Consider the following 115,155-nt stretch of genomic DNA (forward strand, 5'->3'; position numbering starts at 1 on the left):
CGAAACAAAAGAGGAATGTAATTTCAGATGCAAGTTTCACTTTCGAAAGTAGTAATTAAAAAAGCGTCGATGTAAACGTTAAAAAAGTTTTTTCGCAATTTTACCCAGTTTTATCTTTTCAGCTTTCTGGGTATAATTTTCGTTAAATTTTCCTCCACATTTTCACCCTGGAAATTACACGTTAGAAAGTTCGACATGGTTTTCAACAGGGTATCTTTGTGCGGAATGGGTGACGTGACGATTGTGAAGGGAAAATTCCCTTAACCTTTGAAGGACAAGAATTAAAATAATGACGTCTTTGTGAGTCTCATGCTTTGCATAACGTTGCTATTATTCGTAAATATATTTGAAAATTTTTCTGCACAAGAAATTTAACTTCGCAAGAATCCTTTCAGTCTGGGGTCAAGGGCGGAGGGTTTTTTTGTCTTTTTGCAAATATAACAAAAAATACTGGAAAATATGATTGACGAAAAAGTTAGATATTATTGATAATAATAACGATGATGATGACAATGTTGAAGATGATCCTTAAAAATTATAAATGATGGAACTTCCCTGAGAAAAACTGCGAAAAGAAGACCTCGTCTGCCAAGAAAGCATTTAAAGCTTCAAGGTGAAACGCAATTTCTTTCTTAATGCTTATTTATCAGAATGGTCTCATACCCTTGAAGGGCTTATCTGGAAAACTGGTATTAATGCCCACATTTCGCTCAGGAAACTAAACTTGAAACTGGTAAAGTTGCCAAGAAAAGTTAGTATTCTTTCCTTCCAAAAGAATACTAATTTTGTAAACGAATAATTTTGGTAGTTCTTATTGCTCAATATAACTAAGTCCAAAACCAAACGATCTAAAACTTTGCAAAGTATGTGACGAATTTATGATCTATCTTTATTGCTGGCGAATGTAGGTGTAAGCAGGGTAAAATACATTCACGAATGTACTTTAGTTAACTGCCTGTGTATTCTACAAAACGACAGTGGCTGTAAAATCGACCCCGCTATGCCTATCAGTCAGTATAAGCCCATCCACTTTGGTAACAAAATAAAGCCCTTCAGTTTGATGACATAACTAATAGAGATAAAGGATGATAAAGCTGTGCTGCTCGAGCCAAAGTTTTTAGTAGGTTTTTCTACAAAATCTCAAAGTTGTTGCCATAACCTAGTTCCCGTGGAATTAATTGCTACATACTGAAACGTGAGTCAGGTAACTGCAGACTTTTTTGCATTAAAAACTATGGAATAACACTAGCAGAAGGAAACTCATGGCATGGTTTCAAAACTAACCAGTTATAGATATCTTAAAGTCACCCAAAGCTGAAACCAGGAAAGGAATATGTACTTTAATTTCTTCCTGAGAAAATATGTGCTCAAAATGATTTTTCATACTTTCATTACTTTGTCAAACAGTAGACGTGTTTTACATAAGCCAGTCAGAGCTAGCCAGCCGGTCAGCTTCCTAAGGCGGAGGCAAATGTTGTTTTGAAAGGGAAGGTATATTTATTGATTTGGGTCAGAATGGTTAGAGATATATAGGTTTGATTTTGTTTGATTCTGATAGCAAGTGGCGACATGCAAGAGTAACCTCTACCAAAGAGGATTCAGTCACCTAAAGATTTTCTTTCACAAGCTCAAAAGTTAGAAACTGCATTCTAAAGAATGGTACCTTGTTAAATTACTGCAGCGTTTTATTTAAATGTTCGCACCATGAGATTTCATCAACTCAAAACTTAGAACTACTTGAAATGAGTGAATACCACGTGAAATTACTGCTTTGGGTCACACCACAGGATATCTCAAAAGTTAGAACTACATACTCAATAAATAGTACCATGTGAAAGCACTGCTGAAGAGGTTTCATTTGAAAGGTAACACCATAGGATTTCGTCCACAGACTCAAAAGTTAGAATAACATACTAAATAAAATAATAGTACCATGTGAAAGTACTGCTGAAGAGGTTTCATTTGAATGGTAACATCATAGGATTTCGTCCACAGACTCAAAAGTTAGAACAACATACTAAATAAAATAATAGTACCATGTGAAAGTACTGCTGAAGAGGTTTTATTTGAATGGTAACATCATAGGATTTCGTCCACAGACTCAAAAGTTAGAACAACATACTAAATAAATAGTACCATGTGAAAGTACTGCTGAAGAGGTTTTATTTGAATGGTAACACCATAGGATTTCCTCTACAGACTTAAAATTAGAACTACATACTAAATAAATAGTACCATGTGAAAGTACTGCTGAAGAGGTTCCATTCAAATGGTCACCACATAGAATTTTGTCCACAGAGTTAAAAGTCAGAACAACACTTAAAAACAAATGGCACCATCAGGTATGGTGTGAATAGGTTTCTTGTGAATGGTTGTACCATAGGATTTTATCCTTAGACACAAAAGTTTAGGACGACACATTCTCTAGTATTAAATCAAAAGGCACCACGAAATATGCTGGTTGCAAAGGTTCTTTTGAATGGTTTTATATTTACCATAGGATTTCATCCACAGACACAAAAGGTTAGGCCACCTGACTGTAATTATAACATAGGTTTCTAGTTTTGAATGGTTGCACCATAGAATTTCTTCCATAGACGACACAATGGTTAGGACCACTCTAAACAAATAGCACCATGAGATTCGCTGAATAGGTTTCGTTTAAATGGTTGCTCCATAGGATTTCATCTACAAACACAAAATTTAGAACAATGCTGAGTTGTGATTTATCATTATGTAAAGCCTGCCTTAATCGAAAAAAATGGGGAATTTCCCAGCCAGCCATGCATATATGGTGACAATATTTTATGAAGTATTCGGCCATCGGTCGATAGCACTCAGTGTTTAAAAGAGTAGTTATTTACTAGAAGGACGTATTTGCTCTGGAGCATGCAAGAGAAGTAAAAGTCAATCATAATATTGCGATATTTTGTCTATCCGCCAGCCGATCTTGTGCCAGTGTGATGTCTTAATAGCCGAGGGACTTTCCCAAACCATCTAGTCAATTTGTTTATAAGTACTTGAAAGGGATTTTTCCCGTCTTAAATTATTGTCCCTTTCAAAACAGTTTCGAATTCCAGCGCCAGTCTTTCGAAACTTTCCGTGAATAAACAAGATGGAATCAAGCGAGGACGACGTAATTTCTCTTTATCCACTCGATTTCTCTTCCGATGAAGAGAGGTTTGCCTTCATTGACGTAAAAGAGACAGATGAGGAGACGTTGATTGGCAAAGGCCCATTCGAAGATGATCACATGCATGTAGTCCCTGTAAACACGGCGCGTCAGAAAGAAACAACAAAGTGTGATCATGATAGGAAGAAAGCGGTTTCTGGCGTGTTTCTGGCAACGTTAAGCGATGAGGAACTTGAAAAAATGTCAATTCAAGACTTCAACAAACATCTTCGCCTGTTACCTGCCGATTTCATAACGAAATTTAGAAAGAAAAGACGAGTTTTGAAAAATCGTAAGTATTCGAAAACGTTTCGCCAGAGGGGCTCCGAGAAGAAAAACAATATCGACGCTGAAAATAGAGCTCTTGAATTTGCGATATTTCAAGCGAAGGAAGAGCTTAGGAAAGTCGTCAAAGAGAGAGATGAATTTAAGCAGAAGTATACTGCCTTGAAGCGAACTGTTTCCGTGTTACGTTAGTCGCCCCAGTGTTAAAACCAAGACTTTACTGATCAGTGATCTATTAATATCTCATGTTATGGTGCATTCATGTTGTGAGCTAGGAATCCTTGGATCAAGGACTTTTATTCTTACAAAGCAGATTATTGCTAGTGTCGGTGGTTCAATGCTCAGAACTTCCTTTGCGTGATAATTGATTTAACATTACACCATTCCTCGATTGGTTTGGTTTCTAAGCCCTTTTTTTACTCGAAGTGTATATAATATCATAAGTTTTAAAGAAATGTTCACTCTATTTCATGTTCTTTGGATTTCATGGCGACATACTTGGTGTACATACATGTACAGTGGACTAGGGGTTTCCCCGTTACGTAAGCTTTTGGTTGGGCGGAGTATGCAGTAAAGCTGTCAGATCGTTGTATGTTCATTGGTTAAGACAACAGAGCCTTTATAACATCGCTCTCCTGATCTCTTCCAGAATGCTTGGTACAACGTTCAAGTTACCGAGCCATGTGTTTTCGCTAATTCTAGAAAATAAATTTATTAATACATTGATAGTGGCATAAACCATGGAATATCCGTCACTGTTTCCTGATATTTCTCCAATCGAAGAACTCTTGGACATTTATTTCTCCCAAGATGAGCAGAGTAATCTCAGTTGCATTCAGAACCACCAACTGGAAGAGACTACAGGAGAGAGAGGTGACATGGAGTCCGTTCCCGATGAGTCGCAGCCTCACCTAAGTAGCGAGGTCTACTCCTCTTCCACCAGCCCACAAAGACAAGCAGAAGTGCAAAAATCCATCGAAAACATCACAGAAGAGGATTTAGCGAATTTACCGATTCGGGAATTAAACAAACGCTTGCGAAATCTGCGCAGTGATGAGGCGCAGAAGATCAGAAAACGGCGGAGAAGCTTGAAGAACCGTGATTACGCTACAAGCGCTCGGCGGAAGCGTACTGCGATAAAAATGAGCCTCACAACGCAGAACCAACGCTTGTCAGCTCAGTTACGTGAGACCAGGGAAATTCTCAGCGAAACAGTGAAAGAGAGAGACTCTTACAAGAACAAATACGAAAACTTGAAGAAAGTTTATGCAGCACCATCTACAACTTCGCCTATGATGCAATCACGAAACACTAACAGTTTGTCGTAGCATGCACTTGATTCTAGAACAAGTAGCTCTGATTGACTAAACTGTTGGCTTCTAGTAGTTATCAGGTTAGATCAGAAATGAGAATGAAACCTTGACTCTAAAACCTAACACCGCTATTTTCTCCTCATTGTCGAATTGAGATTCTAAGTGTGAAACATGACTTTCATTTTTAATCAAAGGTAGATTGCAAAATGTATGGCCCTTTCCAGTTTACTGATAACGTGAAAAAAGGCCTCAACTTTAAGTTACTCTGGTTGGGCTACTGAATTACAAGATTTGGCGCTCCATACTACTGGTAATTTTTGCGACCTAATAATAAATCACTTGCACATCCCAATGTGTGCACATATCGATTCTATTTCAAAGCACTCTTATGAGAATGTGAATTCTATGAAAAGTATCATAATATTTTTATAAAGATTCGAAACAAAATTGTACAAAGTTCAAGTTTTCTATATGTATCCGTTAGTTGTCAAAACAGGGAAATAGTGATCTGACCTTATACTAATTGACTTTCGATGGACAATGTTACTGCCATAGATTGTACAGCGTAGATTTTGGATTTTGTTTTTAATCCAGTGTACATATCATTACTCAAAACCGATCTTAAAGTTTTGCTCTGGGTTTGTTGTATAATTGTGTAAATAAATGTTACTCTTTAATGCAATTTCATTGATATTATTGCCGTTTTAATTATAGAAGGTATATTGCACTTTTATTGTCATATTGAGCGCAGTAAAACCGAAGAAGCTGATTTTATAACATTTAAAGACATGTACGAGGTTCATTGAAAATCATTCTTGTTTGAAAATGTTTTGCTTTTTAATTGCCTGCTCAATATTTGTGTGCATGCTTGTTAAGCACCCACATATTTCTCAAAACAAAAATTTCAATAGGAAATAACTCGGACCTAAGTACAGTAATATGCATGTGGAACGTAACAAAACTTAATTGAGGTCGTGTTAGAAATTCTCTGGTGACACCGAAATATGTCTGCTCATGTAATTTGTTTTCTTTCCTTTTAATTACTTGTTGCATTGCTAATTTAGTGAAACTTTATTGGTAGTAACTACTTTTTCCTTCCGTGATTGCAACTATTCAAGGTATTCAGTCTTTCAATGAGCCTTTTTGTATGCAAATAGTCTCACCACAAATCATGCGTTATTTCCGTGATCACGAAGTGCTCGTTCGGATTATTCGACTGCATGCATTTTTTTTGCGTTATTGTCACCTATCGCTGTTGCTGCCTAGTAAAATTTTAGTATTCCATTGTTTGACAAAGATGCCGAAAGAAAATGGAACTTGCAAATTTAAGGGCTGTGCAAACATCTTGGAAACTATATACTACATATATATCGACGGGCCATAATTTGCTTGTTTTTTAACTTGTCATCAAAACAAATATCGTAGCCCTTAGTGTTTCCTGCGAACTTCAATACATGATGTTTGTAAACCATTGAAAAATATAAGCTAGATGTTCTTCTGTACACGTCATTTTCTCTGGCGGAAGTTGAAGGATAGGACGAATTTTACATTCATGCGCAGAAGTCACGAATGTTCGATGTAATCAAATATGCATACGCGTGGGGCTCGCTCGTGTCATGTCCGTGGCTGCCTCTAGCGCGCGCGTGTTTCGCTTAATCTCTGTGCTTGCCACCAGCCAGCCAGGGTTTTCAGCACTCTTCCCCAGTTTACATGCTTTTCTCTCAGTCTGCAGTTGCTTGCTTGATACCAAAGCCCATTTCACGTCGTTGAAATCGAAAGACCGATAACCGAAAGTTTTCAGTACTCTCTCACCAGCTCTACACTGCATATATACTGGTAATTCCTGAGCTATACTGCAAAAATAGTGGCCTAAACTCTTTTATTCCTAGGATTGTCAGACTTTAAAATATAAAAATCCTAAATTTCGTATATTTAAGTTCTGAAACTAATGGTTTTCATTCGAAATTTCCACCGAAGAAGTCTCATTTCAATCATGACAGATAGAATTTTATCCACAGGCTCAAAAATCTGCCTCTTTGCCTGCGTAGCAGGCGCTTGGAAGTAGTGGACGCAAGAAAGAACAGGCGCGCGAGAGGAAGACTCGCGTGTCTCGCTCTCGCGCGCCCGTTCTTTTTTGCCCTCACTACTTCCAAGCGCCTACTAGCCTCTGGAAATCTTCTACCATTGGCATAGTAATCACCTTCCATTTTAACTGGATTCTCTATTTTCTCTCCTTTTTTTACAGATTGCTACCGTCTCAACTGTCTTATGTGCTGATTCTTCTGGAAGAAAGGACCCGTATGTTTTGGTGTACAGGTTGTCTTGGTTTTTCTCCTAAGTTATTTTATCTTAATGAATATTTCATCGACTGATATAGTCAACGAAGTTAGTTTCATTTGATCTCTACTTGTTGATTATTCCTTTGTTTAGTAATATTGTTGTGGGTCTTGGGTTACGTCCTTTGGTAGCTGGAGTTTCCCCTGAGAATCTGAGATCCTTACTACACTACACCACGCTTTCAATCGGAACAGAACAGCAGCCAAATCAACAAGTTTAAAGTTTGGACGTAAATGACAGGTAAGAAAGGGAGGTCGAGAGAATCAAAAGTAAGGTTAATTAAGTATACATTTCCGTTGATATCACATTCTCTACGCTTAGATTATCATTCAGTTCCGGTTTTACTACTCCCTAGTTATACTTCACTAGAGACTCTCTCTACTGCCTTCTAACCCTTTAAGCACTAAGAGTGATCAGCAGCAAATTTCTCCTTGTAATATCAATGCTTTGTAAAACAGAGTGGTCAAGAGAATTACGGACATGATCACACAAGATGAATTTTATCAACTTCTCCCCACTACTTCTGTAGGAAATGAATAGGGGCATCAAATGAGAATTCAAATTTTGATCTTAGGGTTTAAAGGGTTAATGACGCATCATTATTTCCTCCTTCAGCTGATCTAGTTTAATGATATTTTCGCTAATATGCTTGAAACGATGACCTTCTTCAGTTAAAGATAAACACTAAGCGATTGTGCCAATTAAAGTATAAACTGTAATCAAAAGCCTTGAACATATATTAGTAAGGGTCAAAGGAAACTTGACACGTTTGGCTTAACAACTGTGGCACAAACCAATCCAGTCGTTTGGTTAAATGCGACTATATTCTGGTGCATTGTTCCGTTCTCCCATTTCCGTTTTCTGTAGGGAACTTTCTTTCTGGAGAAGGCAGTGCTCCAAAGATTTTCAGGACAATTTTTATTTTGCCTCGTACAGGGTGAAGCTGAGGTATAAAAAGCTATGCGAGATACAACCGGCATTACTTTGCTGGTGTTGTTAGCGTCTTTTGCCACCTGTCAAGGTAGGTTAATTTTGCATTATTATTTCTTACTATTCCCTTGAAATCTTATTCATCGTACCACTAATTAACAAGAACGAATTCTATTACATTTTACTTGTTTCCTGTTCTATTTCTCGTCCCCCACCTCCCCCTCCCCTCCGGGTATGAGGTGGATTATCCTGAGAATCATGCAAATCAGTGCCGCGTTGCTATAGAGACATAAAAGACACTTGCTCGCGATCAAAAGCGTCAACTTATACATGTGCGTTCAAAATAACGTCTTGTTATACACAAGAGAGAATTAGCTCATTCTCTCTTGTTTTACAGATTAGCTCCCTTCACAGTCATCATGCGCCTCGCCATACGGTTACTTCCCTACACGCGGTTTTGTATTTTTTATTCGCACAACGGAAGAATTTTTGCAACAGCACAGAGGGCAAGACGTCTTTCTCACTGCAGAGAGAGACGGTGAACCAGACAGCTGTTTACACCAACCTTATCTCCGCGACTGAGGCAGCCGCATAGAAATTTTAGGGTGGTTTGTGGGACACGTTCTGCTCTCCTTGGACATCATGAATGGAAATTGAAGACCACTCCTCCCCTTAAAATGGCACTTTAGGTTTGGCCTTCGTGCAGGCTCAGTCTCCGGCCGTGGTTGTCTCAATGCGCCCGCGGTACTCCCGACCGAGGGAGGAGAGTCGGGTCGGGAGTACCGTGGGCACATCGAGAAAACCACGGCTGGAGAATGAGCTTAGCCCTCAGCCGACGCCATCCTTAATTTCAGGTGAACGGGGGGTTGCTAATTTCTTTTTGCTCAGTCCAAGACTGCAGCTTCAACACTTTCAACTTGAGTGAGCCTGCTTGCAGGCTAGCAGTCATTCGGACAATTTTCAGTACTGACTTGGTGTTCAACAGAATATGTAGGTTGCTATAAAGACTCCGATCCCCGTGACCTACCGCAGCGATTGCATGACCGGGAAGTGACAGTCAGCTCTTGTGTGAAGAACTGCAAGGACTTGTTTTACAGATACGCTGGTATACAGTTCTCGTATCTCTGTTTCTGTGGCAACAAACGTGGAAGGTATGGTCAACTACCGGAATGGAAGTGTTCCAGTGAGTGCGCAAGCAAAAAGGATGAACATTGTGGCGGATACTGGAGCAACTCAATCTATAAAACAGGTGCGGTAGGGAAACTAAACTCCATTTTTTTTTGGCGTGCCAAACAATCGCTAGCCTGATTTCCGCCGTCTCCTCTAGTCGCAAGCTTCCGAGAGAGACTCTCTCTAGGGTTTGCGACTCGATTCAGGCAAAACATTCGCCGAATTTGAAAGACAGCCATCTTGTTTTTATCAGTGGAGAACGAAAACTGCGGAGTTGCAAATTGATTGTAGAGAATTTATTTTGAGGCAGGGATCTCGACTATCGAATAGGAATATAGGAGCGTGAAATCCATACGGCACTGATTTGACTTATCAAACAAAGTGCCATACTAAAGAATTTGTACTCTGTAAAAGTAGGAAAACTGTTGTAGTAAGCCTTGAAATAAGTATGTCCTATACTTTTCTTCACATGTTACTAAGCTAATAACGTTAAGAAGACGCGCACACTGTATTTGTATATTGTTCCTCTTTTCTAATATTGGACAAATGGTTCAGCTAAGCCAAACTATTTTGCCCTTTCCAAAATCACAGCAGAGTTTAGTTGGAGCCTGTATGATGTGCTCCGCAGGCGAGACCTAGCGACTGTGGCATATAATTACATCCTGCAGTTGATTCTTCTTGAATTTTTCTATTTGAAAATTCACGTTATAAACTCACTGAGAGTATTGATTTCTTTTTTTTCTTTTATCTACAGGCTATGATCCACCAGGTGGAGTAAAGATTACTCCTTTATTAAAAGCAGCTCTGAATGACCTAAAACCACGAGCTAACGCTACTAAACACAAGGTAGCTCTAAAACTATTACTAAAAAGTTGTACACAGGATTGTTGTCTCATTTTTTCTATAACTTTACTAAACGCGTATTGCTAAGGAGATCATGGGTAGTGAGGACAACTACTTTCATGGTTTAAAAGCTTTTGTCTTAGACCTCAAACTGGCGAAAAACGTCGTTTCGCCAATACAATTTTTATCGACTGGAATAGATTTGGCCGTGCAGTGGCGCAAGTGGAAGCTAAAGAAAATTGAGTTTTGTTCCTCTTGCCCTTATTGCGCAGCATCCGCGCCCGGCCTAAACTTCATTGAACTAAAATATATTGAATAACAGAGGAATGCCAGCCTCCTTTCTAGGCCAATTCGCGTTGTCCAAGTGAACGTAGGAGGCTTGGAACAGAGCGCGATAGCGCGAATTCTCCTTGACGTGCAAAGTTACATCGGAACTCGCCGAGGAGGACTGGAAACGAGGCTGAAAGACAGCTGTCAGAATAAAGCCAACTCTCGCTCTCTCTGTTAACTACACTGTTGCTTTTCTGCCATTTTCATTGACTATGATAATTTCTATCATTCGTTTATTTTGTGCTTTGCAGGGACATAAAGCGTTGAAAAAGGACCATTAATTAGGGCACACAATGTACTCCATCAACGTGGAATATATCCAACTGGACTCGAGATTTCATTAGTTGCCACTGAAAACTGTACGAGCTTGAAGAATATGTACATCAGTTAAACATGGGAAGAAAGGTTTAATAAAATAAACTTTTTTTGTTTTTGGAAAGTTTGTTTATTTTAGTTGTTGTGTTTATAATTATATCAACCTCGTCCCCCAGGGGCCCCTGGCTTTTCCCTTAGAATACGGGCAATAACCCAGGTGACAAGGTTGTTTATATCCCCCTTTAACGTTAAGGCGGGGGGAAGGGGAGGGCAAATGATAGCTATTGAACTTCAAATAAAACTAGAAGATCTACGCTCGAACTGAGTTATTTCCATTCGCTCCTGGTAAAAATTTGACGAGAACGCATTGTATTAGATAATTAAAAAAACTAGACACTGTTCCTTCGTCCTTTTCAGCCCTCTTGCGGCCCGCATTGCTTTCCCTAAGCTTTCATCCCTCATACTCTCTCCTCCACGAAAGCTAATGCTGGGTATACCGATGAAAATAGCAAGAATCGAAAAATAGCAAGCAAGCGGGTCTCTTTCCCCTTCCCATCGTCGGCCCGGCGCGATTTCTTTTTTTCCTCTCCCCAGCCTTCCTACGACACAAAGAGGCCTCAGCTGTGGAGAGAGTCCCTCATAATAAATAAGAAGAGACAGGGAACCAGTCTCCTTCGTTAAGATAGCTGAAAGGCGTGCGCGTGCGACAGCAGGCAGACAACACAAGCCTCTGAATTTCTGAATACTCTCCTTTTGGGTCGCAACCTAGAAATTCAAATTTACTTGATACAGGGGAATCTTGTAAGGTAGTGAATGCCATGGCAACCATTCAGCGCCAACAATAACAAGGTTGGCAAATTAAAAAGTGTTGTTTCCAGGTCTCCTTCGTTTTCTAGTGTACGATTTTGTGTAAAGAAGGAAAAAGGGAATGACCTAAATCCCCCTTACCCTCTCCCCCACCATGCATCCCTCCAGGGTGAGGAGTGCTGTTTATTCAATACCATTATCCATAAATGGCTGATAGAGTTAAGCGCTATTGTTAAAAGTGTGGCAAAATACCCAATATGTCTTGAATGACGTGAAATCAATACTGTAAAACTGTTTGCAAGGAAGAATATATGAAATTCATATATTCAACATTTGTTCTCTAAATTGGTTGCCTGGGCCTAAAAGTCAAAGGGAGGAAGCCAAGAAAACAGGGGCGGGAGACGTGAATGAAAGGGTGCGCTTACCGTTGTTGTTTTTTCTTTTCATTGTATGATTTAACGGTTGATTTGCGTGTCAATTGAAGTCGAACTCCATCAGAAGCATGTAATAAAAACGTCATGAACAACAATCGATGTGCCAACCTTAATTAACCTACAAACAAAGAAGTTATTCAACTATTACGTACTAATCGAAGTGTTGGTTCAATGATCTGTAAACTTTTAAAAAATGTTCAGAGAACCATTTCGCCATCTTGAGTTGACTAGATTTTATTTTGTTTAATTATTTTGACTTATGCTTTTCAATCGGAAAACTTTGAGTGAAAATAAAAAGATCAAAGGACAAATTAGTGATGTTTTAATCGTTTTCTTATGCTTCGACCCTAAGTACCGAAACTGTATAGCAATGACCCATGTTAACTTGTAAACTGTAAATGACATTACGTCTTCATATTCATTCTTTAAACAATTGTTTTATTTTTTTGTTTTATTTTCTTTGTTTTCAATAAAAATTATAAGGCAAGGTCGGTGGAAGCAGGTCTTTCTTACATGACCGAAAAGATTTCACTGGTCCGAAGTATAAATGTTTAATAGCCCTGCCTCAAGATGGCAACCAAAACTCTTCGAAGATATCATTAATATTGAATTTCTTTTGTTGTCAGGAAAAAAACGCTAAGGAACGCAAGTTCTTTAATCGAGGACCAAAACAGGAATTTATAGCTGATTTCAAATGACTTGAAAATACATTGTTTGTGGAAGAGTTGCGTTCCAAAACCTGGGATTTCGTTAGGACAGAAGTCAGTGCTTTTGCAAAAAAAGGTAAGATACAATTCAAGCTGTTTAGTTATCTATTGTCTAATATATTGGAGCCAAAGGCTTTTCGGTCCTTTCCTGAAGGGGTTAGAGCCTAAAAACTCTTAAAAATTTTTCAGTGACGCTTTTCCCCTTCACATTGAGTTTTACATGATAAATCAAATGAGAAATAAAAGATTTCCGAAGGGTAAAGGGAAAAATAAAGAAAACTGAAGTTATACTTGAAAGTATTTTGTCAACAATTCAATTCTCGAAACGAATTCGAAGATTCTTCTCTTTTTAAGTGATGAATAAGTAACGCTATGAGTAGTTCATCCAAATAAGGCTTCCTTTTAAACTGAGTTTAAGGAATCAAGTACTTAGTCAAGTTAATTGAACGAAATTCCGACATAAAAACAGTTCAATCCGGTTTTTAAATTTTATGAATTTTGACTCTTGACTTTAACCTGCCGCTGTTTAAATTTCCACCGCCATCTTGATGGCTTAGCCACAAGGGCTTACTCTGATTAAAATAGTGCCTTATTTAGATTAAAAATGGTATCTTACAATTTTCAGAACACGTTTTAAAGATATAGTCATGTTCCTTTCCATCAGGTTTATTAAGAGATTTCTTGGTTTTATACAAAGTTGAGCTCAAATTGCACTTGCGCAGAACGCCCAAAACATCATTTTCGCGCGGAATTTTTTAAATGCCGCTACTTGGATATTTGTGTAGTATTTATTTGCAGCAATTCTAGGTCCTATCATCGAGATTAAATCTCGAAAATTCAAAATATTGAAGAAGTAGTACACCTTTCAATTTCGGGTCTAAATCAGTCCAGGTTCAGTGATCACCAACATAGTAAGCAAATTAAAAGCGAAGTTTCAGGTCTCCTTGTCTCAATCTATCGGTGTTTCAACGGTGTATTTGTAATGGGGGAGTTCTGAGGGACTCCTGTACTGAATAAGGATTTTTACGTAACTGTTTTCTAGACGCAGCTCGGTATAAGTCAAAATACTACACAAGAGAGCCGGGAGAGGAGAATCAAGTTGATTTAGAAACAGGTAGCACCAAGAATAGAGAACCTGCCAAGTCAGTGTTCTCTTGCATGTCATTAATTCGTAAAGAGTTCCAGATCATTGTATAGCGGCCTTCGATGGCAAAGCCTTTGGGTTTCTGGGATAAATTTACCATCACTAAAATGTATTAACAAACGACTCCGCGCCATTTTGAGTTCAGGACTTTTGACTGGTTATTTAAGAATCCGGATTTTACAAGGTTTGTAGCTGTCTTTGTTCTTTGTCGAGAAAATGGGAATCGAATCAGTGTGGAGTTACAAGGATTTCTACCCTTTGTCGTAACGTATTAACTTATATATTTTTGTAAATGAACGGTGAGGCATTAGCAAGCTTATATGGCTGAAAAAAAACTGTGATGTTTACGGAAATTTATTTTAAATAGTTTTAAATAAATTTAAGAACTCCGCGGCTAGCTGTTTTCCAAGACTGTAAAGTCAACTTTAAATAGATGTTACCAGAAACTTGTTACTGAGTGGCTACCACGACTGACGTTACTTCTACCAGTAATATTGAGAAAACTATTCTGCCTTTCCAGAAAGCAAAATGGTTTCCATTTGATCCCTAGAATAATTATTTCTGTTAGATGTTCGCTCATATGTAAAATAACACAAGATAACTTATAGACAGGGGATGTCTGGTCGTATAAAAAGTTTTCTTGGTCTTATGTAACCACGATTTTTCAACAAACTACCTGTAGTTAAAGCCCTCCCTAATGATGTTAAACTATTGTATTAAATTTGTATCGATCCGTGATTTTTTAATATCTAGAAATTTCATAACTTTCCGGACTTTTGGAGAGCAAATTTGTTTATTTCGCGGGCGAATGCATTTTGTAATATAAGTACACTCAGTTGTTTAAGCGCTCCATTAATCACAACTCAACAATAAAACAGGACCTTCATTAGAGCGTACACTAGCATGTAGGGGGTCTTTTTGGAACTACATCTACTTGATATTTTACGGTTCTATGATCTGAATTTCAGACAATTTTGACTAGGACACAAAAGCCTAATAGAATTTTCACACTTGGCGGATAAACAATTTTATTTTTCTTTAGTAATAACAATATATAGATTTCTGAATTAAAAAGGCGATACACTGCCCTGAAGAAATAGGAGATTCCGTTAGCGTACGTTGATCATAAATGCCCAGTGACGTTCTAATTAATGGAACTAATCTTGCAGTTTTTATCAATACTTTTTTACAGTAGGGCCTGCTGCTAACGAACGTTCTAAGTTCGATATTATGAGAAAAGCGCATGCGCATAGTGGTTAATCCCAAGATCAGTACAGATGCGATTTAATTACGATGATTAATGTAAAGATTCCCCGTGCGCGTGTTCCTAAAGGTTTTTTAAAGTCAGACTACAGTAGTTCACTTTATTAAGAAACGTCAATAAACGGCTGGGATTCATATCCGGTGATCATAAAACACACCCATCAGCGCTCCTCACTCTTGACTGCTTGATATCTTGATCATGCATGCATTCTTTTAAGAAACTTATATTTTTATTTATGGATCATAAAATGTCAGTTCACCGAAAGGAATGTCGTGCTTTGCGCCTAATTTCCAGTGTAAACTTTAATAAGCTTTACAGCTTCTTTACCTTAAATGTGAGTTTTTATGCAGTTCGGTTACTTTGCTTCTTAGTTTAAGTCAGTTTACCACATTTATCTTTCCTCCTTATGGAATGGGCAGATGATACAATTATAGCTTTAAAACCTATCTGCACTGTCCTGCAGTACCTGCTTAGGTGTCACTTAAAACTTAACTGACGTCTTAGTACCTTCTCTACGCAGGAAGTAAAGAGGAAATAACGAAGAAAAGAAGGACGAGTACACAGTAATGGGGCTCTCTTGGGTCCCTCTTCTTCTGACAATCCTCCCATGGATGGCTAAAACAAAAGGTAAATTATTTTAAGAAACACAGGTCTGGAAAAAGCTCCGTTCTGATTGAGAACACTTAATCAAGCTCATAATCCCTAACAAAGTAGACCCCTCAAATGAAATACTGAAGAATTGTGCTTTTGGTCTTATTTCGACAGATCTACACTACATAGGATGTTTTAAAGATAGTGACCCGAGGGATCTCCCTCAACGTGTTCTTACACCAAAGTTGAATGCTAGGACATGTGTTAAAAAGTGCAAAGAACTAGAATTTAAATACGCTGGACTTCAATTTTCTTATCTTTGTTTCTGTGGAAACACTTACGGAAGATATGGAGAACTTCCGGAAGACAAGTGCTCCAGTGAATGCAAGAGTAAACGAGATTCGTTTTGTGGAGGTCACTGGAGTAATTCGGTTTACAAGACAGGTGAGTTTTAGGCCGTCTGTTCACATTTGGCACCCCAGCACGCTACCTGAGCATCGTACTCACTGGGCAATTATGAGAACACACCCTTATTTGAAAAAACAAAGCTAGAATTCGGGCACTAGGGAGTTTAACTGAAGCAGCGACGTTTTTGAGCGACACACGACAACCGGAAGTGAACCTTTTTATCTTATAATATGCCTTGACGATACTAAATTTGTATTGATAAGTGTGTTTACTCTTATAGAGACGATCTAAAAGTCCACTTCCGGTTGACGTTCGTCGCTCAAAAACATCGCTTCTTAAACTCCCTACTGTGTCGGCCCAAGTGGAAGGTTAAGGCCTTGCACTTGGGCACTAAATGGGCACCGGGACGTGCTCAGGTTTTCTGTTCGCACATAACCATAACTTTCTGCTACGCTCGGTCTAGGTTTCAAAATTGCGTCTGATGGGGTGAAAAGGAGCAAATACTGTACGTACACAGGTTCATATCGGGTACCCTCTGTTTGAACACAACACCATTTTGTGACGATACCCCTACTACAGTGTGGTAGCTTGAAAATTTAGGGTTAATGCGAGTCTTCGTTGGTGCTATATATATATGGAGTTTGTTCCCTTTTAAGTTCGACTTGCACGAGGGCCGTAAAGGCTAAAAATATAAAATATATATAAACACCTTACGCACTAGGCAGCTTCTTTGATGCGCAATTAAATAAAATTTACAACAAAGGCGGAAGTGTAAGGGTTTTTCTTAAATGGTGTCCCAACCGAATATATGAGCCAGTTACGCAAACTGATGCCAAAACATCTCTGTCCATTTAAAGAGGGAACTGATCAATCCTTTCATGAGGCATTTTCACAAATCTTTACATTTGTGCAAGGACTGCGTGTGTAATTATCTAATTAGAAAAGAAGCAGTAAAACTAATCAGCGAAAAACACGCGCAACGTAACGAAGCTCTTTAAAAATCAAATTAGTATTCTAACTCGTAGGCAGTTATTGCTCGAAACGCAATCAAGGATCAGTTATACAGAAGTTCCTTCTTACAAAGTATCGTGTGCATTTTTCTTATTTAGGATACAAGCCTCCCTCAAAGAGACACAAGAAATCCCACAAACAGGTCAAAAGGGATGAGGTGGTTTTATTTGACAATGTTAAAGAATATAACCATAGGCCTGGTGAGTGAAAAAGTCATTTTGTTTCTAAATCAGCAGCAATTAACACCAATTGCAATTAGCTCAAAATTCATACATCTGTAATCTTTATATTAGAAGGGTAGCCTGAGAAAACAGCCGAGATGTCTCGACTCCAACACTGGTTTCCCGCGAAATGACGCCTGAGAAACGAGCGCAGAAATTCCATATTGATGACGCGACACTATCCGAATCTGGGTGGTGCTTCTGATTAGCTGAAGCAAATTTCCTATGGGAAATGACCAATCAGAAGCACTACCCAGATCAGGGTAGTGACACGTCATCAGCATGGAATTACTGCGCTCGTTTCTCAGACGTGCATTTCGCTGGAAAACCATGGTGCTGTCGAGAGATGTCGGCTGTTTTCTCAGGCTAGTATAGAAGGGCAGCAATTTCAATTGTTCATTCCATAATCAGCTTATGAAAAAGACCGGACTAAGGCAGAAGTAGATGTGGCATTACATCCGCCGCACTCCTGCTTTCCTCTATAAGGCCAATTGCATCAAAATCTTTACTTCAGTAACACATTGTGTTCAGTGCCCTGGCCATTGAATAGAAGCGAGGTTGGAGTTGACCTTGTTTTGTTAAAAACCCTCCTGTTTTTTTACATGTTAATAATCATGTTCACAGGTTTATTAGCATGGGAGTAACACGATTGGCACGTGAAAGCAGGAAGGTTTGTAAACAAAGTCACCTTCAGCCTTGGTCCTTTCATATGCCAGGGTACTGAGCAAACAATTGTGAACTGGCCCGTTAAAAATGCTCACTGATTCAAGGACTAATCTCATGGCTGTTGAGTTGTTGTGGAGGCAATGAAAAGAATTAAAAATTATTATAAAAATTTGATTTTGTTTTTTTTCAACAGAGGATCGGACGGTAACAATTGACGTAAACCCATCCGAATACTCTTATATTCCACGACCTGCACAGGAGCAATCAAATACCAGGACACAAAGATCAGCTGTATATGACGCGAATTCGTACTATAATTATGCAGACAATAGTTACGGGACAAATCCCGAGAACAACAGTGTAACTCCCGCGGCTTACTGGACAAACAACGGACAAGAGCAAGTAGCAACGGCTTATGGTCAAGATAGCAACAGTTATTATTATTCAACGGCACAGCAAACTGTAGATAGAAACACAAGTGCGGATTCTTATTATTCGTCTCAAAGAAATGCATCCACAGGGTCATATAATACCCCTGAAATGTCAACAACATCATATAATAATCCTGAGGGGTCTCAGACTCAATCTCAGTACGAGTCACAATCTGCAAACACAACTAATTCTTCGTACTATTCATCAGAGCAACAACAAGCCCAACAGGAAAATAGATTTACTACAAATAATAACCCGGAACTGTCATCAACATCATATTATAATGCTGAAAAGTCAAATTCATATAATAATTCTGAAGTGTCTCCGAATCAATCTCAGTACGATTCACAGTCTGCAAACACAACTTACTCGGATGCCTTGAGTGTCTCACAAGCGTCATCATGGAGCAAGGAAAGTAACGCTGCCTATCCATATGGATCCCAACCTGCTAATAATAGTGGAATTAACGAAACGGCGCAAGGGTATAGCGTATCTCAGTTGAATAACACACAGAATACCGCTGATTACCTCTCGAATAGCACACAATTTTCGAATCAGCAGCCAGCCGGATACACATACTCAGACCAGGAACCGTGGCCAGCTCAGACCCCTTCACCATCCCCTGCACCATATCCGGCATACGCTCCTTACCCGGCTCCTTATCCGTCACCATACCCTTCTCCCTCTTATGCACCATATCCTGCTCCTTATCCGGCCTATGCTCCATATCCTTATCCTTCTCCTGCCCCCTATCCATATCCCTCCCCGTCTTCTTATTCGTCTTATCCAGCTCCATCCCCAGCTCCATCTCCTGCGCCAGCTAAAGAGAGCAACGATCAGAGTGAGTAAAACAGATAGAAAAATACCATTAAAATTAAAAGTGCTGATAAATTTTAGTGTTGCCTTATAAATAATTACTTACTTACTACATTTGAGCTATGTCTAGAAAACAAGATTTTAGTGTTTGCTTTGCTTTCGAAATATTCCGACAAACGTCAGCCCCACCCTCGTCTAGATTATAATAGGAGTACTGCAGGCGAAACTCGTCAAGGAAAAGGCACTTTTTAAATTTAAACCTAAGATGTAGAACGGGGCACAGCTTTCGTGGTTCTGATTATAGTAGTATTCATAGAATTCTTGCTCTGGGATATTAACTGAAGATGCTCGGATTTTCAAGAGGTCACAATTTAGGGACAACGCTTCGCGTTTTCTTCAGCGGGTCTTTCTATCTGAGAAGCCTGGTCACTGTATATTCTCTACCCGTGCCTACATGGGTTCCTTCTAGGACCCTTTGATAGCCTTACAAAAAGATGTGACCATGTATAACTTGGCATCCATGGGAAATTTTAATTACATCCGACTGACTCATTTGCTCAAATTAGATCAATTACCCCAAACGTACTGCACTACAAACTACTTTGCAGGGTGCAACTAAATAATTAACGGCATGACCATGTTAAAATGTCATTGCCGATTACAGTGTTAGTTCATAATACGATAATGACGCACATTTCTTTCTTTAGCATAGAACAGCTTTTAAAGTTATTGTCAACTCTTGCAGAAACATCCTGTCAGCTGGAGCGGCAGATGGCAAAGACAATGGAAGACGCCTTTGTACCTGAATGCAGTTCAGATGGTAGCTACGCCGATATGCAGTGCTTTGAACACGAGGGATTTGCCAAACAGTGCTGGTGTGTCACCAAGGACGGACAGGAAATTCAGGGAACCCGTATGTCAGACGGGCAAACACCCAACTGTGCTATTGTGGCTGACAAAGTGGAAGAAAATAAGCAGGAACCAAAGCAGCATGATGGGCCAAAGAAGATTAACATGGCAGTGCCATCAGGGAATGGAACAAAATTTGAAGTCGAAGTTGAAGTAACTCTCAATGACACGATAAAAGGTGAAGTTATTTTCGAAAAAAAACTTTGCGACACCAGTTGTTATTACTTTAACGTATACATACAGGGGCGTGGCCAGCCCATAGACCTGTAGGCCCGGGCCTACAAAGTTTTTGGTTTGATATCTCTACAGCTCAGTAATTAATTTATGCTTTATTGGGGTGAGATAAAAAGCTGAAGAGCTCAAAGCTTTGGTACGTTAGGTTAGTGCATACTAGTCATGTGTGCAATTTTCAGGATGTGTGGAAATGAAGTCAGCCAGGCCTACAAATAGTCGAAAAGCTGGCTACGCCCCTGTCATATACTAACGCATTTTGATAACAAAGGGGCATAAATCATTTGTGACAGCAGTTTTTCATAATAATCAGGGGCGAACCATTTGATCGCATTCGAAATTTGGAGTTGGCTGAAAAGGAAGGGCTTTTGTTCCCCATATTAGCTAACTTCGGTAATCATATTCAGTTAACACCCCTTAAATGACACTAAAACACTTCCGAAGGTGAAATAGTTTTGATGGAAGGTTAATTAGAGGTTACTTGCTGTATTTTGAACCCTTCAATTAGTCCAGTCGGAAAGTCCATCAGGGCGACGAATTAAACCAATTTTTTTAAGAACGTTTAAAAATATAATATATTCACTTTAAAACTTCATTCACAGAAATAATAAGAACCCAGTGTCAAAAAGAAAGAGACATTGCTAAGTCGCCTCTCATCACTGACATCTTTGTGCCTGTGTGCGACAAGGAAGGGAACTACGTTCCCCATCAGTGTTTTGAACACAACACTTACGGAAAACAGTGTTGGTGTGTGGACTCTTCAGGCCAGGAGATTAAAGGAACGAGGGTAAGCGATGGAACGACACCAAAATGCGGTAAGTGTAGAAGATCTGTTGCCTTTGTTTAGCAGTTGCATATTATTCTGCTCTAGCTAATTCAATGCTGTTACTCAGGCAACCATGCTGTTTTCGGGAGAATCAGAACTCCATTCAACGTAAATTGTAGTCCAAACCTTTCTCATGATTTTTCACTCTTAGCGTTCTTCTACACTGCATATGAGGGCTGATTCACCGATTTTTAAATTTAAAAGTATTGCAGCGAGAAAACTTCCTGCGCTAGCGTTTTACAGTTCCACAACGTTATATAACACCCCTTGTTATGGAATGGCATTATAACATGCACGCACCCTGTGCGTTTAAGTAATTCCTGGCAAATCTAGTAGAGCTTCGTTGGTTCTTAGTCTTGACGAATAAGCATCTAAGTCAAATTTAACTAAATTTAAGGTAGTGCTCAATGTCCAATACGCAATATTCTGTTCCAAGATACTACTACGACTTTACCTCATAGTCATAGTCTTGATTCAAATCATTGAATCCGTCACAACAACGACTGCATGTTCCTATATGTTTTCTTTCTTCAGAAAAAGTTCATGCCGACGTTTCAAACGTTCCCAACTGTAACATGGGTCCTTATGGCTGTTGTGAGGACAAGACAACATTCGCTAAAGGTCCCAATATGGAAGGCTGCCCACCTCAAACCAACCAGAATCCACTGCAGACGGCTGTCTTAGAGTCGCCCGCTTACGCTCAGAGTAAATGTCAACAGGAACAGCAGAAACCGAAAGCAATGGGAGCCATGGACATGTTTGTTCCTGAATGTGAGCCCTCTGGACTTTTTAAAGCTCTTCAGTGTTATACTTACCCTTCCAGTGGAAAGGAGGACTGCTGGTGCGTGGACCAGAACACTGGCCAAGAAATTCCAGGAACAAGAATCACCGGAAGTAGGCCAAATTGTGGAGGTATTTACTTGATTATTACATACGTTGAACGGTTGACCTTTTCTTACCTTTGAACCAGCAGGACGATACACCAATCCGAAGTCTATTTTACATTTAACCGTTCTTTTATTTGCTACTCCGCCTTTTTCCGCAGCAAATGCCACCCAAGGCCCTCCCGCCACAACCACCCCAGCAGCTACCACTCAACCCACACCGCCTCCTCCCGTGTATCATGTCTACTGCCAAGTTACTGTGTATGGATGTTGTCCCGACAATCAAACGGCGGCAAGTGGGCCGAACCAGTACGGATGTGCATCACAGCCTCAGCCTCAGCCACCACCACAACCGAATCCAATACCACCATCACAGCCCCTGCCACAACCGCAGCCGCTACCGAAACCACCAACTCAACCACAGCCGAAGCCTCAACCACCATCTCAGCCGAAGCCGCAGCCACAGCCACAGCCGCAACCAAAACCACCAACTCAGCTGCAACCGAAGCCTCAACCACCATCTCAGCCGCAGCCGCAGCCACAGCCTCAACCACCATCACAGCCGCAGCCACAGCCACAGCCTCAAGCACCATCACAGCCGCAGCCACAGCCTCAACCACCATCCCAGCCGCAGCCACAGCCACAGCCGCAACCGAAACCACCAACTCAGCCGCAGCCGAAGCCTCAACCACCATCTCAGCCGCAGCCGCAGCCACAGCCACAGCCTCAACCACCATCACAGCCGCAGCCACAGCCTCAACCACCTTCCCAGCCGCAGCCACAGCCTCAACCACCTTCCCAGCCGCAGCCACAGCCTCAACCACCTTCCCAGCCTCAGCCACAGCCTCAACCACCATCACAGCCGCAGCCACAGCCTCAGCCACCATCACAGCCGCAGCCACAGCCTCAACCACCTTCCCAGCCGCAGCCACAGCCACAGCCACAGCCTCAACCACCTTCCCAGCCGCAGCCGAAGCCGCAGCCACAACCGCACCCTCCGCTACTGCCGCAACCACAGCCTACAGTCAAACCTACAAGACCGCTTGGACCTACGTTTCCTACAGGTACATGGAGAGATAAAGTATTAAAAATACCCAGAATGAAAAAGGGTTGGTTTGGTAGCACTCTTGGGTTTGATTTTGATTTGAGTTTTATTTCGCTAAAGGCAATCAACTTACTGTGATTCATGTGTGGAATGTTTTCGGCCAAGGTGCGCCACCAAATAAAACTTCAATTCATTTCCCGACAGTTAACCAAAGAAACTCCTTTTTATTTTCTGAATACCAGCATTTACCAAAGACGCTTGTGCATCGCTGTTGTTGGGACAGGTTTGGTACGAACAATTGACTGATAAATCCCTCGTTTACCTAAGGCAATTAAGCAAGGAGATCGTGGAAGGGGTAAGTGGTAGTTTAATTAGTCGGTATACAACAATGGTATTTGTAATTTCTGTGTCGCATCTCTGTCCCCCTACTTTATTTAAACCTGATTGGCACGCTAACATTGTGTCTTAGCTGTCAGCTAAATATATGGCGTAACTAAAAGTGCTGAAAAGAAAGGAACAATTGGAAGTCCATTTGCAAAAAATGTTCGAGACATGAGGTTGGGAAAACAGGGACAAAAGTAAACTGTTTCAGTCTGGCGAACAACGAATGCACCGTCCTCAGTATACCTCCTTTTGTGGTCTGCCATGGCCGAAGTCACCGGAGCCACATATGTTTCTATAAAGGATTGTAGTTCACCTTTTCCCTTCGAGAAGTTTAGAAAAGTGATCCTGAATTTTGGTCGAAAATAACTTTCACGTCATCATCTACCAGCATCTTTATCCCCATCATCGTCATATTCATCGTCAACAACGATAGTTATCATGCAGATCTTCATTACCCAGTCTCTTAAACATCCTTATATATAATTAAAAAATTCCACTCTGTATCTGTGTATATAGTGTTCCTAAAGGTATAGGTTACTGGTGAAAAACATTTTTAAATAGTTTGCTACGTTTACAATTACTTTGCAGCTCAACAGTATCTACAAAGGAGTTCATCCAGACTTTGTTTCAGCTCGTCTGACTGGAATCCGGTATGGAATCCACATACTCACTCTAACGACTATGACTGATTAGTTAGCCACAGCAGAAAATTATAATACCACTACACCTGATAGTAAAAAATAAAGGTATCGAGGAAAATAAGTGAAATTGTAACGTTTTGAACTTTCTTGACGAATAAATGCAACACTGATATAGTTTTCATGTAACAAAGTATCGCTCGAAAAGGATACATCGCATTATTTATCTTGAAATTGCAAAAGCCTCCAAAATAATTTTAAGAGTACAAATTTTATCATTTGTTTATGTTGCATGGTATTTTTTGCAGGAAAGCAAAGAATCCTTACGTGCTAAAAGGTCCTTATATCATCAACATTTACTTCATCGTTTCGTTCCGCAAACCGGTTGCTGATCCACTTGCTACGTTAAGAGACCATTTGGTATCCAAGAAAATGGTCAAAAAACGACAAGTCATTCCTCAATCTTTACACTTGATTGGTAAGGACGATAATTTATTTTTGCTAGTGTAACAAAAGTTCGGTGCTAATTTGCCTGGGGATGCTCAACCTGAAAGAAGTTTTTTCTTCTTACCCCAGTTGGCAAAAGGTTAACAATAAAGTAGAGTCAGTATTAGAAGAAATGCATGGCAGTAGCGTGGAGGGACGTTCCAGTGGCTCTTTCATAGAAACCACTTGTGCCTTGTATAGTCACCCTGCATTCATCAAAAGATAGTTTAAAAATCCATATCACGCCAACGCTTCAAAGGCGAGAAACAAAGAGACTAAGCCACGAGAGCCGAAAGAAGTGGGAGAGGACAGGGGATGGTATCCTGTAAGAATAGGGGGGTGGGGGAGAGGGAAGTGGATGAGGGAGAAGCGGGAGGTGGGAGAAATAGAAGGAAATTACGCAACAATGCTTAATATTTCGCAATTGGAAGCAAAGAAAACAGGGGCGCTGCACAAAGGGATCGCAAAACTCAAACTGCGGTATTCGTATGCATTGGCATGAAGGTGCAAAATGCCACTGGTACCCGTATGCACCAATGCATCGTTAGCACGTTCCTCAGAGCAAGTTAATGGGAAACTTATCTCGCTTTATCATCTGTTATTACTCCTTACTTGTTTCTTTTTATCTCTTAGTTCCTTACGACGCAAAGACCAATAAATGTCCACCAAAGGGTTACAAGCCAGCTCCTTTACCAAAGCCTGTCCATCCTCCAGTGGTCCCACCTCGGCCCACGAAAGTGCCGCAAGTTGGTCCGCCTGTGGCAGCCCTCCTAGCTCTGCACTTGCCCTTTGATCGCCATTCGGGCATACACGTGTTAGATACTTCCAAACACGCAAACAACGGGATAATTAACAACGTGGACGTATCGCGATTACCTCAGGCCTGTGGCTTGGCTGCAATATTTTCCTCTGGCAATGTGTCGTTTAACGGCAAGAAATTCTTTCCAAAGCCCAGCGTCGCGGTGACCATTGCTGTGTGGGTAAAACTGGCCTCAACAAAGGGACGACAGTCATTATTTGATACGGTCACTACTCCTGGGAAGCCAGGAAACTATCATTTTGAGCTAATCGATGGAAAAGTGAGGTGGTTTGCACGGGGCTCAGACGAAAGTGTGATATTTAATGTGACTACGGATCGTGTGGTGGTGCCACCAAATCAGTGGACACATCTAGTTGGAACATATGATAATAAAGAAGGTCAGCCTTTATTAAACATGCGTCAACAGCGTCATTTTCTGTAGTTTTTTTTTTCTTAGTATTCAAAATTATCATTGTAAAAGAAATTATTTTTTACAAAGTGCAGCCTACAATCTACGATTTTCTTAATATTTCTCTTAGACAGTCGTCATTTTAGGCACTCAAAATACCAAAAAACTACGAGGATAACACTAACCTAAACTTGGTTTAATCCCTGGTAGTCCAGTTTTTCTTGTAGGGGAATTTCCTTAAACTTATTTTACACTGTAGGTCTTAAGACCTACTATAAGCGCATTCTATCTCTTTTTCAGTTTTCAAGTGATTCACTCAGAGTTAAGATTTTTTCGTATACCTCCTCCCCCCGCCCAACCAAAAAAAAAATCATACCATTGGTCAACTTTATGGTTATTTTCGGGATACAAGACAGACAACAAAAGTGTCATATTTTTCTTTCCATTTCTAGGATTAGCGAAGGTATACGTCAATACACAGCTGGCAAGTAAAGGGAAAGGTTCTGGACTATTGCCGCAGGACTGGAGCGAGGCAGTAGGAATAGGAAGTCACAAGGGTCAGAGGTTCCTTGTTGGAGCACTGGATGAAGTATATATTTACACGTCAGCTTTGACTCAAAACCAAATACGAGAACTAGCTTGTATATGCGAGGACAGCACAGGTAATCGAGACTTATCTCACTTGTTTTCCACACCGGGTTCGCGGGGAGTTTTCTCTGATCTAATTCGCCATTTTCACATCTCCCATAATACAGCCTTGTTCGCCCCCCCCCCCCCCCCTCCCCATAAGTATTGTCATTTATTTCTCTAGGGACCCAGTAGAAATAAAAGAACAAAGGTTATGCAAAGTTTTGGGAGGCAAACAAGGTGTATTAGCTTGTATTATTGGAGATGTGCAAATTATGGCTCTCGCGGTGTCCCAACTCTTCTGCGAATTTTCCCGCGTCGGCATCATTATAACGCCTGCAAGCCAATCGGATTGCGGTAATTCGTAGCAAACATGATGGCGGCGGCGGCGGCGGCAGTCAGTTGTTTTGAGGTAAAGATACTTGAAATCTGTTGCGTTTCTCTCCTATGATTTTTTTACATAGTAATCGCTAGCTATTATTGTGTAACCATTGCTATTTTTAGGAATGAATATTGAGAATTTTGAGAAAGATGACGGCTTTCAAGGCATGAGAGAGTAGACAGCTGTTTAGACAGCTGTTTAGATCATGAAGTTCCATGTGATTTCTCTACTTTTGGAGTTCCTATTTTAGCGTGACTATTTTAAGTTGATGACATTTATATCTGTTTTTATTATTGAAGTGGCAGATTACCAAGTTTAATTCACAGATCTGGTTCTTGCATGCATAGTCAAAGCTAGAATTAATTGGCCCACTGTCACGCCACCAATTCTTGCCATACTGGCACATGTACTATGTGGTTTGAGTCTTATTCGATATTTGCTTTTTTGTTTAGGTGTGCATATACCCAAGCCAGGATCATGGCCAGAATGTATGCGAGGGAATTATGGGACAATAGCAACTAGCAAACCAACTCCATTTCCAACAACCAAACAACCATGTGTACCTTGTGTCATTCCCCCAAACTGCCCTGTTCCACAGCCATGCCCAACACAGTGTCCAGCACCATGCCCTCCAGTGGCTACTACCCTAGCAACAACAGTATCGCCAGTTACAACAGTAACATCAGCACCTCCGCCTACCACAACATCAACATCAGCAGCTCCGCCTATCAGAACATCAACGACAAATTCAACTACTACCCCATCACCTCCACCTCCACCACCAACACCCACCCAGAAACCATGTGTTCCTTGTGTCATTCCTCCAAACTGCCCTGTTCCACAGCCATGTCCGGCAGAGTGCCCAGCACCATGTCCTCGTCCAACAACAACAACCATCACAACAACAGAAGCACCTCTAACAACAGAGAAACCTCCCCCTTCTACCACAAAACCGCCCCCTCCAGTCACACAACCAAAGCCTCCTTCCACTACAAAGCCGCCACAGACAACAGAAAAGCCAAGTCCAGTTGTATTGACAACAACGCCAACGCCGAAGGTTGTCTTAACGACAACCCCAAAGCCTCCTCTCGTCTTTACAAGTAAGTTAATACAGTGCCATTTTTTGTGGGATTTTGTTCTGACTGTGCAAAATTGAAAAATCTAGGATTTTTTTTCAGAAGAATTTAAAAATTGGGAGTGGTTTTGACGGTTGTCATTCCTGCAAGGAAATGATTGAACTACCACAAGTGTCTAAATCATCACATATTAAAATGTAATTTTGCACTTGTCTCCATTAACTTTTGAGTTAATACCAACCTTCTGTTGTTTGTCATTATATCATCATGTCGAGCTGTTTTAAGGCTTTGTCACCTGTCAGAATTTAACCCTGACTGGCTTCAGTTCTTCATTAAGGGTTAAAAAATCATCATTATTGTACCTGCATGTTTTGATTAAACACTGGCTAATAATTTCTTTTGTAATTTTTTAATCATAGCTCCAAAGCCTCCAGGTAAGAAAACTAATACTCCAAATGTTTTCTTAGTATTATTACTTATGTGTTTTTCCTAATTTGTATGTTCTTGCTGTTTAATTGAGCTTTCAAAATGGATAATATTATTTTGACTGAAATGCACATGTTGTTTCTATGCAAAATTCTAAAATTTTCTTTTTTTCTTGCACTCCACGAAAAGCCCTTAAATAAGTCATGTTTGACATAATTTTGATAAGTATCTTAATACAATTTTGAGATTCCAAAGTAAGAGTTAGTGCACTGCAATGTACATGTATGTTATATGAATTGAACTTCACAAGTCTTGCAATGACATGTTCCAATCTCCAGCTCATACTCAGAACCAAAATTTAATTAGAATTTAATCAAGTGGTGTTTTATATGCAAGAGATGGACAAACTCTGTGGGTAAATGGAGAGATCATTATAACATCATTTGTTAATGTTTTATTTACTTTTACATATTACACATTCTAGTAAATGGCAACTACACTGCGTGGAGTGCATGGGAGGAATGTTCAGCTACTTGTGGTGGTGGAATACAGCAACGAGTGAGAACATGCACTTATCCATCACCTGCAAATGGAGGAAAGGACTGCACAGCACTGGGACCTGCAGTGGAGACAAAGGATTGTAACTCACAGCCTTGCCCAAGTGAGTATTCAAGGCTGTACATGTGCTCAGAGACAAATTACATGTACATGGAGCCCAATGCTTTGAACCTGGAAATCCAGGGTATCCAGAATATGATAATTATCTTGTGAAAAAACTAAGATTTCCAAGTCGTCCAAGATCAAAAGTGTAAGGTGCAAGGGACCATGAGCATAATAAACAGGCTGGTAAATGTAGCTCAAATAACAAAAAACGTCTACAGTATTACATAATGTTAGTGTTTTAAATTATCAAAGCTTATAGATAAAAGAGGAAGTGACTGTGCATGTTTGTCAGCATGTCATTTATTTGTTTAATAAAATTTATTGCCTGCTTACGGTCATGTTGTGCCATTTCAGTTGATGGTGGGTACAGCAACTGGGGTTCTTATACATCCTGCAGTGCAACTTGTGGGGGAGGGGAACAAGTTAGAACAAGACAGTGTAACAACCCCACCCCACAGTACAAGGGAAAAGACTGTAAATGGATTGGACCAGCAAATGAAACAAGAGCCTGTAATACCTTCTACTGTCCAAGTGAGTTGAGAACTAGTGTTTGTTGCAGTAACTGTCATTGTCGTGACACTGGACTGGAGGCTTATTACTTTTACATGTATCTTGTCAACCAAAGAGAGATCGTGGTTCATAATGGATAATGTTGCCATCACTTTTCTTCTCGTCATCCTAGTGTAGCTTACAAGACCTAATTTTGTTCTGATATGTTTTGCAATGTCCTAAACTTGCCAACCTTACAGACAATGCAGTTACAGTGAATGTGATCTGCATGTCGTAAGCAAACTCTTTTTTCAGCTAAACCAGTATTTCCTCTGTCTCCTACAGTTTGTATGAATAATAATTAGGGCTAGAGGACAAAAGAAATTTTGAATCAAACCAGGTTAAGTACTGGTTTAAAGGGAGAATGGATTTAACCTACAACATATTATATTTAATTATGTAAAGTATGGAAAATGTTACTGTATGCTCTTTTGATTACTTCCTTGTTAAGAACCAGCCTTATGCATAATGATTATTATCTTAAGGCACAATCCTGGGCTTCTCTATTTTCACATTCACCTCTGTCAAACTTTCATCAGAAACTTGTGGCGACGAATCCAGTACTGCTTTCTGTTTAGTCCCTCCTTCCCAGACCATGGATTCTGTAATCGAAGGGTTTTAAACAAATGTTAGCAACATATTCTTTTGTTATAACATTTTTGCAGTTGATGGAAATTACACCGAATGGTCAGAATTCCAGGCTTGCAGTGTGACTTGCGGCAAAGGGATTCAGGCTCGCTCAAGAAGTTGCACCAATCCACCTCCTCAGCATGGGGGAAAGAATTGCTCGGCTTATGGGCGCCCTGTGGAAACAAAGGAGTGCAACTTAAGAAAATGTCCAAGTATGGATATTAGCAAGTTTTTGCTTTCTGTTAATATGTAGCATCCACTCCCAAAAAATAATATGTTGATTTTTTAAAATTTGGAAGTTTAGTAGCAGCTCCTTTAAGTTTCACTCACTGAAAGGTCTCCCAACCTTGGAGACAAAGATACAGTGTACGTTGTGGATAAAATGGAGAAATAATGTTCGTTTATTATAATTTTACATGTATAAATTATGGCTGAATTAGCGAATGGCGAATCCTGTGTTTTACAAGTAGTTGGCTACCACAGTGGGGTAAGATGGTCCCATATCACCCACTTGGAATTTCCTGCGTTGGTCCTGCAATAAAAAGTTCTCTTTGTGGCCATAATAATAAATCCCTTTTTGACCAAGCTTGTTCAGTCAAAATGGGTAGATAACATAATATAACCAAGGAATATATGATTATGATTTTGCTACTTTGTTTTCTTCAGTTGATGGTGGTTACTCTCCATTTACCAACTGGTCTGACTGCACTGAAACTTGCGGAGGAGGAGAACAAATAAGAACTCGGACATGTACCAACCCTCCTCCTCAACACTTTGGTAAGGATTGCTCCAAGGATGGACCTGATTATGAAAAAAGGAAATGTAACACTCAAGAATGTCCAGGTAAGCTGGAGTTTATATAAGCTCAATAGCACAGAATGATTCCAACACAAAGCTGGACAAAAGAGTTTTTGTTTTTTACTTGAGTGTGTGGAGATCATGTCACCCTGGTATGTGAAAGTTAGTAAACTGTTTACATCTACAAACCATGATCCATACACATCCATGGGAATTGTAGAACTAAAATGAAAAATCCAAGGATCATCCTTTAATGCTACTCAACGTGGTTGTCAATTCAAAAGACATTAAAGTTTTTGTAACGTGAAAATAATTACATTCAAAAAAGCATGTAAGTATAAAACATACTCTACACTGAAATGACATCTGATGATTGCGACAGTGTAATTGCCAACATCAAGTCTGGTACATTTGCATTGCATATGTTACAGGTCAGCAAAATCTTTTTGTTGTGGTGCATTATTCAGTATGACAAAATTTATGGTTTGTTTCTTTTTCTTTCAGTGGATGGTGGTTTTACACCCTACTCCAACTTCTCTGCTTGTAGCAAGACCTGTGGAGGTGGAATCCAGTCTCGCATGCGATCCTGCTCCAACCCTCAACCACGTTATGGTGGGAAGAACTGTACTGGAGACTACAAAGAGGCACGCGAGTGCAATACACAGCCTTGTCCAAGTAAGTTTGTTTTATGAGGCACATAATGAATTGGATCTAATGATTCAAAAATCTGGGAGTAATGAGGTCGAAATATCTTGCCTCCTCATTATGGGTAGGGGTGGGGTCATCTGGAAAAATACACCGACGTGACGTGGACTGGACAACAACATAACTGTTTCTGAATTTGTACTCTTTTAATAGTGACTGACTTGCACACATGTCTGGGCCCAGTTGTTCGAACACCAGTTAGCGCTAACCGTGGTTAAATTTTAACTTGGGTTTCTTTATCTTTTTATCAAAAGCACTCTCTTGGATAATTTTCTCTCTTCTTTTTAGGGTAGCCAATCATCAAATCATAGGCAAAGAGAATGAATTAACTGAATTTGCTTTTTAAGCTCTCATATCTGAGTTCAAATTTTGCACTAACCCTGGGTTTAATCTTAACCCAGCTTCGAACAACCCGGTTCTGGTGTTTATATTCATATTATACATTTAATAGCTATTTTTGTGAAATGCAGGACAAAACAAAACCTTACTTTGACCTTTGTGCTAATATGATTATCACTTATTCATTAGGTGTAGGCTGGCCAGCACCAACTCTCTCCTGATGTGACAAGATCTTCCCAAAGCCACGCATACATGAATAGCATGATATTTGTAGAATATTGTTTAGGCCATTTCAATACACATTTAATGAGCAGAGAGGTGGTTTCTAGTTAATAATAGTTTGTTTATGAATACAGGCTGTAGCTAATGACTAGCTGACAACTTGGTATTTGATTATTGGTTTTGATTTCTGTGTCTTAAAGTTGATGGAGGTTATGATGAATGGGGAAACTATTCTGAATGTTCTGCAACTTGTGGTGTTGGAAATCAGGTGCGGATGCGCACTTGCACCAATCCGGTACCACAGCATGGAGGAAAGCCTTGTATGGGCTCACATTCTGAGTCCAGAGAATGCAATACACAGCCCTGCCCAGGTACTACTGTAATACTATACTGATGTTCTACCTTACAGATTTTTTTTAAGTGAAGTAGGGTTATTGAAGTCTTTTTTTGAATACTTACAGTATTACTAAGAAATGAATCGTATAAATTAATGTGTTGCAACAGATTTTTCTAGACACTTCCCTTATCAAATTGAAGAGTATTCACAAAAACAGAGTTCTGGTGTTGCTCTTGTTTATGGGACTTATTTGAACTGTATACTAAGTGTCATAAATCAAACCCAACATTCTTTTAATGGTTAAAGTGGATCATTCTGATTATATGATAATACAAATAGACCAGGAGAAATTATACCAACTCAAACAAATTTGCATTTGTAACTCCCTGATTGCCAGATTGATATTATTTGTAATTTAATTGGTAACATTAGTTTACATCTTAAGTGTTAAATTTTTGGGCCCAAAATTTATACAGTCACGTCTGTCACACAAAATGCCCCAGCACTGAGGAGCAAGGAGGTACAGTGTATGGCTGAATTCACTGGATGCAAAAAGGACTTTAAAAGATCAAAACTTTAATCCTAGTCAATCCTGAATTTTTCAGGTTTTTTTGTATGGTTTAAGTTATTTATTTAACAACAAGAAACAGCATAAAAAACGTTTTAGGTTATGACTGGTCTTTTTTCATTTTTAGGTAATGGTGGGTATACACAATGGACAGAGTTTTCTTCATGTAGTGTAACATGTGGTGGTGGAATGCAACAAAGAACAAGAGAATGTACCAATCCTGCACCATCAAATGGCGGCAAAGACTGCAACCTGCTTGGAGCAGCATTTGAGTCAAGAAACTGCAGTTCTAACCCTTGCCCAAGTAAGAGTTTGTCCCTTGGTCAAAGTTTGATCTGATTAGTTAAAATGTTCCACGGGTGTCTTTGCTACTTAGCTTTACTGACCAAAATTGAAGTATGCCTGGCCAAAATTAGTAAGTTAATGACAAGTGGCAAGCATCACGTGGATTCCAGCTTACATTCACAGTTGATGGTTTGGGACTAAAGTAGTTGATTAACTGGTCATATCTAACACTGTAGTAAAAATAGTGTGAAAGTGATCAAAAATCACATAACGGTAATAACAAACTGTTCTTCTTGAAGGCCACAGGGGCAAAATGCACATGCATTGGGTTGAAAAACATGTTAGGAGTTTTTACTTTAATTCCGATCATCTCAAGTTAACATTATCCTTGATAATGACTTGCTTGTACTTCAATATAGTCAATGGTGGATATACAGAGTGGTCTAAGTGGTCATCTTGTAGTGTTACTTGTGGAGGAGGAACAATAAAGAGGCAAAGAAATTGCACCAATCCTTCACCCCAGTTTGGTGGCAAAGACTGCTCTGGGAGTGGACCAGAACTCCTCACCCAGCAATGCAATCCACAGAAATGCCCAGGTAAGATAATATGTCCCATGCAGTTGTCTCTATTAATAGAGGCTGGTTGGGTGTCTCTTACAGTGTACCGTAAAATTCTGAAAATAAGCCCCTCCATGTATAAGCCCCTCCAAATATAGGCCCCCCAATCTGGTAACGTAAAAAAGCCACCGTTAAATCTCCCCTCCAAATATAACCCTCCTGGGGGCTTGTACTTGGAAAATTGGCATCAAATACAAAGTAAAACAAAGCAAAAATGGTAAATTTACTTCCAACCATAAGGCTAACCCAATCGATTTTGAAACACAAATTTCCTTCAGTAGATAAGCCCCTCCGAATATAAGCCCCTTATTTTTGGAATTTTATGGTAATTTGAAAATCCCCTGCTTTTGGACTGTAAGTGAGGACAGTAGAAGGTTGCTGAAATGCCATTTCTACACATGAAGTAGTATGAAAACATGTTCCACTATTGGCTACAAAAGCTCATATTTGCTAGTTGTAGCTTGATTAGGCTTTACAATGGTAGTAAGAGCTATAAACATCATTTGATAGAAAAGCAACATTACTATGAATGTTTTTGATTATTGGTGTATTATTGATTAAATTAATTATTTTTAAGTCTGCTAGGGGGTAGCATCACTTAACAGGTACTCTTCCATTAAAGAATAACATGATGAACAATATAATGCTGTACAATAATAGTTACAGTAACTGTGATTTGTATTCAATCACTATGTTCTTTCCTGTAGTTAATGGTGCTTACTCACCATGGAGTGATTGGACCCCATGCACGGTGACTTGTGGTGGTGGTGAATCAATGAGGACTCGTCAGTGCACGAATCCTAGCCCAGAGTTTGGTGGTAAAGACTGTTCTTCCCTTGGCAAGTCTACAGAGATAATGAAATGCAAGAATGATCCATGCCCTGGTAATAGTTTAAATTTTGTAGCCCCAAATGTAGTTTTACATGTACTTTTACAACAAGTTTACTAGTTACTACTACTCATAACACACTAAGTAATGGGTCAGAAGAAAATTTGTATCGAAACTGAAAAGTATAATTTATTTACTTTACTATTTGTATGTTGATCTGTATACCTTACTCTTGAGGCTGAGATGATTTCCTTGTCTGTTTCATATAATAATAATAATAATAATAATAATAATAATAATAATAATAATAATAATTATAATTATAATAATGGTTTATTAACAGATCCATTGGGTTGCTCCTCCCTGTTAAATTACATCAATTACAATTACAAAATAAATCAAATTAAGTTATTTACAAATTATACAATATACAATTAAAAATGGAAGCAGGATTAACAGAATCCAATTACAGTAAAACTAACCAATCACTCTGTACTCTGTTACTTAAAAAATTCATATTTTTATTGTTTAGTTAATGGTGGCTATTCGCTGTGGGGAGAGTGGACTAAATGCAGTGTCACCTGTGGTAAAGGACAACAGAACAGGATCAGGGACTGCAGCAACCCAGCACCAAGGTTTGGAGGAGCTGATTGTTCTGCCTTAGGAGAACCTTTTGAGAGCAAAGAATGCTACCTTAAAGTGTGCCCACCAGGAGGTAACGGTAAGTGTACTCATTTGTCTATGCAACTGTTAATTTCATATCTTTGTGAACTGTAAGTGACCATCAACACCTGGCTTTATATAAAGAAGTTCCAAGTACTGTAAGCCATTTTAATAGCAAAGTAGAGTAACTTTACATGGGGCTCGTTACAGCACAGCTGTTAAACAACACCACCATATCTTCCTTTCACACAAACATTCTGGTGGAGAAGGAATAATGATCTCAGTAGTTCACATTTACAAATTTACTGTTTGAAAAACCGAGGCTCATTGATTTGCAAGCCCTGCTCTTTTGTTAATATTTTCTCAAAATTTTTTTAAAAAATTGATTTAGAAACTGGCTGGTCTGAATGTTCCAAGACGTGTGGTGGTGGTGAAAAATTCAAGATGGTCAATAATGCCAAGCAAGTGTCACCATGTAACACACTGCCATGCCCAGGTATGTGTTCTTCCAATTTTGTACGTACATGACTATATATTTCACAATTTATAGAGGTAATTGGGCTGGTGAAGTCCAGTTTGGTCTGTAGACACATAAGTGATTTAATATAATTTGGTGAGTCCAAGTGGCACAATAACATTGTCTTACTGCAAAGCGTTTGTACCTGTAGATTGTAGGGAGATTAATTACATGTAAACCTTAATTCAGAGGTCCCAGGTTGTTATACCCTCCAGATAGTTTTGCACAGTACCCTTACTAGCAAGGCATTTTGTTGATAACGTTTCTTGCTCTCATTCTTTCCAGTGAATGGTGGTTTCACCCCCTGGAGCAACTGGACCGAGTGCACATCAAGTTGTGGCGGTGGAATCTCGTCAAGATCACGCACTTGCACCAACCCCATACCACTGTATGGTGGGAAGTCATGTGAAGGAAAGCCTGTGGAAATTAAGGAATGTAACTCAGAGCCTTGTCCTAAACCTAAGAGTAAGTGTCGTGGTGTTAAAAGTTTCTCACAAGTTTAACACACTTTAGGAAAATATCCCACCTTAAATAATTTACATCTGCTTGTTGCACTTTCAGACAATCAGTGTTAAACTAAATTTCATCAAGGGGGTGAACCGTGCCCATCTTGGAAGGTCACAAAAATGTTTGTTTGTTTGAGGCAATGGATATCTTAACTTTTGCCAATACACAAACCATCTTACAATGCGCGAACAGCTACAGTGTACTCGGGGAAAATTGTTAGCGCACATTCTGCAAGCAAAGTCTATTGGCATCCAATTTTCTCGATTAATCAACTGGAACTTAGTTTATACCATAATGGTACTTTCAAACATAGTAATATAAGTTTCTTCTTTTCCTTTTTATTTTTCTTTTTAGTTCCAATTCGCTCATGTCGTGAGTTTGCAGAACGCTGCAACAGCAAAACAGACGGCTTGTATACCATCTTCTTGCAGAAGCCAAACGCAGCAGAAACAGTCAAGGTATTCTGCGATATGACACATGATGGTGGTGGATGGACACTGTTGGTCACCAGTGCGAGCAACAAGGGCTGGACAAAAGACAATGTCAAAAGCAGGTAAGAATGATCTTATCTTTTATGGATGATAAGTTCGTGGACGAGCTTATTCAAGATTGTGCGAGAAAAAAACTGCAAAAAGAGTGGTACTAAATTAATCTGCTGACAGGAAGGAAAGAAACAGAGAAATTGAAAAGGTTTTTGTAGAATGATGGTAAAAAGACGAAAAGAGTTAATGAAACAGTGTCAAGTTGTTTTTCTGTCGTGATATTGTTTGGACTAAATTAAGGTGACTCGACCCAGTTTTTTTTAGGGGGTACCATCCTACTTTGAAGCTCTCTGGTATCCCCACCTTTACTTTTATCGTTAAGTATAACACATAGAATGGATGCATTTACAAGGCCCTAAAGCGTTTTGCTGACTGGCAAGGACCCATCTGTTATAAGGATGCCCAAAATACAGAGATGAATCTCATAGTTTATTAGATATAATCCGTGTAAAGTTTGCTTATCATTTTCGCATAAATTATGACCTAAATTTGGAAACCGCTGAATTTCTCGGATTGGGTCTTTGCGATTTTGGTGAAACTCTGTTCAGCGCAAGGCACTAATGCACACTATGGGTAGCCGAGAGATTTTCACGAAAAAAGGCCGGCAACAGCAGATTTTCGACTCAGACCTCAAAGGGGCGTGGCATTATAACCACGTGACATTTACTCCGATCGCCAAAAATTTTATGTTATATTGTAGATTGATCTATATGTTATCCATTCTATGTGTTAGACTTACGATAAAAGTAAAGGTGGGGATACCAGAGAGCTTCAAAGTAGGATGGTACCCCCCCAAAAAACTGGGTCGAGTCACCTTAATTCGGGCTTTTTAGTTGTAGACGACAAAGTGTGGTTAGGACATTAATGACCAACTCGCTTGTAGCTCTTTGGCCGCTTGTTCCGTTCGATGTCATTAATTTTGTGAAAACTTTCCAACAGTATTCTTTACTTGTGACTGTTTTTTTTTTTCGGAAAGAAACGATCTCACATGTTGGATTCTCTTTGATTTTTTATTTGAATCATACAACCCGGCGAAAAGTTTATAAGAATTCACAGTATAGGAATCCTTATCCGCTGAATTGTTCACAATCCAAATAAACGGAAGCTATTTCAATTTCGCTTTTGATCGTGTTCTGCCCTGAAGAATGTGATATGTTTTTTCTTTAGAAACATAGCTGAGCCTTCTCTTACCAAGGACTACTCATTGTTGGACGAGGGTGATACAATCAAGTCCATTGCTATCAGTCCATACTTCCTTTATCGACTGGAAGCACGAGAGAGGGGTAGCAACGGTGCCATCTATCAGGCACCGGAAAGTTACAGGTTTGTTTGTTTGTTTGCTTGCTTCCTTTTAATGCTTGGTGTGCCTGTGCTTTTTTCAGCGGAAACAGCCTAACTGTCCTTTAATATTTCAAAAGTTTTATTTTGAGAATGGTGGATAAGACGTTGCCACACTATTCTTGTATTGATATTTTTCTTGTTTCCCCCTTTGTTAGCTTCACCTCCTCAAATTGCGCGCTTAATGATGTAAGCGTTGTGCAGAAGTTTGGTTCGTGGTCCGAGGGCGACAAAGGTATTGGTAAGCGTATGCCATATCTGCCCTCTGATGGTGACTTACTGCTATCAACTTGTGACTGTAAAAGTGGCACCACATTTGGGACGGTGGTGTCTCAAGCCGCTGAATATCATCCAGCTCACTGGACAAGTGGTGATTCAGAGAACCCAGGCATTATCTGGTACTGGGTTAAAGAGTCTTCGACTATGTTGCAAGGTATGGTGTGCATACATGAAGAATTCGATTCAATAAGACGTTGTCGTAGCCTGTTCTTGGGCTTCGCCCCGTTTTTATTCGCTGTTTAGTTCTTGCAGCCAGAATCTAAGCATGCGCCTGTATAACAGCAGCAAAGTTCAGAATTCTACAAGGCTAGGAAAATTTTTAATTGTTGTGCCTGCCATAATTTAGTGGCACATTGAGAGGAGAATGCGAGACCGATGGCATCTTTGTGTTCAAATGACGAAGACGCTCTGCAGGTTTAGACTTGGACATCCCAGACAAAGCCTAAGTGATGAAATGATTCTATAGAGCAAACAGAAAACAGACCTTGATTGGTTTTGTTTTCAGTGATGTATTAGCAACCTTACATAGAAAGTAACCTAAAGTTTAGTGTTTCGCTTGGTGGATTATTTATTTTCTACACAACGAGTTTCAAATCTTTTGATATAATGAGCGGTATTTTTGGAGTATAGTGAAACAGAATCCCGACATACATGTAGCACATATTGTGCTTTTTCCCCAGTTCCCTTGGCACTCTGTCATATCAAGTTCCCACTTCAGTTACTTTCTGTTAACAGCATTCTTCAATGTTGTTTGATATTGTTCATTTAATTTTTTCTTCACTTCCTTTTTCTCTTTATAGCTCCAGCTGGTGGAAAACCCGACCCCATGTGTCCCTATCCAGGTATGCAATAAAAAATATAAAAAACGTATAACAAGGAAGTCTGCCCCGACCGGCTTCATAACCATAGGACTTTAACAACTGTGCTGTGGACTAGACACTCTTCCGAATATTTTTAACATCAAATTTATTTTTCGGAATTGGTCATTTCGCCTTCTGAAATCCTAGTCTTTCCAAAAGAAAAATATCAAGGCTTCGATTGGTAAACATTGACCTGTATACTCCCCAAAATGCGCAGTGAATCAGACCGTAATTTCTTCTTCATTTTGCAGTTCCAGGAGGTTATAATGAATGGAGTCAGTGGTCTCCGTGTCCAGTGACTTGCGGAGGTGGTAATCAAGTAAGGACAAGAAACTGCACAAACCCTGAACCGCTCAATGGTGGTACAGACTGCTCTGCAATTGGGGGGAACCTGGAAAGTAAGGTCTGCAACCAACAAGCTTGCCCAGGAGTGAAAGGTAACAGTTTTAAAATTATACATTGCCTATTGATCTAAAATGAGTGATTTGATACTTTGATACAATTTGATACGTAATTTTGCCTTAAGCACTTTGGTTTGGAAACAAGTGATCGCGTGGTGTCTGTCTCACATTCGTTACCTGCAGGCTCCTAACGGTTTAACCTGTTCGAAATAAGTGTATACAATTGTTGTCACCCATGATGTCCTCCAGTAATTTACTACCAAGCACTGACACTAAATTCATAGCCAATAGCCCTTATTAGAGAAGTGTTCGTTTTTCAGGGATACAAAATATGTAAGACAGTTTATGTCTTAACCTACTTTCTTTAAAACGGACTAACAAAAGATGCCTGTCACCAACTTCTCACATCTTGTCCACATTTTTTTAAAGTCACTCTTTTGACAATTGCACATGGGTTATTCTTTTGTATGGTTCAGCCTCTTTTCCAGGCTTGTGTTTACTCATCTAGACAAACGGTTTCTTTGATAGTTGATGGAAAATACACCGAGTGGAGTCAGTGGTCAGAATGCACAGCAACTTGTGGAGGAGGAACCCAAACACGTCATCGTTCCTGCACTAATCCCCCACCTCAGAACGGCGGGAAATCCTGTCTTGATCAAGGACTTGGTCCAGAGATTGAGACCCAAAGCTGTAATGTCCAACCTTGTCCAAGTAAGTAACACTGTTGTTGAAATTTTATAGAGCGTTTTATAGAGCGTGAGTGGCACGCAGCTTTGCGACAAAAGAAAGCGTTTACATACGAAAAGAGTTCAACTCCCACAGGATTGGTTTGGGACACCAAGATGGCCGCCGGGACGTCATGTGTGTGAAAAGGGTATATAAATATATCACATTTATGCCCTCCGTCACTGTAGTAGAGACATGTGACATAGTTTTTAACTCCTGAATCTGTGGATGGAATCCAACATTGATACCCTACAAATGAAACATCTTCAGCAATACTTTCACATGGAAATATTTTATAGTCACGTACAGAGTGGTTCCAATTCGTCAGTCCGTGGATGAAATGCTGATATCTTCAATGGTACTTTCACGTGGTGCTCGTAGTTTGCACGTTTTGAAGGAACTAACAATTTTAAAATCTTATTGTTGCTTCCACTGATGGTGTTTTCGGGGAGTTCTAGCTCTTGACAAAATAGAGATTCCGCAATAAGTAGTTACCCTTAGAGAGTAATAAACTCCCCGCCGGAAAATCCTGTATGCAAAAAAACGCATGGCGACGAACAATGCAACACAGGCGATCTCGCTTTCCGAGGACTAGATTAGGATTGTGTGGTGCTGTAGTTTTGTGTTTACTTAAGCTCATGTTATGTATTACTTTTCTAGGCGTTTGTGTACCAGCTTGTCAAAATGGTGGCACTTGTGTAAATTCCAAGTGTCAGTGTAGTCAAGGGCTTTATGAAGGAAACTACTGTCAAACGGGTAAGAAGGTTTAAGGACAATTTCCGAACTTTTACTATTATTTGTTTGACTTCTCATAGGTTTATCTAAACGCCGTTGTCACAACGAGCTTAATTGAAAACTTTTCAGTTTTAGGTACAACTTGCTATCCTAAACAATACTCTTAGTTCGGGCGATTTAAAATCCACACAAGTCCTTGCCTATAGAAAAGAGATCGAGTACACGATAAATTTAGCAATAGTTTCCTTCCACATAATAAAGTTAAGCTAATGTTTATAACACTAGGAGAGGTAACGATGTCTAATCTAGAAAGGACTACCACTACGAGGCACTTCAGAGAAAAGAAAGTTTACAATATCTCGAGTCCGTTAATGTCTTATGTTAGGTAGTGCGTTCTGGTGTGTAGATCTAAGATTATACAGACCATTAATTACCCCGGTTTTGAGACATAAGAATTACAGTAGATGTGTATAACCCACTGTTTTCTTATCTCATGCAGCCATTTGTAAGATCCCTTGTCAAAACGGTGGAACATGCGTTAAACCCAACCAGTGTCAATGCCCGCCCGGGTACAGGAATATATCTTGTGGCCAACGTGAGTATACACTTCCGCTATTGGCGCTGAGTGCAGTGATTTTGTTACAAATTGCTATGCTGAATCGTGGAACTCATTTCATGAAAAGTCATGAGTCCCGTCGAAAAACCGATGTTTTTATTGGGATATTTTCGTGGGAATCCCTCTGTTTATTCGTTCAGAAATTAATTCTGGATCTTTTTTTAACCGCAGATAATATTACTCTCTTGTCATAAAATACGTTTTAGTACAAATTGATAATCACAAACAGGACACTTCTTCAAAATCATCTTCAGGTCGCTCGATTGATCTTAGCATCCTAAAGGACGCGTGGCGGCGTTTATTATTTTGCGCCCTTGGAAATTCCATGCGTCAGGGTCTTGGAACAGGAAATAACAAAATCACAGCTGAGTTTAGTGTTTTATATAATAAATTACTGGCATATGATCGGTCACTTGCTTTGTTTATTTCTACAGCTGTTTGCCAGAAATTCTGTCAAAATGGTGGAAAATGCATTGGTCCAAACAAGTGCCAATGCCAACCGGGGTATTCCGGACAGTGGTGTGAAATTTGTAAGTACCAACAGGTTATATACCAGCGGCATAATATTTCTAAAGAGTGGAGCTCTTTATAGCCCTATTCACGCAAACAAGTCATTATCTGTGTGGAAGTTTCACTTGAAGAGAAGCATACTGTTTTAATTTGCATACCATAAGAGCGCCATTTTTAAACTCCTTTGATTTGGCCATTTTTTTACGATGGCGTCATTTTACTACGACGACCATAGAATCCTTTTCGTTTTCTCTCCCGTATTTATATTTGATTATCCCAGCGAGGTTTAAATAACAAAAGCCCTGGTTTGCACAAGCAACCAAAATCCTGAAGGATTCTGTTGGCAGTAGTAAATGACGTCATCATGTCCTATTAACGTTTCGTTGCCTGGGTTCAGCGGCGCTTTATCTCAACACATCCTCTTTTTCGTGCAGCGCGATTTAAGGGCATCTTCTAAGCGTCATGAAATATCGCTGACTTATCTCCTTAAGATCGGAAAATATACTTCTGAAAACTGACACTTGATTGGCTTTGTTATTTTTCAGCTACATGCAAACCAGACTGTCTTAATGGTGGCACCTGTGTTAATAGTCAGTGTCGCTGCGCTCCCGGTTATTCAGGACCTTACTGTGGCATAGGTAAGACAGGAAAACTTCAATGATCAAAAAACGTCCTTGGGACAATAATGCAATGCGCCAGTCTCCTACGCAGCTCTTGTTTTACTTGTCACGCAGTACTTCTTCCCACGTGAGGTGAAACCTTGCGTGACGACACAATGAATGCTTCGTAGAAGACGGCAATTTCAGCGTTTAGCGTAAGTTTTAAGAAAGGAAATTCAGAAAGTATTTCACTAAATGTTTCCTTGAAAAACGCACGGCCAGTCGGAAGCGATGACTTCTTGAGTGCGCAAATGTCAAGTTAAAATTCTTCTTTTGCTTGTCACGCTGTCGCATTGCTTCTTCCCACGTGACGCCACAAACAGCGCTGCAAGGGAGCTGAGCAATGCCCTCAATTATTTGATAATTTCAGCGTTCACTGTAACTTTACATAAAAGAATCAGAACATATTGCACTGAATGTTCCCTTGAAAATCTCACTAATAGTCAATAACTTCTTGATTGCGAAAATCTCGGGTAAGACTAAGAGGTACCTGATTTCTTTTTGTCATGTTTTGATGTCTTATGACAGTATCCCAATGCAACACTGGAAAGCCAGAAGGACCCTGTCAAATTGACGTTCAACAGGAAGTAAACAAAGCCTCCGTTAATGAGCAGAGCTCCCCATGTATTAGCTTCTTAAAGGAGGTCTTGGGTCACTGCAGCTACAGGAACTTGTCCCATTTCTATTCAAGAAAAAACTGCGAGCAAGTTTGTGGTAAGTTACTTGTATAGTCCTACCCGTATCATAAGGACCCATTTTATTCTTTAAACCTCATTATCCCCAAACAAATTCTCCACATTGATCTCCATACATTCCTTAAAGAAAAGGTTGAGAGAATTTGATAGATCAGAGCATTTTCCCTTTGGTGATCATTCATCAATAATCTTAACATTTTCTCTCGACTATATATCGATATTTTTAGGATACTGTAAGAGAGTCCACGTCAATGCATTAAATACATTAGTTTGGCGGATATAACTAGTTTCGATTAAATACCCAGGAAGGGTCTAGTCACTAGGAATTTATTCTTCGTTTTGTTTTCCTTTTTCAGAGCCAAATGTATGCCAAAATTTGTGGAATTCTGATCAGTGTATTAATGCAGAAGTGAGATACTACTTTGACGCCAATCTTAAACAATGCAGACCCTTCAAGTTTGGAGGTTGCCTTGGCAATGAAAACTTGTACGCTACAGGAATAGAATGTCAAACCAGATGTACAGGTTGGTGTTGCTGAAATTTACCGTGCTGTGGAAACCCCTTACGCTGCCGTTATTTGCGTCAACACGCAACGTTCCCCCTCCCCCCACCCCTTTAGCGCGTCAACCCAATAATACGAACCTTAAAAACGACGACTGCGACGATGAAAACTTTACTACAAAAATGTATTCGCGTTCTTTTCAAACTTAATCGCTTTTACTAATGAATTCAAATATTGGAACATTCATGTATTTTGAAAACCACTGACTGAAGGAAATATTGGCAAACTGCCCACCTACCCCTCCCCTAAGCCAACATTAATACTTACTTCTCACTTAGGGCAAAATGTTGGCTTAGGGGAGGGGTAGGTGGGCAGTTTCCCAGGAAACGTGTAATGATCCAAAAATTTCATGTCACGACCCTTGGGCGAACCTAACACAAGACCTCTAAGCTGCCGAAAGACCCATGACATGCTTGGTTTGGAGCATCTAAAGTCGAACTCCAGATGTCCTGAGCGTTAAGGCAATTAATAATGCTTTGAATAACTTATACAGTATCAATCATTAAATGTGAGATTTTTTTGATTCGTCAGGATTAAGGCCGACAGCTGTCACTCCAACAGGTCCAGGACCGAAAGGTGAGTGCAATAGGTGACAGGGAATTTTAGTTCATTTTGCCCCCTCACAGCTACCGCGTCAGTCAACTATCCCATTGTGTCAGTATCGCCAATCAGTAAAATATCTATCATTCACTTATCTGTACTGTACAGTCACCTGTTTTTGAAAAGACGTTTTTAGCACCACCCCATCCCCAAAAAGTGCCGACTCCTTCTGCCAAACAATCGAATAAGGGGCTTATTCGAACAAGGTCTCATTTCTTAACGCTCACCACAGTAATAAATGATTTCCACATGATCGTTTCCAAGGCCATGCACTAAGGAAACTCCTAGTTAGCTTAATGCTCTGACCTGTGAAATCCAGTGTGCGATTTCCAAGCAAACCAAGAACAAACGTAAGGCACCAAGCGGCACCGGGTGCTGACAGAGCATAGCCCAGCCCTTGTATCTCACCGAAAGGTTGACACCATGCAGTGACTGTTGGACTACGTTTTTTTGGTTGATTCCTGTCAATGTAAGTTTTATGTTTTCCCTGACTGTTTTGTGTGTTCTTTCTTCAGAGCCGCCCGTCCCTGCAAGTTACTACTGGTATTTCTTGTCCATCATAAAGAATCAGATAGTAGGCAGTCCCCCATTCGTTATCAACGGGAAAGCAACCCTTTTGAACATGGGCTTCCGATTGTTCAACACAACTTGGCTTTCTACCACAATTTCCACTCAAGACTGCCTCTTAAACCCAGACATTTGTCAGACGGGCTTTGCTATTGGGATCAAGATTCGCTTAGACTTGTCTGTGAAGTTTTGTAAAACGCCCAGGTATATTCTGGACACCGGTCCTGGAGCCAAGGCCCAAGGCGTCTCGCTCTATGTCGAGGGAGGCATACTGGTAGCCCAGGTGACGTCCTCAAGAGGAACTTGGCAGGTAAAAAGGTTCAAATTAAAAAGAAAAATGAGCTAGCATTAATGACCCATGTAAAGACTATTTCTACAACCTATTACTTGATTGGTTCATTTAAGTGGTGGTTTAGTATCAATTCTTCTCAAGGAGTTCAGTGGATTACCATAATAAAGGCAGCCTGCGTCACGAGAGTGCTTTACTTAGCATCGAGACACTATGCACGCCCATATTATGAGGCATTTTAGAGAAAAAAAATTGGAAAAAGAAAACAGGAAAGAAAGGAAACTTGTTCTCCCTGCAGTGCTGAACGCCTCCCTCTTCTCGTAGCTCAGCTTTCGTCCTCATAAAATATTTTCGCCTATTTTTATTACTCAGTGAACTTGATTCAGGTGTTTGAAAGTTTGAAAGTAAGAGGCATGTATTTACAAAATGTTACAATGGTAAACCACCCAACTGGGTGTTCAGGCTTCTGTTGAATCTTACTCAATGACGGAGACCTTAATTCAATCATATTCATATTCATAGAAACTTTATTTGCACAAAAAATGAATGTTAAAAAGAAGCATGGATGCAAAAAGGGTGCCATTAGAGAAGAACTGAATCCTCTTGCAAGGCTGACGCCGCCCTTGTTAGTCTCTTGTTCTCTGAGAGGTTTATTGATCCGGTTTTCTTTCCCTAACCTGTCGCCTTTGTTTTCCCATCGATATTTCAGTGTGACGGGTGCATGTTTGCGTGCGGGTATGGTAGTTTTTGGGGTTGTGCCAGGTATGGACGCATTGGTAAGTCCAGGGGCTGACTACCAAAAGTGGAGGCCACTGTTTTCTCCAAGTACCCATCCTCCATCGAGCAATGCAGTCGTTAATAACAGCCTTGATCAGTATTTTATAACGATTCTTTTCCCAGGTGAAAATTCCAGCTGCCTTCGATTTCTGGTGCTATGTTCTTCTCACCTGGCATCCAAAAACCGGTCTACAGATATATGGCAACAGTAACCTGAAAGGAAGCATTGCAGCACCTCAGAGCAATGCTGCGCCCACGTCTGTGTACAATGCTAAGCCTAATTTTGCTGTTGGACGTGGACTTGCCCAGGCACCGGAGAAAATGTGTGGTTTAGTTTACGTGTCATCTCTTGCCGTCTTTAAGCAGTTTCTCTCACAGGGGTTGGTCAACAAGGTTTTTGGTTTCTTCTGGAGGAACAGTGAGTAGAAGTTGAAAATGAAGTGACTTTGTTTTAAAATAAGAGGCCCTTTTCCTTGAAAAAAAGGTCTATCAAAGTTAAGATGTGGAATGGTCGGAAAAGTGTTAATAGGTAGGCCGAGCTTTTATAGCAATAGTAAATAGAGTTGTTTATCAGAAGATTGCACAATATTCGCCTGCTGAGAGATGCAAGATATGATGATGATGATGATGATGATGATGATGATGATGATGGTGATAGTGACGATGATGATGGTGTTGATGTCAATGTCGGTCTTCAACTTCTTTGTATAGAAAGCCTGTTGTAGGACGTTCGTGTAACTTCCTTCCTGTAACGCTTCCTTTGCAACTCTTGTAATCTTGTAATCTTAGCACCTATGCCGTGTCAACACCGCACATGACTTTCTGCACAATGCTGACATAAAAACTTACTTCCAGTCTCGTGTGATGTTATAACTCGACTGCAGAGTCGATTTCCATGTTTTTAACTAGCTGGTTTTGTTGTTTTCAGTTGTGTCCAAGCAGCCATTAGTGGACTATTTCATAAAGATGAAGATCACCAATTTGTCTGGCAAAAAGGTTATTCTTATACCAGGAGATAACGACCCTGCCAGCGGCATGCCAATCAATGCCAATGTTATTGCAGTGATCACAAAGGATGTTCCAGTGGTGGAACCCAGTGTCCCAGCATTGCAGTTTGCCGTTGTTGATGCCGAGACCAGAAAGGAGTTCCTCTTGATCAATGGATCGCAGCTTATAACTTTAAGACCCGTCCGAAATAAAAACGTGATTCCCGTCAACTTGATCATTGGCAAACCAAGTAAGTCACACTGGCTTAGCTGGATTACTATTGTTGTCAGACTTTTGCAGTTAGTTAGACCGTTTACAGTCAAGCCAGGTGAAGCTTACTCCCCAAGAATCCATTAATGAATTGATTATTTGAAAAATGAGTCCGTTAGTCGTTCCCGTAACTGGTGTCAAATTCAAAGCGGCATTGCTGCATGCGTAATGAGTAGTGAATATTTTACGAGAACTTCTCTGTATTTGGTCAGATTGAAAATCTTTGAATGGATTAAGTTTCTTAGAAGACTTTTACATCAAATTCAGGAAACTGAGCTGATAGAAATTTCATAACTGCCTTGCGTGTGAATTCACAGCTCATTACGCACGCAAGATCAATCTGAAATCTACAAATAGCAACGGATTCAACTTTCGAATAATCAATTCATCAATAGAATCTTGGGGGGTACGTTTGACCTGCCTTGACTGTAACTCCCTTGTGAACTGAAAACTCAACAAAACACGTAACCGTAAGTGGTCATGGACATTTTTGCCGTGCATGATTTTTGTCTTTATCGCGGATAGCTGCTTTTGCACTAGAGGATTTAACCGGTATATGTCCAATTAATTCACTGATTAATTCAAGTTGACCAGTTTTAAAAAGCAATAGGTCCATGATGACTATCACAAGTTTGAGTTTTTCTGCATGTAGGCGTTCTCCTTGTGTCCACCGATCCCTTATACCGCTAGTGTGCGCTTACTAAGTTCGTATTAATACGTTTTCACTTTTGGCTTTCCGTCGGACATTATCCACTTACGAGAGCTTTTACTGTACCATAAAATACGAAGAGGTTACTTTCAAAAGAAACTGCCTCTGTTGGTGTGAAAGTGAAACACAAAGTCTTATCAACGGAGTTGGTATGGTCAATTTGCCACTGTAGTAACCTTCTGTAGAGCGAATCGAGGGATTATGGATCGTGTGGTTTATGTACCACTTGATGGAGCCAGAATATAAAATGTATCTGTTACCCGCTACTAACTTTCGTTCTTTCTTTTTTTTCGCAGTTTCCAACCAGTGGTATTATCTCGTGCTGCGAGTCGTCAACATGGCCGACGATGATATTTTACTGATAACCTCAGACGGAGATCCTAAAGGTGGTTTTGTTATCGGTAAAAAACGTATCGTGGTTATCACAAAGAAGATCCGATCGCCATTACCAGTCCGTTTCACAACTTGCCTCAAGAATGACAGCAGCAAGACGTTTTTCATCAACTCCAAACCAATGGTAGAGCTGAAACCGATCCTGACCAAAGATACAAGTTCTCCGATAACTCTCACAGTGACAAAATATGGTTAGTAAATTCTTCAGGTGAAAGGCGTTCTTTGAAGTTATATTTCTTTTTTATGTTGTTGTTAGACGTCTAAGTGAGCGCCGAAAGTGATTTGGTTGCACCATATGAAGTACAGAAGACTACTTGCAGTTCTGCAAGCCGCAAATCAAAATGGAAAGAGTGGTGTTGCAGCTTATAAGCACCCTGACCGTCCACAATCTGTTCTTCTCGTTGTTTTGATCCCCCCACCCCCCACCCCCCCCCCCCCCCCCCAAACGGGTAACTCAGAATGATAGGAATGCTATTGAACAATGTGCCCGATCAAGTCCTAAAAAGCACTCGAAAACGGATAACAGAGAAGTATGACGGGTTTCGCGACCATCGTATGGTGGCATGTTGTATGGCTTTTGTGTCTTTTGTTTTGACTGTTAAGCTTCTCTTGTCAATTCTTAAAAGGAGCAGTGTTATTTAGAATCAAAACGAGTTTTTGTCGATGACATGCTCGAAACCTTTACGAACGTCGGGAATGCCGTCGTTGTAAATAATCCCTTTAGGAAGCCGTTTGTCATCCACTCACATTGATATTCACATTAAGCTTTAGTATGTTTGTGTTTTCAGCCTCCGCGGTTAAATTATTCTACCTAAGCATACGTTTCGCAAACTACGGAACTCAGAATGTTCAGATCACAACAAGCGACAAGAGCCCCTCGGCAGGATTTGTGATCAAACCACGAACCATCGTGCAAATTACGAAGAACGTTACCAACATGGATCCCGTGACTTTCTGGGCCAAAGCTTCTGATCACTCCTGTGTGCTGAACAATCAACCCAGTTTAATTGTCATCCCAGTAGAAAAAATGGGAGTTTGGAAAGTGGTCAACATCACTGACAAATGTAAGTTAGTCAGCAGCTTTTAAAACGGCCATGGCAAATTTCCCTTAAAGTACATGTAGCTTTTGTAAGAGCTTTACCTTCATCTGAACGTTGATGTTTCAGAATTTCATCGACAGGCTCAAAAAAGGGCGTGTAAAACACATAACAGCATCATGTACAAGTTGTGCTCATGATGGCTGTCATTTTGGTATAAAGACTTAACAAAACTTAACTTGAGAAGCAAGGGTGACACAGGTATTGGTAATCATTTCAATATCTCGTTAAGGGGAAAATCGCTCAAAAAATCAGAACTTTTTTTCCGATAGTGTCCCCTAGACAGCGGGGTTACCCCTGTTCACCGTATGTAATTACATCCGCTTTGCTCAAACGTGCTATCTATTTATCTATCTGTTATTAAATTGCCTCCAGCAATCTGATGATTCTTGCAAATTGGCCAGCGGTCAATAGATAAATAAATAAATAAATAAATAAATAAATAAATAAATAAATAAATAAAAGTAGCCAGATAATATCATAAATTAAAGGCAGTTTGTAAATGCCTTCAAAGAAGCGGCGTTAACAGTCTCATTATTGGCAGAATTTTCCACTCTCTTATTGTTCTTGGAAATTAGGAGTATTTTTAATAATCAGTGAGAGCAAATGGAACCTCGCCTCATAAGCTTGGTTATTAACATGACGGCTAACTCGACCCAACGGCTTCAGATATTTCCCAGTGTCTATCACTTTAGTCATTGTGAATTTAATGTGCTGAGCGAACTCATCATTTTTTGGGGGTGTCTCAATTCTCAAAACATTATGTTACAGTTACATCATAGCATTTTCCATTTACGATCACAATTTCCAGAAAGGTTTGGTAGGTAAAAACTTGTCTTATTTCGCCGATGTGAAAAAAATGGGTACCGGCGACATATTACTGGGGGTAATCCTATGGCGAAATACTGGTAGCATGTTTTCCGGGCAGAGGGAGCGGCAATATTCGTTAGTGCTGAACTCGCTAGAGAACCGGGAGAAAGCTAAGGCTTGTAGGCTTCCTTGGCTGGTAGTAGGTCTTCACCATTTTTATTGATTGCCACTTGATATTTTGTCCAGATGTACCGCCAGTTATCCCAGGATCCCAGCGGTTCTCTTTCCTGTTGCAAATAACCAACAACGCCGGCGTGAGAGTCACGCTGGTGTCTAACGACGCCAGACCACTAAATGGTGAAAACATCGAACCAAGCAGCATGATGACCATCAACAAAGTCACCAGACAAATGAGAGCAATTAAATTTGTGGCTGTGGAGTCGGACACCGAGAGGCGAATGCAAATTAATGGCATGGACTCTGTGAGTGTTTCGCCGAGTGACAAACAGGTGGTGATGCCCTTAGTAATATCAGGTGGGTTTTAGACTCTTTGGGCCCGGACTTTAACCATTGTGTTTAACAAAACCGCGTTCTTTTCAGTTTGCCGAACGCTTTTATCTAAGCGCCATTTGTAGTGAACAGCTTTATTAAAGCATATAGTGTAGACTAGAAAAGCATTTATCTTCTTAATTTGACCCACGAAAGAAGAGATCTGGAGGTCCAAAGATTTCTTAAACCGCGGTCTAAGTTAGACTTTGTTTAAATAACCGACCCTTTGTCGGTTACCTTTCGGTTACATCTCGGTTACATCTCGCGAACCATGATGTCGTAATTAAGCCGGATGAAGCGTACCCTTATACATTTTAAAGTTTGAATCATTTAGTTGAACAAAGTTTGAAAATTGAATCATTTATATATTCTATATTCCTGCATGTGTAATAAGCAGTCAATTGACACACGAGAGCACAATTCAAGCGAAAAGCGAAAAACCTACAAATCAGTAATTTAAAATATTACATTACTGACAGCCTATGCATGAGCAAATAGTCTCGTTGCGCACATTTTCAAATTAAATTAAGTTCTTTTTTTATCTCCTTTAAACAGATGGTACTGGAGAGAGACCAGGTAAGTGTATTTCACACTGTGCGTGACCTTGTAAATGAGATGGCTGAGTTAGCAACAGAACGGGAACCTCAGTTTACGACGGCGTGCGCAAATCAAACAACTGGTTTGAGCAATGGCAGAGCGGCAAATTGGGCACCGGAAGTCGCGATTAGTCCTTTTCCCGCGCTTTTTCCGTCGTCAACTGACATTCCCGTTCTGTTGCTAAATCAGAGTCTGTTAAGGGAAGGGCATAAAATGCGATCAAAGAGAGTAGGTTCAGCATAATCGAGACTCCTAAAACTACGACTCCATGAGCTGCATATACCCATAGCTATTTCTTAGGGAGCAACCACGGACCCTCTCCCAATTTCCTCTACAATGAACGTTCGTGAACTTCATTGATTATTTAACATTTGGAAACTTGTCTCAAAGAAAGCGTAAATACTCGAGAGAAACACAATTAACTTGTTTGTCGAAGTACCAGCCGCTAAGTGATTTCTCATTATATAAGAGAACGCGAAGACATAGTGGATCCAATATGAACGCGTAGTAGCGTTCAACATTTCCAAAAATAATGGCATTTATTTATACACGATTGAAAAGTACAGCAGAGCTGATGTGGTCGTAAGCTCTTGCTCGCTCAGAGACAAGACGGGAAAAGGTTTTCAACCGCCGCCTGTCAGCTCAGTTGGGAGAGCGCTGGTCTGCTGACTGGGAGGTCACGGGTTCAACCCACGGCCGGACTAACACTCACGGTCGTAAATAACTGAGACGGAAGTGCTGCCTTTGTAGTGACATCTGCAAATGGTTAGACTTTCTAGTTTTCTCGGATAAGGAAGAAAAACCGTAGGACCCGTGTCACAGCACTTTCACTTCAACACTGTTCGAAAAGAGCCGGTGACGTAGACCCCGGTGGTGTAGTCAACCTTTCCTGGATAGGGTGGGTTGTCTGTTAGGAGAGATCTTAATTGTTGACAGCGCGCGAACTTGGAGGCAATTCCAGTTTTGCAACACTATGCTCTTTTTTTTTTCTTTTCTCTTTTCAGCAATGCCACCACTTTCCCCAAGCGAATACTGGTCGTTCTTTGTCATATCAAACGGTTTCATTCTCGGTAAGACCAGTCTTAAAGTGACTGGCAACTGTGAAACAGTAGAAGGAGGGCTCCTACTGGATGGCTCCACTGGTTATCTCAGCTCTCATCTGAGCAGCCAGAATGCGCTGGCAAACCCTGGACGCTTCTTGGATGGATTCACATTTGCCATGAAGTTGAAATTCCCGTCTGCCGTTCTGCAGTATAGCGACATCAGGTACATTTTGGATACAGGAGAAAAGAGCGTCAATTCGCCTGGAGTATCATTGTATCTGTTAAATAAGAAGATGGTCATGGAGTTGGCAACCTACAATACTCGTTGGAAGGTAATTTTATCTTAACTCAGTTATTCTTTTTTCATTCTCGCTGCCTGCTTGTGCAACATTAGATTGGCGTATTAAAATTTTGAAAAAAATATGACTTTTGGTGATAACAATACACCTGTTTTGCTTGTCTGTTTTGTTTCCTTTATGTGGGTTATATGTTACTCCAGAGAACTGCTTCTTTCAATAGTAAACTTATTTGGATGCATGTGTACGGATAATCACAAAAAGACAAGGGCAGTTTTCCTTGAGAACATTGTTTGTTTGTTTTATTTATTTGTTTTTTGCTTGCTTGTTTTTCTTTCTGGTTTGGCCAAAGGAGCACCATTGCAATGAGAACCATTTTCTTTTCTACCAAAGAACTATGTCAGCTCGTTGCCGAATGTTGCCGAAAGTCAGGCGTTTTTGAGATTCGTGCGGGTTATCATACTATCTTTTGTTTCAGTTGGTTCATTTGGTTCATTTGATCCACAAGAGTAGGTTTAGCCTGCGTGGCAGGCGTTTGAAAGAGATGGGAAAGGGAAATTTCCCTCACGCGTGGTCTCGCGCCCTAATTCCCTTCACCTTCCCTTTCGAACGCCTGCCACGCAGGCTAGAGTAGGTTAGAAAAGTTATAACGAGTGCCAAATTATAATCGGTCTCTAAACTTTCCCCAGGCGGAGACAGACGCCATCACAGATCAGTGGTTCTACCTAGTTGCCACGTGGCGTATGAAGTATGGCCTCACCATGTACATTAATGGCAAGCAACTAGCACAAGACAAGGGAGGAGTGGGTGTACAGAACATGAAGGACTGGACACAACACGAGAACTTCTTCATTGGACGCAATGTTGGAGGGGCCGGACAGGTTTTTGCAAACTTTTACATCGCGTCTTTTGTGATGTTCAACAGTTACTTGGAAGCACCAGCCGTGTATTCCGTGGCCAAGTATTATAGCAGAGATGGTGAGTTGTTTCAACATATCGCTTCCGCCTTAGTTTACATGTGGCTGGTATGATTCATACATGTACTTAGATTGTAGGGGTGTTTCAAGTTCTCTCTCTGTGGATGACACTATAATTCCCATGGGGATATTTCAAACATCGAAGACAGGATAACAAAAAAATGTGGGGAGAAAAACTAATTACTGATACCATCGGGAATAGAGTGTTTTCACTCACGTCGCCAGCATCTGGGCAAATTCATTGGAACAAAAGAAACCGTTTTACATAAGAAAGGAGTTCAACTCCCCCTTCATTGTGGCCGTCGTTGCGTCATATGAAGACACTCTTTAGTCAGCGGAAAGTGCATATTTTCAACCACCCTCCTCCACCATAACCCTAATGAAGAAGGGGCAGGAACGGGGCCCACATGACCCAACGTCTACCATAAGCCTCCGAAAATGAGAAGGTCCTTTATTGGAAAATGCTCACCTGATTCAATACCTTCTTGGTTCTTTTTCTGATTGAATTGATTTGGTTTTTCCTTTTTGTAGTTTCAATCCAACCGGCCAAGTTGTATACCATCAACCTTCTTGTAAACAACACGGAAGCAGAGGACATCGTTCTGGCACCAAGCGACAGTCAACCAGCTGACGGCTTCGTCCTCAAGGGTCAAACCTGCAAAAGACTCGTGAAAAGACTTAGAATCCCTTCCCCTGTAAATTTCCGTGTTTGGGGCATCACAACTAACAAACCTTTCTTATTAAATGGACAAAGGGAGATCTCTGTCACTCCCAGCGATTATGAGCAGGATTTGACCGAGGTGTCCATAAAGATGGTGAAGCCTGGGGGTGAGTTTATAATGGTGATAACCATTTGACCTGTATGTTGTCTTGGACTCATGTCTGTTGTGGCACAGTTTGCTGGTCATGCAGATTGCTAAAGAAACATGTCATAAAGACAACTCCCGTTTTGACGCAATACCGTTCTAATCACCCTTACAGTGTAATGAGCTCAACAGGCATCACCCAACATATTGGCCATCATTCTTTGGCCGATCGTTCGCCACAAAAAAGTCTGGGTCAGTAGTTTGTCAATGACCACGGATTTCGTACGTTTTACATTGCAAAAGAAATTGCTTATGTCAAAAATGTCGGAAGTTAGGGAGCAAAGTTACTCTGATTAACTGCCAAAGAATTTTGTTAATGCTAAAGAATATCCTTTGTGTTACCTTCTCTGTCATATTTGGCGTGAGTTAGTCCATTAAGTAAACTGATTTAACTGATGACGTAACGTTGGTGAATATTTGTTATATAAAATTATCGTTTGATAGCGCTGGACCTAAATCATCAGTTACGTTCGGCACGTGTTTGGCGTGGCATTTCAACTGGGCCTAAACCAGTGTTACAATGTGATTCTTCTTTAGATGACGTGTCTCCAGCCTCGAGATTCTACTTGTCTTTCTTAGTGGAGAATAATGCTGGGGTGGAACTGAGGTTCACCACCAGCGATAATGACCCGCCTGATGGCTTCAGAATGGCACCCGAGATGACGAGCATAATCACAAAGGAAATTAGCGACCCTAGCGATTTGTCTATCCACGCAGTTATCCCAGGAGAGGAGAAGACTTTAGATGTTAACGGACAGCCGAGTATTGTGGTTGCACCAAGAAAAGCGGCCGGAGATCCTATTCCGTTAAAAATTACAGGCAAAGGCGGTAAGAGCCTCGATTGTTTTGTTAGGATAAGTACACTGATTTGTCTTGTCCATCATTTTCGTAATCATTTTCTGTGCAGTGACTTCACCAAGAACATAACTACTCCTGAGTGCAGCTGAATAGATTTAATTTGTGTTAACAACAGGGGCGGTGTTTGCTAAGTTGGTAGAGCGCTGGTCCTTCGAGCCGGAGTTTCTTGGCTAGATCCCAAGGTTCGGACTCGTACTCGTAGTCTCCAAATAACTTTGGAAGAAGTTACTGCCTTTGCCCTGCAGTCGGCTAGTCCTTCGCGTGGCTCGGATGACCACTTAAAATGGCGGTCCCATGTTCAGTCTCTTCGACTAAAACTTCAAGAAAACACTAACACTTTAACAATCCTGTTAGAATCCTGACAAAGACTGATCCAAAGTTCAGAGAGGGCGGTTATTATCTCTCAAAATCAATGATACATTGTGACCCTCTCCTCTCTGAGTAATAATGTAATAGATTTAATGCTGTATCATGTTTCCTGTACATAAATTTTCTGTTTAAGTTTTGCGAGCCTTATATTACATTGGTTTGAAGAAATATAATAATTGCTCAAGTGAATAAACTACAACTATTTTGTGCTTTAAGGAGATGCTCCAGATGGCGGAATTATAGTAAACAGCCCACCAGGTAAGTCAAACTGGGTCAGCTGTATATATGCTGCTAAGTTGACTTTTTATGAAGTAAGAACGGATGTGAAATGTCGTATTGTTCAATTTTATGAATTAATAGTCATTTCTTCACAATTTTTTTTAAATAACAACACTCCTACAATAAAACGAGAAATGTAACCAGCCATGAAAAATCGCTTTCTGACCCCGATAATACTGCCAAATTTGTATGGCTCGCTCGTAAACGGAGTTTTACTGTTAGTAGTAAAGTCCTTAGTTAAATATAGCTGATTCACTAAAGGTTGCTTTGGTAATTGTGCTCTGGGAATCTCCTTTTTTGTTGTGACTCGAGCAAATCATCGCATTCTTCTGTATGCCCAAATGCCCAATGCCCAGTTACCAACGACTAATTAACAAAGCAACCTTTTTTGAATTAGGTATATGTCTAGGAAAAATTCTTAATGAAGTTAAATCATTTCTTCATTTCTTCATTTTCATTTCATTTCCGCAGTTCATATATGATTTATTTCATATATCATTAACACTCATTTCTTTCACGGGAACATATGAACCCACAATTGACCTGCTCCCAACGTCAGTGGCTTCATAGCTCAGTTGGTAGTCGTAGAGCATCGCACTGGTATCGCGAGGTCACGGGTTCAAACGCCGTTGAAGTCCTGAATTTTTTCAGGCTTCTTTACGCAATTGCATAAATTGCGTTCACTGCGACGATCATTTCTTCATTTTCATGAAATTTACTGAACTTAGTTAACAACTAGGAACGCAGGCGCGTGTTGTCGATCAGCGGTCTGTCGTTTGGCTCAAGCGCGGTCAGCCTTGCTTGCATCATCTCCATGTGCTTAGAACAACGTTTCCATGGCGTCCACTCTTTTCGTTTAGCCTTTGGATCGTTCTTTTACCCCCATCCCTTCCCTCCCCCCCCCCTCCCCCTTTATTCTTCTACTGAATAGATAAATCAGTGTGACAGGTGGCAAGGGGCTCATGGCTGGAGGGCGCAGTTTACCAGTCATGGGGTGCAACTCTGTCTACGGACTGGCTTTGTCAAAATTGGAAGCCCCTGAACATTCCGCGCACCCACCTCCACTAAGCGCAGCAGTTGTTAATTCAATGGTGCCCGCTCGCCTCTTCTTCTTCCCACAATAACACACAAAACACCCTGGAGGGCGTTACTAATGTTATCCATGCATTTGTCCTCGCAGTACCCAGTATTTACTTTTGGCGGCTGAAAACCATCACCCCACAAGGCTTCATCGAAGGAACCCCGGCCTTCAGCGTTCACGGCAACATTCAGGCGAGTGATGGTGGAGTGTCGCTTGACGGTCAGTCAGGCTTCCTTACAACTGACATGTCCATGACAGACTGCCTTAGTGATCCGGCTCTCTGTTCCAAGGGGTTGTCACTAGGAATGACTGTAAAGTTTGACCAATCAGTGAAGGAGTACAAGGAGCCTAGGTATTTGCTTGACACCGGCGCTCAGAGCTCGCAGACTCGTGGAGTGTCATTGTATGTCAAGGATGGCAAGGTTTTCTTCAATTTGGCTATTTCGCAGAAGACCTGGCAGGTAAGAAGCGAATAACTTTAAATGGCAGTCTAGCGCATCCGTATCGCTCCGATTAGACTCCCCTGGTTAAGTCAGAAAAGCACCAGTTTACGGAGTAAGAGGTCTTTGGTAACAAATACCGAGTGGAAGACGAACTAGAGTCTTAACCCTTCACTTCTAGTACTGGCCCAAAGAGTAAAATTTTTATGTCGTGAGATTACTAAATAAGCAAAAATACCATACAACAGTATTGCCAAAGTGATTTGATTTAAATTGTCAAACCACTGGATTTTGGCCACAAAAATTATGGCCACACTTTTAAATTACACTTGCAAAAGTTTTTTTAAAGTGACCCCAGAACGCGTTCTACTTAGTTTACTGTGTAACGTTTGGCAAAATAAAATGAAGGTGTAATAAGCTCCTTGATTGATCATATAAAGAACAGGCGTCCCACATTTTTCCACCGATCTCTATTTTATTTCAATAAGCATTGCAGCTCTTGTGTTCAATCCTAAATTAGCCACCCCAAAACCTTAATTTGGAAGTTTGTAGTTGGCCGATGCTATTATCAAGTCAGTTTAAGTCAAATATGATTTCCCTGTTTAAGGAACATTCGTCATAATTGTTTAAAAGTGTACCGATATCGCGTTTGCCCTCGCCTTCTCACGAAATCCTTTCTCCACAGACTTCTGCCCCGATTATATTTGACAAATGGTTTTACCTGATTGGAACCTGGAGTGAATCAGAAGGTTTGTCCTTGTACGAGAACGACGTCCTCAAAGCATCAGATGCTCTGGGTAAAACAGAAGCATCCCGACCAGTAAACGCTGCCCAGACAAACCTCTGTATCGGTGGACGAGTGCCTAATGTATTCGGCTCTGACTTTGCAAAATTTTCTATCAAATCCTTGGCTGTTTTTGACGAGTGCATTCCATCTGCAGAGGCGGGCCGCGTGGCTTTGTTCTATCGCGATTATGATGGATCGGGTGAGTTTACCTTTGCTAGACGTTGATACAATTGTCTTTAAATCTCTCCTTACGTTCGTACTGTAGAAGTAACCGTCAAGTTAATTGACGAGCAAAAGAAGGTTGCCCGTGAAAGGCTCCCAGAGCACAAGAGGTCTAAGATTCCAGTGGTTGGCATTCGCAGTTGTCTGAACGGCAGTGGTGCAAAGTTTCTTTTGCTGGATTTTGACTGAACGTCTGTAAGTCAGAATCCGTGCCTGCAGGAACTATAATTACCTCTAGACTTTGCGTGAAGAAGAATAGAAGTCCTCTCTCTTCTGTGCGTGCGTCAAATGGCACTGCTAATATGAAATTAAATATGCTAGAGTTAAATCCTTTGCACATCTCCTCCTCTCTTACTTGTCTTTCCCCTTCTGCCAAACAACCTAAGGAACCTTTTCAAAGGCTAAAGCAATTACTGAAAACTAACAGTTCTATTAATTTTTTTAATGACAGAAACAACGTCAAGCAAAAGACTGTAAAAAAACAATATTGAACTATGCATAAATGAATATTCTTTTTCTCTTGGTTTAGGAGCCTCAGCGAAATTTTACATGGTCCTAGAGGTGACAAACCTTTCGAAGAAGAAATTAACTTTGTTATCTTCAGACCACTATCCAACACAAGGGTTCTCGATCAACTCAGGCGCTGTAGTCAAGATCAAGAAAGCTGTGTCCAGACCTTCCGCGGTTATCTTTAATGCACAAGACGATGGTAGTAAAGAGCCTCTGTATTTGAACGGCCTTCACAAGATTTCAGTCACTCCTTCTTTATCTCCGCTTCAAGTAGTCAAACTAACCGTAACGGGAGAAGGTTGGTATGGTCATTTTTTGCTTTCTCTCCATTGCTTTTTTTTTCGCCATTCCATTTTATTCCACTTCTAACCATTCTTTTTCTTTCCACTCCCTTCGTTTAATTGTGTCCAATCCTATTCCTTCATGTTTATTTGTTTCCATTCGTTTCTCTCATTTTCGTTTTATTGGCAAGTCCATAACAACCAACATGCAAATCAAAACAGGTTTTAATCAATGAAGGAATCAATAACCCAAATTACACTCAATGTCGACAGAACAGTGGCGATTCATGTCACCAGGCAGACAGCCCTTCACATCACGGTTCGTACAGAGTCTTGAACTACTGAAAAAGTCTTGAAATTTTCCCAGCGATTTTCGAGACCTGGAAAAAGTCTTGAAGAATGGTAGAAAGTCTTGAATTTTGGATCCAAAAATCTGTACGAACTCTGTTACATGGTCTTTTATTTCGTCACATCTTCTCTCCTGCTGTTGTGTAACGTTTGCTTCTGTTTGATAACCAAATAAAGCTATTAAGCGCTAAAAAACGTGCAGTTTAATATACTTGAGTTAAATTTTATTCACCAAACCTATTGATATTGAATAGCGTGTATTTACCAATTTCAGGCCAATCATCGAGAGAACCTGTTATATCAGCCGGTAAGTTTGATTTCTTTCCCTTGTTTTTCTTTCCTGTTTGTTTGTTTGTTTTTCTTTTTTCTTAAAGGTTTTCTGAAGGCCCGTCTCTCAAATGCAATTAACATTGCTCTTTTATACTTTGTTTCCTCAGATGGAACAACAGAGGAGTCGAGTATTTCAGGTAAATTGTATATGCTGTTTGCCTTTATAGAGGGGGGGGGGGGGGGAGGCAATTACGCCTGTAAAATTAAGAGGTTAACGCCAACAATATGAACATTTAAAAGACAAAAACAAAAACAGGCCTTTATTTTCCTTGAAATTGTCGGAATTTATGGCCGAAATGGGCAGGCGAATTTGATTCCGTGAGGCGAACGAAATTTGGGGGGGGGGGGGGGGGGGGGTGTAAGTTACTCATGATTCGTCCCTAAACCCCACGTCTCCATGGGTAGTTTTTCCCCTGTCTTTACTTTATCTATGTTAGGTGTGATCAAAAATTGTGTTAAAATTTGTCGGAAGTAAGAGAACAAGTGCCCGAAAATTGAAAGCGAAATTTTGTTTTGTTGGTAATGTACGCTGGGAGGGAGGTTGCAGTGGCGGATCCAGGGAAGGGGCCCGGGGGGCCCGGCCCCACCTTTATGTTTGGACCAAACTGAGGTCCAAAGGGCCGAAAAAATTTGGGGGAGGGGGAGACCGCTCCCCCCCCCCCTTTTATATTAAGGTCTGGATCCGGCACTGGGTTGAGTCGGGCACTTTAAGCGAATCTTCATTCTTATCAACTTGACGTTCCTTCGAAACTCTGGGTTTCTGTGCGGAGTCTGTTTACATCATGCTATTTTTATTTTTTTCCTATTAGCTCCGCCAGTCAATCCATCCTTTAACTGGATCCTCTGCGCAATGAATGACAACCAAGTCCCCGGGGATCCACCTCTGCTGTCCCATGGCAGCCTTCAGCCAATCCCAGGAGGTCTAAGTTTCGATGGTACCGAAACATCACTTATCGGAAAGCTTCCTAGCTCAGCTTGCATAGTGGACCCAGATAAGTGTCTAAGCGGATTCGCCCTGAGTGCAAAGCTACGATTTGACGAGCTTTCGTTAACTTCTAACGTACCTCAGTATGTAATGGACACTGGTGCCAGTAACAATGGTAAGGGGGTCAGTGTCTATTTACAGCTGAATTCACTGTACTTCAAGGTCGCTACCTCCAATGCAGTCTACCAGGCAAGTTTTGTTCAAGTGTGAATGTTTTTGTGTCAATCATTTCATAAGAACTGACAAACTGGTCATTTCACTACCAGTCGCCATCCACCTTGGAGGCACCATGGCAGAGTGCTGCGGGGTCTCCCCTTGCCTCGGTCGCCCCTGGTTCAAAGCCCGCTCTAGCCTTTAGCTGGGGTTGTTCTCGTTTAACTCCGGCCATTTACCGAGCTACCTACTTCTTACCTACCTACCTATCTACCTACACACATATCGTAAAATTCCGAAAATAAGCCCCTCCAAATATAAGCCCCCCAAACCGGTAATGCAAAAAACCCTCCATTAAATCGCCCCTCCAAATATAAGCCCCCCGGGGGCTTGTACTTGGAAAATTGCCCTCAAATACAAAGTAAAGAATGCAAAAACGGTAAATTTACTTCCAACTATAAGGCTAGCCCAATCGATTACGAAACGCAAATTTCCCTCCGTACATAAGCCCCTCCGAATATAAGCCCCTCGAAAAATAAGCCCCCCAAAAAGGGCCTTTGAAAACTATAAGCCCCGGGGCTTATTTTCGGAATTTTACGGTACCTACCTATCTACCTACATACATACCTATCTACCTATCTAATTACTTTCCTAAATTCTCACTCACCCTACCTACTTATCGTTTCCCTACGTACCGGCCTTCACTCTTACCTTCTTAGTCAAATTAACATCTTAAATTTCACCTTTGCAGACCTCCATTCCCATCTCCGCCAACAGATGGTTTTATGTCATGGCAGATTTTAGCGGGAAGACTGGGCTCATGGTCTATTGTGATGGTGAGCTGGTGGACGGCGATAGAAAAGGAACAAATGGAAACCATGAAGCGTTTCAGCAAGACGAGAACTTCTTTGTTGGTAGCAGCGTGGATAAAGGTTCCCACGGAAGGTTCCAAATGGCCTCTGTTTCTACTTTTAAAGGGGCTCTGTCTCCATGGACTATCTCTCGTATTTACAGTTACTTCTGGAGACAAGGTAGGCTGTCTTAATTTCCGCATACTATATTTTGTTAATTCTTACACTTATAGAAGTACGAAACAACCAAACAACCAAAACAGGGCATGACTCTGTTACCCACTCGAGTGAAATTGTGTACTACTGGAAAGTACTACTCAGTAGTTTGCAATTGAGCGCTTACAACTTAGGATTTGAAATCCACACTTAAAAGTTAAGCTACCTTGTGCAGTTGAAACAGTACCGCAGAAGGCAAATCCTAGTTAGCTTTGATTCGAATAGTGAAACAGTGAGACTCCTTCCACAGGCTCAATAAATCTAACTAACTTACACGAGTACCACTACTAATGAGCAGATAACAAGTCCTACATGAAAGTAGTCATGTACTCATGCTTAATAGCCTGACGCAGACCTTTGCAGTTGATTTACAGTCTCTCCCTCCTAAAACGCCAGGCCCCAGTTGCTCTAAATCTCTATCCAACGTATAGCGCAATTGCTTTTCCTAATACTTATCCACTGGATAGCGATTTATCCGGCGGGTAGCGCTATCCATCATTTGAACAACTGGGACCAGTACCTTCTTGCGCAACATAAAAAACGGCACAACATGAGAGTCCTTCCCGATATTTTTTACATGTATTCAAACTGAATTTTGCTTTCTAGGATCTGAGGGAAAAGACAAGAAATACTTTGTAATACTGAAAGTCACCAACAACATTGGACAGGACGCCGTGCTTTTTTCCAGTGACAATCAAGCACCGAACGGTATGACAGTCAAGACAGGATCATCCCTGATGATTTTAAAGACGATGGTTTCAAGTTCACCCGTCAGTTTTACTGCTCTAGATGCCACTACTAAAGCTAGAATCTACCTCAACAACATGGGAAAATTCAAAGTTCAACCATCGCATTCCCATGACGATGTCACTGATGTTACCCTCATGCCTTCAGGTAAGTGATTGAGGTGCAGATGAATACGAATGTTTAAAGTCGGTGGTCACGCTCGCTACCTGAATTTGCATCATATTTAATGGTTTCACCTCCATCAGGAATAGGTGATTATGCAATAGCAGACGTCACGCACACTATCTTAAGATACACACATCTTTCATACTCCAAGATGTCACGAAATTTAGTCTTACGCCTTCAGCTGAGTGCCGTAAATCCTCTATTAAGCCCCCCTTTTTTTCAGGGAAGAAAGTTAAAAAGACCCCCCTCTCCCCTCTCCCTTATTATTCTTCATTAATAAATCATAGACTGTATGTATAAATCAGTCACGACTGTAAAACTTTATTTTGACTGATCCGGGATGGTTTATTCAGGAGTTGGAAGGTCGGATTTGTTTTTGATCCTCGGCTGCATGAACTCCAACTTCCCGTATTGAGCTTTTGCACTTTTCATTCTAGTTCTTTATGGAGAGCTGTTACCACCATCTTCGCTTAATTAAATAAGCCCTCTCTCTCTAGTATGCCCCCCTCAAATGTGTTTGAAATAAATAAGCCCTCCCCGGGTGGGGGGGGGGGGGGTGGTTAATAGAGGATTTACGGTACCTTTCCAGAGATCGCCCAGGTTTTAAAATCTTAATGCAGTTATGGACTGACTCGACATGCAGTGGTCGCTTATTCCATGTGATCTTCACATTTACTATACTTTTGCGCTAAATTTTAATTGTTGTATTTCTGGTTTTGATTATTTATAGGAGTAAACAACGATGATTCATCGGGGATACCAGCTGTCGCCATCATTCCAGGTCTGACATTTATCTTTGATTTACCTCGTTCAATTATCGAGTTCAAATTGTTTTGAAAATTTGAAATGCTCATTCGGGCATTTGCTAAGGTAATACGTGATTTCCTAATGTTAAGCAAGGCTAGTTATTTCCAGTTGACTCTGCTAATTGTATTGAATTATTGGGTTGTAATCACTATTTTATCCACTCGCGGATAGTCCAATGATTTCTCATGAACTCTGCATGTTTCTTAGAAGACTAGACTTTATACTTTGTCCAGTGACTACTGATGAAGTCAGCACGGTTCCTAGAAACTTTCTGTTTGCTTTACCCCTACAGCTAGTCCAGTGAGTCCATTCCACTCCTGGTCCTTCATCTTCAAAACGCATGACAAGTTAATTGGCACTCCCCCCTTGAACGTGTTCGGCACTAGTCTCATTCAAGACAAAGGCATGATATTCGACGGTGTTGGTACATTTGCCACCGCTGATTTACCAAGGAGCGATTGTTTGAGAGACCCAGGCTTGTGTGTGAACGGCTTTTCCATTGGTTGTAGAATCAAGTTCGATCAAGCGGATATGGCGTATGCCATGCCCAAATACATTTTTGACAGCGGCGCGCGCAGCTTGTCGACGCGTGGGGTGTCTGTGTACATTGTGAAAGGCAGTCTGTTCTTTGAACTGGCCACCGCTACCAGAGCTTGGAAGGTATGTTAAAGATTTTAATTTCAGAATACAACTCTCTCTATAAGACGGACACCTCGCTAAAACTCAGAATTGGCCCCTAGCCTTTCTTTACTCCTTTTTTAACTCGTGGATTACGCGTAGCGTAAGAAACTGTTCCAATTCACCAGGAATTAGTAGACGAAGAACCAATTCGTTATGTATTATTTACTGGAAAAGAACACCTGACAGCTATAATGTTGGCAGAATCTTCAGCTCTAACACAGTATTCACAGTTTTCAAGTTCAAGGTTCAACTCTTCTCGCCGCGAGAGCGAAACTTCCTTTTGAGCGTACAACTTTGAGCACGGTGAATGCTTCGACAGCGTGCACCGATGGACAGATAGTCAACGGGTACTTGACCGAGCAGATTGCGCGCTTTACTTTGTTTTGTTTTAAAAAGTCGCACAATGAGACTCACGACAATAACAATATTTTCTTCTTGACGGTTAGGTCGAGACCAAGATATCACCAGGTGACTGGGTTTACGCCGGCATGACTTGGAGAAACAATTTTGGCCTTAAGCTCTACATGGATGGCAAAGAAGTAGCGTCTGATGATAAAGGAAAAGAAATCAATCTTGAGCTCAGCACGAACAAGCCGAACCTGTGCTTTGGACGTGACGTACAAGGCGCTGGCCACTTTGCTAAATTTTCCATAGGTTCTTTCTCCACGTTCAACACATTTTTGACTCCGTCTATGATGTCCAATGTCTACACTTTCTTCTTCAGAAGCGGTAAGTACCACATAATTGTTACCTGGGTTCGAATCCTAGGGATGATGCTCGATATACCCAGTCAATATATGCACTATTGTGTCGTTATATTGTGTGAAGTTTACTGTGTTATTGTGTAAAGGCCAGGGATCATTGTTGTGTTCTATGTGACGTAACTTGAGACTTGCTATTCACTCGGTATATTCTCTATTTTCCAATTCCCCATAATACACTCTGTCTGCCCCCCAAATTTTGCATAAACCATTGTTTTTAAATGCTCCTGGGAGTATTGCATTTTCCCAAGAGCATTTTAAGACAATAAGTTATGCAAAATTTGGGGGGCAGACAGAGTGTATTATGGGGAATTGGAAAATAGTCAATGTTGCACCAGCTAATCCTGGAGGCGTCTGTCGCCTTATGTGGTTTGAGTTTGTTGTCGGTTCTCTCGTCCTTGCTCCAAGAGGTTCTTCTCCAGGTACTCCAGTTTCCCCTCTCTTTAAAGGAGCTGTGTCAAGAAGTTTATCAAAATTCAAACTGCGAGAGCTGGCACCAAATTGAGTGAAACATTAAAATAACCGATCAAAACATTGAAAGAAGGTATAAATAACACAGCAAATTAATGCAAAAGAAGGCACTGATGTACAAAACCTGAAGAAAATTAAAACGGATTGCTGTTGTAGTTTTTTAAAAACTTGTTGGCCTAACAGTTTTTCAAAGTTCATTTTTTGTTGTTTGTAACGTTTGATGCTTTGGCAGAGATATTTGTTTGATACGAAGCTGCTATCGGGCTAGTGAATTCTGTGCTAGTGAATGTACTGGCACTGAGTATTTATGAATTATTTTATCATCGTCATTATCGTTATCACAATTCAGGTTGTTGTTGAACTAGCTACTGTTGTGTTTCTTTAAGGTATGCCTTCCTGGGTGCCCAGTGTAATCAAACTCAGAGTAAAGAACACTTATGACAAGGATGTACAGCTCATGTCCAGCGATGATAAACCCGCCAACGGCATGCAGGTAAATATTGTTTTCCACATGAATGCTAAGATCGGTGAAAAAGGCTCAGCAATCAGAACAATACAGTGCAATACGATACAATAACTTTTATTTCAACACGATGGTGATTAAAGCGTTGCCGCTTATGGGGTCGTGCATTTAAGCTAACTAAACTTAAGCAATAAAAGTGTATTAAAATCGTTTTAGTAATAAAATTATCCTTATCTTTGTGAGGCATTTTTTGTGGAGATTCAGCCCGTAAGTCTACTCCAGACATCAACGTAATATTTGTTTTGTTGCTTAACAGATCCCTAAAAAATACACCACGGAAATCCGAAAAGACGTCTTTGCCGGACAGCCATTGACCTTCACCGCTAAGGCGGGCGGTCTTCTTCTGCTGATGAACAATCAAAAGGAACTCACTGTTTCACCTGAGTTGACAAGCAAGGGTTCCTTTGTCGTTGTCATTTCCAAGGAGAAAATCCAAGGCGGAGGAGGTAAAATAGTGTTAATTTTAAAGGCAATTTTGTAAGCAGTCACCATCCTTTTAAGGATCACTGACCAAAGTCTTGGGTAATGGTTCGCAGTGATCGGAAGTTAATTTCCGTGATTATTTGGCTGAAGGAGAGATAGAAAGCTCTTTGATGTTATTTTGTCTTGTATCGGATAATTACTGGTCAACCCGTGTTGAGTATTCCGCAAGGGTGGCCGCCTTATACAGATAGGAATGTACTTCGTTGCTTCGGCGCCTAAACTCTGGAACGATTTACCTCTGGAAATTAGAATGGCCAAATCTGTGGACACCTTGAAAAAATTTTTTGAAGACGCATCTTTTTAACACAACTATGTAATTTTATTTACTTTTTAGCAAACCGTTTAAAGACGTACCTTTTAGTAAAGCTTTTTATTCTTAGTTAAGTTTTTTTTAAGTATTATACTCAACCAATGACGTAATTCTTATTTATCATTTAGTTATTTTTATTCCATGTATTTTGTAATGCGCAGTTGTTTATCACGTCATGGAAACTGCGCAATATAAATTCTAAATTATCATTATTATATTATTATTATTATTATTATTATTAAAATTAATAGACATAGCTGATGATAAGAAATTATTGGACAAGGGTGAGCGAATAACTGAGATTCGTCCGTAAAACACTATTGATTCCATATTTATTTTAGATTAAACGTTTCTAGGATTACTGGCCCCAAAGACAAGAATTAATTAAACTGCGCATGATCAGAACTTTGTCGGCAGCGTGACAACTTCTTTTCTATTGTGCATTGTTTATAGGCAGTTATCAATATCTACAGTTACCTAGACTAGCCAGAACTCAGCAAAAGATAATGTAATAATTTCTTGTAGGTGGATCCGCGGTTGGAACCTACTACGTATCACTGAAGATTTTGAACAAGTCCGGTAAAAACATCGTCATTATACCAAGTGATAACAATCCCCCGCAGGGATTCCAAGTTAAGAAGGGTTTCATGATGAGCTTTACCAAACCGACCAAGGGAAACTCTCCAATCACCTTTAAAGCCATGGATCCTTCTACGCAGGAAATTATGAAGATCAACGGGAAGGATACGGTTGAGTGCGTTCCCACTGAAGTCAAAGGAGTACCTGTAACTGTGGAGATATTTGCTCCAGGGAAGCCATCGGGTTCGTAATCACTTTTTTAATGCTGTTCTTCATAAAAATTTCTGCTTGAAATCTATGCTTGTCGTCAGGGTGTTTAAGCAACAACAACGGCGACGGCGACGGCGACGGCGACGGCTACGAAAACGTCACTTAAAAAGTGAAGTCGCGCTGCTTCAAACTTTATCGCGATTATTCCACCTCGTTCAATTCGTCAAATCTTGGGAATTTTTTTTTCTGGAGTTGAATTCTAAAAGATTGTATCAAAGTTCAGAAATAGGCGAAGAAAGTCGTTGCCTTTTGTTCACGGCCTCCAAAAAAGGTGAAATTACGCATTTTCACATCGTGGTCGTACGGTGACGACAAAGAAATATACAAAAAAGCCTGCTGCACGTGCAGTATTGTTTTTTTGCCAACCTAGACCTATTGCTTTTATGCCGTTCTCGTTCACGTCGCCGTCGTCATTGTTTAAGTTTCCCATCGACAAGTGTGGTGCCTCGCGCACATGCTAAAGCAGTATTTTTGCCAAACCTAAGCTTAGCGCATGAACCGTTGGGCTAAAATAGTACACTTTTGTCTAAACACCATTGTGTTCTTTACAACAGTCTTGGTGCTGATGCCCTTGTCAAAGCTGAGCTCTTTTATACTGAGTTGTTAATTTTGAAAATGAATCTACGTAAAAAAACACAGGCTTGTAGCGCAAAATGCGTATTTTTCCTTAGCCTTGACTCCACGAACTCATAGCATTCAATCCTAAATGCTCCCACTCTTAATCCTAACATTCATTATTGGTTTATCTTGTCAACACAAGACTTACAGCTGTAGTGCGTATGCAGCCTGACTAAGGCGGCTATGTAGTATAAAAAGTTGTCGTGTCTATTTTGAAACGAGGAACTCGGTGTTTAGCAATGTCACACTTATTCCTGAGATTCTCCGTGTACGGTGTTTGTTCATTATTGTTGTTGTTTTGCAGGAGGACAACAGTATTACGTCGCTCTTAAGTTCAAGAACTTGGCCGGCCGCAACGCAGTAATCAAGAGTAGCGACCACAACCCTGCCAAGGGATGGACGGTAAAAAATAGATACATAATGTCCATCACCAAGGGAACCATGTCTGCACAACCCATCACGCTCGTCGCACTGGATGAAAACGGCAAACCGTTGACTCTTAATGGCAAGATGGAATATCCTTGTACTCCACAGACGACCAAAGACAAACCAGTGGAGCTCGTGATTGGTACACAAAGTAAGTAGTTAACCCTGTGGTCGTGAGAAGAAGGTCCAAGGAGCAAAGGCGTGGTACCACGAGAAAATGGGTCCCTGCTTGTTTTCTAAATAGTATAGTATAACATTCGTCCCTGCGAAGATACCACCTTAAGGAATGCGGGGTAAACCTAAACCGGGCCTAGTAAATTGTAGAGGCTGCAAACCCAGCCATTCACCTCGATACTGCGGCCTAGGGTTAAATACATAAGAGTCAAAACTATCACAAGCAGACATCCTGCGCGAGGAATGATCCTCGCAAGTGGCCCCTTGCAACGGAGTTTTATCTAAGCAGTAGAGTTGTTTCCTTCGAGACTTTACCTCAAGTCACTTATTTGTCATGTTATCATTTCAGTTTCTGAGAAGAAGAAATCTAGCGTTCCTTCTCCTAGACAACGTATCAGAGGAAAGCCATCTCTTTTCTATGTAACCTTGAAAGTTAAGAACCGAGCAGGCAAAAAGTCTGTCATCGCCCCAAGCTACAAGGGATTAGATCAGGGCTTCCACATTAACACTGGCTCGATAATGAAGATCACACGGGAGTTCCAGAGTTCGGAGCCCCTCATCTTGAAGGCTTTTGATCCAGACTCGCACTCTGCGATGATGATTAACAACCGTAAGAGTATTATCGTTAAGCCGGGAAAATTCAAGGAAAAGGTGGTCGACGTTGTGATATCCCCACTAAGTAAGTTTTCGACTGTTTCTTTAACTTACGGTATAGTTGAGTTATTAAATAAGTAAAAAAGATTAAATCTCTTAAGCCGATTGTTAAGAAAAAGGTTGAAGCGGCAAAGTGTAAAGCTTATTGCTCCACCAAGCCTCGTCGCTCTAGGTGCTAACAATTTTATGAATTCCCGCGGTGGCCAATTTCGAGAACTTTGACTGTACATGAATATACTGATAACCACGACGATGATTTTGATAATGATGACTAATGTGAATGTGGTGATGATAATGATGACGGCAACGATGATGAAAAAGAATGATGGTGATGACAATGAAAAGGCGGTGTTAACGACGATTATGATGGTTTTTTGTGATGGAGATGTTGTTATCGTTGTTGTTGTTGTTGTTGTTGTTGATGATAATGATGATGATGGGGAGGAGGAGGATGATGAAGATGGCGTGGCGATGGTGATGGTATTGACGTCGACGAAGAAGATGACGGTGATGATGACGATGATGTTGATGATAACGATGATGCTGAAGATGTCATTAAGAATGGTTATTTGAACCAATTTTTTAGGTGGACGGCAAAGAGACCACGCCCAAAGAGAGCCTGCTTATTTGCTAACAGCGTTTTCTCTTCACTGTTTACTTTAGATGGGCCTTTGGGACCGGAGGAACGCTATATAACATTGCTTCTACATAACAAGGTAGGCCGTCCAGTCAGGGTTGAACCATCCAGAGGCCGCAAGGGTGGCTACGTCGTCCCGGAAAACGCGTTCCTGAAAGTCTCTATGATATTCCCCAAAACAAGTGGGATGCCTCCTCCTGTTACTTTTGACGCCAAGGACCTGAAAACCTTGAATGACCTTGAGATTAATGGTGACGTCAGGAAGGTGTCAATCAAACCTGGGGAGTTCCCGGATGAAGAAATCAACATGACTATTACTGCGCCTGGTGAGTAGGACCAGTGATGCAACTGATTTGGACGTTTGGATTTTTAAACGGACGAATTTTTCATCGGTGCGACCCGTTTACACTGCACAGTGCAAATTCTGTTACAGTACTATTTACACAAATCATAGAAATTTTTCCCGGTGCAGCATTGGAATGGCTTTTTTTTTTATCAAAGGCGCTTAAATGGGCTCTAGGCTTTCACCGCGCAATCTGTGCAAAAACTTGAACGTGTTTACACTAGTCCGCGTAAAGTAGAACCGTACGTCCGATCAGGTCATGATTCCGTGGGTCTCGTGAAACGAAAGGCGGATCCATGCATTTTTTGTCGTTCAAAAATTTGTCCGGATCTGTATAAACGGGTTGTTCATTTCCACGTACCCGCCTTAAAACACGCTCGTTTTTGCACCTTTTAAAGCTTTTCCTATGGCTTCATAAGGATCTGAACATTGTATTCTTTAAGCGAAGAACCGGACAGCATGTATAACGTACTGTTCGATGTACGAGCTAGAATGTTTTGTCAAGTTTAAAACGCGATTTTAGTTAACTGTTTTTAGATGCGATCCTACACAAACTTCGAGTTAAATGATCACCTTAAAAAACTTCCTCCTTGATCCGTTCATTAGTCTTTTAGTCCTTAGCTTCGGATTATCTCATTTTTTTCGTTTTTAAAACACTCATTAAACATTATTTTTTGAAAAATCAACTTTCTAAATGGGGTTTGAAGTGGAATATTAAGACTTTGCATCTTCAAAGGAAGTGGTTATGTCTACAACTTTTTATGACATGCTGTTTCAGCAAATAAACTGTGACAAGAGACAACAGATTTGGCTGCCTATTGTAGATCACGTGATCTTGTCGGTGATCTTGATTCGTGCCAGCATTAACATGTTTAATTTAGATTTTGAAAAAACTCTTCCCCTGATAATCGTCACGTCATCTTCAGTTATGCGATAAAATAATAACATTAAACCAATCATAAGTCACGAATATATCTTGACAAAGTTGTGCACCATGTTTTTCTCTCAGCTCCTGTGATCAAGCCAGTTCACTCTTGGTCAATGTTGTCTGTAAAAGACAGCCGTATACCAGGCGATCATCCCCCACCAGTCGACAAACTTTCCGACAGCAGTATTATATTCCACGCCCGCCATCCACATTCCCAAGAAATCCCAGGGAATCCGGACTTGACGTCTCACGGAGAAATGACTTTAATAGACGGAGGTTTGGCTTTCGATGCACAAGACACCCATGCCGTTGCTCAAATCGCTCCTGATGACTGCGTTATTAACACGGAGAAGTGCTCAGATGGGCTCTCTTTCGGCACAAAGCTTAAGTTTGAGAAGCTAGAGGAGGAAACGACACCGCGATACATTGTGGACACCGGTGCACACGACAAAGGCATGCGCGGATTTTCATTGTACACGAAGCAAGATAAACTGGTTACCGTGCTGAGAACTGCTGATAGGGAGTGGAAGGTATGGAGAATGGATATGAAAGAACGGTTGTTTTTTTAATTGGTTGTTTTCTGATGCTATTATGTGGTGGGGGGGGGGGGGGGGGGGGCTAAAATTTCTGAAAAATGAGCACAATTCAGCGAGACAATCTCATTCGAGTTAGATTCCTGTGAATAGTTGGCGCGTCTTAACTCTACAGTTTTTCAGATTTTGCAGAAACTTTCTCAAGAATTTTGCCAACCATTCGTCTGGAACCTACCCTATGCTATGTTTAATTATAGTGGTTCCACGTAAGTGTAACCTCTGGTCCCTACCCAACAGCTTCCAACCTCTCCCCATAACGGTTACCTCTTTACAGCGGGCCTCTTGAAGGGGTGGGGGAGCTATTGTTGAAACGGTTCAACTGTATTTCATGATGACGCATACAGTAAAACCCCGCGACTAAGAACCTGGATTCCAAGTTAGCCTAAACAGGTTCTTATATGAATGGCAGTTAGCACAAGTTTAGGCTATTAAGATTCTTAATTAGGTTCTTATTTTCTGAAATATATATTATTGAAGAGTCAATACTGGTAATTCTTGCTCATAGAGTTTTTATACAGTATTTCATTTGTAATTGTATTAATAACAATTTTATTTGATTTTAAACATTGGCATTTACGTTACAGTTGGGCAGCTATGTTTCCAAAGGGGATTCTGAATGTTGAGTCTGTATCTTATTTGCCCAAGTATACAGAATTTTTTCATATATTTTAGAAAATAGGAACCTCTTTCAAATTTTACGCTAAACGGGTTTGTATATAGAGGGGGCTTAACCGGCAAATTTTAGCCTAACAGGTTCTTAACATCCAGGTTCTTCTTTGCGGGATTTTACTGTGTTGGCAGAGAAAATGACATTGTTTGGCCCTCATTTTTCCACCTTCAGGTTGAAAGTCCCGTTATTTTGAACAAATGGTTGTACGTGATGGCAACGTGGAATAAACACGAGGGTATGAAAATGTACTATGATGCACAGCTACGAGCGCACGATATCACAGGGACACCAGTGCTTACCACCACAGTCAATCCAAACAAGAATAACTTTGTGATTGGTCGAGAGGTGGGAAATAACGGACCTTTCCACCCTGGAAAGTTTGATATGGCATCTTTTACGACCTTTGGTGGTCGGTTGTCACAAGACGATGTTAATGCTGCTTATATCTTCTTTTGGAGTGGCCGTAAGTTTTAATTTGTTGTCTTACATGACGGGAGAAGTAAGTGGTGAATGTTTAATTGGGTACCTACCGTGTACATGGGAAAACCGGAAATTCCGGTTAGAAAATCAAATGGTTCGCGCTATTCTGTTAGGACCGTCAGGCAGGGTTCAGAAAATAATTTATCGGCTGTGATTTGTGGCGATGCAATTTTTTTAAAAATCTTTTTAGGCTTTTCAGCACATTTAGACGAACTTGTTCCCAGCCATTCTCCCACCATGTCAAATTTCATAGTTTTATGTTTATGAATAAGATTCCTACCCGACTGGTTTGTGTAAATGGTAAGCCCTCTTTGTAACTGTCTTAAGGTGATTCCCTAGTTTTGCACTGCGCATCTCTTACTGCGCATAACAAGATGGCCACCGTAAAAAAGAGCATGTGAAGTAATATTATTAAAATGAAGTTGACTGAAGAGAAACGCTGTTGGAATTTTTGCTTGCTGTTGTTTCTTGCCGAGGTGAGACTCAATGTGTTGCGAATTTGCATAACGTAAGCAGTACGCGTGTTGCTGAGTTCGACCTCCTCTCGGAGAACCTCGATAGTGGATGTTTAACTTGTGCTTATTCACTTTGATTTTCATTTAAACACTTTCTTTATCACATTGTGTCCTAAATGTGATATCTCGATGTAAATTCTGTAAAAACGGACTTTTTAATACTTTCTTCCCCTTTTCACATACATTCTATTTTGAAACTCGCCCCAGTCCTCTCTCAAAAATCGGAGAAAATGCGTTTGGTGCGCACTTTCTGCAGCTCTACCGCAAAAACGAGTACGGTGACCCCCATTTTTTATTTCATGATTTTAATAAGGACAGTGCTTCCTTTCGATGAGAAAAAAATTGGCACAAATCTATGTTCAGTTTTTTGGCAATTTTACTAAATTGTACGGATTGAGCCATCACGGGTCGAAAAGCGCGCGTCCAATTTAATTCTACTTTGGAGCGTGAAGTAAAAACAAGGGCATTAAAGGGCATTTTTCTGGTACGTAAGTGGATAAACAATATATAAAAGTCAAATTCTGTGTGATGTCACATGCATCATCGAAAAAATCTCTCCTTTTTGTCTAGTTTTGCGCTGCCCGCGATTTTTGTAAAAGGGTCCTAAATAGCCGTATTTGTCAGCATTGTGACGTCAAAACGAGCACGGTGACCCCCACTTTTTATTACTTTTTTATCATCTTCTTGACTTGTTACATCAGTGTACCAAGTTTTAGCTAAAATCTATGTTACGTTCTTTTACTATGGAATCACCTTAAACGGTCGGTGAAAAAGAGGACAACTTCGCCCTACATATTCCTGACAATTTCTCTCTTGGCTCTCTTTATCCTCCGCAGTGTCTGCCAAAATCTACTACGCTTCCCTATGCGTCACAAACGAAGTTGGACGGACAGTCCTTCTCAGACCAGACAAGGGGAACCCCAAAGGGTTTGAAATCTCGCCCGACTCCACCCTGGAGGTGACATTGATGTCTATGTCTACCGACGGCGCTCCCATTAAGCCCGTGAACTTCATTGCTGAGGACAAGGAAACCAAAACGCCTCTTAGGATTAATGATTTTGACAAAGCGTACCCGGTCACGCCCAGAGATGGACGCAAGCCTTGTAAAATGCTGATTGTCACGGTTTCTCGTAAGTTCCGATATTGATGTAAATACGAACATCTTGTTAGCCTTGCTCTACGGGCTTTCCGGAATAATACTGTATGAAAGATTTGCTTTTTACAGCGCGCAAGAAGATGAAATTTGGCTTCTAACCGCCGCCCGGATAACTCGATTGAATAATCGTCCAGATCTCGTTCAATGGTAACACTTTCCACTCTAACTAGAACTAACCAAAGGTTAGGGAGTGCTGGCCTTCGAGCAAACTCTCCATTTGGGAAAGTTGCGAGAAGTCACGCGAGAGTAGCACGTGAATGGAGTCGCGAGTGCGCCCGCTCGCTCGTTTTCTCACCGATCGCTTCCCTCGCCATATCAAATGCAGAGCTTGCTCGCAGGCTAAGGGAGTGCAGGCCAGGTCGATCGAAGATCAAGAAGTGGGCTCTGCCTTTGGACTCTGTACCGTAGTGACGTGTGTACTTAGAACGTATTTTTCATTTTTTTGTATAGTTACTTTACCGTTAAATGTATTTGTAATGTGTTGTAAAGTAATATCATGCAATGCCATGTAACGTTAGTATTGTAACGCTGTGGAGTATTTAGTAAAAGTTTGAAAAGTTAAAAAAAAAAAAGATCGAAGATCAAAACGTTATGCTCCAACGCTGCACAAACGGATGCTGGTTACATATGGGCCGCGCATGCGTAAAATCAACCTGGAGATTAGGATTGTGCGCAATGATAATAACTATCTGTAGCTTGTAATAGGGCTTCTCACAAGGCAACTAAAACCAATATATATTTTTTTCATTCAATAGCTCCGAAGTTACGTTACAAGAAAATGTGGTCACTTCGCAAGGTGGAGAATGGTCATTTAGTTGGTGACGATCCTAACCCAGAGGCCCACGGGGCCGTAGTACCTTTGGAAGGAGGGTTGCTGTTAAACGGCAATGACTCGTGGTTGGATTTGGGAAACTTTGAAGGTTTGGACATTAAATACTTTCGTACAGACTTAAAATACTTATACGTATACTTTAGGGGTTGCCACGGTTTGCGAATGTCTGGAAAATATGTTTTTTCTCAAGGTAAGGAAGGAGTCTAGGAAAATTGTATTTCTAGCCAAATTTTATGAAAAGTCAACCATGGAACGTTATCTTTAGGCTCTCCGCGACGTCGTAAATGTTATGAAAATATGAGGAAATTTTGATCCCGAAAACCATTCCGTAAAGTGAGTTTGATTCTCCAAATTTCTGAAGAACAGAAGGATAGAAATGCCACTGGAAATACAAAGATTTACCTGGCATTTTTACAGCTAATCCGAGCAATTCCGACAAAAAACGCTGGTCTGTCCAATCTTCTTGGTGAACTTACACAAGAGGACAGCAAAGGTAAGATAAAGGCAAACCTTGTGTGACAAGCGTGACAATGATTATTTTGGAAATAGCTTCACCTTCCTTTAAACAGATGTTTTTGTAAAGAAATAGAGCCCAGTAATATTAAGCGAAAATCACGACAACACACGCAAGTAATAGCCTTGTCTCGTCTGTCACATAAACGCTTGCCGTCCTCTTCATTCTGCCTTCCTGTTGCGTAAGCTCACTATTACCCGATAATGGCGTTGCAGAGAACTTTGCCGGATTGTATTTACTTTTGTGTTAAAACTCGTACACCTGCAAACCTGTTTAACCACTTTTTTGTTGGATTTCAGGTGAATGCCTGAGTAACCCTGACAAGTGTACCGCTGGACTGACATTTGGGCTCAGATTCAAGCTGGACGACGCTGCTAAGAATTACAAGGATGAGCCTCATTACATCGTGGACAGTGGTGGTTCAAGTAGAGAGTCTCGTGGCTTCACACTTTTCATAAAAGACAGTAAACTTTATGCGGTCGTCTCGGTTCCTGATGAAGTTTGGCGGGTGAGTAGAGTCTTTTGAATATAATCACTGAAATGATTTCCCGAGGGATCAATGATAACGTGTTTTGCTCTATGAAGCCTTGCAAAGCTATGATGTGGATAGATACACGTGCAGTGGCGGTCGTCGGTCAACGATTCGCAGATAACAGTGCATTGTTATCCTCTGACATCATACACTTTGCGGAGGTGACCGCTTAGAGAGTGAACGCAAAGAAATGTTTCATATGTAACCTCTAAGTAACCAATGTGATTGCCCGCTGTTGAAGAAATCAATTTAACAGGACGACAAAGAATGCCATTCACTAGACGATAACGCTTTTTATAGTTGATATACCGGTATGAGTTCGTTCAACAGACATCAACATCTTACTCGTAATGTAGCGGCCGTTGTCAATCCATCTGTGTGCACCCCACCATTTGTATATAGGCAAGATAGTCAAAATTTACAGCAATTACTCCCCTACTCTATTTTGGTCAATCCCAATACGCTTATAAGCATGGTATTTATTTTCTGTAACAGGTTGAATCAGACTTCACGCTCAACGACTGGCAGTACGTGATGGTAACTTGGGCACGAGAAAATGGCCTGGCCTTGTATATTAACGGTACAGAAATTGCGCGTGCGCGAGGCTACATGCCTCAAGAAGGGGACCATGATAAGGACACATACACAAGGCTCATCTTGGGACGTAATGCAGCAGGAACGCCTTACGGTTACACCAGGATGGTCGCTTCTTCCCTAGTGTTCTTTGAGGCAGAGGTGCCGAAAGAGAGCGCAAAGGACGTCTTCCTGTACTTTTCCAGCAATGGTTAGACTTGATTTCTATTTTCTTTCTTTCGTTCCTTGGCGTTAATTAATGTGCTCATAATACTCGGAATTCCAAGTGATACACTTAATTTTCAGGAATGAATATAACTTGGACCATGGGTACTAAATATTACACACAATGATTTGTACTTTCCATGTGGTTTCATGTGAGACAAAATTTGCTGCGTTAAGGAAAGAATTAGGGCTATGGGAAGCCTCTTGATTTCCACAGTACAGAGCATGGATCTCATTTCTGGACAAAACTGAACCAATGCCGTTCTAAAATATCTTACAACTTACAAACGCTAGCTTTCGAACATTTTTCTATTGGGTGGTAACTTTCAGTATCAGCTACACACAGTTATACTTTATGCCAAATTCTAATGCGAATTTGTGTAGGTGGTCAAGCTTTCTGTCTTTTACTCATGCTTTATAGTTTCATCTTTACAACAGCTTCTTTTTTAGCGTAGGGTTTTCGCTTTTTATGCTGGTCAGCAGTAGTAAGGGATCTGAGTCTCCATGTAAAGCACTTCCAATTTCAAAACACGTTCTCCTTCGTCTTTATGTCTTAAAGAGAGGCTCAATGTGCGCGTTTTGGTATTATTAGTTGTAAAGTCAGACAAAAGCATTTCTAATAAGCTAAAAAAGTAAAACTGCAACCGCCTCCTTTCTCCTACAGTTGATTCTTCCTCATCGACCCGTTTCGTGAAAGTTCGCTTTGACAACAAGGCCGGCACTCAAGTTAAAGTCATTCCTAGCAAAGGACAAAACAAGAATGAGGGATACACTGTGCAAGCTCACATGACGTTGGATCTCAATTTTGAAGAGAAAGGTCAACAAAATGACATCCCAATAAGTTTTAAAGTTGATAATCCGTGGTCTTCGTCAGACAAGCTTCTTATGAATGGCCAGCAAGGTTCTGTGACAGTAGTACCCAGTCCTAATAAGGATGACATTAAACTTGTCACCATTACTGCAGCATGTAAGTATTTGTTCCTGAATAGTCCAGTTGCCAGTTCGCTATGATCGCTGAATACAAGAAGTGAAGACGCATTTTTTACAGGCTTTACCTCCATCTGAAAAATATATATTCACAAATTCCAATGAGGAGAAGACCTGTTTATTACTGTGTCTTTTGTTTATTTTCAAATGTCAAACACTTAGGGCCTGTTTACATGGAGTGGGGGACCCCGGTCTAGTGGGGTTGGTTTCTTTTGTTTCACGCTCTGGGGGACACAAAACAAAAGAAACCTACCCCACTAGCCCGGGGTCTCCCACTCCATGTAAACAGGGTCTTATTTACTTGCAGGAATTTGTGAATATTTTACTTCACGTCGAGGCTAAACCTGTATGATTCTGTCGTTAATGTTTGTAATCAACGGTAATTTTTAATTCAAAACTGAACTATTTGTTTCTTTAGAGAAACAACAACAAAGGCTACCCACATACGGCGTCGACGCCGAGATTTGTACCGGGGCCACATTTGTGGGAGGCGAGTGCCCTCACCACTGTAGCACCCTTGCTCCTCAGCTTCCCATAAATGCTCCCCTTTCCCTAATTTCCGAGGCCCCACTGAGCTGTTCTTTCTTCAGCGGATAATTGTCAGTGTCTCAATGCCTTTTTATCCTTTGCGTAATCTGAGAAATCTTACTTCTGCGTTATACTTTCTGATTTTCAGTCCGTTGTCTTCAACCAGAAGGTCTGTTTAAAGATGCTACAGACAAAACCAGCTACATTCACTGCCACAAAGGCGAGCCGCACACCATGGTGTGTCCAGATGAGATGACCTGGGACGACTCAAAGAAATCATGCTTTGGTGCAGGTTTGTGTCCTGATCAGTGATGTACTGGGGAAGAAGGGAGCAATCAATGCTGACACTTCTTTGGTAGTTCTCGATCCTTTACGTTCTTTCACTAGCAGATGTCATGAAATATTATGAAATTACCCGTTTCAGTCCACCGAGGAAATTCAAGTGACACATTTTTTAAAACATTTGTTACGTTACGCCCTTCCCAATGTTGATTCATGTATAACCCATTGGCAAATAAACGCGAATCTCAACATTGAGGAAGGAGAAAAGAAGGACACATGGGGTAAAGTTAGATAAATTGGTTGAGAAAACGTGACATGAAAAATCCTCAGTTTCTATCCAGTTTTTCAAAGAAATTTGATGAGTATTGTAGTTCCCTCTGCTTTATTTTCCTAATCTCCCAACCGACTTTGTGTAAGTATCATTAAAGAAGTTATTGTGCATCCTGTAACCATGCATAACTTCGTGAGAAAGACCATATCAAAGAAACAGGAATGAGCAAGGGTTCTGTTGAGGTACATTTTAGGAATTTTGAACTACTCCATAACACCTGGTTAGCTGTTTATCGTTGCATCTGAAGGCTGCTATCTGTCGACCTGCTGCAGCCGAAGCGATAGCTTCTCAATACCAAAGACTGAAGTACCTTCTATAATTTGTCAATAGGTCGGGAATCGACATTGAACGAAACGGTGTACTACTTCTACATCAAGTTCACAAACAACGCTGGCAAAGATGCCGAGATTTTTATTCCAGGCACCAAAAAGTCAAACGCCATTCCTTCCGGTAAATCTCTCTCATTGAAGTTCTCGAAGTTCAAGATGGAGCCAGCGAATTTTGTGGCCCTTTCCAAACCGTTTGAGAGATCTCTCTTGCTGAATGATTTGCCGATATTAAACATCAAACCTGATTTGGACGCTGACAAGATAGTACCTGTCACTATCACAAATCCACGTAAGTGTAAAGTAAAAAGTAGGAGATGTTGAATTCCAGTTTGCATCTATCCCCCAATTTTGTGTTCGAAGTTTGGTACACAGTAGGCCGCGATGTTTTGTAGCGACAAAATGTGAGGACAAAGCTACTTGTGCATACTGATGCTTCGACCCAAAACATGGGCCACTTTGTTTCGGCGATAAATTCAGCGTCAATATATTTGCAATCTGTCCCGGCAACCAAATTTCGTCTCCTCGACACCTTCTTTGATTATTTCACCATTACAAATCAAGCTTGATATGAAGACACAGCTAAAATTCAGGGTACAAATGGGCTGATTTTATATTTTGAACGATATGGCTTGCCTGCGAACGATGTCAGTGGCTTTGTTAGCAATTTCAAAGGTACTTGGATTTTGACATGAAATAAAATCCGCCGCCCTTCCTTGTTGCTGTTAAGTAAAGCTGTTATTATCAATTGATAGCGTTTCCCAAGACTGAGAAGGAGTCTTAGATTATCATAGTTTTACCATTTGCTCAGACTAAATAAAATGAGCATATTTCTTTCAGCATACTACTATACAGTTTCAACCAAGACGGGAGCTGTGTACGGCGGAGGTACAGACGGCAAAGTATTTGTGCGTCTTACCGGTGACCGGGGATCAACGGACAAGGTGGCGCTTACTTCTGATCTTCCTTCTGGCGTTCGTCATTTCAAGGCTGGACAGTAAGTAATGCTTGTAGCCATTCGGATTTATTCAATAAAACTTTTATTATGTTAATACAAACGTTTTCGTGAATTGACCTCTAGTTCAAGCCCTCTCTCTGGTTACCTCTGTCGTTCGTTCTTTGGGCAGGAGAGCTTTTTCCTTTTTCGTAAATTAAGTACGAAAATCCTGATTCCGGATAAGGAAGGTTTTGGTTTTTTCCTTAACTAAGTCGACTGAATCAGAGTGTTGGTTGTTCGCTCTCATTGCTAAAAGCCTCCTTTGGAAATTATTGCATCCGTGTCATTCTTTTGCAGAGCTGTAATCTCTCGCTTGTTAGGCCTCTATATGTATCTGACGGTTGCCTCATTTTTCTAGGCTTGACTCATTCAGAGTGGCCGCTTCTGATATTGGACTGGTCACTAACGTGTTTCTAGAGATGTACAATTCTGGACAGGAATCAAAGAAATGGTTCTTGGACGAGGTGATGTATGCGCACGACAAAAAACTGGGCAAATGTGCGTCAGTATATGTCCCATTAGCGATCGCGTGCTATAATTACGTATACGAATGCGTATATGAGTAATGTTAGCCTGTTCGCAGACCCGGTAATTTCTCTTTAGAGATCGTCGAGCGCGCGCCTGAAAACTGGGGGGTATTTATTGACTTCAAGTGCAAGGGGATGTCTTGCGCGCTCGCCGATTTTCCAAAAGAGAAAGAAAACAACGTCTGTGTACAGGCAAGAGTAATGTATGCAGAGAGAAGTAACGTTTGTATTTCACGCGAGATTTTTGTTTGTTTGTAGGTATTAAAGTATTATGCCTATACAATAGCAGTAACCTTTCTTGACTCGTTCAAGAACTTATGAGCGCGAAAACGATGTATTCACACACATATAAAATTTGCCCACCACTAAGAATGGGTTTGACTTTCATGCTCTTCTAAAGAAGTACTTCTTCTTTCTCTTTAGATTTCAATTAAGGACATGAAACGACGCACATTCAATTTTCCAGTCCACGACTGGATAGACACCAAAGAAGGACTTCTTGCTCAAAAGGAACTATCCCTCTCTTCTAATGGATTCCATGACGAGCCTGTGAAATCTCTCCCTACATCAAGCCAGTCTGGTACGAGTAGCATTACTTAGTATTTTTTAGTATTTCTTAAAAAATCTTCCTTTCGTTCGCGTCTTTGTTAAATGAATGGAAGTGATCAGTTGGAGTTCTCAGTTTAAAGAACGTGATAGTTATCGCAAAGGAAGACAATTGTTTTAGAACAATTTTAAAGGAGGCCATGGAAATCTAATGCTACGCGCTTTCCTCAAGAAATACCTCGGCATCGAACTTCCGATCTTTTTCTTGTTGTAAAATTTGTCACGTGATTGGACTTGCTTAACTGGGAACGTTTCGTGAAATTCTAAATTTTACGGTGCCAAGTAACATTATATTTCTTGAATTTATTTGCGATTTATCTGTATTCCAAAAAAGCAGTGTCTGGAAGCGTCAGTGCAATCGTTTCTAACGTTTCTGACCAATTGTAACGTTCTTTTTCTGTGCCGTAGACGACTGTACTAATCCATGCCAGCATGGTGGGATCTGCGTTCACGGGCAATGCTTCTGTCCTTTGAATTACGAGGGAGAACACTGTGAAAACGGTAACTTGTTTAACTTGTTGTCATTCCTTAACCCTTTAAGGTGATGTTACACGAGACGATTCGCAGCGCAACACAGCATTGCAACATTGCTGCAATATTGTTTTTACTGGTTGCAACGTTGTTCCAATATTAACCTTTTATGTCCCAAGAGTGATCAATAACAATTTTCTCCTAACGATATCAATACATAACCAAGAGTAAAGGTAATGAGAATCAAGAGAATAATCACCTAAGAGAAAATGCTCTGATCTTTTATCAAATTCTCTCCACAAATTCCTCAAAGAAATGTATGGAAATCAGTTTGGAGAAATTTTGTGGTCAAAGGGTTACAGTAACGTTCTAATATTTGTGGCCTTCTCCGTTTACGAAACCTACTTGATGCAAAAAGAGAGAACCTGCAGTTTAGAACCTTCGTAAAGCTTCGCAAAAATTGAAGACGTAGTTAAAATAGAAGTAGACATACGAGAGCCTTTGCACAGTCTTCAGTACGCTCAATTTTCATGTTATCTTCATTTTGTATTTCATCTTTTCCAGCTGTTTGTTCATCGACCTGTTTTAATGGGGGTACATGCCCAGACCCCGTAATCAACAACTGCACGTGTCCAAGAGGTTACACGGGTTCATTATGTGAAACTGGTAAGTGCTGACGTTTCCCGATACTAGGCGAGTGCAAATAGAATGCCATTAAGCGAAAGCTCCACACAACACATGTGGGAGCTGTTGGCTGTGCTGGGAAGGCGGATCAGCATAACTGCCGATCTGTGTGCCAGCGAATGAAATAAGACGCTAGTTCAAATGCTTTAAAGTACTCCCTGTTTTTGGTTTGCATGTCATGCAAATTTTACCGTCACTTTTATTGTTCCTTTCCTATTAATTAGTTACCTATCTTACGTTTGAATTTTATTGGTACTTCCGTTAACTGTTACTTCTAAAGATGTATGTTGTAACATACAAAACGTCAACTTATTATATTTTTCCCACTATGCGTATTTTTCTTCTGTTTATTACCGCAGTTTGCGTGTTATTTCTTATCAAACTACGATGACCAAAGAACAAGAGTATTTAGGACATAATCTCCCTTTAGTCTTCCCTGATGTTGTTCTTTTGTTTGTTACTTCAGCTATCTGTAACAACTACTGTTTACACAAAGGAGAATGTACTCAGCCTGAAAGTTGCACGTGTCCTCCGGGATACAGCGGGAAAAGATGTGAGATATGTAAGTATGCTCGTAAGGAGGAGAAAGTTAGGCTGACTATGTCACTCTATACTGGATAGCTTTCGCGCCAGCACAAAAATCATACCGGAAAAGGTTTCCGTTTACACACAAAACGGTCTTGGCGGCACGATTTCTGTGACTGAGTGAAGCTGCGCCGAGCCGATCTTGAAAGTGGAGCGTTACATATCGAATGTGTTTTGCGCCATACTTTGGCGCAGTGTGAACATCTATTCGTCCGGTCGCGAATGTGAATAAGTAGGAGCGAGGACTGGAACCCACTGAGACGGAAGTAAATATACCGCAGAAGTGAGGACTGGAATTTAGTGCACCAAACCCTCTCAGCAAACCGCGCCGGCACCATGTTCGATGTGTGTGAACAACTTGTGCCGCCTTGGACCATTGCTGTTCACACTGTAACGGACGGCTTTTCGTGACGCCACGAAAAGCTGTCCGCTTTCGTGTGAACATAGCCTGAATTGATTGATTGATTGATTGATTGATTGGTTGGTTGTAAGGTGTTTTATTTCACTACCATCAAGAGAGATACTTGTTCGTGGAATTTTTAGCGCCGTCACGCTATTACAAATGGCAACCGTAATTTTGAACTCAAATTTTAACCTGTCAGGCTTTATAACTCTACCAAGAGAAAATGAGATCATTTTCTCTAGACTCTACCTAATGGGTTGGGTCAGGTCACGCCATTTGTGGTGATTCCGTCACGCCCTGGGAAGTTATGTCACTCTCTATTAAATATACAGCTGAACCTGCATTTAACAGCCACCCTAGTAATCAATAATCAAAAGTCCCGAAATAATTATAGAAAAGATTGGAAAACTGAACTTCTATTAAGCGGCCACGGCCACCTTTAGGCCGTCCCAACGAGAGTTCTCCCATTGTTCTGACCTGTATTAAGCGGCCATCAAGTGCTTGATACACTTAGTTTGATGAAGAAAAATACAGCCTATAGATAGAAGGTGGCGACCGATTGTGGACCAGTAATGCTTACTCCCCTCGTGCGAATAAAGTGATGTTTCTGCTAAAGATTATGCCAATTTATGACAAACCACTATTAACTGGCCAAACTCCATTAAGCGACCACTTGCCGGTACCCCGAGGATGGCCTGTTAATGGAGGTTCGACTGTAATCATCTAATGAAATACTCTGACTTTTATTACACAGCTTCTTGTCAGCCTGATTGCTTAAACGGAGGAACGTGTAACAATGGCACCTGTGAATGTGCTCCTGGCTACTCAGGACCTGGATGTAGTATTGGTAAGTTTATACTTACTATAAGGCTTGACTCGCGAGCGCGCGAAAGTCGCAGAAGCTATAGACCTCTTTAGCTTGTATGTTTCTTTCCCCAATTTAAGTGGTCTAATAATACTGTAGATAACTGTTTCATTCAAATTTCGTTTTATTTACGTGCATATGTACGCATACGTTATGAAAAGACAAAGGGGCAAATTCCTCTGGGACCTTCATTGGGAAAACAAAACATACATGCTAAAGAGGTCTATTGCCGCAAGTTTATACGCGACAAGTTATTTTTGCGCGCGCGCGCTTGTGTGCGCTGATTTCTCATTAATGCATGCATCCCAGTGCCCCCACCTTTCTTTATGTCCCATGTCTTCAAATAAGTTGAAGACATGGGATTAGACTAGTACTCGCCAGTTTTCCCCAGGGATAGTAGAACGAGCGAAACGCGGGCGCGCGTGAAAATCGCGCCGCGTCTCGCCTTTCTTGCGTGGGGTGATTTTCACGCGCGCTCGCATTTCGATCGCTCTACTATCCCTGAAGAAAAATGGGGTCTACTCGTAGTCTAACATGGGATCCTTATTAGTGATAATTGGTTGATAAGCTCTAAACACAGGGCTTTGGCACAGTCACCCCATGTAAGGGAATGTAGGACAGTCTTGGATTCCTGATTCCACGTTGTGGATTCCGGATTATTTGTCAAAGGAACTTGGATTTCGGATTTCAGTCGTTAGTGGGATTCCGGATTCCTTGAGCTGTATTCCGGATTCCAAAGCCCAGGATTCTGGATTCCACAAGCAATAATTTCCCCCATTCCCTTACGTAGGGCAAGCAAGGTTTACTAACGGGAGTTTTTCAAAGAAATATATTTAATAAGACTCGTCTTTGTATTTCTAGGTTTATGAATTAATCACATTCAGCAAATATTTCTAATGCAGAGACGTCCCTCATTATTATTTTAGGAAGTCTCTGTACTCTTCCTCCGGATAATGGTCCATGTTTGTCGGAATTAGAAGATGCACTTTCGCCTTCCAAGAAATCTGGTCTAACCCCAGGCTGTCTCAATTATCTAACAGACATACAGAGAAGTTGCTCTGTCAGGAACACGTCATCCAACTTTGAAGACTGTACTCATGTTTGCAGTAAGTTTACGGGCATTTTTATTTCAACGAAAAGGCAATAAATGCGGAATAACTTAGATTTACTTGTAGGTATTCACAATTTATTCTTACAACGGTATCATGGTCATTCATGTTCGTTTGTTTGGTGTGAAATCGAATCATTATGTATTAAAAGGGTGTCGGTTACCAGTGTCTTTTTGTTTCGCTACACCTCCTTTTCTCTTCCAGAGTCAATTATAATGCAGCTTCTGAGCTTTCCTTCTATTTTTCTGCGCTGAAACTCTTCGAGTCCTCTCTTTCGATCGTTCAGGCCGCCATTTTGGATGATTAGGCGAGCAAAAGCTGGGGAGAAGACATACCAAGCCCATTGTGGGTTTCGCGCGCCGTATAATTCAAAATGCCGTCTCCGTCGAAAATTCCCTGCGAACAGAGGTCTCTCATGGCGAGGCAAAGGAAGTCTCTCTTCTTCCTCTCATTTTTGCCTCGTCGTGAGAGACCTCTGGTTGCAGGGAACATCGAAAACCTAACGAGCCATTGATTTTTACTGTAATTTTAACACGGTCTTAGTATAGAGACATGGAATATTTCTGAAAGTTTTTTTCCGTATTAAGAGACCGTTCAAACTAAAGAAACTGAGTGGTACTTTCTCAATTGGTTTTGTTTATTATATTGTACAAGGTGGTTCTAGCTTTTGAATCTGAAGTCCAATGATGCGCCCACTTGAGCAGTACATTCACAGAGTTCTATTTATTCAGTACCTAGATCTAACTTTGAGCAAGAGAACATTTAAGTCGGGGGATGAAATCCTTTTGAAGTGTCGTAGCTAATTCGAAGTTCACGGTAATCGCGGAGTTTAAGTTTAGTTATGTTTCCCGAAATTCTCTCACTAACTGGTTTAAGCCTGTTCTCTTCACAATAACCTGTTTTGCCTGTTTGGTGCCATGAAAGAGAATTCAACGTCATATATAGATCTTGAACACAATCAAAACATGTGCAGGCTTTTTCTAACACCCCCCCCCCCCCCCCCCCCCATCCCCCACCATCCCCTTTCGCTTTCAGGAGTGTTGAAGGGAATTTTTAGGCGATATTCTAGGCCTTAAAGAAACCCTTGAACTCATCGTCTTGGGAAAACTTGGATACAACCTGGAAAATCGAAACGTGACTATTTCCGATGTACATGTCATGGTGGCCGTGCTTCTTCTCATGTCTTCATGTTCAGAGCATTTTCATGCAAAAATGCACGGTTTTGAACGGGCACGAAATCCTAATACACACGTGGTCTCCGTGTGCATGTCGCACTTTGGTCGTGTGGTTGCTGTCACATGACCAAACAACTTCAATGACGCAATAGCACCTTGGCTGCAAGACAAAAGCTCAAATATTTTGTTCATCTTTGCCGATTTAACCGTTTTTTTTTTTTAGCAGTGGCATGATGTTTCGTTTAAAGCATACAAATAAGGCATAAGGAGACTATCTCAAGTGCGGAAACTATTATCACCTTGATCTTTTTAGACCAAGCAAACTTTTTACCAACAACATGGGCTCCTGCCAACAAAGCAGAGGTTTTCACACCGGATGCGGTTTATTCTACGTCGACCTTGCTTGTAATAGTTACTGAATTTTTAATCATTTTGACAGAACACAATACTCTGTTGTTTTTGGAGCAGTAAAACGTGCAAATGTTCATGAATACTCTGTGGATTTTAATGAGTATTTTAATCAAATCTTCCCTACTGCTAACTTAGTGTGCTACCCCAAGGGTAAGTTAGCGGAGACCGCCCCTTGCATGATTGGACTTTAAAAACGGAAACGCTTCTTTTGAGAAGTTTTTTTTTTGTCATAAGATAGATGATTGTGTAACTTGTGTGCGTGTGTTTTTGTTTCCCTCGTTTGAACAGCCTCGGAAAATTAAAGGCGAAATACGCAATGTAAATTATAACGTTTTAAGTTTACTGTTCCACACAACAGGAATGAAGTATGGTGACATGGGAACCAGCCGAAACAAGAGACATAAGTAAATGAATTTTGTATATTCGTAGCATGTTGATTTGTCGTTTCTTTGTGAAACACAGCGCTGTCATTCACTTTCGCGTGTTTTCTCTTTATGACATATTAACCGACCAAATGCTTTTTGTAAGATACGTTCGTGTTTCTTTTTTTCCTCCTCTCTCAGTGGCGTCAGTATAGTGACACATAACAGTAAAAGAGTAGTGTCTATTTTTGATTTAATGTTCGTGTATTGGTGGCTGAAGTGGTTGACTTTGTTTCGATGATCTTAATATTAACGCAAATGAGGACAACCGCTCTTACTTAACCTCCTTTAAACCCGAAACAGAAGGGTAAAAATTAAAACACATCTTTTGAGTCATCTCTGGCAAAGTGGAAAGTTGTTTGAACTGAACGAAATGCTATTTGTGGCCATTTTAATGGAAGAAATGTATGTATGTACTAGGGGCACCCAACGACTGCTTTCTGTGATGACCGTTCCATTCATGTGCAATTTTCGAATTTTATCTAATAAATGTCCTACTATTTTCTTAAGATTAGTTTTTCATATTTTACTCCCGAAATTAGGCTATTCTTCGTAGAGAAAGGAAACCTTTATTTTCGGACTCAAAAATGTGTTGGAGAGAGATGTAAATGTAAATGTAAACATCATATTATCCACTCCCCTCAGCGCTTTTCAGGGATAATTTACAACACTGGTTGGGGGACTTTGCCAGACTGCTTAAGGTGCAGTTTACAAGTAATGAAGGAATGAGTAACGATGCCCCCATACATGAGTGTGAAAGTGAGATAGACCACTACACAGGGCACTACGTGCCCTACTCTTTACGAAGAGTGTGTGGGTTCTTTAACGTCCCGCAGATTTTTCATTACAAGTGCAAGGGCTTGTGAGACGGGGCTTACGGTTTATCGTCCTTATCCGAGAAGACTAGAAAGTCAAACCGTTTGCAGATGTTATTACAAAGCAGCACTTTCTCCTCAGTTATTTAAAGACCCTGAGTATTGGTCCGGCCGGGGTTTGAACCTACGGCCCCCCGCTCAGCAGACCGGCGCTTATCCCATTGAGCTAACGAGGCGGCGGCAGAGACGTCTCTCTTTCGTAATACGTTAAATTGTATCTAAAATGTTCGGGATAATAAAACTAGTTAACTGAAGCCCTTGTAATTTAAAAATGAATCAAGTTCCCCTAGGATGACCGAACAGATACAAATTTCATAGCGCCACTTAGAATGCATTTCTACAGCTCTAAAAGCACTCTGGACAGCCTAAAAAGTGTTCTCAATTCAATGTATTAAGGAGGAAACCGTCGTTGGATGCCCCTGATGTACTAAGTAGTTCGTTTCAGTGGTACTGTCTATCATGCTGTACAAAGTTCAAACGGTTGAGTCTGTGGACAAAATCTATAATGAGACCATTGTTAAAACCTATCTGGGATCAAGTCGTCTTTCCCTTATGGAGTAATTCTAAAGGTTATCATCCGTTTTTTTAAAAAAAACTATCAAAAGTCCAACGATAGGTTTTTTTTTTAACTCGACCCAGTTTCCGGCAATTTTAGATATTGATCCGTTGTGCTTAACGCTACTAGATACAGTAATATCATAATAGGCGCGTGAAATTATGTGTATATAGCCCGATCAGATTGTTGAATTGCCAAACGTCAAGCCGTGTATTGAACTGATCTGTTGTGATCGTCCCAGCGGCGGTTTACATCTTTTACGAAGTCAAACTTAAAGCCATGGCATCTAAACGATTTTGTCATTGCGTTTTCTTTGTAAGAAATATGTCAAATCCCTCAATGATAGCTCTCTAAGGACAATTCCTGACGAAGTTTTCCCCTAATTCGTATGCTTAACCATTCCAAAAAAGTTGTTGAAAACTTTACTCGATTTTCACAACTGATAAAATTTTTGAAGTGCCAATGCTCTCGAAATGATACTTTACCCTTTTGTGGTTGGGTGAATTGTGCATAAAGCTCTGGAATTTTGAATAAGCAAGAACAGGATAAGCTTTATGGCTTAAGCAAGAAAAACACTTTGAAGTGTTAAGGCATTCTTTTTTGTTGATCTTGTTGATCTTATGTTGATCATTTAGTTCTTATTTAAAAATAATCGTACTGTTTCTAATGGGGTGTTAAGAGGATTATGACGTCATTGAGGACCTTATCCGTACCCTCTGAGATTCTTTGAGTCTGCCGGGCAGACTACAAAATCTACAGGTTATTATAATATAAATGAACATTTTGGAGAAACAAGGACAAAACGAAATGTCAATAAGGAGTTGGTTGAATGAGTAGTGTAGATTACTCTTTTGCAATAAACAGAGCAATCGTCTTGTGAGAATGTGTGAATATTGAATGGCATTTTTCACATACGAAGTCGATGATATTTTCATTCTAAACTCAATTTCGATTATTTTGTCTAATCTTCTTGATATTGAAGGGATCACTAGATATCGATGCTTTTGTGCCAAGGTAATTGGTAACAAAACGTGCGATTTTTCACGAACCTTGTAGAACAGCGTGAACACCGTATCAGTATGGAAAAGAAATTAAAAAAAGCCTAAGCTACTATCAAATCTGTAAAGTTCATACGGTACTTTCTCAAAAAAAAAGTCAATGGCTCCGTCTACAGAGTAAATAAACGTTCATCCTTTATTCAGAACTTCATATCTCTGTGTGCATATGAGGTATCTCGTCATTGCGCAACAGAGTAGTAACCGGGCAAGTAAATTTGACTCAAAAGTCAGAGGTAACTCGTCATCGCGCAAGAGACATATCAGCACTAATACAGTAATATATTTGAATTAAACGTCGGACACACTGTAAACGAGTTGATGATACTAACACCTCAGGCTAGTAACTCTATATATTACCTGCCTCTTGTTTGAATAGTCATTTATGTGCAATTACGTAACTGAGAACCGACAAATTTGGTGGTGAAAGTATGAATTGTCACTGAGATATTTTAAAAAATGAAAAAGGACCTTAGAACACATAAGATGTCAACTGAAGAACACAATGGCAGTCCTTCGACACGAAATTTGAATTTGCGGTCACTAGAAATAAGTACATTCCTTCACTCAAACATTTCATTTTGATAATACAGAAGTGGTATTTCTTAAGGAGCTTTTTCTGCCAACAGCATTAAGGATTAAATTTGTTTTTGTTGGCTCATATGAAGAACACTGCCGGCTTTTTTGTAGTGATCCGTCGAGCGATTTTCTTGCACAAGCCCGTTTTGACACTGCTTGCACTTTGTGAAAAATACAGCCCACTTTCTGTAGTCTTGTAACTCTTAAGTCTGTATTCCAGCAATTTTTTTTTTCGCGATCCCGCGCACAAGAAATAGCGGTATGAACGTAGGAAAGTATTTTGATTGGAATGAAGAAAAGCGCTCGAGTTTTTAACTTGCAAGCTGCTCTTGATTCATCCAAGTTCTCCGCTCGCTATTTTCTGTCTGTTATTGTGCCACAACAGCAATTTCTCTGTCTTTTCCGTTACGTACACAATCTCCCCTTGATGACACGCGTGGATATACTGCATACAATGGACCATATTAAGTCATAGTGAAGCTAGAATTCTTTGCATGAGTGAATAGTACATTTTTCTATGTAAATTGGGTTAGTCTTAAAAGTTGCCCATAAATCTTTTACCGATGCAATGGAAAGCACCGCTTCGGGTGCCCATTCAGTTTCTGAAGAGTAGCGGTTACCGACCTAAGAATGAAGTTAGGCAACCAGAAAATTGTCTACTTACGTAATGTGTGGTAAAATGTACAATGTTGCCTTTGCGTCATTCGGCTAACAACAAAAGAAATAAAACTCAAACAAATAAACGCGTCTGGAACTTACTGAACACACACAAACTCTTGAGCAATATCTATTTACTCTATGGAAGACCGCCGGTAATTGTGCGTATTGCGTAGTATTAAAAGGGATTTTAAGGGGACTACAATTGCGTAGCTAAACCAACTATAAGTTAATACTTGTTCACGTACATAGACAAGTGACTTCTGTATGTACTTGTCGCGAGCAATCAATTTACTTGCAATGGAGCAGAACAAAAAAAGGGCTTCCGATACGAGCCTGGACCATTTCGGTCGACCGAGCCTGCTCGTCTCGTACGAAATTGATATGAAAGCAGATAAATTTTTGCAAGGGAAATGGCATTGTGGCGAGATTTCCAGTTTGAGACAAGATTAAAAGAGCAGAACAAGTAAACAAAATGTCGTCAATCGATAGAGGCCTGAAACAATATAGCAGAAATTCAACTTGTTGTCGCATTGCTGTTTGTCTCCTATTATTTGTGTGGCAAATAAAGCAAATCCTAGCAGTCTTGGATAAAGAACTAGAAAATGAAGCATTACAAACTTTCACCTGACGACAATATTGAATAACAATAATTTTAGTGCAGGAAGCACAACCACAAAGTGTCTTTTTCCCAAATCCGGATGGACCGTGGTCTCTGATAACCTTAGCTTAGCTGGTATGAGCTTCTCAGAAAGACTACTAAAACCCTTTATTTTTGTAAAGCAACTCACTGATTTCACTATTACAGGCTCTGGGTGGACGAAACCCAAAAATCAGTGATGTTTTATAGAATGGCGCAAAGTGATTCGTCGGAAAATAATTTTGAGTTTAGGCGGGGCATTTCTTCTAGACGTAGTTACTTTTCTCTCGTTTATACTGTCAAAACGTTTTTATTATAATCATTATCATAATCGCTAGTCAAAACGACTTTAACTATACTAATCATGATAGTTAATACCGTTTCTAAGGGTGAACAATACGTGCTAAACATTTGATAACGGTCATTTTTAATGAACCGACGTGATGGCTTGCAGCGCGGTTGTGAAATCAAAGTGCAACATCAATTTTCGATAGCTCCGGAATTATTAAATATTGCCTTAATGGCTTTAATTGGCTTTCAGTTTGACTGTCAGTCACTAATATTGTATCTCCACTGACTTTTCGCTGTCGCTTCTGTGGACGAAATTGTATGTGGTGACGTTTTGAACCCATTTGATTGGAAAATTACAGTTAATTACTTGCTGGTGGTTCAATCTGTTCGTCTTTGTTTGTTTGCATGTAGGAATGCCGTGACTTTCCAACGTCTTTTTCGCCGGCAGAGACGCGTGGACATTCTCGGGGATTAAGTGACCTCGCCCCCGCCAAGCGCCGAATGAGCTATCTTTTACTTCGTGCAGTATCTCACGGCCTTTCTTGATATTTCTTGCTTGGCAGTAGGTCTGAATCACGTATATCATAGCACAAAGGAACCACCGCGATCACAATAAAAGACTACTGACATTTCCTTTTTGCAATCAAAACATATCCAATTGAGACACAGGCAGCCCAAGCTCACGTCACGTGAAAGGATTAGATTAATTATTAGCGGTGTGCGAGCCGGGACGTGACTGTTCAACGAAAGCGGTATTGGGTTACATGGCGGCCGTGAATTTATAAAGGATTTGTATGGGAATCAACGTTATAGATTTAGGAAGATAAATACTCGTAGAAATTCTCAATAAAAAACGTCTTACCTTATTTACATGGTGTGTTCTTGCTTGCTGTGTGGTTATTTTCCCGATCCGGTGCGATTTTAGCGATTTTTTTCATTTCTGGTGGAAACTCAGAAATGAAAAAAATCGCTAAAATCGCACCGGATCGGGAAAATAACCACACAGCAAGCAAGAACACACCATGTAAATAAGGTAAGACGTTTTTTATTGAGAATTTCTACGAGTATTTATCTTCCTAAATCTATAACGTGGATTCCCATACAAATCCTTTATAAATTCACGGCCGCCATGTAACCCAATACCGCTTTCGTTGAACAGTCACGTCCCGGCTCGCACACCGGTAATAATTAATCTAATCCTTTCACGTGACGTGAGCTTGGGCTGCCTGTGATTGAGACAGCATCTCTTCAGAGCTCCAATACAGTCTGAAGAGCCAGGGCTAATCTCTAAAATTCAGCCATCCTGTTTAGATATAGCACCCAATTCAAACCGCTAAAGACCGGTAACAGAAAAATATCTAGATTACAACCGGAAAGCATTTTAAACGTTCAGTATCTTGCATAGTTGTTTGGTTTAGGGTAATCTTTTGAAGTCGTAAAACAAATATTACACAATGTAAAAAATGATTTTGTAATAACTTGTTTGATCCTAGTATTGAAGTTTGTAATGAATCCTATCCAGCTTCACACTCTAGTATTCGCAGGTTCAGCATTCAAATAACTCCTTGTACAGTAGCAAAATGAAAAGCACCAGGTGAAAGTTAAGTACCGTGCTTGGTAGCTTATTTGACGGAAATCCGCACTATCTATCATGTTCTCTTCTTGTGTTATAATGTGTACAGTGTTCCTAATTGCACTTCCTATTTCCTGTGGTTTAGGGACTTGAGATTGGGAAGACCCTTCTCCTTTTTTCTTGTATTCTTCTTCTGTTTTTATTTTTGCTACTTTGCTTTTATTTTTTTGCAAAACGTAAAAGCGTTTCCTGAAATAGGTTTACTTATTTTACTTGTATCATTTTCAATTTTTCTTTATTTGATTGTAACTTCTTTCTCGGAAACCGAAGTGACTTGTGTCTTTATTTCTCCTCACTTTCGGCCAATCGATCAGTTAAATTTTCACAGTTTCACTTAAAGTTTCTTCTCAATTCACAGGAAATGCAGCTTCCATTTGTGCAAGTATCTGGAAGAACAGCAAATGCACCACCGAAGTTGTTAAGTATTATTTCGACGCTGCTTCCAACATGTGCCAAGCTTTCAAGTACTACAGCTGTCTGGGCAATGAGAACAAGTTTGACTCACTACAACAATGTCAAGAAACTTGTGTTCAAAGTACGTAAGAGGCATCTGTACAATAACTCTTTTGATATTTTGCGTTAATTGATTGTAGTGCAAATCACCAAGTTCATAGTTGTAAGGGAACGTCTTAATAGAGAGCTTTAGATTCTGAGACGAGGACGACTACGAATACGAGATGTTCTCAATACTGAGTAGTGCACGCACGCAAACCAACGTCGTTTTGCGGTAAAATGTGGTAGCCGTCGTCATTCTACTACGCGTTTAGCGAGAATATCGTAGTGGCAGGAACAAGTCATCGAATGTAAGAAGTTTTATCATTTTGTCATCGGGAGAGGGCTTAACCTCCTTCAGTATAAATAACCGTACCAACTTTTTTGGTGAAAGAATGTATAATGAAGCTTTCCGGGGTGTCTTTCTTCAAGTTAAATCTCGTACTCGTACTCGTTCTCGTCTTCAAATCTAAAGCTCTCTATTGTCCTTAACACAACCCTTCATGTGAAGTAACTCAGCACTCACCAGTACTATCATGGAACCCGAGGGAGGAGTCAACGAAGTTTTCATATAGAAAGGTGGAAGGTGGAAGGCTCTTTTTCGAGGTTTAACCCCTTACCCTTATATATATCATTTTGGCAGAAATTGAACCCTTTTTGGCGACCCTCTATTGACAAATGGTTCCCCCTTTCACATACCTAGTTTAGAACTTTGCATCCCTTTTAACTGCTGTCAATCCATCACCTTTTAAATATGAAGAAATCACTAAACCAGGAAGTTTTCCTGTCTTTTTCACAGCCATAAAATGCGCCTGCTAACTCTTGTAGCTCCTTTTACCGACCGAAATACACTCTTTTTTTTCTATAAGAATATATTTTATAAGAATATCGAGGCTGAAATTTGCGAAATCTTAAGAATACTTTAAGAATAAACTCCAGGCTGGGATATAATTTCGTGTGGTGAAAATCTGTAAATACAATACAAATATACGTTTTCAATTTATTCCTTTCTTTAAACGGCAAAACTAGCTAACTATATTTAACAAAACTATAATTGATACCTTAATATATTCTAAAACGGAAATGTCATAAGCTATTGTTAAGAATAATACAAGAATATTTACAGCCTAAAATCGGCGGAAAAATAAGAATATTCAGCCTGGCCGGGGAGAACAATATTCTTATAAAAAAAAAGAATGTAACAGATTTCCATACTGTTTCATATACTTCAACAAGTGAAATCCCTGCTCTTTCATATACCTGAAGCCTTAAAAAGGTAACCCTTTTGGGCGGAGCAAATACAGGGAGTACTCCCAGTCATGGAGTGGAATCACCTCCTTTCTCCCCCAGTCGTGGTTAAGCTTTTATTCCCTCTGCTTGCGATGTTCTGAAATGGTGTTTTTAATTTCACAGACGTAAAACAGAGGCGTGAAGTGATTAACAGAACTAGAGCGTTCAGGACTAACGGCCAACATTTTAAAACAGTACTACAGAGACTGCATCATACTGCGAGACATACGGCCAGATGAGAAAGAAAAGCCCCCGCGATCATGCAAACTTCATAGAGATCACAAGAATGATTACCCGTCTCATTCTCTTCGACAGAATTAAACTTTGTCCTGTTGTTTTGCATTATTTCGTGCTTCCAAAAATGCAAGTGTAATTAGTTTACAAATCATTATTTTACTAAAGGAAAATTCCGCTCAATAAAATCGCGGATTAAGTTGTTGTTCAGTTATAGCAGTGCTATTTTTCAAAGCTGTCTCGTAAGGATCAACTTCTCCTGAATTTAAAAAAAAGATATATAGCGCGAAGAAACTGGTGGCTTTGTAAGGAATTGATTGTGTTGATTGCGCAAGGAAGAAAAGATTTTTTAGTAATATATCTATTATCGAATATATTCATGTAATGTTTAACTCGATTTTGTACATTTCAAGTTAGGTAGCCCTCATTTCCATTATCTAAATGAAAATTCTCCCGAGATGAACACGCCTACAGTCAGAATCACTATCGTGATCCATAAATGTTGCTGTAATCTTCCGTGGAAAATTGAAAAAATTGGTGATGTTTACAATTACAGTACAGTGACACTGGGTTCCTTATTCTCCTTTTTCTGATACTCGCGAATTTGGGAGATTTTCTCCTCGTAAGGTGAATATGGATAGGGAATCAGTCACTAAATAGATGAGATTTTATAAGTATTTGTAACGTCGTAACTGTCTCATGTCCAATGGTTATTCAGTCCAATGTAACTCATTTGTAGACCGCCGAGTTTGTTTTGGTTAGTAATCGGCGTTCAGTATCGTGTTCGTTCATAGTATTGTAGTTTGTTATATTCCTCCCAGAGGCGAGCTTTGAGTCATTAATAAACTTCAATATCATGCCAGTCCAACCTTGTGTACGTTTTCCCCATTTTAAGCTGCATTGCAAAGTCTCCTCCCCTTTATTCTTGATTAGGTTTGCCTCCCCTGTATATATCCTGCCTAGAAAACAAGCCTCTAGAAGTCCTCAGAATAACGAACGATTTTCTTTACCCCAGTTATAGTAAAATATATGAAAACGAATAGCGATATAACGAAACCTAGTTAGAGCGAACACATTTTGCCAGTCCCTTGGCCCTTCATAAAATTTAAGGTTCCAGTGTAATCATGGTAATATGGGCGTAAGAAAGAACGGGCGCACCGGTCGGGGGGGACACGTTTCTCCGTTGCGCGCCGCGTTCTCTCACACTCCTCTGCCAAACGCCAACGCAGGCGGCTTCCCATGCCCGGCAGACTTTCCTAGGGAGTTCGTCACGTTCCTAGTGCTTCGAACGCGTGACGAATTTCCGAAGCCCAAAGCTAAAGCCCAGTGCAAATGGACGTAGTAATATTGGATGTTACATGTTGCGTCCGTTTGCTCACTCTGTTGCATGTTGTTGCGTGTTGTTGGCAGTTGCGCAAAGTTTGAAACCGGTCAAACATTTTAGCCACGGCCAACAAGGAGAGTTGTTTCGTTCGTTTGCACGTAGCTTGAAAACGGCTGCCTGGAAGGTACGTCCGGTACGTGCAAGGCGCGTTGTTTGAGTAGATAATTTTAGTTCTGTGTTCTAAAAATACATCAGACAACGCCTTGTGTGATATTAATTGCGAAATACATGGCATACCCTGGATAAATATAGCAGATACACCATGCATGTATCCTTGTAGCCTGCGATCGTGTCCTTCATGCAGGGAAGAAACGGCATACAAAACTTGTTTTCCAAAACGCTTGATTGCAAGTAACCATGCATGAAGCCTGTGCGCGATTGCTTGTAGCGGCTCCCGTGCACGCCTCTTGCATGATGTTCACAATTTCAACCCTTACCGGGGCAAAACACTTACAACAGCGACCAGGCGTTGGAACAAACTGGGTGCAAGCTCCTCAGAGAGCCATGTCTATATATTGTGTTTTAAAAAACACAGAATCGGGTGGTGCCCTCTAGAAAACCTTGAATTCAAACTCCCAGAAACTGAAAGAACCATTTCCTTGTAAAAGTCTGACCATTTTGCAGAATCCGTGAAAACGGGTTCTCATTTTGGTACCCTGCATCCTATATGGGAGACGGCCGCTCGGGACGGGACGTCGGGCATAGTCGGTCTCGTTCTCAACCTCCAGGATAGAACCGCTGGTGCAAGGTCCTTTACAGCCGCTTTTATAAGTTTTTATTACAATATTTATTTCTATATCCCACACACAAACACTAACTACACCGGTGAATTCACCGTTCTAGAAAATGGAATTTAAAAAGCCGCCAGGATACAAAACATTTTCCCAGCCACTCACGTGTGTCTCGCGACGGGAAGTAAACTCACGTTCTTCACTCGACACATCGGCAAGCATGTGACAACTCATTAGCATTTTTAGATCATCAACGGACGCCAGGTTCAGGAATCACTCTTTTTAGTGCGCCGCCTGTTTCTCTAAAATTTTGTCCCATATTTCCCCAAATGCAGAGATCTCCAGCTTCAAGAAACCACTCAGCGATAGAAGGTAAGATTCTGAGTGCTGGTTAACATGATACAAAAGTCATGTCCGATTGGTTCGTAAACAGAGCATCGATTTTGCATATACCAGAAGTTGAATAATTTGAAAGAGTAAATAATAGCAAATGGTAGACATTTTTAGGTAAAGTCTTGATAGTTTTTTTTGGCGCTGTTTCATAACCCCATGATCCGTGTAGTCTTAGTAGAGAGGAATTTGTTGGTTCTGCCAGGTTTTGCAGGAAACCGAGCAAGTTGAACATCGTTCGAATTGACGCTGGAGCTAGTTTTAGTTGCACGGCGTTCTCTCGCTAGTTACGTTAGAAACATTTTTACCTATTGAAAGAAATAGCATTTATGAAATAATTTTAGGTAAAGCAAACTGCTGTGACCTTAGTATTTTTTTAATGATTTTGCTCCGAATCTGTCTGAGCTTGATCTTTGAGTTCAAAAACCAGAAAAACGGGTTGAAAGTAAGTCGCACTGTTCCTGGAAGGAATATATGAAGACTCGTGAGAAGGTCCCGGCGTAATTTAGGCGGCTTCATAAAAAAGAAAAAATATCAAAAAAATGCTTAACTCTAGAAGAGATTCTGAAAACTTCTCTTTCAGCGCTATTGGGCGCATATGTAAGTATTCAAACCAGATTATATGGTTTTAAATAACAGGAGGAGCCCGGGAAATATTTTATCCTGTCTGCGGACTGTTATAGCAACAAAACATGAGAGCCATCCAGATCGACGCACTTTGTACAGCCAATCAGTCCTGATAATTTACCTTGGCTTGGTAACTCATTGGAAGTACCTTAACAAGTTGTATTTGTTGTTGTTGACGATTTTTCAGATTGCGCAATTTCTTTTCAATCCAATTTATGCAAAATATCTGGAAGGGAATGCAAGGTAATTGTTGTATTTGTTGTTGTTCACGATTTTTTAGATTGCGTAATTTCTTTTCAATCCACTCTATGCAAAATATCTGGAAGGGAATGTAAGGTCAATGCAAGGTGAAATGATGTTTTAACTATTCACTATAAGCATACTGCATGACGCATTTTTCTTTTTTTTTCTTTTTTGTTTTTCCAGTTTAACATGCCAGGTCTGCCAAGATAGCCTGCGAGCTGGCGCACTCTAGTGAGTTCGGGGAAAACTTGCGCTTGGGAGCCGAGAATCTCACGCACTATACTGGAGCCTCCCGGCCGCGCCGCCAAAACCTTTCCCCGAACTCGCACAATTGAGCATGCTCGCAGGCTAGCTACTGTGGGGTAGCCGGTCGCAATACGTACAGTAGGCTGAATTTGGTATCTCCATAATCAGGCAATACCTTGTTAGACTAAAAAGACCAGAGCAATTTTGTCCAGTACTGTTTTATCCTCACTTCATTGAAGTTCATTATAATAAACTGTATATTGGGTTAGGACTACGAAAGCTATTTTATTCCCGGTATTTTTTAAATAACAAGTGTTAATGTTACTGGAAACCTGGGATAATATCAGTTGGTTACTTCTTAATTAACCATATGTAATAAGGCACCCTGGTTTTTTGTTTTTTGTTTTGTTTTGTTTTGTTTTTATCCGCATCTATAGTAATTACTCATGATGTTTGTCGAGCTTCTCTGGACAATTTTCAAAGAAGCCGTTCTACAAATGTGGAAATTTTTTAGTTATCCTCGCAGTGATCTCTAGTTCAGTTGTTTTCATTCCCTTTGTTTATAGAAAACTGAAGTCAGCACGGGTGATAGTAAAACACTCCCTTTTTAAATTAATACAGTTTATTGTTACATCCCCTTGTTGTCTATGTCTCGTTCTTTTTCTTGAATTAATCAAATATCAACTCGAACTTGACGCTTTTGATTCCTCCGAGGGCAAATATCAATTTGTACAGATCTGTACAAATGTGTGGTCCAAAAAAGGAAAAGGGACTTGTGTATTGTTTTATTTATGAAACTAAGTTGGAAAATAAAACTCTAAAATATACTGACGGACAGATGGAAACTATACACAGGTTTGCCGTTCATATCATGTAAATACTGTATATGTGCCTTCTAGCAAAGTTTATCCAAACTTAAGAATAGCGGCCATTATATGCAACTGATATATTGTAAACAATACACGTAGTCCTGCTTTTGTATTGAAGGCGATGCCCTATTGCGTGTTACACGTGAGATAGAAGAGCTTTGCAAGAACTCCACGTGTGTGTATTCACGCATGCGTGGTCATTGGCCACTTGGTCAACTTGGCATTTTTTCTCCCATCGAATTTCTAGTAAACCATGACTATAGGTTGAAGTCATTAGTTAAGTTTATATGACGAATGAAACAAGGAAAGATTTAGTCTACTTTTTATGAGCCCAACATTGCATTTTTACCAGCCCTGTACGTGCATGTCTGTTATGGCTCTTGGCCGTAATCCGCCATACTAACAGCGTTTCCGACAATTTTGTCGAACAATTAACACTTCCGCAAGTGATGAGTTTTTTAAAAAGAAAATAATTAAGTTTTAGTTGTCTTTTCTTCGATAAAAGAAAGGTTTGACATCCTATAAAAGCAATAAGCAAAGGATAAAAAATAGTTCCGCCCTTAATTTTGAGATAACTTTTTTGCATATCTCATAAAATACACTATGTATCGAGCGAATGGTTTCCAGAGAATTAAAGACGATTTGTTGTTGTAGAAATTAAAAAATGACTTTTGTGAACAAAAAAAAAATTAAATGCAAAACTATTGAACCTCAGCAAAATACGGAGAGACTGTAATTGCCGGGCGCCGTATTCCGGCGTTTCATCTTTTTTGAAGAAGTTCTTAATTGATATTCATGTTCAGTTTTTCTACGTGCCAGGGTAATTTGAAACGTGACAAACGTAAGAAAAAATCAATCAGTATGAAAATTACTTGTTAATTGTTTAACACTTGGTACATAAGGCCGTGCTGTTGACCAAACAAAGGCGAGGCATTTTCGATTTAATAAACTGCGTGACAAATTAATATCATGTTTTCAATCGTTCTACCTTGTCTGAAACATCAGAAGGATTAATTATTTTTTTCTTCTAGGATACAACAAAAGGTCAAAAACAACGTTTCGCTTTAAAAAGGCCAAGCAGCATGATAATATGACTGGGAAACCTCTCCGGAAAGCCAATTATACCGCGAGTTTTTAACCACTACCGTTCTTCAAATTATTTAATTATTCTCCTCGACAAAGGTTGAAGTACGCGGGGGAAGAACGTACGCTTAGCAAAGGGGATTCCTTTGTGTTTAAAATTTAAATTGCTTCCTTTTTACATTAGTTTTTTCCTTTTTTAATTGGAGCTTTATCAGAAGATGTACGTTCCTTGAATTGGAAGTGTACCCGCTCGTGGTATCAGAGACCGTGTTCTTTCTTTTCTATGTAAAGCAGGTGTTTAAAATCGACTCAGCTGTTTACAAATAAAACTACGGAAATTGCTGGTGTAAGACCAGACCTATATAGCTGTATCATGGACTAGAAAATTTCTCCGGACGTTTTTAAGGGGTGCAAGGTGCAAACTTAATATTTTTTAATGCCCTTTGGGTACAAAAATTATATTGTTCCTGAAAAGTTGACACCTCTAGTCACCGGAAAACTTCATTGGTTGTGACTGATCTTATGACATTCAACCACATTAGCGCCGGATTGCGCAAATACGTGACCCAGAGCAAACCTTCGAACTTTTATGAAAATGTTTCGAAATTAATTTTTTTGTTTCCTGTGCCCCCTGGTGAAAACTAAATGAAATGTAGCATCAAACGAGGCAACGAATCCTTTTTCTCTTCTGGATTTGAGGTGTTTTCTTTGAGACAAGTGCCACTCTTTCCCAGGTTAATTTTAATCTTCTTTAAGTCTAAATATACCTTATCAAGAATTTAGTGTTTTCCGGATAAATATTTGCTTTCACGTCGTTAGAAATCTTTCCACGGCTCAGCGAAAACAACCATCCTGCTACCATGAATACAGTTCCGTAGTTGCAAATGCGGGTTTTTCATGTTCAAAAAAAGCTGCATTGCAATTTTACTATTTTCGCGATGTTTTTGTACCACCTTAGCACTAAAGAGCTAAGTAGACTACTTATCATTTCATATGTGTCTCTAAGTACCATATCAGATATATCAGATATTAAGTTTAGCGGGTGTGACCTGTCTTCCGTCCAATTCGACTGGGGTAAACGCAAGATCATGGCCGGATGAAGACGTGCGCCTTGGCACACTTCCTAGACCTGTCGACTCTTTAAACGATTTACCAAACGCTAATATACCTTTCCCCTTCACTATTGAATTTTGGAGATGAGTTTTTTAGAAAGGTTTCTGAGAAACTTATAAACAAGTGAGTGTTTGCGACGCAAAGATCAAATCGTTCTGTGCAGTGTACTTTTGATTCCGGTTTGTTTACATTATACAACCCCGGTCCCTGATTGGCTCCCCGACCCGTGTCAATCGATCAAAAATCAAAAGTATTCAGCCTTGAAATTTCTAATTGCAAAAACACATCAAATTATAAAAAAACTGTTTATCAAATTTCTAAGTTTTCTCTCCACTGATATAGTTTTTAGGAGAAGGCAAATTACATTTCAAAGATTTCAAATATCAAATCCGGGTGAGCTTATTAGTGCAAGGGCCCGGCACAAAGCCTTTACATCAACAGAATAGACAATCTATCAAATGTCAATTTACGACAATGGCATGGTAGGCATATGATAAGAACCCTCACGAAGTCACGCTTCACAAACCGCAAATTGGTCCCGTGATAATAAGGCACGTCAGCTATATTTCGGAAATTCGAAATCACTGCAAAGTATTGTTAGCATGTTGGAACTAGTTTAAATATTCTGCTTTCGCCGTTGTCCCTGGAGAGTAAAATTTATTAGCACAAAAATTGGATGACCTCTATTGATTATCGGGTCTTAGAATTGATATGTTGTTATCGTGTTCCATTGTTATTGGAATAAAGTAAATATCACGACCCATCAAGATGTCTCACTCTGATTGGCTGGCGGGCTGGCACGTTATGAATTATTAATTGTTATGCTGATATTGAATATCTAGTTAAAATTGTGAGCACGTACGCAGTAGAGGTGTAAAAAGAAACCTAATTGCTTCGTGTGTTCAGTTGTTGTAGAGCAGTTGTGGTGGAAGGTTCTTCGGATTGAAACAGAAGAAAGTATCGAGAAAATGTGCAAAACAGAACCGTTTCAAGAGGATCCCTCGCCAGTAGTTATTCTTCACGATGGACCTCTATCAATGAAGGATTTCAACGCGGCTAAAGTCTACGATTTCGACTTCAAATATGGCCAGAAATCGGTCTTGGATTTTCATGAAGATCTTGCAGCTATTGACCTTAGTATGATGCAGACCAAACCTGTTGTACGTCGTCGCCGGATTGTTAAGAAGCGAAAGTATCCCAAGTTTGGGTTTGTCCCAAGTCTCGAGGACATTAAGGAAAACGAACTTTTCGAAATTTCAGCTGCTGTTGCTGAAGAGGAGAAGAAAGATTTGGCGGCGATTCATCGTGAGCGAGCTCTCAGTTGTGGTATGTCAGTGAAGGAGCCTGAGGGCCGCCGCCATCGTCACAGACGACACTCGCGAAGATAAAGGAATTGAACACTGTTGTGTGGCAATCCTAAAAACGTTTCCAAGCGTTCACTTGGGTCAGCAGAACAAGGACCGGCTCGCGAGTATTGCGAGCTTCAGCGCGACCGAACGTGCTGTTTGTCATGACTAGAAAATCCTTTGAGAAACTTTGCCATGACTCGGCAAAAAGGAGCAGTATTAAGGATTTTAAAACGCGAGAACATGTAGGAGAAATCCCTTGGAAACTGAGATGATGAAATGAAAAAGTCTTGTTGCAACAAGCTTGGAACTTAATTGGTTTCACCAGCTGTCAACATAGTGAATTCACGTGACGAAATTTCATACCATCAAGAACCGAAACACGTACCCAAAGACAGTGCTTTTGAAAGCGTAACTTTCATTAAGCATCGCAATTCGAACGAAGAAATTACTTCGAGTAGTACCATGTAATGATTTTGTAATACAGTGCATTAGCCAAAGACCAAGCTTAAAAGGAGTTTGCCTGTATAAACACAAATTGTAAATTGCTTTTTTTTTGTTACAAATGACATTCTCTTCGCTTTGACGAACTGTAGGATGCCAAAAGGAAAGAAGGTTTACTGTAAACTTGTGTACTAGTATTTATTTTGACAAAACCGTCTGGCAATGTTAAATAGTTTCGCGATGGCTTTCGAAAGGTATTACGATAGTACATTGTGGTATTTGAAAATATTAAAAATGTTTGAAAAATTTACAAAGTTGTGGTCTTAACTTGTTGTTCAGAATAGTTTGAATGTTCTCTCACTGAGATAATGTAGCTCAGTTTCATTTCGCTGTTGCTAGATTATCCAAATATTCACTTACCAGCATCTTGCTGTGCTTGTATATTGAAAAGAACGAGACCCAATCCAACATTGGTCCTACTTGAAAGCCTTTTATAGTAACAAACTAAATCCTTCCTTCCCGAAATTCCGTCCTAAAAATACGTGGGATTGTACCTTGTTTATTTTCAAGAAACAGCCTGTTCCGCGGTGAGCGCTTGACTTTCATGTGACTAGTTCAGTGCCTTGCAAAGGTACGGTATTCTCGAAGCATAAATTGCTCTGTCTTCGCCTCGCAATTAATCACGTTGAGATTAGGTAGTTTTCGGGCGGAAAGGAACATGTTGATAGTGTTCATTTACTCGTTTAAGGCCTTACACCCCCATAGTAAATGATGTAAAACAAGAATTAAGCCTCTGGTGTGACAATTTTGGCTTTATTGAAAATTGGCGCAAATTGTTTGGTGCTTCTCTTATTTGATGGGGGTTTCTTGACACTAGCTAGGTGCAAAATGGGAGTGGAAGGTTGCAAGGGTTTTACATAGATATCCTACTCGTCTGGACCAACGGGAGACCGCTTTTTTTTAAGCAGGCGAAAACCGACTTCTCTTCTCTCCCTTGGCTCGCTGAGACTACTTCAGGATTCTCCAATGATTTTTGTCTTTTTGCGACTATGACAGAAAGTAAGTAAAGTGACTGAAAAGGATGGACCATGGAGAAAATTGTCCTTACAACTGACGCAACCGAAAATACAAAAAACCGGGGGGGGGGGGTGAATATTTTTTCTTTAATGATCAGTGAACTATAACTGCTATGAGGCGCTACTTAAAAGAAATCGAATATGGTTGGGTTTTATATCAAAGTGTGAGCGATATTTCTAGTCTGTAATACATTAATTTCTTTCGTGACTTGCTCTGTAGTACTAGTAGAAAACAAAACAAGAAAACAAGCCCAAAAGGTCACGTGAGATAGCACTTGACTCAGGCCAATTTTTAAAATGGATATCAATTCAGTTCGAAGACGTCCTTGGATTCTTCAAACTAGCTTTAAAGCTGCTTGGAGTTTGAAGCTTGGAATTAAGCTCGATTGTTGTTATCAGTAAGCTCTCTATTGTATTTGTTTGGAGGCCCCTACCTTCTAAAATGTCACTTGATACTGCCCTACCCCCCCCCCCCCCCAACTCTTTCTCTTTGGACCCAAAGCGTGCAAAACTTCACAGACACGTAAAATACAACTTCAATGTATTTATTTCCACTGAGATTATAGAGGGATTGTGGAGCGAAGTCACGACCACTGAGCTTGGGATAAGAAATGTTCAAGTTAACTAAAAACGTAGCTCGCGCATGTACATGTCAGGGAGGTCATCTTAAAATCGGAAATCCAATCAAGCGAGTTCCGAATGAGTTGATATTGAATATTTATGGCTAGTAGTTTCGCATCAGTTTTCAACGTGCTCGTTGGGAGTGTTTTTCGCTTTGTTCACCGATGCATTCTTTTATGTCTTATTTGGATGCAAGCGGGCGCTGTCTCTTTAGCCAATGGACAGCCAATGGACAGCCCATGATCAAAGAACTGGAGGCCTTTAAATTCTGCACGAACTCAGGTGAAGTCAATAAAGACTGAAATGCTTTTAGCAGCACGGGTAGTTTTACCTTAAATACTCGAACCCCCCTATGCAAATTCCCCCTCACCATTCCTGGCCTAGCAACAGGAGATTCCCTTCCCCCTCCCCCCTCCCCCCCCCCCCCCCGCCGCCTGCTCTTTTTATGCCGCCGCTTCAGTGTAAACAGAAGTTGAAATAGAATTTGTTCACGTACTTCGTAGATTGAGGGTAACTTAACTGCAGGAAACAGAAAGTAAACACAGTTTCGAACACTAAATTATCCGGACACATTCGTGATTCCTGTTCATCCAGTTCATTTTCATAAAACTGAGTATTTAAAAACTGGTCAAACAAGAAAAGTATATCAATCATCACCCAATGAATCAGCGATATTTTTAGGTCTGTGTTTTGATTTGCGCTGAGTTAAGAGCTACATAGTCATTGTTCCTCAGTGTTGTCATTCCAAAAAAAAAAGAAAATCTGTAATTTTTCAATCAATTATTTACTTCTGTCATTTCTTAAATGCGGGGCAAGAACAAAAACTAATCTTCAAAAACATTAGGCCTTTGTATTATATACTCGGTGCTGAATTGTTTGTTTACTGTTCCGCTTCAAGACCCGGGCTTCAAAAAAGGTCACGTATATCGAATTATGAGCCTGGCTGACTCAAACAGTGGATTAAATGAAAGCTTATCCTATCCTGAACAGGCCGTCAATGAAAAATCGTGATCATATTTCATTAGTTTCCAGTGTTGTATTTTAAAAAATAACTTCAATGATTTAATTTAGCATTTCAACTTTCTGAACTTTGACTTGCTGAAGTATATAAATAAAAGGCCAAAACAGCACACTGTCAGCAATCCTGTAAAACCGCTGTAAACACCCGTTGAGGGACTGGGAGGTTTTGTGTTCGAGCCTCGTAGACTGTCAGCCTCGTACGTAGAGGTAGCACGCTTGGTTACCAAGGCTTAGAGTTAATGAGCTCTGCAAAACTTTACTTGGCACAAAATAGAGGATGACAAATGACCAGAAAAGACAGAAAAGACGAAGCAATGGCGGTGAGTAATCTGTCAGATCAACGTGGCTTTAGTTTGATGACAATCAAACATAAATTGTAGAAATGAGTCTTTTTCCTATACTCCGTGACCCACTGAATTCATCGTTCCTGTGTTAGACCAGTTACACTTGCTGACTGAAAATTTCTCCGCTTGTTACCCACTGTCACGGTTCATTCGAGTTTGGTGTACCGCTGCAGGTCAGGGATGTTTATATCATGGCCTGAGTGATTAGTGTATCAAAACACCAGGATACCGTTTATAATAATAATAATATATGTAGTCACGTTTCTTTGCAAATAAATGAACTCTTTAAACATATTTCGACACGTGAAATCAATGCAAAGACTGATATTTGGCTTACCGTAATTGTCTTGAAGTCAAGTTAAAGCATCTGTTAAAGTGGGCTTTGAATTACTTTCGCTTGATATTATTGCCCAGTTTTATTGCCACTCTGTCATTCATACTCTCTGTTCATAACAAAGTATTTATAAAATTAAAGTAAACAACAAAAGAAGTTATAATTTCTTTTGGTTTTCTGTTGTCCTTGTCGTTACCTTGTAAATAAATGATGGGGCATATATACAAGTCATGTTTTTATAGCCTTACTTTGGTAACTTCAGTTTTTCAGAGTTATTTTTAAGAATGTCAGGTTTATATTGATTCATTGAAAGTTCATACTTGAGTTAGAAGATCCTTCTTCCGAGATCTCAACCAAAAGGAAACTGTAATAAAATGAGGAAATTGTGGAGCTGAGCACCCATTAACGTTTCTGGTAGTAAATATCTTAATCAACAACAACAATCCTATATGAAGACAATGTTGAAACAGGTTTGCATTTGCTGTCAGTCTCTAAAAATCTTGGACTGCTTACAAAACAACAAATCATATCACTAGCAAGAAATAACAGCTCACTTCAATTTCGCAGAACAGAATCTCCGGCACAGGGACAAATACCACCAGGGTATTGCTCTGAACTGATCATGCGTTCCCTTTACTTTCTATACTAGATGATTTCATTTTAGTTTACTGGTCAAAGACTCCAATGAGTCGACGAGTGCTGGCTACAAACTCTGATTGTGGCATTGAATTTCTCCTCTTTTGTCTTATCAACGCCATTATATGTAACTAAAGGGTATTTTCAAGACCAAAGACATATGTCAGTTCTCATAACAACAGCACAAGGGCCTGAAAATTTAAACGAAAAAATAGATTAGTAACTAGGCATAGGGGTATGATCTCGTGATGTTTTCTTCAATCATCCACAGCTAATATCAGACCTATGCCTAATTAATGAATCAAAACAAGACATAATAACATACGGACAGAATATATTTAATTCTGGAAATAGAATTATCAGATTAAATCTGTAATGAAAAACCTTTTACGGTTATCGTCCAAAATCAAATCATTGCTAAAATGCTAAGATCCACGCATCACATGACTCAGTAAAATATCCCGAACATTCCAAAAACACTTTATTTGTCAGTTATGCGAGCATGTGGCTTCTGCGGTTTTAAGAATGCCGCTAGATCCGGAACCGCGTTTACTAACCAATCCATCGTAGCGCGGAGTTCAACAGGTGTTATATAAAGACAATTTTCTGGGAACTTTTTACCAGTAATTACTTACACGAACTACACAAAGATCTTAAGCTTGGCTGCGTTTTTTCCGCCTACAGTTGTTTGGATGTGGTGCGCGCACGTTGATTCATTACGTTTTTCTCGAGGGTTGGTCAAATTGGAGAATAATAGCATGACAGCGCGCAGTCCTGTTGCTTTTTCCTCTTCTGTAGCCTCTAGTTCCTAGCAATAAGTTTGCGCAAAACAAACTGATCTTAGCCATCAATCAACTTTCGCGTCTATTTAAACCAATTTTGACCAATTTTCAGCTGATTGGAAAGCTCCAATCAGAACGCTAGCTACCATTTTAACTTGTGTGACTCGCGAGAACAAACATCTCCTCCCACCCCTTCCCCCCCATGTTACCATCCCAATTCCGTCAAACAACGTGATCCACTTGAAAAAGACGTACTATGCTCTCGAAACTGAAAGGCCACAACGTGAAAAAAACCGATATTCTTATGCTATTGATCTATACTTCCTTGATGTTGCATCCAGTTTGTAGCCATTCCTGTTGTATTGTAAACTGGGGAAATAGAGGATTGTAAATAAACTGTCAAAATAAGGGAAACTGGAAAAGTTTTGATATGGTAACTAGAAAGTAAAAAAACTTCACAGTTACTTTCGCGGAGTGGGCGTTTTCCTTTCTCTTGTAATTTACGAACTTGTAAAGCCATTAATTATGCTAGGTTCAGCCGCTTTGTGTGAATAAAGAACAATACAACTTCTTGTGCGTCCGATGAAACGAAACCTCTTGACGTACGCAACATGATTTCTAGAATTTGTTGTTTTTTTCCTTCGTGTTTACTTTGCGTTATCATAAAAAGTGCACACTTTAAATTCCGAGGTTTTTCTTCTTCAAAAACAGTACGCTAGCTAAAACACCTCCTATAATTTTTTTTCAGCTACGCGATAGCAAGTTGACAAGCTTTTGAATTAACTTTTAGTCAATAATTCGAAATAATGTATTCAAGAATTTTAAGACGCTCAATATTACGCACGCATGACATTCATGATTGGGCGTTGGTGTCACTTACCTAAAATAGCCTTTGTTGATACTGGTTTTTTGCTTTGAGTGCAAAAAGCAATCGAATCGTCGCCTTGCATCAGTTGTTCAAGTGCAATTGAAGTAGAAGGAGCTTGTTTTGAGAAAGAAACAGAGAAACCGTCAAATTATTGTCTCGCAGCGGCAGCAGTTATTCTACAACAGTCTTTTTGTTCTTAAAACTGGTTTTCAGAAGGATTGAGCGAAAAAATCGTTGAAATCATGCGCCAACGAGGAACATTTCATTGTGATGACTCGTCGACACACATACAGGATGAAAAGCCGTTGACCATGATGGAACTAAGCGTGGGAAAAGTTTATGATTTCGACTTTAAGTATGGCCAGAAAATAACCTGGGATCTCCACGAAGATCTAGTAGCCATAGATCGAAGTATGATGCAAAGCCCAAAACGTAACCGTCATCGGTTCAAAAAGCGGCGGAAGTACCCAAAGTTTCGCTTTGTCCCAAGTCTCGAGGATATTCAAGAGAACGAACTGTTCGAAACACAATTAGAGAATGTAAAGATGAAGTTAAACAAAGACTTGGCTACCGTTCACGAAGAACGAGCTTTGAGTTGTGGTACTCCTGGACTGCCAGTAGAGGATGGAAGGCGATATCGTTATAAAAGACACGCAAAGACTTCAACTGGATCCTTCTAATCAACACTCATATGATGGCCGAGATAGCCTTATGTTTGAATCTACGGATTTAATAAACGTATTGAGTCGCTCTGTCAAACGCCGGTGAATGTGATCTCGCCGTGAAAGCGGTTATATTGCATATCAACCACACTGTAGATCAAACGAGAAGGAACTGTCAGGATTGGTTGTGCCTGAGTACCAGAACAGGAAAAGGAAAAAATACAAGAGAGCGGTAGAATAGATGACAACTGTTTGATTTTTCAATCGATGTAGCGCAGTCAGGTGTACACGACCATGCTCAAGAAAACGAAATGGAAACATTTTCACTGTCATTTAAGATCATCAGTCAGTGAGTTATTACGCGTTCTTGAAAATATATATTACACGTTTATTTACGCTTCAAGAACTCTTATAATACAACATTATCAAAACGGAACCATGTACATTGAAATCAAAGTTATCTTCGATGTGAAGAAATGTATCAAACCAGGATTAGAAGAGTTGTTTATCTGTTCAGTTTTGCTGTGACCTCTCCCCCTTCCCCGCCCCCAAGTGAATGCAAATGAATGTTATTTACGGCACATTGCGTGTTTACAGCCCCGTGACACGTGCTTCACGTGAAGCGTGCCATTAATCAAAAAATGGTAGGATTTCACTAAAAACGACCCTTGCTGAGATCTGAAAAGTACATTTTTGGAAAATAAAATAATGAAAAACAAATGTGTTGAATATTCGTTTTGTGTATTTGATCGTTTTCCTTCCTCTTTTAGCACCTAAGAACTCGATTCGGTGTGCTCCAAGCTGAACCGTATTTGGTCCTAATCCGAGCAAACGAAGAAAAATGCTTTCTTAGTAAATTCCTTGCTCTGTTTGCCTTTTGTTATCTCTTCGCCCTTTTTTCCCTTCCCTTTTTAGACGTCGGTGCATTAATGGAATGTGATATTGCTCAATGACTCTCAAGTGAATACTTCTCGTATTCATGCAGTTATTAAACATTTTTTGAATTAATGCTGGTTCGATCTCCGTAACTTGCGCTAACTGTTTCAAAAAAATACTGGTGTTATTTCCCCGAAAATCATTAAAGTGTTAATCTGCGGATTTATGAAAAATATCTTGCGATCATGCATGCTAAGCCCCTTCGTGTGGGCGCTGTTTGACGTGCGAGTGCTAAATAACTTAAATATTTAAGACAAGTTCCCTTTTTAGGTAATCCAGTTTTCCATGCGGCTATAAATGTTATTTAACAAATCTTCAAAAAAGGACTGAATCTCGTTGAATTAAAGTCATCAGGGAAGTGTAGGCAGAGGCCTCCTATTTGATTTTTTCTGTGTAAACGACTCTTGATCTTTCGGTTATTTTCTCTTAAGCCAGTGGAATTTGTTCTACTAATTAAAGTAAGCTTTGATACTTCTAGAGCGGAGAATTTGATCGGATAAGCAGTACAATCTCACTGGAAATTTGACTCTCGTAACAATAAAGAAGCTTATTCGCAGCCTAGGGCTATGTTAAAACAGAGTTCATGCATTTTCAGTCATTGCAAGGTTAATGTTTCTCAGTTAAAACAGTGTGTTTACTTCTCAGACTTCTGTAGAATGTAAAACTTGTTTTAATCACATACTCCTGGAAATCATTCAAGAGATAACACGGCCGGAGTAAAATACTTGTGAACTCTACTAGACTGATTAATGAGAAGTTTGTCCCAATTGGGTATATTGCCTGCATTAAACACGCCCAGGGCTTCTTTATAAAATCGTTTATGTGGACCTGAACCAAATATAAAATGAAATATTAATTGAGCAAAATCGTAAGATAGGGTTACTGTATTTACTACTATAGCGTGCGTGTGGTTAGAGATCAAGTTGTTTTCCCGCATTTCTTAGACTTGTTTTTGCGGAAAGTGGAAAAGTGGACTGTTTTAGCTATATTAATACTCTTAGCAAAAAGTTGATATTTTGCCAGCCTGAAGTATGCTGGTGTAATTGCCAATAAATTTCATTCAACATGTTATTTTCCATGAGTGGCGTGCCTTCCAATTACCGAGTAATTTACCAGTGTGCTCTTAATGTGAAACAGCCAGTTTCCAACTTTCCTGAAAGCACTGTAAATTAAAGAGGTCTGTTTCCTTCAGCCATTTGAGCGCCGTTTAAGCCAAAACAGCCATATCAAATGCCTATTTCAGCCCACTCTTGCACTCATTTCGACCCGCAGATCCAAAACAGGCCTAGGATCAGGAATGTACAGTGACCATAATTAAGGGCGCCCGATAGACCCGGAAAAAGTACCGCACTGTATTATACTCGCCCCCTTTTAAGGGCCAAAACAGACCTTTTTTATTTACAGTGCGGCTTTTGCAAACAGCAGCTGATCCCAGGAAAAGGTGCTGGGTGGTTGCTTTAGCAAGATCAGTATTCACTGTTACAAGGGTGTCTTAAAAATTTCAGTTTAAACCGAACCAGTACAACTACCGTTGAGAAGAGGCTAGTTTCACTAGTACTTGAATGCTTAACCCTTTCACTACCAAATGTGGCCAAAGGCAAATTTCGACCAAATTTCCAAATTTCATTTTCTAAAATTTTGAAAAACAAATAGCATCATGTGAAAGTACAGGAAGAGAGGTTTCATTTGAATGGTCACATCATAGGATTTGGTCC

General features: G+C 40.2%; 3 protein-coding genes across 6 annotated transcripts in view; all 3 read left to right on the forward strand.

Moving 5' to 3' along the window:
• LOC140927411 (xylosyltransferase oxt-like) overlaps positions 1 to 10,775 on the forward strand; it is a 27,007-nt gene extending 16,232 nt beyond the window's left edge. Inside the window, exons 1-7 of one of the 4 annotated variants that reach the window (XM_073377053.1) lie at positions 2,981 to 3,464; positions 7,016 to 7,086; positions 7,201 to 7,347; positions 8,044 to 8,128; positions 9,023 to 9,286; positions 9,962 to 10,053; positions 10,632 to 10,775. In XM_073377053.1, the coding sequence (XP_073233154.1) occupies positions 8,068 to 8,128; positions 9,023 to 9,286; positions 9,962 to 10,053; positions 10,632 to 10,661 (447 nt within the window). In that variant the 5' untranslated portion in view covers positions 2,981 to 3,464; positions 7,016 to 7,086; positions 7,201 to 7,347; positions 8,044 to 8,067 and the 3' untranslated portion in view covers positions 10,662 to 10,775. Of the gene's footprint in view, positions 1 to 2,980; positions 3,465 to 7,015; positions 7,348 to 8,043; positions 8,129 to 9,022; positions 9,287 to 9,961; positions 10,054 to 10,631 lie in introns of those variants that run through there. The other 3 variants (XM_073377054.1, XM_073377050.1, XM_073377052.1) reach the window with 3 other exon arrangements.
• A 7,842-nt stretch (positions 10,776 to 18,617) lies between these two features.
• Positions 18,618 to 26,994, forward strand: LOC140924899 (uncharacterized). Its single transcript, XM_073374892.1, has 12 exons — positions 18,618 to 19,221; positions 19,942 to 20,283; positions 20,939 to 21,157; positions 21,703 to 22,074; positions 22,208 to 22,402; positions 22,607 to 23,110; positions 23,334 to 23,446; positions 24,064 to 24,125; positions 24,422 to 24,591; positions 25,233 to 25,796; positions 26,260 to 26,469; positions 26,939 to 26,994. Exons 2-12 carry the CDS (start codon positions 19,968 to 19,970, stop codon positions 26,992 to 26,994), a joined length of 2,781 nt encoding a protein of 926 aa, XP_073230993.1. The 5' UTR covers positions 18,618 to 19,221; positions 19,942 to 19,967.
• On the forward strand, positions 26,349 to 98,545 carry LOC140927412 (uncharacterized). The gene is made up of 76 exons (XM_073377055.1): positions 26,349 to 26,469; positions 27,269 to 27,916; positions 28,312 to 28,326; positions 28,803 to 28,979; positions 29,336 to 29,512; positions 30,196 to 30,372; positions 30,827 to 31,003; positions 31,463 to 31,633; positions 32,425 to 32,595; positions 33,257 to 33,433; positions 33,834 to 34,010; positions 34,739 to 34,915; positions 35,393 to 35,581; positions 35,915 to 36,019; positions 36,326 to 36,505; positions 36,902 to 37,100; positions 38,257 to 38,412; positions 38,586 to 38,860; positions 39,507 to 39,548; positions 39,818 to 40,003; positions 40,496 to 40,678; positions 41,354 to 41,449; positions 41,928 to 42,023; positions 42,479 to 42,574; positions 43,100 to 43,192; positions 43,742 to 43,927; positions 44,265 to 44,432; positions 45,002 to 45,046; positions 45,586 to 45,947; positions 46,827 to 47,121; positions 47,632 to 47,940; positions 48,966 to 49,253; positions 49,851 to 50,126; positions 51,216 to 51,503; positions 52,074 to 52,094; positions 53,120 to 53,490; positions 54,144 to 54,432; positions 54,963 to 55,259; positions 55,835 to 56,125; positions 56,741 to 56,782; positions 57,984 to 58,345; positions 59,010 to 59,310; positions 59,863 to 60,141; positions 60,747 to 60,779; positions 60,910 to 60,939; positions 61,612 to 61,976; positions 62,692 to 62,971; positions 63,614 to 63,901; positions 64,650 to 64,700; positions 65,019 to 65,386; positions 65,854 to 66,136; positions 67,026 to 67,132; positions 67,419 to 67,608; positions 68,481 to 68,777; positions 69,727 to 69,999; positions 70,372 to 70,701; positions 71,340 to 71,639; positions 72,666 to 73,114; positions 74,019 to 74,310; positions 75,679 to 75,972; positions 76,754 to 76,918; positions 77,644 to 77,852; positions 78,372 to 78,660; positions 79,339 to 79,641; positions 80,338 to 80,481; positions 81,133 to 81,420; positions 81,969 to 82,125; positions 82,484 to 82,589; positions 83,076 to 83,232; positions 83,667 to 83,759; positions 84,294 to 84,395; positions 84,880 to 84,975; positions 86,156 to 86,248; positions 87,193 to 87,372; positions 96,028 to 96,204; positions 97,575 to 98,545. The coding sequence occupies exons 2-76, from the start codon at positions 27,307 to 27,309 to the stop codon at positions 97,688 to 97,690; spliced, it is 15,477 nt and encodes a 5,158-aa protein (XP_073233156.1). The 5' UTR covers positions 26,349 to 26,469; positions 27,269 to 27,306; the 3' UTR covers positions 97,691 to 98,545.
• The last annotated feature ends 16,610 nt before the right edge of the window (positions 98,546 to 115,155 follow it).

This window comes from Porites lutea, chromosome 2 (assembly GCF_958299795.1).
Source record: "Porites lutea chromosome 2, jaPorLute2.1, whole genome shotgun sequence".
NCBI classification, from domain to species: domain Eukaryota; kingdom Metazoa; phylum Cnidaria; class Anthozoa; order Scleractinia; family Poritidae; genus Porites; species Porites lutea.

Coding starts and splice junctions, on each gene's coding strand:
- LOC140927412 (XM_073377055.1), top strand. CDS start 27,307: ATGCGAGGGAATTATGGGACAATAGCAACTAGCAAACCAACTCCATTT. Junction 31,004..31,462: donor TAACACTCAAGAATGTCCAG/GTAAGCTGGAGT, acceptor TTTTTCTTTCAG/TGGATGGTGGTTTTACACCC. Junction 62,972..63,613: donor CAGTTACTTCTGGAGACAAG/GTAGGCTGTCTT, acceptor TTTGCTTTCTAG/GATCTGAGGGAAAAGACAAG.
- LOC140924899 (XM_073374892.1), top strand. CDS start 19,968: ATGGCAAAGACAATGGAAGACGCCTTTGTACCTGAATGCAGTTCAGAT. Junction 20,284..20,938: donor TCTCAATGACACGATAAAAG/GTGAAGTTATTT, acceptor CTTCATTCACAG/AAATAATAAGAACCCAGTGT. Junction 23,111..23,333: donor TGGACCTACGTTTCCTACAG/GTACATGGAGAG, acceptor TCTGAATACCAG/CATTTACCAAAGACGCTTGT.